Source organism: Myotis nattereri, assembly GCF_964212035.1.
Source record: "Myotis nattereri genome assembly, chromosome: 4".
NCBI lineage: Eukaryota > Metazoa > Chordata > Mammalia > Chiroptera > Vespertilionidae > Myotis > Myotis nattereri.
Genome location: NC_138079.1, coordinates 533514 through 673855, shown reverse-complemented (window position 1 = coordinate 673855; position 140342 = coordinate 533514). Strand labels below are relative to the sequence as shown.

General features: G+C 56.6%; 3 protein-coding genes across 3 annotated transcripts; 2 read left to right on the top strand and 1 right to left on the bottom strand.

Moving 5' to 3' along the window:
• Window positions 1-52255: 52255 nt before the first annotated feature.
• Window positions 52256-96055, top strand: MAP3K1 (mitogen-activated protein kinase kinase kinase 1; the record flags this gene model as incomplete). Its single annotated transcript, XM_081090550.1, has 20 exons — window positions 52256-52593; window positions 69829-69979; window positions 71212-71409; window positions 71630-71824; window positions 72543-72659; window positions 73004-73152; window positions 75093-75214; window positions 75686-75767; window positions 75852-76032; window positions 78328-78600; window positions 81165-81286; window positions 82322-82413; window positions 82660-82849; window positions 83352-84621; window positions 84928-85080; window positions 85683-85845; window positions 90025-90156; window positions 91251-91393; window positions 92076-92207; window positions 93556-96055. 20 exons carry the CDS (start codon window positions 52256-52258, stop codon window positions 93703-93705), a joined length of 4353 nt encoding a protein of 1450 aa, XP_080946676.1. The 3' UTR covers window positions 93706-96055.
• Window positions 96056-97880: 1825 nt separating this feature from the next.
• On the top strand, window positions 97881-108440 carry SETD9 (SET domain containing 9). The gene is made up of 6 exons (XM_081090551.1): window positions 97881-98110; window positions 99387-99730; window positions 101638-101761; window positions 101965-102080; window positions 102417-102522; window positions 104182-108440. The coding sequence occupies exons 1-6, from the start codon at window positions 98013-98015 to the stop codon at window positions 104267-104269; spliced, it is 876 nt and encodes a 291-aa protein (XP_080946677.1). The 5' UTR covers window positions 97881-98012; the 3' UTR covers window positions 104270-108440.
• A 471-nt stretch (window positions 108441-108911) lies between these two features.
• Window positions 108912-128210, bottom strand: MIER3 (MIER family member 3; the record flags this gene model as incomplete). The annotated part of the gene is made up of 12 exons (XM_081090549.1): window positions 128188-128210; window positions 127363-127387; window positions 124026-124171; window positions 121303-121437; window positions 119727-119847; window positions 118573-118658; window positions 117866-117938; window positions 116963-117114; window positions 114742-114823; window positions 113349-113443; window positions 109453-109723; window positions 108912-109360 (listed from the first exon to the last, which is right to left on the bottom strand). The coding sequence occupies exons 1-12, from the start codon at window positions 128194-128196 to the stop codon at window positions 108912-108914; spliced, it is 1644 nt and encodes a 547-aa protein (XP_080946675.1). The 5' UTR covers window positions 128197-128210.
• Between the last annotated feature and the right edge of the window lie 12132 nt (window positions 128211-140342).

The window sequence follows — 140342 nt, the reverse complement described above, 5'->3', positions numbered from 1 at the left end:
CTGCACAGACTCGTCGAGACGGCAAGGGCTTCGTCCTTTCGACTGTCCGGCGACACCGCGATTATAAATCCACTTCCAGAGTCTGCCTCAGTGACAGACAGCACATTCCCGTGAGGTTCCTCATTCTCTACCCAAAACCCAGCCGACCATGATCAACCCAGAGCTAATCGTCAAAAGGAGTCCCTACTCCCCGGGTTTCATTTAAAAACAACAGCAAACACTCGATTTCTCCGTTTCCTGGGCAGCTTATCCAGAACCCCCCACTCAGAACCCCCCACCCAGAACCCCGCACTCAGAACCCCCCACACAGAACCACCCACCCAGAACCACCCACCCAGAACCACCCACCCAGAACCACCCACTCAGAACCAGGCAATGAGCCGACAGTGGGGCAGGGAGGGGGCTCTGAGCAGACAGACAGACACGCCCGGCTTCCAGGCGAGGGCATCTCTGGGAGTGTCACCCTCACGTGGCCCACAACCCCTTTCTTTCTTCGTTGATCCTCACCTGAGGATGTTTTCCCATCGACTTTCAGAGAGTGGGTGCGGGAGAGACGGAGAGAGAAACATCGATGTCAGAGAGATGTGCCAATGGGTTGCCTCCTGCTCGCGCCCTCAGCCAAGGCTGGGAGGGAGCCTGCAACCAGGGGACGCGCCCTTGACCAGAACCAGCCCAGGATCCTTCACTCCTCAGGCCACACTCTACCCACTGAGCCACACCGGTGAGTGCTTTGCCCCCGTCCTAAGGAGCCTCTTGGCTGAGCCCTGCGTGGGCCGCGATGAGAGGCAGCGGGTCCAGGTGTGGACGCGCCGGCGGAGGTCGGCTCCTCAGAGCGCCACCCAGCCCGCAGCCAGCGCGCTCGCCTTCAGCGCCCACCGTCTCCCCGGCACAGGATGAGGGACCGAGTCCCCGTTCGGGCCCTCGCCCTCGTGGTTTGTGCTTTGCCTGGGGGCAGACCGGGCTCCACAGGAGACAGAGGAACATACACATTCCCGAGCTCTGGCCGTCGCTTTGAAAGAATCGGAGAAGGGCCTGGGCGCGGCCGGGAGCCCGGAGGCGATCCGGACACCCCTTTGTCCAAAGAGAAGCGGGAGAGCCAGCCCTCTGCGTTAAAGGCAGAGCGAGCGCGTGTCTGGAAGGCGAGGCCTCGGCTCACCCTGGGCGCCTTTAAAAGGCCGAACACGTATTTGCTCAGAAGAGAAGGCGACCAGGGAGGTTTACGGCGCTTCGTCCCCTGAAACGCAGTGTTGGGGGGCGGGGGGAGCAGGAGCCACAAACCTGAGCCAGGAGAAGTGAGCTTGCAGTGCAGAGGCCAGGTCAGACGCGCCACACACGTGTGTTCTTACACCCCACGTGTGTGTGTTCTTACACGCCACGTGTGTGTTCTTACACGCCACGTGTGTGTTCTTACACGCCACGCACGTGTGTTCTTACACGCCACGCACGTGTGTTCTTACACGCCACGCACGTGTGTTCTTCCATGCAGCCGTGTCATTGCTTACAGCTCCCTCGTCTCTTTAAATGGTCCCAGCACAGTGTGGCGGCAGAGAATGGTTCAATGGCCCCTCAGTGTCCTGGGTTCATGGCCCGGTGGGGGCGCCCTTCCCCGTCCTTCCTGTGGCCACCTGCCTGCAGAACCGGCTCCCCTTCCAGGAGGTTCCGAGACCGTCTGTAGCCAGGATCCTGAGCTAGAACTTCCTGAGCTGCCAAGGTGTGATCTGGGCGGGGAGAGGGCCACGCCCGCCCGTTGGCCTCAGGGGGAGCACTGACAGCAAAGGCCAGGAGCCAAAGGCTCCGAAGGAGAACCAATCCGCACGCATCCACTTGCTGCCACTCCTTAGAGGCAGACAGGCTGGCTCGGATCAGAGGGGCACCAAGATAACCCCCAAGTCTCTCTCCCACGAGCCAGGAAAGCAATGCGGTCCTGAGAAAAGCACTTGGGCCCGAGTTGGTGTGGCTCAGCAGATAGAGCGTCGGCCTGCAGACTGAAGGTCCTGGGTTCGATTCTGGTCAAGGGCACAGGCCCAGGTTGCGGGCTCCATCCCCAGTGTGGGGTGTGCAGGAGGCAGCTGATCCATGACACTCTCTCATCACGGATGTTTCTCTCTCCCTCTCCCTCTCCCTCTCTCTTCCTCTCTGAAATCAATAAAAATATATTTTAAAAAAAGAAAGAAAGGACAAGCTCAAATGTAGGATTTTTCCCACAATCTTCCTGCCTCCATTTTTCACCTTCCTCTGTGCTATGCCCTGCCTCCTCCTCATGCATTGTCCGGGAGCCCACGCCTGGTGTCCAGGAGCCCACGCCGGGTGTCCGGGGAGCCCACGCCGGGTGTCCGGGGAGCCCACGCCGGGTGTCCGGGGAGCCCACGCCGGGTGTCCACGGAGCCCGCGCCGGGTGTCCACGGAGCCCGCGCCGGGTGTCCACGGAGCCCATGCCGGGTGTCCCCGGAGCCCACGCCGGGTGTCCGGGAGCCCACGCCGGGTGTCCGGGAGCCCACGCCGGGTGTCCGGGGAGCCCACGCCGGGTGTCCGGGGAGCCCAGCCCTGTGGGGCTGCAGTCTGTTCCGTCCCTGATGGGAGCCGGCGATGCTGAGGGAGGAGGTCGAGCTCTCGGTCTGCACGTCCTCCTCACTGACGGAGACCCAGGCGCAGCGAGGGCGGGGGAGTGGGCGCTGCCATCCCCCAGGCCCCTCCTCCCTTACTAGACTATTCCCGTGCCCCCTCCTGGGCTCCCAGAACCTGGGGACCACGTGCCTCAGGGTAACATAGAGGCCCGCAGACTCCCCGTCCTCTGCACGGCCACCCCCCATGCAGCTCTGCCCATCCTGCCTCCCCCACCCCCTCCTGCTCACTCCTGGGACCTTCCTCAGGAGAGCCCCCCTGTCCCCCACCACCACTCCACCCCCAGCTGGACTAGAGCTCCCCTGCTCGCTGCTGGACGGAACCCCCACTTCCCGGGAACCCTCCACTTCCCTGGGAGCCAGCCCGTGCAGCGTCAGCAGCTCATCGCCAGGCTGCCCATGCTGCTGCTTGTGTCTAGAAGGTTCTATCACCTTCTGCCCACTGGCCATCGAGTTGAAGGTGCCTCTGCAGAACCCCCACCAGTGCTCTCAGCTTCTACCCAGGACGACCCTCAAAGCACGAGGAATGTGCGTCAGGCCCCGTGTCCCCACTTCCCACACCGCCTCTCCGTCCCCCCATCGGGAGCTGCGGTCCGAGGGCGCTGGTCGTCCCGTAGCACCCCGAGTGTGTCTCCATTCCCAAAGCCCGGGCTCAGGCGTGAGCCCCACCCGCCTCCCTCGTTGTGGATCCCACGAACCTGCATAGCCCAGCCTGAGCGGCTCCTTCACCCCGGGGAGCCTCCTGCCAGAGCCCCCGGAGCTTCCGGCCAGTCACACCGCCTCCGGGTCCTTGTCGCCAACCAGCGATCCTGCCAAGTCCCACCTCGCCCGCCCCCGACGTAACGGTGACTGACCCCTCAACAAGCCAAGGGCAGGCGCCGGGGCCTCTCGGATCCGTGACCCCTCGTCCAGCGTGGGGTGGCCACCTGCCCGCCCACAGGATGGCCTGTATGTGTGACACCAGTGAGCCCGGCGGGCACTGAGTCTCTGTGCCAGGCTCCGGCCGACCAATGACATGCATTTCCTCACATCGTCCCAGCCCATCCCCGAGGAGCGCCCAGTGAGGCCGCTGAGCTCACAGGGACCCACAGCTCAGCAGGACGGAGGGTGGGTTAGAAACCAGGCAGCACGGTCTCAGAACGGCATCACAGCAGGCAGCCCACGTGCCTCTGTGCGACCGGAGCCTCCTCCTCAGCCTCCCAGCACCGGGCTGGCCTGCGTTTGAGGAGAACGAGCCCTCACGGCCACCGGGGAGGCCGAGGGTGGGAGCAGCAGACGGGGTCTCCGGTGCCCCCCCCCACCCCCAGGGCTCAGGGCTCTGCTCACACGCTGCTCACACTCGCACAGCCTCTCTCGCCTCCCCCCGGCTCCAGTGACCTGCGCGTGGGCCGAGGACAGGCATGGGCTCGCGAAGCTTCGTAGGCACGGCCGTCTCCTACACGGACCGTGCAGCCGGCTCCTCTCCTCCGCCAACGGTCTGGCCGTGTGACGTCAGGGCTGCCAATCGCGGGAAATCCCACGCACGCGTTCCCGCAGCTCCAGCAGCGCCTACGGCCGGTGTTCAGGAGGCGGATGGCTTGTCTCACAGCCACACCGGGAAGCGAGCGCCTGGCCGTGGCCGGGTTGGTGCCACGGAAAGGAGAGCTCTTTTTTTTTCTTTTCTTTTTTTTAAATATATTTTTATTGATCTCAGAGCGGAAGGAAGAGGGAGAGGGAGAGGGAGAGAGAGAGAGAAACATCAGTGATGAGAGAGAATCACGGATCGGCTGCCTCCTGCACGCCCCACACTGGGATCAAGCCTGCAACCCGGGCCTGTGCCCTGACCGTGCCCTCCTGGTTCATAGGTTCAATCACTGAGCCACACTGGCCGGGGCAAAAGCAGAACTGAGCCTGGAGGCCTCTGGTGGCTCTGGCCGGCCTGGCTGGCAGGTGGAGTCCCCGAGCCCCTGTGTGATGGAGAGAGCTCTGTGCACCCGGCCTTTCGCCCACTGGGGCAGCTCGGGACGGCCGCCTGCCAGCACCCCGGCGAGGGCTCCGGGCGAGGCCTCCCCACGGAAGGTCGGCTGCTGGAGCCGGTCCCGCCTCGCTGGCTCCGCGGCCACCAGGCAGCTGGCCGCTCGGGGTGTGGCTCCCAGAAGGTTTGGAAACAGCTTGATGTGGCGACAGGATGGAGACGGGGATTCTTGTGGCCTCGGGGGCAGGGCGGGCTCCCAGCACAGCCCTGGGGCTTGGCAGGGCCCGGGGGCGTCGTGCCAAGACCTTTCCCCTTGACTTTCCACAGGGACCTGGGAACCCACGTCAGAGCGAGCGCACGTGAGTCAGCGGCCCGCAGCGAGGGCAGCACTGCAGTCCGGGCCCCCCGTCCACTCCCTTTTCTTCTCCTCCGGCTCCAACGCCCCCTCACCTGTCAGATCCAGTCCCTCCCACCGAGACGCGTCCACGAAGTCTCCCGCGAGCACGCACCCAGGACGAGCCCTCCCGTGGGCAAGGCGGCTGCCGCGGGTGGCCTCCTGGGGTCTGCAATGGGGTTCGCTCTTTGCAGCCGCGTCACCGCTTCTAATGCAGCTACGGAGCCACCGGGAGCGCCGAAGGGCGTGGGGGCCGCTGGACAGGCCACTGTGAGGCTCGCAGGTCCAGCTGCAATCACGACGGCTCCCCCGACGGCACCCCCACCGCGGGGCCGGGGCACGGGCTGCGGAGTCCGCCTGCCGAACCGAGTCACCCACCTAGACGCCCTCGCCCACCACAGGGACGCCCCGCGTGGCTTCTGAGTTTGGGGGAGGGAGGAGAGGAGGGGAGGGGCTGGCGAGGCCCAGAGGCCTGTGTCCGGACGGCACGGGCTCGGCCAGGCGTGGTGACCACGATCTGCACCTGCCCTGTCCTCGGGCCCTGGGCTCTAGGACAGGTGCTCGTCACGCGGACCCTCCCCGGCCACACGGGCTGCGTCCCCCACCCGTTCGCAGCGGAATCTCTCGCTGTCCTCGGCACCCTCGGGCCTCTCCCGCCAGAGGCTTCATTGGTCCTGCTGAGACGGGAGCTGCCACCCCCTCCCTGGGCCCTGCAGCAGCTGAGGTCCAGGCCCCTCACGGTGCCCCTCACGATGCCCACCACGGTGCCCGCCACACTTCTCTGCACTTTCAACCATCTCTGCTCAGCTGGGAGTTAGTTGAGGCAGCTGCTTCTATCGGGGCTGAAATTCTGGAAATGTGAGTGTCCCAGCTCGGGCGCCGTTTGAGGCCATTGCCACACAGCAGCACTGGGTGCCCAGGGGGAGCTGAGCAGGGAGCAGCGAGCAGGATGTGTCAGTAACTCTTAGGGCTTTTTTTATATATATATAATTTTATTGATTTCAGAGAGGAAGGGAGAGGGAGAGAGAGAGACATCAGTGATGAGAGAGAATCATGGATGGGCTGCCCCTGCACGCCCCACACTGGGGATGGAGCCCACACCCCGGGCACGTACCCTGACCAGGAATCAAACCCTGACCTCCTGGGTTATAGGTCGATGCTCAACCACTGAGCGTCGGGCTGTTGGGACTGGTTTCCTTGCAACTACAAGAACTGAGTGGACAGAAACTCCGCTCGGATGAGGTCAGGAAGCAGAAGGGAATGTGCTGGGCAGGGCAGCTGGAAGGCGGGTGGGCGTCAGGCACGGCTGGGTCCAGGCGCACCTGGGTCAGGGGCCTCACTCTCCGGCCTCTGTTCTCCTCTGACTCTTCTCTGTGGCGGCTCCCACTGCGTAACCCACCCGCTCAGCAGCCTCGGGCGACACGGCCTGTCTCCCAGCTCCTCCCCCAAACCTTTCGGGATCGAGTCTGACGTGGCCCAACCTGGCTCCCCCTGCTCCCCCCAGAGCAGGGGGCTGGAGGGCTGGCCTGGGCTGGGACCTGGAGCGGGGGCCTCCCAGGGGCTGAGTGTGGAAGGGGGGCCTCGAAGGAAAATCGAGGTGCTGATCCCAGGAGGAGAATGGACGCTGGGCAGGAAGACAGCACCCGTTCCCGAGAGGCCGCTGCCCTCCGCCCTCCCCGCCCTCCCCGCTGAGAAAGGCGCTGTGGCCCCCGGGGCTCAGGGCAGCGTGGACGCGACCGGCCCTTCCCGGGGTTCTCCGAGGGCCGCCCTGAGGACCTGGGAAGCAGGCGCCCTGGCACGTTTCTATTCGGCTGAGACAGGAGAGAGGAAACGCACGGGTCTGGGCCGTGGGGAGGGAGGCGGTGAGAAGGAGGGGAGGCCAGCGGGGAGGAGGCGGCCTCCCTCGCTGCGGCCTCAGCTGCCGGCTCTGGGAAGAAAGAGGCTTCTCAGCCGCGGGTCAGGCTGGCTCCCGCCCAGGCCCGGACAGGGCCCCATTGAGGGCCCCAGGCCGGGGTGCCCCCGCTCCCCCTGAATGGGCCACTTGTGGAGGAACAAGGCCCGGGAGACGCACTCCTCTCCCCTCCAGCTGCGGCCTCCTGGGGCCTCCGGCCTGCACGTCGCGGGAGACCCACGGGCACTCCGGACCCAGAAAGGGGAGGGGACACCCCCCAGCTCTCTGCACCCCATCGTGTCTCCCCCAGCTCCTGGGGTGACAGTTCTTCACCCCGAAGTCCTGGGTCCCGGCCTTCCTGCGGCTCAGACACCCGCTGGAGAGAGGGCAGGGGACCTATCTCCCTCCCAAACCGGCGGTTTCTGGTTACAGCCCAGCCCACTGACCACTTCCTTCCCCCACAGGGACAGGGCAGGCTGGGAGGTGACGGCTGAACACGCTCCTCGAACCCCAGACTGCAGCTTCCGGTCTTGCGTGCACAGCGGGCGGCCCTCCTCCCGCCCTGCCCCCCGGAGAGGGGCCCGCAGACCGTCCCGCACAGACAGGGGGAGGCGGCTCCCCTCATCCTGCTCCCCAGGACGGAGATGCCTCTGCTGTGGGTCCTTTTCTTTATTTATTGGTTTCAGAGAGGAGGGGAGAGGGAGAGAGAAACACCAGTGATGAGAGGATCATGGATCCGCTGCCTCCTGCACGCCCCCCACGGGGGACCGAGCCCGCAACCCGGGCCTGTGCCCTGACCGGGAATCAAACTCGGACCTGACGCTCTGTCCACTGGGCCACCCCAGCCAGGCCCGCACAGCTCTCTGCCCACCTCCCACCTGCCGGCGGCCTCAGCGAGAGCCAGCAGCCGCGTGTGCTGAGGAGCCCTTACCCCCCAGACTGTTCACCAAGGAGCAGGCGGGAGGAAGCCACAACCCCGAGACCAGACGGGCTCAGCTCGCCCCCGGCCTGAGGCGGTGGCAGGAGGGGCGTCCGGAGCCCAGACGAGGGATGGGGGGCTGGCCGGGAGCTGCCACGTCAGCTGAGGGGGTGGCCCAGCCAGAGCACCCCTGGGGAGCAGCCGGCCCCTCCCCTCCCCTCCCTCCAGGCATCTCCGTGCAGCAAGGCCCCATGAGCGTCCGGGGAGGAGCGGGCGCGATGGCGGGTGGGCCCGGGGGGCCGGCCAGTCGCGGTCCCTGGTTACAGGCTGCCCGGGCCCTGCCCCGGTCCCTCCTGCCTCAGGTCGCCCAGCTCAGGGCTCCGGCAGCACCCACACGCCCGGAGGCCAGACCCACCTGCCCAGCTCCTCGCCACGGCCCCGGGGAGGGCGGCTCCCCTCCCCCACCCGCCCCGTTCCTCCCTCCGTCGGCCTCCCTCCCCCGCTGACCACTTCCTCCCACGCGGGACACCACCCTGCTTCCGTCCTCCCCACGGGTCAGCAGGAACTCGGGCCGGAGCGGGACCCACCGTCTCGCTGCAGAGCTGGAGGGCCGGCCCCGGCTCAGCCGTGTCAGGGGCCCCTGGGACCTTCATCCGGCATCGCTCCCACAACCGCATGGCCGCTCCCAGCAGGAGGGCTCCTCGGCCTCCACGGGACCCCCGTCCTCCGGGACCCCCCCTCGTCCTCACAGACCCCCCCGTCCTCCGGGACCCCCCCTCGTCCTCACAGACCCCCCCGTCATCCGGGACCCCCCCTCGTCCTCACAGACCCCCGCCCCGTCCTCCGGGACCCCCCCTCGTCCTCACAGACCCCCCCGTCCTCCGGGACCCCCCCTCGTCCTCACAGACCCCCCCCCCCGTCCTCCGGGACGCCCCCTCGTCCTCACAGACCCCCCCGTCCTCCGGGACCTGCCCCCGTCCTCAGGGGTGGGTGTCCTCTTCTCCCTCTGCTGACCGCACCCCCAAGCCCCAAACTCCCTTAGCCTCATCTGTGTCTAAACCTTCAGGCAGTTAATGCAATCGTTTCTAAAAATCAAACTGGCAACATTTTTAAATTTTTACTTTTCAACTACAGTTGAACTCAGTTTTGTTCTGTATCGGTTCCAGGTGCACAGCAGAGAGGTTCTGCCTTCATAACCGCAGTGCCCCCCCATTGCCAGCGCCCCGGCACCGCAGGTGTCACGATACGGAGGCGTGTGCACTGGGGGTGGGGGGGCCTCAGCCCGACCTGCGCCCTCGCAGTCCGGGACCCCTCGGGGGTGTCCACCTCCTGGCAGTCAGCCATCCCCGCGGGGTCCTTAGCGCTGCCCCGGAGGCAGGAGAGGCTCCCGCCACCCCACAGCCACTGTGCCGCCAGCCTGAGCCCGGCTTCTGGCTGAGCACCAGGGGCAGCTCCTGCCTTGAGCGTCTGCCCCTGGTGGTCAGTGTGCGTCATAGCAACCGGTGGTTCTGCGTTGGGTCGATTTGCATATTAGGGTTTTATTATACAGGACGGCGGACTCCACCCCCTCCGCTGCACTTTCCCGCCCGGACTGGGCTGTCCCTGCCCATCTGCACTCCTCGCCACTCCCCCTTCCACTCGCCCCCCACCACCACCCTGCCCAGCCCCCACCCGTCTGCTCTGTAGCCGAGAGCCTATCTCTGTTCCGTCTGTTCACCCATTTAAACTGGCAAATGTTTAGAATAAGGTTTTCTCAGAACCAAAGCCCGAATCTGGGCGCGGAAATGGGGCGAGCCGGGAGGCCCCACAGCCCCTCTCATCCGCGTCTCATGTCCACTCACCACGGGCCTTTCACCGACTCTGATGCTGGGACGTCACTTGGGGTGTCTGTCTCCTGCCCACTCCATTGCTTGCCGCCCGCCTTGTTTCTGGACCCCAAGTTAGTCCCTCCGACCCCCAGGCCTGGCCCTGCCGGAGGCTCATCTATGAAATGTGCCCCCTGAGGCTTTTCCAAACTGAAAGGTAAGTCCGCCCCCCCTGCCCCCCCCCCGGCCCGTCGCTCCCCAAGACTCTGCCTCGAACCCCTGCCGAGCGGGGGGCTGATTCTTCTGGCCACCCCCCACCCCCACGGGGCCCTGTGCCTGGACCTGGTAGATGAGCTAGAAACACCTACTGCACACGGATCCAGCACAGACGTGTGAGGCCCAGGCCAGCGTGTGGACCGCGGCCTGTCCCCGACACACAGGCACTGGGTCCGCCCTGCACCTGCAGGCCCGCTGCTGGGGTTTGCCTGGTGGGCCCGCCCCTCTGAGCAATCTGGAGCCAATGGGCCCCCTCACCCCTGCGGGGAGGCGCCCAGAGAGCTGATGGGCCCCCTCACCCCTGCGGGGACAGTCCGGCCAGAGGACATCTCGGGTGATGCCTGGGTGCACGCCGCCTCCCGGAACAGCCGGGAGAACCCGTCGGACCTGCCCGGCTGCCTCCCAGGCCCCTGTGGAGTCAGTTCTCTGTCCGTCTGCCTGGTTTCCCCTGAAAAGTCCCTTCTGGCTTCTCTGTGACCTCAGCTCCCAGCCACCTCCCCCAGGAGACCACACCCCCCACTTTCGCCCCGTGGGTGCCATAACAGATCCAATCAGAAGTCACACACTCGGAACAGCCGGCGGGCACTCAGCCCCGGTACTTCTCCTCCCGGCATTCCCTGGCAGGAAGGAGGTCAAGCTGACCTTGAGGAAGAACAGGCCTGTTGGGCCCGTTGCCATGGCAACGCCGCCCTCTCTCCCCAGGCACCTGCCGTGGGGTGCGCACCTGCCAGCTGGTCGGAGCGCGGCCCAGTTCCCGTCACTGGGCTCGTCTCACCAACAAAGGTGCCCCCGTGCCAGTTGGCTCCGTGCGGTGGATACCTGCCCGCGGCGCCCTGGCCCGGACGGGCTCACAAAGGCGGCCAACAGCTGGCAGGCGGGCCCGCCAGGCATTGTCACCGGCCGCACCAGACAAAGGCTCCTCTGTGCGCATCCCGCCCTCCCGGGGGCATTCTGAGCTCAGGTCCTTCCTGGGGGGGCGGGGAGGGCACAGCTGAAGGTTTGCTCCCCCAGCCCCCTGCCCGCACCCCAACTCCGTGCAGGTGGGAGAGTGGCCGCAAGACCCCAGCCAGTGGGTGCAGCCGCCAGGGCTCCCCTCCTCCCTCCCCGGCTCAGGGCGCCCCCCTGGCTCAGGGCCCCCTGGCCGCGCACCAAGGCCTCCGAGGGCTTCCTGTCACATGAGGCAAGTGTAGTTTCGCACCCTCCGGGCAGAGCTCTGTCGAAACTCCCCAGTCTCACATGGCTCGGGGCCCAGGCGGCCGCCTCCCGGGGCCTGCCTCCCGGGAGCAGAGTCAGCAGACCGGCCCCCCTCCAGCCGCGGCCGCCGGCCCAGGGCCACCCCTGCTCCTCAGCCTCCGGTCCTCATCGGAGCTGCCACATCCTTTCGACTCCGCTTAACGAACCACAACATGTATCCTCTGCACCGGCTCCTGGAGGCTGCGAGCCGGGAGCCTGGGACCGGGCAGAGAGCATCTGGGTCTAAAACTGAGTGGACACGCGCAGCAACGCGGGTGAACACGCGCAGCAACGCGGGTGAACACGCGCAGCAACGCGGGTGAACACGCGCAGCAACGCGGGTGAACACGCGCAGCAACGCGGGTTAACACGCGCAGCAACACGGGTGAACACACACAGCAACACGGGTGAACACACAGCAACACGGGTGAACACGCGCAGCCACACGGGTGAACACGCGCAGCCACACGGGTGACTCTCCCGAGTGTTGTTCATGTGAAGGACGCTCACACCAAGTCCCAGAACAGGCAGAACTCATCCAGAGCCAAATGGAAACGTTGGGAAGTGGCCGCCTGGGGTGGGGGCAGCAGGGGTCGCGCAGGCGGCGTGAGGGACTCGGTGGAACGCGGTCAGGCTCTGTGTCCGGGCAGGGGTGTGGGTCCCGCAGGTCGGAAGCCCTGGTCACCGCACACAGGATGCTGCTCCCGCGATGGACGGACAGAGGGACAGCGAGAGGCACAGAGCAACCACAGCAAGTGTGCGCTGCGGATCCAAGGGGCCTGTGGGCGCTCACCGCGGACACTTCCCCACATGTTTGAAATATTGGGGGGAAACGCACGGTAATGAATTATCAAATATCCGCCCTCCCTCTCTCTTTCTTGCCACGTGACCCTTTTCCCCCTGAACCACGGCCGGTGGAAACGGGAAGGCTCGCTGATCTGAGCAGACGAGTCGTGGGCTCTGCGGTGGCTGATTCCCCCATCGCCACGTGGCCTTTGCCCCCGGAACCCACCCTCTGCCCCACTGTCCTCCCCGCGAGGATCAGAAACAGGTTTCCGGGGGGCTGGCCCCGCCCGCGTGGGGGCCTCTCTCCACCCCCCCACCCCCACTCCTGGGTCCTCGCCCGCCAGCGTCCATCCTCCGCAGCCCACGGCAGCACATTCCTACGAAGGCGGTTTTAGAACGGCTCTGGCAGCGTGTCCGCTACGACGACAAGCACAGCTTTTACCCCATCACAGAGAAATGCCATCCATGTGTCCCTGAAATATCGGCTTTTGTGGCCACTTCCCTTTAAAACTCCGCAAACACATCCTTCTTTGTTCCTCCCCAGCCGATTTCTTCTCTCCGCAAACCCTCAGTCCAGACACACACAGAACAGCCTATGTTACTGGGGTCTGGCCGGAACCAGCTCACTTCTTTTGGGGGAAAATTAAAGGAAAGAAGCAATTACCCAGAAGGCCGAGTGAATCTATTCCCCAGGGGCAGAGGTCACGCTTGTCTATTTTTCTCATTGGCGAGCTCATCAAATCGCACAGAAACACACGCATGGACTGGGCCCCAGCTCGGTCGGAGGACGGGAGTCATCCACGGAGTTAGGTCAGTTTCTTCACCCGAACCAGCGTGTAACCTAACCCAGGAAAGGAGAGAAACACACGTGTGTGGCCTCGGTGAGCGTCTCCCCTGCACCAAAGGTCGCTGGTTCGATTCCCGGTCGGGGCACAGGCCCGGGTTGCAGGCTGGATCCCCAGTGTGGGGCGTGCAGGAGGCGGCTGGTCAATGTTTCTCTCTCCCGCTCCCTTTCTCGCTGTCTAAAATCAATAAAATCATTAAAAGATAATTTTAAAAAACAAACTTAAGCTTGTGCAAAGTCAAACCATAACATGTCCCAGGCGCGTGCGCCATGCCTGTGCCGTCCAATGGGAGTGAGAAAAACTGGGCTGTGAATCGTTTCACGTTGGACAAAACTCAGGTGTGAGCCCCTAATGGACCAGCCAGGACACTGTGCTTCCATCCCAATCCTCCCCCTCAAGGAAAGTGTCTGCCTGGGAGTTGGTACACAGGATTGCAGGCTGGATTAGCATCTTCTAAGAGCCCTGCCTCCCGGCCCCAGCACTCGCTCACACACGCTCACACACTCACACTCTGACACACACTCACACTCACACACACACACACTCACACTCACACACACACACACTCACACACACTCACACTCACACACACACACTCACACACACACTCACACACTCACACACACACTCACACTCACTCACACTCACACTCTGACACACACTCACACACACTCACACACACACTCACACACACACACTCACACATACACACACACAAACACGTTAAAAATTGACCTTCAGTCCTGGCCGGTTTGGCTCAGTGGATAGAATGTGGGCTTGTGGACTGAAGGGTCCTGGGTTCGACTCCTGTCAGGGGCACGTACCTCCGTTGCAGGCTTGATCCCAACCCCAGCCCTGGTCGGGCACATGGGAGAGGTAACCACTCGATGTGTCTCTCCCTCCCCCTTCCGCTCTCTCTGGAAATCAGTGGAAAACACCCCCTGGTGAGGACTCACAACAAAACTGACCTTCAGCCCCTTCGTGGGGCTTTTCCAGGAAACCTCAGACGGCGCCAAGAGGAGCGCCTTCTCTTCCCTCCGCAGCAGCGAGGTGCGGGCGCAGGCGGGACAGGCACTCGAGGGGTCCAGCTGCCCCCCCAGCGGCACTCACTTGTGGGGTGCGGGGGGAGGGGGGGGAAACCAGCCAGGAGCCTGGGAGGGAGCAGTGCAGCGCAGTGGGAATCACCGCAGTTTGCGGCGTGAACTGGGCAGCACGGACTGCGGTTAAGGGCGGGTGTCAGCGTGGTTTTGTCCCAGTTCCTAGTGGACCATTTCCTGTCCGCAGGCCACGTCTCCGCTCCACGCTCTGCCTCGGGCACCGTTAGGTCGCCCCCCTCCTCCCCCCGACAAAACCGGGACCTACACCTGCAAACCAGTGACATCGCCTCGCGTTGTGTGTGGCCACAGCCCCCAAGAAACCAAAAGAGAAAACAAAATTCAGCAACAAACCAACGAACAAAAAGTCTTCGTGTCCCTAGAGGAAGCGGGGGAAACCCCAGGCACCATGGAAGCCGGAACGTGAGGCCTGGGAATAGCCTCTTCACTCCACAGAACAAGGGCCGCTCGGAGAGCCGCCATCCAGGCGGAGCTCGCCTCTGCGAGTCTGCGAGTCTGCGTCCGGCCACGTGGTCCCACCTGCAGGTGGGGGGGAGTAAACCGTATACACACCGTCTCCACCTCCTCACGTCGTGGGTGAGGAAACTGCGGCTCAGAGAAAGCAGCTGAGGACTCTCAGGTCGTACAGTTACGTAGTCGGACGAGATCCCAGGTGTGTGTGCGGCGCCAGCCCAGCCAGGTTCGGTGAGCCTGAGGGGGGCGGGGGGGAGGGGGGTGAAGGATGAGAAAAGACGACAAGAGAAGGAATCCGGGGCTGGGTGGGACGCTGTCCTCGCTGATGGAGAGACAGCGACAGTGACACAGCCTGCAAGCCGCGTCTTTATTTCATAGCCGATCCCACGCGGCAAAGCGAGGGCGGGTCAAGATGTTTACAACGTTCTCGTGGTTTCGAATCCACTCAATCACATGCACCTGATCCAGCTTTGTTTACTTGCTGCCCCTCCGCAGCCCACATCACTCAGCCACGTGGCCCACAGGTTCCGACCATCAGGTCAGGCTCACAGCCAGAGCCTTTGGCTGTAGTGCTGGGACCTGCACGTGGCTTTGCCAGGAGAGGACCGTGCCCTCCCATCAGTCCCAGGCTTGAACCTGCCCAAACGCGGTAGCCGCCCTCCACATGTGTGCGCTTCTGGGAGACCCTGGTCCCTTCCCCCCCGACCCCACACCCGTCAGCCTTCAGCCTCCATTCTGCGTGCGGGGCAATGCGGCTTCCACCTGCTCCTGTTTGAATCACATCAGTCAGGTGTAAAGACCCACGTCCTTCCAGCCAGGTGAGCGCGCCCTGGAGGGATTCAGCAGCCACCAGGTCAGCCGGCCGTGCAGACGTGCTGGGCAGCATGCAGGCGACGGTCAACCTCCGTCTGTTTTCTAAACCCCCCAAGTCGGCCTGCCTCCGGGAGCTCGGCCGGGAGCCTTCAGCATGTCCCAGGTTGTGTTCTCTCTGCGGGCGGCGAGAGGCCTCTATTCAGGGTCCGCGTGGCTCTAAACAGGCTAAATGTTAGTTAACAGGAAGCTGCATGTGCCGGTGTGTCCTGTAGAGACCACTTCCCGGTTAATGTTCTAGAGCAGCGGTTCTCAACCTGTGGGTCGCAACCCCTTTGGGGGTCGAACGACCCTTTCACAGGGGTCGCCTAAGACCATCGGAAAACACATCAATAATTACAGATTGTTTTTGTGATTAATCACGATGCTTTAATTATGTTCAATTTGTAACAATGAAATTGGGGGTCACCACCACATGAGGAGCTGTATTAAAGGGCCGCGGCATCAGGAAGGCTGAGAACGGCCGCTCTAGAGTTTTTGTTCCATTCCCTTAACAGCTTGGCAAACAGCTCAGTCTGTGCCTGGAACTTCCTAGGTGGCGGCGACACAGCAGGGCGAAAAGTTCCTGCCCTCCTGGATGAGAGAGAGAGAGAGAGAGAGAGAGAGAGAGAGAGAGAGAGACAGCATGTTCCATGTTGAAATGTGCCGTGGAGAGAAAAAAACAGGGAAAGCAAGACGGTGCCAGGCTGGAGCGGCAGGGAGGTGCCGCGTGCGTCGTGGGTGTGTGACATGCCCTGCAGGTGAACACGGATGAAGAAGAGAAAGCGAGCTCTGTGCGAGTGAGGAAGCGCCTGCACAGGAGCCAGTGCAAAGGCCTGAAGCCGGAGGGCGTATTCTTGGCACCCGAGCAGGCCGGTGCGTGGAGCAGGGAGCCGGGGACAGTGGGGCAGGCAGCCCAGGATACTGGAGCCGGGAGCCGGGGACAGTGGGGCAGGCAGCCCGGGATACTGGAGCCGGGAGCCGGGGACAGTGGGGCAGGGAGCCGGGGACAGTGGGGCGGGGAGCCCAGGATACTGGAGCCGGGAGCCGGGGACAGTGGGGCAGGGAGCCGGGGACAGTGGGGCAGGGAGCCGGGGACAGTGGGGCAGGGAGCCAGGGACAGTGGGGCAGGGAGCCGGGGACAGTGGGGCGGGGAGCCGGGGACAGTGGGGCGGGGAGCCCGGGACAGTGGGGCAGGGAGCCGGGGACAGCAGAAGCAGGCGATGTCCAAAAGGGGTGAGGCCACCTGTTCGGGGCATGGGAGGGGCTGGACCTGTGCCCAGGTGCGAGGCAAAGGCACTGGAGGGTGCGGACAGAGGGCTGGCCTGTCCAATGTCCATTTAGGAGACTCCGTGGCCTGTGTGTTGACAACTGCAGCCTATTATCGACTTCACAACAGCCCAGGCGCACGAGGCGGTCGCTGGTGCCAGGACGGTGTTGGCAGAGCTGGTCAGATTCTTGCAGGGAGAACCCACACAACTTCTCGGCAAGTGGGCTGTGGGGTCTGAGCAACCAGAACAGATCCAATGGCTCCAGGCTCTCCACCTGAGGAGCCCGGGGGTCCTGGCCCATTGCTGGAAGGCGGGAAACTATGGGGGGAGCAGTCTGGGGTCTCAGGGGAGAGGTTATGAGTGGAGTTCAGCCTGACCTGCTGGGCTGGAGATGCCTAATGTGTTTCCAGTTATGGACGTGCTATCAGAGGTGTCTCCACGTGCCGGGAGCCGGTCCACGCTTGCTGTTTCAAGGGACCTGGCATATATGGCATACTGTTCTTAATAAGTTTGCTCACCTTCTTGGCACTATGTGTTTTAACCAAGGTCACCTCTCTGAGAAAGGTTGTTTCCCCAGGTAGGGATTTTCCCCTGAAGTTAGGGAGGGAATAAAACCCCTTAACTAAGTGCCAGGCGGGTAATTAATCACTTTAACTATGAACAATCATGCTTAAGCTACATAATCTTTACTCCCTGGAATGGAGATGAGAAATACCCTAACCTTTGGAATAGAGATTGATAGGATTGTAATCGACTGGTATAAATACAGATGTAACAAGACAACAGCTCTACAGAACCTAGACAGAACCTAGACACAGAACCTACACAGAACCTAGAGACAGAAGAACTTCGCTGTAGAGAACATGGCAAAAGATCCTGGACAGAAACTGGCCACAGAACCTAGAGACAGCACCTGGCAACAGAACCTGGAGACAGAACCTAGCCAGAACCTGGCTGAAGAACCTGGCTGCAGAATCTGGTGACCAAACCTGGCTGGGGAACCTGGCTGGAGAACCTAGCAAGAGAACATGGACACAAAACCTGGCTGGAGATCCTGAACAGAACTTGGCTGGAGAGAGAACCTGGTTAGGCTGCTGATCAACTGAACGCTGTCTCCGTGTCATTCCTTCTTCGCCGACTCCGTCCACACCTTTGGGAACCCCTAGACCTGCTGGGGTTGGACCCCAGCATCCACGACGCCCTGGAGTGTGGCTACCGTCCAGAGCAGGGCTCAGCCTGTGGATCAGATGGTGGTGGTGTTAGCGTGTGGACAGTACCGAAGCCGTGAGATGAAAGGAGGTCACCTGGTGAGGGCAGGTAGAAGACAAGAAGGGCCTGAGACACCTCTGTGCTCAGAGGTCCACAGGACGAGGAGCGACCAGTGAGGATGGTGGACAAAGGTCAGACACATGTTCCCAGGTCAAGTGAGTGACCAGCTGGTGGTGGGTGTGAGCAGAGTAACAGGAAAAGCAAACAATAGCTGCCTGCGCCTCCTGCTCTCCTAGCTCCAGCCTCCTGATGGTGATGGTGATGATGATGGTGATGGTGGTGATGGTGGTGATGATGATGCTGGTGGTGATGATGATGATGGTAATGGTGATGATGGTGGTGATGGTGATGGTGGTGATGGTGGTGATGGTGATGATGGTGGTGATGATGGTGAGAGTGATGATGATGATACTGGTGGGGATGATGATGATGGTAATGGTGATGATGGTGGTGATGGTGATGGTGATGGTGATGATGGTGGTGATAGTGATGATGGTGATGGTGGTGGTGGTGATGGTGGTGATAGTGATGATGATGCTGGTGGTGATGATGATGATGGTAATGGTGATGATGGTGGTGATGGTGATGATGATGGTGGTGATGGTGATGCTGGTGGTGATGATGGTGAGAGTGATGATGATGCTGGTGGTGATGATGATGATGGTAATGGTGATGATGGTGGTGATGGTGATGATGATGGTGGTGATGGTGATGCTGGTGGTGATGATGGTGAGAGTGATGATGATGATGCTGGTGGTGATGATGGTGATGGTGGTGGTGATGGTGATGATGATAATGGTGATGTGATAATGATGGTGATGGTGATAATGGTGATGATGGTGATGGTGATGGTGATGGTGATGGTGATGGTGATGGTGATAGTGATGGTGATGACGATGGTGATGGCAATGATGGTGATGGTGATAATAGTGGTGATGATGATGATGGTGATGATGGTGGTGATGGTGATGGTGATGATGGTGGTGATGGTGGTGATAATGGTGATGATGATGGTGATGGTGATAATGGTGATGATGGTGATGGTGATGATGACAATGATGGTGATGACGATGGTGATGGCAATGATGGTGATGGTGATGGTGATAATAGTGATGATGATGATGATGGTGATAATGATGATGATGATGGTGATGATGGTGGTGATGGTGATGATGATAATAATGGCGAGAATGGTGCTCACCAGGAGCTACCCCTGTGGACCATCCGTCGGGTCCCGAGGGCTGTGCCTGGGCAGGTCTCATGCCAGCTCTGCCGGTTGGGGGGGGGGTCCCTGGAGCATCACGCTAAGGAGGAAGCTGGGCAGCCTCTCGGGTGCAGGAAGACTGAGCTGTGGTTCTGCTATGGACACAGAATAAGGACTCGGCATCAATTTGCCAAGCGCTTGAGATCCCTGCAACAGGACTGAGACATCCTCCAGGGGCTCATAGCACCGCTGGGCGGGGGGGTTACCCCATTTACAACCGCAGACTCTGCACTCAGGGACTTCACTGCCCTCCCTGAGGGGCTCGGGGTGGGGGGTGGCAAAGAGAGACAGGCCAGGGCCCCTGCCCCACGCTGCGGTCTCTCCATCCCCCCGGACAGTGCACCGAATTTCAGATCCTGCTGCACTCTCCTGACTGAAGCCTATGGTGTAGGAAGCATAGAATCAGAAGCATAACTTCACAGGTAATCGTCCCTTTTGGCTAAGAATTAAAAAATAAATGGTGCAGCTGGACTCATGAACTGATATTTGCAAACTTACATAGAAGAGAAGAGGGAACAAAACACGAGACAGGAGCCATCCAAGTGTCTCAAATGCACGTTTCTCCAGCCGAGGGCGGTGAGATGACACCGTCAGAGCCACCACCAAACACAGGACTCCGATTTGTCTCCACCGTTCCCATGGCAACCTAGTACTACTCCCTGCCAAAGAGTAACTCCGTGGGCACCAAGAATTCTCAGCCTCTCTGGTAGCACCAAGCCCTTCCCACAGGCATTTGTAGGAACATTTGCAGAAGATTTATTTCCCTTTGATTCAAGTAATTCCACATTCCCCAGAATATCTGGACGGGGCACGGCCAGCTGCCGAGGGGCCTGCGTCTCCGGTCCCGGCGCCCATGAATGGCTCATTGTTAGCAGCAAACCCGCCGCAGAGAACGGAGGAGCCAGAGGAGGAGCCACGTCCGGCCTGAGCCTGGTCTGCACGCGGAGCCGTGGCCGTCGCGGCCGCACCCCGGGCTGCGGGCAGTCCGCGGGCCGCGCCTCTGGGCTCGGGCTCCCCGGATGCTGCCAGGCCACCACAGAGATCAACTCACTTCAAACCAAGTCCTTCCCGGGGCCACACGGGGGCCAGAGCGGGCCCCAGGCACGGGGTCAGCGCCAGCTGTATGCAGGACACACTGGACCTCAGGGGAGAGTCCCAGGTCGCCTTCACGCGCGACGGGGGGCTGGGGCGACTGGCCCAGAGCCCAGGAGACGTGTGGCCCTGGGCTCCCGGTCGGGGCGCGGGGGGCGCATCTGGGTCTGGCCCTGCTACTCGTCGGTGTCTGTCCCGTCTTCCCCGTCCCAGAGGCTGGGCCTCCGGAAGGCTGGCGGCCCACGTCAACGCCCGCTGAAATCCAAGAAGAAACCCCATCATTTCACACGTGGGGCCCAGCAGCCTGCCCTCCCTTCACCTGCAGAGGGAACCGCTGCCGACGTGGGCTTCCTGCATTCACATTTGTTTATTATTTCAGGGCGTCTGGGGGACCCCAAAATGAGCGCTCGAGGAGTGTAGCCACACACCCGTGGTTCAGAACATGGCCGTTTTCCAGAAGCTAGACCTTCCGCCTGGCCGGTGTGGCTCAGTGGACAGAGCGTCGGCCTGCGGGCCAAGGGCCCCGGGTTCAGTTCCGGTCAAGGGCACGCAGCTCGGCTGTAGGCTTCTCCCCGGCCCGGGCCCTGGCTGGGTCCTGCAGGAGGCGACAGTCAGTGCGTTTCTGTCTCCCCTTCTCCCTACCACTCTCCCTCAATATCGATGGAAAAACATCCTCGGGGAGGATTTTCTTAAAAGTTACACCTTCTGGCCTCTTATTATCCTTATTTGTGTTTTTCTTCTTAACAATCAAAGAAAGACCACATTCCAAGATAAAGTTCTCACGCCAGCTCTCCGAAACCCACGAAACGTGTCCGAGAAGAGCGATGAGGTGACCCAGAGGCGACAGACTTCGCCGTGGTGCTAACTCATCGCCTGTGGCACCACAGCCCCATCCGCTCAGGCACAGAGGGCGCTGCCCCACCAGCCACCTGCCAGGCGTGACTCTCCCTCTGCCCCCCTTGCCCCCCCCGCCCACCCCTGACCCCTCTGCCCCCCTCTGCCCCCTCTGCCCCCTCTGCCCCCCTCTGCCCCCTCTGCCCACTCACACTCCACAAGGAAAGGTGAAAGGCCACCCTGGGCCATGTCTCCAGGGGCCGTTAATGCCTCAGACACCGATGAAGGGCTGTTGTCCGGTGGTCACTTTCCCCTTGACCTTTATGGTCACAGGAAGGTTTCTGTCTGATCCCACACTCGGCATCTCGTTACTGCAGGGAGCCTCCCCCGCTCCGGCGGCTGCCAGCGTGATGAAGTCCTGGCAATGGCTGTAAAAACATGGGGTCGCAGCCTTTCCACACGCACACACACGCACACGCACACGCACACGCACGCACACGCCCCCGCGCTGACGGACGTGGCTGTGGTGGGAAAGCGCAGACCTTTCCCTCCCCGGCGCCCAGTGCGCCCTGCATGGCACTTCTCAGAGCGGCTGGTGCTGCAGGAATTCAAACACTGCCCGCAGCCCGGGGAGGGAGGGAGCGGCTCCGGGGAGGGGGGGAGCGGCTCCGCGTTCACCGGCCCCCCGAGCCCCAGCCGCGAGGCTCAGCAGCAGCCCGTCCTGGTCCCGACGGCTCTTCGGCTCTTCGTGATGCGTGGTCCCCGCCCGCCCGCCCGCCCGCCCGCCCGGCCTGGGGCTGGGAGCCCCGCACAGCACGGAGCCCTCCTCACCCTACACCGCCTCCCAGGCCGCAGGACCCTGTCCCCGTCCCTCCTTCCCCACCTGCCACTCCTGCTCTGGGCTCCCACGGCTCGATGCTTCCACCAGGCCCCACAGCGCTGTCCGCTCCGAGGAAACCCACCCAAAAAGTGACTCTCGTCCCCGTCTCACCTGCTCGAGCATCAACTGGGCGAACTCCCTTTTCAAACCTCACGGACTCCCCGCTGCCTGTGTGTGTGTGTGTGCGCGCAGGGATGGGCAGCCTCGCCAGGCACCTGTGGGCACGATGGCTGCGCACCAGTCCCTGGTGGCAGTGTGTCCCCGATGAAGAGGTTCCGGCCCGGCCGGGTGGCTCAGTGGTTGAGCATCGACCTATGAACCAGGAGGTCAGGGTTCGATTCCCGGTCAGGGCACAGGCGTGCAGGAGGCAGCCGGTCCACGGTTCTCTCTCGTCATTGCTGTTTCCATCTCTCTCTCCCTCTCCCTTCCTCTCTGAAACCAACAAAAAGGTCTTTAAAACAGAAAATAAAAGCGGTTCCGGTGGATGCTGTCACTGTTGTGTGTTATGAATTTGGAGAATGCACGTATTTCCGTGTAAGAACTGGAAAATTGCTTTTTTTCTTTGCATTTCTCCAAGCGCGTTAATGTTTTTCAAAGAGCAAGGCAACCGTGTGTGTGATTACTGTGCTAAAGGCCTTCACAGTGTTAACTATCCCTGCATCGCAGGTATAACCTCCCCCCTCTTTCCTCCCCACAGGCGCACGTGACCTCAGAGTATAAGTTAGCGCTGAGAATAAGAAAGCCACGTCAACAATCCCCCTGAAGAGAGATTGCTAGCGTTTCCTTAGCGCGTGGACAGCGATGGTATTTGGCCGTAAGACCTATGCTCAGTGCTCTGGTCATTGTTGGAGAACCAGAGGCCGGGTGCACAAATTCGTGCACGGGGTGGAGCCTCTCTGGGTGGCCGGCGGGGATCGGGCTGAAACCCGCAGTCCAACGCCGCCTGCAGCTCCTACCTGCCGCTCCCGCTCATCCTGGCCCCCCTGCGCCTGCCGCGGGCTCGCACCCAGTCAGTCCCCATCTGGAGAGGCTCGCGCTGCAGCAGCACTTGCCAGCCATGAGCCCTGCGTCTGGCGCCCTCCCAAGGGGAGCGGCCTGCGGGATCGGGCCGAAACCGGATCTCTGACATCCCCCAAGGGGTCCCGGCTTGCGAGAGGGCGCAGGCCAGGCTGAGGGACCCCACTGGTGCACAATTGGGCCAGGGAGGGACCGTGGAAGGGCTCCAGGGCGTGTCCGGCCCATCTCGCTCAGTCCCGAGATGGGCCGGACCCCAGGAGCAAGCTAACCTATCGGTCAGAGCATCTGCCCCCTGGTGGTCAGTGCACATCATAGTGAGCAGTTGAGCAGCCTTAGCATATCATTAGCATATTATGCTTTGATTGGTTGTTCGGTTGTTCTGCCGTTCGGTCTATTTGCATATTAGACTTTTATCAGATAGGATGCTATTTGTTTGTTGGGGTAAGTACGTGTAACAGAGTTTACCATCTGAACTCATGTTAAGTGGACAGCTCAGGATTAAGTATATTCACGTTGTTGTGCAATCAATTTCCAGAACCCTCTCATCTTGCAAAACTGAAACTCTGTCCCCATTAGCCGACTCCCACCCCCTCCCCCGGCCTTGGCTCCGCCATGCTGCGCTGTGTTTCTGTGACCGGCTACTTTAACGCTTCGTATCTGTGCGGTCGCACGGTGTTTGTCCTTCTGCGACGGCTTCGTTCCTCAGCACCATGTCCTCCAGGCCCCGCCCGTGATAGCTGCCTCAGAAGTCCCCTCCCTTCGAGGCTGAATAAAACCCCGTGTGTGTATCTGCCACTCACTCACCTGTCGATGGGCATTGGGTTGCTCCCACCTCTTGGCTACTGTGAATGGTGCTGCTCTGAACACGTGTGGATCAGCAAACTGCTTTCAATCAAAATTAATCGATGACATTCTGTCCTGTTCCCCCAACTCACAGCCTTACGCTCCTGTTCTCAGAAGCTAACCTCAGCGCCCGGCTGCTGTGGCTCCGTGGTTGAACATTGACCCATGAACCAGGAGGTCAGGGTTCGATTCCCGGTCAGGACACGTGCCCGGGTTGTGGGCTCGATCCCCAGTGGGGGGCGTGCAGGAGGCGGCCGGTCCATGATTCTCTCATCGTTGATGCTTCTCTCTCATCGATGTTTCTCCCTTCCTCTCACGCAGGACGAGCTGGGCGGCGTCCAGTGCACGTGGGGGAGCCGCGATGGAGGCAGTCGCCGGGAGGAAGGCGCCCCCGGGGGCTGGCCATGCGGGACTCCCCGTGGGCTGGTGGCCATGTTCCCGGGGAGATGACCAAGGCGCAGTGACTGTGCGTGTGAGTCTGGGATCAGAGTCGCGGCCCCAACACCTACCAGCCGCGTGACCTTGAGAAGCCGCCTGACCTCGCTGGCCCTCGGCTGCCGCCTCGAAAGCAGGACGGTGATGCTAACAGCTCGTCCGTCCTGCAGTCCCCGTGAGGGACGAGGGAAGGGACCGTGTGGAGAACGAGCCTGGGGCCCCCTCCACCGAGTCGGCCTTCGCTCCGGGTCACGCCCCCCCTCCCCCCCCTCACACGCGGGGCTTCGGGACCCACCTCCTTCTTTCCTAGTGTTTGCTGCCCCGGCCAGTGCCCCCCTCCCCTGGCACGTCGGGCTCTCTGGCATTTCCCCGAGTCGCCCGTCTCCCTCCCATCCCCCCTTTCATTCCCGCCCTGGACCGGGCCCAGAGTCCCCAGAGTCCAAGGAAGGCTTTCTTCCTTGCCCCCCCCCCCCGCCCCCGCTCCCCCTCCCCCCGTCCACCCCACCAGCCAGGTCCTCCCAGCGCCCACGCCAACCCGTCCATAAAGCCTTCATTCAGGCTCCTCGTGCACACGCCCACGCTAACACCGCCCACCCTCCCTGGACAGTCCCACCAGCTTCTCCTCAGCACCCACGCCCGTGCGCTCCCATCACCGTCCTCACACAGGGCCTTTGTGCCCCCTCGCCGGGGGGGGGGGGGAGGGGGGGTTGGGGGGGCTCCAGACCACGTCGGGAGCATCTCCTAAACGTGTTTGTCTGGCTTCCCTCCTGCGACTGCGCCAACACCAGCACCCCCCACCCCACCCCACCCCACTGTGAAGCCGACGCCCCCAGATTAAACACACTAATGTCCCCCCAGCACAGACCCCAGACCTGTCCTCTTCAGGCCGAAGCTTGAACCTTTTATTGATTTACTTAATATGTTTTTATTGATTTCACAGAGGAAGGGAGAGGGAGAGAGAAACATCAGGGATGAGAAGGAATCATGGATGGGCGGCCTCCTGCACGCCCCCCACTGGGGATGGAGCCCGCAACCGGTCCCGGGCCCTGACCGGGAATCGAACCCACAACCCCTTGGTGCATGTGAGAACGCTATCACCACTGGGCAACACTGTCCAGGGCCTGAACCGTCTACGTAAAATGGTTAAGATGTAAATTCTATGTTGTGTGTGTTTTATGCCATAATTTAAATGTTTTCATTTTACAAAGCAGCATTGGCCTGTCATGTCCCCGCCTCTACCATGGCAGCCCGGCACGCCCTGGTCTGCAAACCTTTCCTTTGGCCGAAAGAATGAGCTCCTGGCGTGCCGGGACCTCGCGCTTGTGCTGTGGGCCAACCGGGCGGGCGTGGGTGCCCTGTGTTTGCCCCCGGGATACGAAGTAGACGGAGCCAGGGCCCATCTGCCCGCTTCAAAGGAAGACAGTCATTCGTCTTCCTACCTTGTTTCTTTTGGTTTTTTTTAGAAAACATGTTTTTAATATTTTTCTTCTCTTTGTATTTATAACATCCTCCACTTCCACAATCACAGATTTTTTCCCCCAAAATGCCACAAACTGTTACAAATGAAAGCTGCTGATCAATGATACAAGAGAATTGGTGATTTATATAAATCCACTTATATGCTAACCTGTTTCCAAAAACCTCTTCTTTCTCTTTTTCAGCCAGGCTGTTTAAAAAACGCTGTCACGAATGCGCACCGCCTGCTCGTCTGTCCGGTGGAAAGGGGAGTTTTAGGAACAGACCACGTAGATCACGAGGCGCCGCCCAGGGCCGGCCGCGCTGTTTTCTTTCTTCTTAAACACAGACCTGGAAGGGCCCGTCAAACCCGGGTCCCGGCCCAGCTGCTCACGTTTAAACCTGTTGTCCCTACGTCGGCGGTTCTCAACCTGGGGGTCGCGACCCCTTTGGGGGTCGAACGACCGTTTCACCAGGGTCGCCTAAGACCATCGGGAAACACATCTATAATTACATACTGTTTTGTGATTCATCACTATGCTTTCATTATGTTCAATTTGTAACAATGAAAATACATCCTGCCTATCAGACATTTACATGACGATTCGTAACAGTAGCAACATGACAGTGATGAAGTAGCCACGAGAATAATGTTATGGTTGGGGGTCCCCACAACAGGAGGAGCTGCATTAGAGGGTCGGGCGTTAGGAAGGTTGGGAACCGCTGCTCTACATCGTCTGCTCGGCCGCCCTGCACCCGGCCTTCGCTCAGAGCAGAGTTTGGGGGAAACGCTCACTAGAGACACAGCTATTTTTGATCGTTTTTTTCACCTTTGTTTCAAGTCAGTTCGGTCTCCGATGTCCTGGTACGTGTTCCGTTTCAGCTCCTTCATTCTTGCGAACTTGTTCATGGAAGTTTGACTTATCTTCAGGGTAATGTCGCTCTAAGAATTGGAATCGTTCTTCCACGAACACAGGTACACGTTGGGGGCGTGCCAAGGAGCGGCCTGCAAGTCCGATTGCGTGGCTCGCATGTCCTGTTCCCAGGAGCCGGCCGGCCGGCGGACACGCACGCTGTGCGAGGGCGTTTGATTTCTCTCGCGATGACAACGCAGCGGACGTCGGCTCCGTCTTTACGATCGGCGTCGTTTCTCTTGTTCTGCACCCCCCGCCCCCGCCCCAAACTGGAACATCAGAATAACTGAACTGGTGCCGTTTTTCAAATTCCTGACATGAGAGCACAACTGTAACCGTTCCCAGAAGGTGATTTTAATGGAATTTTAACGGGCTTTGGGGACGCCGGGGGCTTGGTGCTGACGGCTGGTGACGAGGGATGGGGGAGGACCCGTGAGCGTCAGCAGAGCATCGAGAAGGGCCTCCTCGGCGAGACCACGCTTGGCTAACATTTTTGGTTAAATCCACTTTGTATTCGTGTTCACATTCTATCACGAACAACACGTTTGGAGGTGTTATTTTTAGATGTTTTTTACTTTAAAACGTTCCCTTCAGGGTGTGGCAGTGCTGACACCGAAACCCACGCAAAACCCTCTTCCTGTTCCGCTCAGCGTGGGAGCCGCGGGGACGGGGCGGGCAGATAAGGCTCAGGCCCTGGCAGGCCCGGCTCCGAGGACGGAAAGGGGGCTCCCTCGGTGGAGGCCGTACACAGCTCTTTGCCCAAAAAAGGCAAGAGAATTCCGAAGCCAGTGTTGGCCAACCTCAATCCAGTTTGCTACATTTCGTGTCTCCTCAGTCCTCAGGGCAGCGGATTTGAAACATTATTGGGTGGAAGGTTCTGAAACTCAAGTTCCCTTTACTGTTGGCCAAGCCCAGCAGCCTGGTTCCTCCCGGGGCCGGGGAGGGTCACGCTGATGAAATCGTGTCTGTGATTTCCCCATCACGCAAGCTCCCCAGAGGAGGAGGGATTTTTTAAAATAATAATCTACACTAATGAAAGAGAAAAATGGTAATTGGCGTACGGCGCTACCGTTTTCATTGGCTAATCAGGGCTATATGCAAATTAACTGCCAACTAAGATTGGCAGTTAACTGCCAACAAGATGGCGGCTAATTTGCATATGTAGGCACAATGCAGGGAGGCGAAAGGGAAAGCAGGAAGAAGCCCCCTGCCACTGACAGTGATCTGAAACCCAGGGGGGAGCTAAGAGCTGGGGGGCAGGGCAAAGGCAGCCCTGGGGCCGCCTTTGCCCTGCCCCCCAGCCATGATCGGAGAATCAGGCGCCTTTGCCGCCCTGGCCAGTGATAGCAGGAAGTAGGGGTGGAGCCAGCGATGGGAGCTGGGCACGGTCGAAGCTGGCAGTCCCAGGAGCTAGGGGTCCCTTGCCTGGGCCTAAAGCGGAGCCCACGATCGCGGGGCCGCTGCAGCTGCGGATCCCCGCTGCCCGGGCCGGACGCCCAGGCCAGAGGCGTTAGGCCTAGGCAGGGGCGGAGCCTGCAACCGCAGGGAGCTGGGGGGGCGGAGCTGGGGATTGGGGGGATATGATGGTCCCCTTGCCCAGGCCTGAAGCCTGGGTCAGAGGCATCAGGCTTGGGCGGTGGGTGGAGCAAGCGATCAGAGGGAGATGGGGGTCCCCTGCCCAGGCATGATCCCTGGGCCAGAGGCCTCAGGCCTGGGCAGGGGCCAGAGCCAGTGATCAGGGGGAGATGGGGGTCCCCTGTCCAAGCCTGACACCTCTGGCGGAGGCGTCAGGCCTGGGCAAGGGGCCGATCAGGCGATCGGAGGGTGATGGGGGTCAACGCCTGAGGGCTCCCAGTATGTGAGAGGGGGCAGGCTGGGCTGAGGGACACTCACCCACACACACACCCAGTGCACGAATTTCGTGCACCGGGCCCCTAGTAATAATAATAATAATAATAAGGATGGGTCTGAAATACAACTGAAAGGTGTGTCCATTCGCCGTGTTGCTCTCCAGCAGCCAAGGTCAAGCTCAAGGTCAAGGTGTTCCCAGCCTGTGGTCCGAGTCCCACCTTTCTTTTTGGGCGACTCCTGTGTGGTTGGTTGGCTGGTCTTGTCTTTATTCTGAGTGCGTTGCTGCTTTGAAGGAAACGCAGCACGGAAGGAGGACGAGATGCTGAGGGTTATTGTTGCTGTAACCCGTCATTCCCCAAGCGCCCGCTGAGAGCCAGCGCCGTTGTCCTGCCGTTTCCGAGGGAAACGAGCCCAGAGCAGCTCACCTGGGCGTCTGGCTCGGCCTCGCCCATGAAGACACAGTCTGGCTGCTGGCCAGGCTGCAGCCCCCAGAGAAAGAGAGAGAGAGAGAGAGAGAGAGAGAGAGAGAGAGAGAGAGAGAGAGAGAGGCCATGCTCAAGATGGAAGCCACAAGCTTTCATACCCCAGTCTGGAAGGTGAGGCCCATCACCTGGCAGCACCTTCCCAGTCGCAGCGCCCGGCACGCTGCCGCGGGTTCTGTGAAGGTTGAACCCCAGGACATGGGATCGCTGGGGGCCATCCTGGAGGCTGGCAACCAGCACCACCTGCCAACGTGGACCCCGAATTCCTATCTCACACCCACGGCTGAGGCCTCACCCCACAGGAAACGTTTCCTGATCAGTGAGCGGAGGGTTAGCTTTCCGTTACTGTGCCCCACTGCTCTCGCCCAGCCACCCGTGACAGCAGCCCGGCCTGGGCGGCTCAGTGGTGAGCGACGACCAATTAACCAGGTCACGGTTTGATTCCTGGTCAGGGCACAGGCCCGGGTTGCAGGCTCAATCCCCAGTGGGAGGCGTGCAGGAGGCAGCTGATTGATGTTTCTCATGAAGGAGGAAGAGGAGAGGGAGGAGGAGGAGGAAGAGGAGGAGGAGGGGGAGGGGGATGAGGAGGAGGAGGATGAGGAGGAGGAGGAGGAGGAGGAGGGGGAGGAGGAGGAGGAGGGTTGTGAGGAGGAGGAGGAGGAGAGGATGGAGGAGGAGGATGAGGAGGAGGAGAGGATGGAGGAGGAGGAGGGGGAGGGGGATGAGGAGGAGGAGGATGAGGAGGAGGGGGAGGAGGAGGAGGGGGAGGAGGAGGAGGAGGGTTGTGAGGAGGAGGAGGGGGAGGAGGAGGAGAGGGAGGAGGGTTGTGAGGAGGAGGAGGAGGAGGAGGAGGATGATGAGGAGGAGGGTTGTGAGGAGGCAGGCCGGGAGGCCGCGGCTGCAGCTCCGCCGTCTGCAGGGCTGAGCTGCTCCCTGGTCTGTCCTCACGGGGCCTCCGAGGCCTGGGACTCAGGGCCGCTCCGGCCTCGCACCCGCTCCCGGCAGCCGGCGGCCGGAGGGACCAGGGCCGGCGTGTCCTCCTCGCGTTCAGGAACCTCCTGGGAACCACGGGGCTCTCCCAGGGCAGGAGCAGAGCCGGCGGCCACACCTGTCGGGAGGCCAACCTTCAGCTGAGCGGGTGCCGCCAGGAAAGCAGGCCCCTTAGTGAGGGAGCGGCCAGCTGGTCTGGAGGATGCGGGTCTGCCACAGCTCTGTCTGTGTGGGTGTGTGTCTGTGTGTGTGTCTGTGTGTCTGTGTGTGTCTGTCTGTGTGTGTGTGTATGTGTGTGTGTCTGTGTGTGTGTCTGTGTGTCTGTGTGTGTGTGTGTCTGTGTGTGTGTCTGTGTGTGTGTCTATCTGTCTGTGTGTCTGTGTGTGTGTCTCTGTGTGTGTATGTGTGTGTCTGTCTGTGTCTGTGTGTGTGTATGTGTGTGTCTGTCTGTGTCTGTGTGTGTGTCTGTGTGTGTGTCTGTCTGTCTGTCTGCCTGCCTCTCTCTATCTCTGTCTCTCGCCCTCCCTCTCGCTCACCCCTCCCCTCCTTCCCGCTAACATGCGTGGGGGTGCGGTTTGCCCTTCTCTGCGCCACTGGAACGCCCTGCGTGACTCAGGCCCGGCCACGGCCACGCAGCCGCCTCCCCAACCCCCGCGGGCTCCCCTGGTTGCAGGCCTCCCGCCGCAGCCGCCCTGGGGAGACAAGCCTCCTTTATGGCGCTCGGGGCGGCCCGTGTGGGAGGCAGTTCCCCAGCAGGTTTCGGGTTTGCAGTCGGCCTTTGTCGTCAGGAGAAAAGGGAGACAGTAACCTTTGCCGGGGGAGGCAGCCCTCCCAGGGGCGGCCTGGGAGCCGGTCGCGTTACCTGGGCTCGCGCTGCGGCGGGCTCTGTGCCAAAGTGGGTCCGGGGGGGCTCTGTGCCAAGGTGGGGGGGCTCTGTGCCAAGGTGGGTGGGGGGGCGGCTCTGTGCCAAGGTGGGTCCAGGGGGGGTTCTGTGCCAAAGTGGGTGGGGGGGGGCTCTGTGCCAAGGTGGGTGGGGGGGGCGGCTCTGTGCCAAGGTGGGGGGGCTCTGTGCCAAGGTGGGGGGGGCTCTGTGCCAAGGTGGGGGGGGCTCTGTGCCAAGGTGGGGGGGGGCTCTGTGCCAAGGTGGGTGGGGGGGGCGGCTCTGTGCCAAGGTGGGGGGGCTCTGTGCCAAGGTGGGGGGGCTCTGTGCCAAGGTGGGGGGGCGGCTCTGTGCCAAGGTGGGTCCAGGGGGGGTTCTGTGCCAAAGTGGGTGGGGGGGGGCTCTGTGCCAAGGTGGGGGGGGGGGGCGGCTCTGTGCCAAGGTGGGGGGGGCTCTGTGCCAAGGTGGGGGGGGCTCTGTGCCAAGGTGGGGGGGGCTCTGTGCCAAGGTGGGGGGGCTCTGTGCCAAGGTGGGGGGGCGGCTCTGTGCCAAGGTGGGTCCAGGGGGGGTTCTGTGCCAAAGTGGGTGGGGGGGGCTCTGTGCCAAGGTGGGGGGGGCTCTGTGCCAAGGTGGGGGGGGCTCTGTGCCAAGGTGGGGGGGGCTCTGTGCCAAGGTGGGGGGGGGCTCTGTGCCAAGGTGGGTGGGGGGGGCGGCTCTGTGCCAAGGTGGGGGGGGCTCTGTGCCAAGGTGGGGGGGGCTCTGTGCCAAGGTGGGTCCAGGGTGGGGGGGCGCCCAGGCTTCTCCTCGCGGAGGCCGGCACTTCCATGTGGGGCTGACTTCCTTCCGCACTACCTGCGTTCAACAACCCTGTGGGGGGTGGGGGGGGCGTAGTGGGTGGGTGGGGGGTGGGGGGTGGGGGTGGGGGTGGGTGGGGGGTGGGGGTGGGTGGGGGGTGGGGGGGGGGGCAGCAGGAAGCCAGGCATCTGGGGCAGAGAGGCGTCCTGGGCTGAGTTAGCTGCCGGGCACCCACCTCCCGCAGGTCTCCCCTGAGCCCCTGGGCGCGGGTGGGACCCGGGGCAGGTGTCCCTCGGGCGGGGCGCCTGGACCAGCCCCGAGGCCTGGCCAGACCACCGGCTCCCGGACGAGGACGCAGCTGTTGAGTCAGGGACAGGGTTCAGCTCCGCGCCTCCTGGGAACTTGGTTTATGAAACACCCGCCTGGCGCCGCGTCCCATCGCACAGACGCGGCCACAGCCACGGCCGGCGGAGAATCGGCCCTCGGCGGCTCCTGCCAGGGGACCCCCACCCGGCTGCTCACCACTGCACCCGCTTCCGGGGGGCGGGCGGGACGGGGAGGATGGGCGTGGGGAAAGCAGGCTCTACTGAGCGCCAGCTGTATGCGCTGCAGACCCCGCTCCAGGGCCCAGCAGGCCGGGCGCCTGCTCCGTGGGGCTCGGTCCCGCCCGCGGTCCGCACGCTCCGCCCGGGCGCTGTGGGCGCAGGTCAGGACTCGGGGCCCGGGTGACCCCAGGCCTCCGTCCCAGCGGGAGGTCCCGGGCCACGCGGGCGCTAGCGGGACGCTGTCCGGCTCGGGGCGCCGTGGCCCAGGTGGGGGGCGGGGACCCACACCCCTGCAAGGGCAGACCCAGCGCACCCGCGGGGAAGAGCTCAGAGGAACCGGGAGTTCGGGGCCCTGAGTCCCAGGTCCCGGCCAGAACCGAGTCCCCGGAGCCGCGGCCCCCCGGGCGCCCCAGGCCTGCACCCCGAGTGCGCAGCGGGTCGGGCGGTGTCCGCTCCGTCCGGGGTTTCGCGCGGACGGAAGCGTGTGCTTCGAGGCCACCCCGCAGCCTGGAAGCCTGGCGCTTGGCCTGCAAATCACCTTTAAAAAGCTTTCAGGACCCATGTTTACAAGTCAAACGATTTCCCTCCTTAAAATGGAGATCCAGCTTTTTAAAGAAATCAGGGGCGCGGGCCACCCGGGGCCTGTCTTCCTGACGCGGAAGGAGAGGCACAGCCGGGTGAGTTTCCAGCCCCCCAACCCCCGCAGCCCCCGCCCCGCCCCGCGCCCCCCCACCCAGTCCCCGCCCACCCACAGACCCACCCACCCAGTCTCACCCACCCACAGTCCCCGCCCACCCAGTCCCCGCCCACCCACAGTCCCCGCCCACCCAGTCACCGCCCACCCACAGACCCACCCACCCAGTCTCACCCACCCACAGTCCCTGCCCACCCACAGTCCCTGCCCACTCACAGCTCCCACCCAGTCCCCGCCCACCTAGTCCCCACCCCATCATAGCCCCGCCCACCCACAGTCGCCGCCCACCCACAGACCCACCCACCCAGTCTCACCCACCCACAGTCCCCACCCACCTAGTCCCCCCCCACCCACAGTCTCACCCACCCACAGTCCCCGCCCATCTGTAGTTCCGGCCCAAAAGATTTGTTCCTTCCACGCCGAGAACCCAGAATCTATAAGAGATTATTTTCAATAAATTAATTCCCACAAACGTGGCCCTGGCCAGTCCGCTCAGTGGTTAGAACGTCGGCCTTCACACCAAAGGGTCCTGGGTTCGACTCCCGGTCCAGGGCCCATACCTGGGTTGTGGTTTCTTCCCTGGCTCCGCTCGGGCGCATTTGGGAGGCAACCAATTGCTGTCTCTCCCCCCGCCCCCTAAAAATCAATGGGGAAAATATTACCAGGTGAAGATTAACAACAACAACAATTATTTCACCAAAGGACCCACAGCCCCTCATCAGCTGCTTTGTAAACCCTGGTTTTTTTAATCTGGTCCCCGTCCTCCGAACCCAAGCTCCAGGCGTCCAGGCTTTGCTGGGGCAGAACCGGAGCTCTGGGCCCAGCCAGTTATCAGCGGCGCTGGTCACCTCCATTAGCCATGCCGCTCTGTTCCGATTGCAAAGCACCTTCTCACCTGCGGGAGCTGCACGCCTGGGGCCGGGAGCCGCACGCCTGCGGCCGGGAGCCGCACGCCTGAGGCCGGGAGCCGCACGCCTGGGACCGGGAGCTGCACGCCTGGGGCCGGGAGCCGCACGCCTGGGCCGGGAGCCGCACGCCTGGGACCGGGAGCCGCACGCCTGGGACCGGGAGCCGCACGCCTGGGGCCGGGAGCCGCACGCCTGGGCCGGGAGCCGCACGCCTGGGGCCGGGAGCCGCACGCCTGGGACCGGCAGCCGCACGCCTGGGGCCGGGAGCCGCACGCCTGGGGCTGGGAGCCGCACGCCTGGGGCCGGGAGCCGCACGCCTGGGGCTGGGAGCCGCACGCCTGGGACCGGGAGCCGCACGCCTGGGGCCGGGAGCCGCACGCCTGGGACCGGCAGCCGCACGCCTGGGGCCGGGAGCCGCACGCCTGGGGCCGGGAGCCGCACGCCTGGGGCTGGGAGCCGCACGCCTGGGGCTGGGAGCTGCACGCCTGGGGCCGGGAGCCGCACGCCTGGGACCGGCAGCCGCACGCCTGGGGCCGGGAGCCGCACGCCTGGGGCTGGGAGCTGCACGGCTCTGAATGCCGTCCGTCCTCCTGTCCGAGAGCCGCCGACGCGGAAAGACAACCTCGGCTGTGACCATCCGTCCCGAGGCACCCGCCCTCGGCGACCCCCGCCGCCCGCATTGCCTGTCACCCGTCACCCGCAACCAGCGTCCCGTGCCCGCCTCCATGCCTGTGATGCCCTCTCTCCCTGGGCTCTGTCCTTCTGCCCAACACAAGCAGCGGCTGTGGGCGCGGAGCAGACGGGTGGGTGGCCTGCTGCTCTCCCTGCTGCCGGCAGCACCGGGGTGAACGTCCCGTCTCCGTCACTGGCTCAGGGAGGGACAGCAGCCGGACCCCAGCCGGCCTCCGCGGGTCCTGGCGCCCACGGGTGCACTGGGAGAACCAGGAGGCCCACCCAGCGCCGCCCGAAACCACTCAGGACGGCGGCGAGCGGGGGCCCGAATGGCGGCCGAGCAGCTGCACACCCGGCGACCCCGAAACAAACCCGCTCCCCAGGCAACCGAGGGGGGTCTGCCAGGAGCAGGTGCTGGCTCCTGGACCTCAGCACCCGCCTCCGGGAGGAAAGGGACCCCGGGGGGATGGGGGGGCCGATGGCAGGAGCCGCCGGCTTGGGGGCCGGGCTGCCTGCTCCGGACCCGGTTCCCACCCCTGCGCTTGGACGGTTCGGGGCCTCTGAGCAGCAGTCCCCCCTCGGCGGTGGGTTTCCATGGCAGGGCTAGAGCCTGTCAATCAAAGGCTACGACGGGCGGATAGACAAGGTGTAAGTGCATGTGGCCGCAAAAAAACAAAAGCTTCCATTTTCCTAGAAACGGAGGTTTATTGCGATGGAGACGTGCTGATTACAAAGGGCTGAAATAAACGAGTCATCGTTAACATAGAATAACAGGACATTTTAACAAAAATTATTATTTTTCTTGAACATGAATAACTGCACAAATTAATGAGTAACACAAAGAAACCTATTTTTCTTGTTCTCCAAAAGTGAGACATTTCCTGTTGCCACACCAAACAAGTCAGTCCGGGACTAATGACGTGGCCACCGGCTGCCAGAACATTCGCTGCTGGTATTAGTGGAGGGAAATGGTGCGCCTGCGCGTAAGGCGCTAGGGAAACGAATGCAACACGACGACAGTCATCAGTCACTAGCAAAAGTTGTAGTTCGTTATTAATAATTATGCATAACAGGATATTGTAAGAAGTAAGTTACGGAATTTTTGTTAAAACATTTCTTACATCCCATCATGTTGGCTGGGCCACAGAAATATCCGTTGTGGCCGCGAGTTTGACATGCCAGGGTTAAAGTGCATTCACTGTTTCTTTTCTCCTCTAAAGCAAATCTATGAAAATAAATTTAAAACTGCCCATTGTAGAATATACAGAAAAATCGAAGAGAATTAAAAGCACACCTAAGCCTGCCACCTGCATGATCACGGTTCATCTTTCTTTTTTTTTTCTTTTTTTTAAATATACTTTACTGATTTCCTACAGAGAGGAAGGGAGAGAGATAGAGAGTTAGAAACATCGATGAGAGAGAAACATCGATCAGCTGCCTCCTGCACATCTCCTACTGGGGATGTGCCCGCAACCCAGGTACATGCCCCTGACCGGAATCGAACCTGGGACCCTTCAGTCCGCAAGCCGACGCTCTATCCACTGAGCCAAACCGGTTTCGGCCACGGCTCATCTTTCTTTTTATTAATTTCAAGTCTTTTCCTTTTTCTCTGGATTTGTGCCCAAATAGCTCTGTGCTCTGCTTTTCCTCACTCGCTGTGAGGCCGTTAAAACGCCCTGTGAAGCCGCATTTTTAAAGCCTCCGTCATCGCGGTCCTTTGTGGGCTCCCAGGTCAGCACGTGACGGTCTCCCTCTTGATGGGCGCGGCTCCGTCTGTATCTGCACTCGCTTCAGGGCGTCTCTGGCGTTTCCGGGTCAGACGCTCAGCGCGGCCGTTACCGTGAGAACACCGGGCCGGAGAAGGTCGGGAAGAGGTGCCGAGGGGGCAAACCCACAGCCAGAGAGCCTTCCCCTCCGGGAAGAGGGGCCGGTCCCCCGGGAGTTCGCCATCCCGCAGGCTGGCCTCCTGCGCGGACCTGTGACGGCGCCACGCCCTCGGCGACTGGCCATTCACCCACAAACACACACGCACACATGCATACACATACACACATGCATATGCATGCGCATACACATGCATACACATACACACATGCATATGCATGTGTGCACACATGCATGCGCACACGTGCACACCCCATTTCCGGGGACAGGAACGTCCTCACACAGATTTAAGCTCCTGATTCGTGTCACATGCAGAGCGTGGACGGGGCTCTTTCCCCCATGAGCGGCGTCGACTTGAGCGAGGCCGTGGGCGGAGCGTGGCGTTTCCCCTTTTCCCCATTTCGTCCCAATAGGCGCCCTGTGCACGCTGCCCACTCGGCGTTTACTGAGCCCTGACGATCCCTCTGAGCCAGGAGTGTCTGTGGCCAGAGCCACCCTCCTGGCCTGGGCGGCGTGTCTCGCTCGCTCGCTGTCCCGGGCACAGCCTGGTGTTGATGGCCGCGGCGGGAGCTGCTGCGGAGGCGGTGCCCGGTCCACGTCCCAGCCCCGCGTGCAGCCTCCCCACATGGAGGGGGCGCCCCCGGAGCGCGGCTGAGCACAGGGTGGGCCTGAGCCCGGGGCTCCCCGTGCTGCTGTGGCGAAGGCCCTTCCGGGTCCGCCTAATGTTTCCATGTGACAGGGAACGGTTACAGGGACGACGCCACCACCCACGTGGTTTCTCCGCCCCCCCGGCAGGCCCTCAGTGCCCGAGAATGCCGCTCTGACACCGGGTGCCGTGGCCAGGCCTGTGCAGAGGAGGAGACGGAGGCTGGGAAGGAGGAAGGTCAGGTCCCCATTCACCCGGCCGGTCCCCGTGAGGAGTCGCTTCTATAAGACAGCAGCTCCTCCCAGCGCGCGCGCGCACACACACACACACACACACACACACACCCGGCGCTTCCCGGGCCTCCCCTGTCCCCGGGGGATTTCCACGCCCCTCGTTCCGACCTGTCACCTTGTCACCGGCCTGGTGTCTGACCACATACGGTCTCTGGCGGGTGCCTGGACTCGCCGCAGCGGAGCTGAGATGCCTGGAGGCGGGATTCTGGGGGTGTCCACGCACACAAGCTGCCCACCACCAGCAAGAGTCCACCTCGGTGCCTCGGTCCCACTCGGATGTGGGTGGAGCCCATCCCTGGCACCAGCCGTCCCGTCTGGACCCCCAGAGCGGCCACCGCCTCCAGCCCCACGCGGCCTGTACGGCCTGTGCACCGGCTCATAACCCCCCTCCCCGGGCCTGTGACGTCCACGCCCGTCAGCAAGGCCCGGGTCTGCAGTCCGCTCCCCCGAGAGAAGCGCAGAGTGCGGTCGGGGAGACACCAGGACCAGCACCCTCCACCTCCCCACGAGCCAGGCCCGAGGCCCAACAAGCAGGTGTGGCCACAGGAGCCGTGGGCGCCCTCGGCCCAGGGACCGCACTGAGCTGCTCTCGGCGGACACTCATCCCAGGAATGACCAGAAGCCGTGGACACTGCGGTGCGAGGTCGGGAGGCCCAGGGGACGCTTTGTAACAGGACCTCCTGAGGGCGGAGGCCTGTCCCCGTGCCGGCAGCCGGACCGCAGACCGCAGACCGCAGACACGCAGACACGCAGACACGCACAGCCATGGACACACAGCCGAGGGGGACTGAGATGCGTGTGTCTGACGCTCCCCAGCCCTCAGGGCACTGCCCCCCCCCCCCGGGTCACTGGTGGAAACACCACCCTTGGCCTCACAGGGACCTGCCTAACCGAGTCTGAACCCCACCTCCCGGCACCTCTCCTTCGCCCCGACTTCTCCAGGCCATTCCCGCTCCCGCTCCCGCCCCGCGGAGGGAGGGGCAGCTCCGTCCAGTGCGGGAGGGAGGAGGCCACAGGCCCAGGGGCTGAGCCCGCTGACCTGGTTCGTCTCCTGGCCCCTCGGGCAGCTGAGGCCCAGCCCGGCTCCTCCAGCCCCGGGCCCTCCCCAGCGCAGAGCCGTCAGCGAGGCCACAGGAATGCCAGCCCCTCCCCCCGCGCTGTTTGCCCAGTTGTCGGCTCCGTTTATAAATCGTCCGTTTATAGAAAGGCAGCACCTGCCGGGCGCCTCCCCGGCATGTCCAGCGGCTGAGAGAGGCCACAGGCACCTCCGCTCCTCACCCTCCGCAGCCCCGCGGCCAGGCCTGTGCACGGGACCCCAGGGGGCAGGGCCGCGGGAGCAGCTGGTCCACCGTGAGAAGGTGGCACTTGGCTCCGGTGAGCGAGCCTGACCCGGACACGTTTCCCACGACCCCGGAGCGTCAGCCGGCGGAATGCTCCGGAGGGAGGTGGAGGCAGGCCTGTGAGCTCCCTGTTCTCAGCCGTGCATGGCTGCAGCTCAGTGCACACCGCCCCTTAGCAGGTGGCGCTGCCCCAAACCACTGCCTACGACGCGGGGAACGTATGGCAAGGCCGTCCTGGCGGGAACCGCGCTGGCCGAGTCCTGTTTGCAAAGCACCTGGAATTAACGTCCCACCCTCCCCACACCCCTACCCTCCCCCACCCTAATGCTTCTGTCCATTTGCTTCTTCGCAAAACAAAATAAAGTCCACGGCACACGCAGAACACGAGGGGCAGCCACGCGGCGTGGCTCACGGTGTCCGAGCGGAGGCTGTGGGGACAGCGTGGACGGTAACCCCGGGGCTGGGGCAGCCCCTCGAGGCTTTGCCAGTTCTCACCGTCCCCCTCCCAAACCTAAGCCTTCGCCCTTTTATAGCCACAGGAGGGACCCGGCTTGAGGCCAAGTGGAGGGCGGCTGGGCTGACGGGGGGGGGGGGGGGGGGGGGGGCGGGGATGCGGGGGGGACTCCGCACTCAGCCCCACAGGCACCTGTGTCACACCAGCACGGCCATGGGTGAGCCTGAGAGGGGGCGAAGGATGAGAAAAGACGACAAGAGAATGAAGCTGGGGCTCGATGGGACGCTGTCCTCACTGATGGAGACACAGCGACAGCGCCACGGCCCGCAAGCCGCGTCTTTATTTCATAGCCGATCCCACGAGGCAAAGCGAGGGCGGGTTGAGATGTTTACAACGTTCCCTCGGGTTTCGAATCCACTCAGTCACATGCACCTGATCCAGCTTTGTTTACTTGCTGCCCCTCCGCAGCCCACATCACTCAGCCACGGGGGCCACAGGTTCCGACCATCAGGTCAAGCTCACAGCCAGAGCCTTTGGCTGTAGTGGTGCTGGGACCTGCACGTGGCTTTGCCACGAGAGGATCGTGCCCTCTCATCAGTCCCAGGCTTGGACCTGTCCAAATGCGGTAGCCGCTCCCCAAAGGCACCCCCATATCCTTATGGGACTTGAGCGCTTAAGATTCCTTTTTTTTAATGTTAAGCTGACCGGGCTGGGTGGGTCAGTGGTTGAGCATCAACCTATGAACCAGGAGGTCACGGTTCGATTCCCGGTCAGGGCACAGGCCCGGGTTGTGGGCTTGATCCCTAGTGTGGGGCGTGCAGGAGGCAGCTGATCAATTATTCTCTCTCATCATGGATGTTTCCCTCTCCCTCTTCCTTCCTCTCTGAGATCAATAAAAAAATGTTTTAAAATAAATGAAATAAAAATGCTGAGCTGCCTGGGCACACAGACACCCCTGCCAGGTGCTGCTGTTCATGAAGGCCGGCACAGGTGGGCAGCTGGGGGCGGGGAGGGGGGCAGGACGGACCGGGCGGCTGGGGGGCGGGGAGGGGGGGGCAGGACGGACCGGGCGGCTGGGGGGCGGGGAGGGGAGGCAGGACGGACCGGGCAGCTGAGGAAGTGGATGGGGCAGCTGTGGCACGCAGCACCAAGGCCGCTCCCTGCGTGTGCCGCCCACGCCAGGGTCCCGTCCACGCCGGGTCCCAGCACTCGGACCGGGGCCCCCGGGAGGAGCAGAGATCGCGCTGGTCTGAGACCCACAGGCGTCCGTTCTTCCCTCCCAGATGGACTTGTGTGTGGCCCGTGACTGCTGCTCCGGGCGAGCCCTCCTGGCCTGCGGCCATGCCGTCGCCAACCGGGACTCCACTGGCCACAGGGCCAGGCGGGGCCGTGACGCCCGGCAGGGCCTGCGGGGAAAGGAGCGTGCGGGTTCGGAGACAAACCCCCGGCACCCCCAGCGGCTCCGCCCGTAAGTCCTGGTCCTTCGCATGAACCATCCCTGGGTGGCCGAGGAGGCAGGAGGCCACGGACACAGGGCCTGGCGGCAGGCGGACCCACGGCGGGGGGGGGGGGGCAGGGGGGGCAAAGGGGGTGCTGACCCGAATCCAGTTCTGCTGCTGCACAGAGTGGACGTCTTCGCGCGGGGCAGGCCCGTCATGGGGGCTGAGCTCCGGGGGCGGGCGCGACGCTGGGCAGGTGGCCTGTGCCTTCCTCTCCCGCGGCCTCCACGTTCCCTGGAGGAAGGAGACTCCCTCAGCACAGGGCCCTGCCTGGGCCGGTCTGACCTGCCATCCCCGGCTCTTCTCCTTCCTCCCGGTTCTCCAGGCCATTCCCGCTCCGCCCGCAGCCACCGGGCCTGGAAGGACGGGCCGCAGCCTGGGGTCCCTGCACCCTTTCTGGGGCCTGGGGCCTGGACAGGGCACCTTACAGGTGCAGAGTCTGTCCCACCAGAGCTGCCCCGGGGCACAGGGGCCTCTGGCACAGAGCAGGGGGGAGCCTGGGGGCCCCAGGACAGCTGGAGGAGCCCCCAGGTGCCTGTGGGAGAGCGGGCTGGTGGGCAGGGATGGTAAACAGGGAAGGGAGGGGCGTGGACTTGAGGGGGACAGTGAGCCCTGCCAGGCACCAGCCCCTTGGGAGCACCCAGCCTGGGGAGGCTCCCGCTGGGTGCCCCTGTGCCAGACCAGCCCACGCCCCAATGGGGCTCGGAAACAGGGCGAGAGGCTGAGAGGCCAGGTGGGGCGCATTAGAACAGGCAGCACACAAAACAACAAAACAAAAGTCGGAGTCCTGGCTCCCAGGCCATCCTGCTCTGGATCCTGCAGCTTCGCTGGGCACCACCCAGGCGGGTGAGACAGGCCACCGGGCAGGTGGGTGAGCCCCTGGTACTCACTGATCCGTGTGATGACAATTGCCAGGACCTGCGATCCAGCTCAGCTGGCGTCGGCCACATGCGAGTCCCTCCTGCGTCGTGTTGAGGCCCCGGACGGGTTGGGTGACCATCGGTGCCTCAGTGCCACCGTCTGTGATTCCAGGTAATAATCACGCCTCCTGCATAGGCCGATGCCGAGACAAAACAGGCGATGCGTGTCGAACAGCCGTGTGCATGCCAGTTGGGACCCCCGCCTCCTGCTCAGGACGGGCTTGTCCCGCGAGCAGCCATCTGGGAGTTACGCGGCCGGAGCAGGAAGGAGATGCGAGCATTCCGGCCCCTTCCCTCCCTTTGCACTTCCTGTCTGTGTCTCACTCGGGCCGGTAGGGGAGAGCACGCCCGTGTGTAATGCCGAACGGACAGAGTGTGGACGTGGGGCGTTCACTCTCTTCTCTGGCACCGAAGCTCAGTGCGGGCGGATCCTGAGGGCGCAGCGCCCGGCTCCAGGGGGAAGCGAGTGTGTGACCTACGTGTGCATCGCACACGCATCCCTCAGCTGCCAGGCGGACGCTGAGCGTGTCAGTAACCACCCGCTTTCCACTGGGGTCTGATTCTCGCCCGTCCACGTGGGCGACCGACGCTGTGAACACAGGCCCAGAGCGTGAGCGCCCGAGGTTCAGCCTCCGGCAGGCGGGACTCAGCCCTGCACCCGGGGACGCTGACGGCTGGTCCTGGTGGGATCAGGGTGGTGAGAGATGGAGCCCCGGGCAGAGGCTCCAGGCCGTCCTCCGTGACACCCCAGTCGTCTCTGAGACCCCATGTTGCCCAGGGTGCGGGTCTGGCTAAATAAACCATTCAGGCTCTGGCTGGTTTGGCTCAGTGGATAGAGCGTCGGCCTGCAGACTGAAGGGTCCCAGGTTCGATTCCGGTCAAGGGCACGTCCCGCGGTTGCGGGCTCCCGACCCTCATCAGGGGCATGTGGGAGGCAACCCGTCGATGTGTCTCTCTGTCTCTCCCTCTCCTACTCCCTAAAAATCAATGGAAAAATATCCTCGGTGAGGATAAAAGAATAAAATAAACCCTCAGAACAGAGACATAGAGCATGGTTCTCAGGCAGCAGGAACAGAGAGACAGTGGGTCCCACGCCCCCTGGCTCCTCTGCCCTTCGCCGTGAATCCTCGGGCCGTCAATGTCCCAGACTCCACATCCTGAACCCCAGGCCCGTGGAGAGAAGCACCCTCTGTGGAAAGGCTCCCACGGCTGCCTGACTCACGGGCACCCGGCTCACTGTGTTTTTCAGGGGGTGCGCCCTCGCTCACTGCAGACAACCTCGCTCCTGCTGTGGCCGTGCCTGTCCCTTCCCCAGGCCTCTGGGCGGCGGTTATAAGCCCTCAGACCGCGGCTGTGCATTAAATTCTGTTTATAATAGTTAACAGGCAGCACCTGGTTATGGGGAATTCTGTGCCGGAGACAAGGGGGGCGTTTCTTCTGGGGGAGCGGGTGGCCGCTGGGCTCCGCCCATCGCCCTCCGTCTCCTCGCCGTCCAGTCGGGGCTGAGGCAGCCCTGGTGCTGCTGCCGAACCAAAGCACCGAGGGCCGGGCTGTCGTCAGGTCTGTGGGGCCGGACAGGGCAACAGGAAGCAGCAAACCACAGGAGTAGCCGTGGCTGAGGAAGGGCGGAGGCCGAAGGAGACACGCCCAGGGCCCATGGGGTTACACATCCCACTTATATACAAATGGATACATCGTATCCACAGGGGTTACACCTCCCACTTATATACAAATGGATACATCGTATCCACGGGGTTACACATCCCACTTATATACAAATGGATACATCGTATCCACAGGGGTTACACCTCCCACTTTCACATGACACAGGGCACCTCCTGGTTCCCCGAATCTGCAGCAGCCGTGAAGCTCTGGGGGTCCCACACCCCGAATCTGCAGCAGCCATGGAGCTCTGGGGGTCCCACACCCCGAATCTGCAGCAGCTGTGGAGCTCTGGGGGTCCCCCACCCCGAATCTGCAGCAGCCGTGGAGCTCTGGGGGTCCCACACCCCGAATCTGCAGCAGCCGTGGAGCTCTCGGGGTGGGTCCCCCATGGCTCCCCAGGGGATGTGGCTGCAGGTAACTTGTTCTGGTGGCCCTTTAAGTGCTTTTTTACGTTTTAGAATTTTTTAAACTAGAACCATTGCTGCCCAGACTAAACTGCTGCCATGACTGCAGTGGATACATACGCTAATGGGGAGTCTACCTGGATTCCTGAGATCCCCCATAATGCTCTCCTCCAGCTCTGTGGTCGCTCCCCACCTTCCCAAAGCTGTGACTAGCAGAATGGGCAGTGATCTTGAATTTTAAAGTAGCATGATCCAGTCCTTTACTATGGAAAGAACATAGGGAAAATCTAAATGGGCTCTATCCTCACTGCCCAGAGAGCACCGTTTATGTTAAAAAGAAACTGTCCCGTAGTCAGTGGTTAGAAGGCTCCACTGAACAGCTTTCAACTGGACATTAAATAAAACCTAACCCACTGTTCATGATTGTCAGACCAGAAAAAAAGTTGCTTATGTGTTTCCACACCTATAGATACATCGTATCCATGGGGGTTACATGTCCCACTTATATACAAATAGATACATCGTATCCATGGGGTTACACGTCCCACTTACACATGACACGGGGCACCTCCTGGTTCCCCGATTCCGGGTCCCCTTTGCTCCGTCATCTGTGAAACTGACCACATCTCTTCTGTTGTATTGTGTCTCCTCCAGGAGATGCTAATGATTACAACACACATACGACTTTTATGAGTGACTTCTAATGGTTAATAAGAAGATAAGTCATTTGTAAATTAGGATTTCAAAATCCTCACTCTGTTTTTCCAACCAGTTTGGTAACTTCTGAAGCATTGCCTAACCCTTATTCTTCTGTGCGCAGGACGGGGCGACAGTGGGTTACAGTTGTCCGTGTGGAAAGCGATACAGCAGCTACTAAGCATGAGACCAGACCAGCTCAGCCTCGCGGATCAGCCCGCGTTCCCACAGACTCGCAGTCTGCAGAGAGCGGCGAGGGGCCGGCCAGCTGGCCTGCGCTCGCCTGGGACCGATTGCCAGAGACGGGTACCCGTCCATTTGCGTCCGGACGCCTCTGAGGCTGGGCCCTGGGCTTGCCTCCTTCGGCCTCCGTCACAGCAGAAGGTAAGTCAGTAACGAGCGGCAGGCAAATTAAACCCAAGCCCTTCGAGAGGAACCGGCCCCGGCCACAGCGCTGCCGCGGTGCCTCCATCCCCGTCAAGTCTCGATTCTGGAGTGAGACCCGCCGCGGCGGCCGGTCCAGCTGAGACCATCGCGACCGTCGTTCCTGCCCCGTCCCCCCGGGCAGAGCTGAGGGCTGACCGGCCGACGCTTCCTGTGGGCGCCCAGGCGTGAGCTGCCGAGGTGGCGAGAGAACAGCGCCTTCGTCCCCAGTGGAAGCTCCGGATTCATCAGGGAGAAGCACGGACGTTTCCCGTGGCCGATGCTCCGTGAGCAGCTGGGTGGAGACGGACAACTGAGGTGGGAAGAGAGAGTCCAAAGAAGCGTTTCCGGAACCGTCTTCCTGAATGTTGTTGAACCAAACGTCTCAGCACCCTGGGGCCCTCAACGGGGAGCCAACGCCACGGGCCCAGATTCTAGCTGCAAGGGAGGCTGGGCGATCGGTACCTGGTCCTTGTGGCTTAGACAGTGGCAGAGGGTTCTGCGCCTTCGGATGAGCGAGTCCTCAAACCGGTAAGGAAAGGGCCGGATCCCAGGACGGGAAAGGCGGCCGATGTTTCCACGGACGGACGAGCCCGTCTCCCTGACGCCACGGCCACCGTCTCCCCTGCAGGACGCTCTGCTCGGCTGTCAGCGGGCGGGCGGGCGGAGGGCAGAGGCCCGAGAGCCGCTCTCCAGCAGCTCCTTGTGTCCGCGCTGACGTGCTCTTCCTGGGAATCCAAGCCTCGCTCGCTGGCAGAAAGTCCCAACTATTTTTGGAAATTGGAAAAAAATGCAGAGAATCTGGCTCGCTGCGGGTCGTGTACAGTAACGTTATTTTTATGTATCTGGGACAGGGCACGGCCGTGTTCGTTTCTGACTGGCTTTCTGGGGACACGAGGGGGGTGGCTAAGAGGCAGCAGCAGGAGAGGCGCTGGCAGCTGCAATCCCTCTCGTTGGGCCTGGGCCATGCCTCCCCCTCCCCCCCCTCGTGCCCCCCGCAGGAGCCCTCCCCCCAAGTGGGTACCTGAGGGTCCCTCCTGCCCACCTGCCTCCCTGGTCTCGCGCCCTCGTTCCAGCCGGCCGGCGTCCCCCCAGGCCCGGCAGCGGGAGCAGGCGCAGCGCCTGAGCTGTCCGCCTGTCACTCCATCGCGGCGGGTGCTGAGCGGGTTCCTCGCGTCTGCGTCTGCGTCTCTTTGTCTGGGAAGCAAACCCCGGCATGAGCACCCCTCACGGAGGAACTCGCCGCAGTCAGACCCCGAGGGAAGGGCTCTGAGAAGCGGGGCCTGGGAAACTGTGTTTCTCTGAAGTTGTCTGTGGTCAGAGCGGGAAGGCGGGCCGGTGGGCTCGGGGCGCGGACTGGCCGATGCCAGGAGGTGTCGTTGGCTTTTTAACCGGCCGAGCGCTCCGTGTGACTCCCGGCGGCGGGCGGGGTGCGGCGGGAACGTGTGTGGTCGCAGCCTGAAGTGCGAAGGCTGCTGACGCTGTATTTACAGTTACAGGTTGGCGATCTGTCATGCACTGTGTTGTTTTAAAAAGGAAACACGCCTGTTTTAACAGGTAGGAAACACTGTGGAGGTGAAAGCGGAAGTTGCCACCCTCGCCAGGCCCACGGCGGGCAGGACGCCGGCCTCGCAGCCCTGGGATGCGGCAGGACAGCAACCGGCCCCGGGGCCTCTGCCCGTCAGACTTTCACAAAACTCCGCCGGGAAATAGGTGCGAAACGCCCCCCGTCCAGGCTCCTTCCTGGGAAAAGGGCGACAGGGAGGCCGGGAGGGGAAGCGACTGCCGTGTCCTCGGAAAATGACCGCGGGCTTTTCCAAACGCCCGCCCTGCGCGGCACCGAGGAGGCCCGTTGGCTGCGGAACACAAGGGGAGGTGTCGTCGTCTCCCGTGAAGAAAAGACGTCGCAAGGGCTGTTTGTCCAGATGTCGGAGCGGGTGCCCTGGGAGCGCGGAGCTGCGCGGCCGAGGCTGCCGGGCGGGCGCCATGTCTCACCGTCACCCGTCGGCCTGGGGTCCTGGCTTAGCCCCTCCGAGGCGGACGGAAGTGTGGCGCCAACACCAGCATCCAAAGCAAAAGTCGAAATAAAACTGACAGTTCCTCACATAAAATCGAAACCAAGAAGGGCCCTCACCGATTCCGCTCGGGGGGATAGGGCGTCGGTGCTCGGACCAAAGGGCCCGGCTTGGGTTCGGTCAAGGGCATGTACCTGGGTCACAGGCTCCATCCCCGGCCCCAGGTTGGGGTGTGTGTGAAGGCCACCCCCCTCCCCCCCATGTGTCTCTCTCACATCGAAGTTTCTCTCTGTCCCCCCTCCCTTCCACTCTCTAAAAACCAGTGGGGATTCACAGCCCAAAATCAGTCAGGGGTCGGAGGCCTTCGTGTGTCAGCGGCTCCGCTGCCGGCAGACAGGGAGCCCGCAGAGCGTGTCCTTGGGGATGTTAGAGACTCACCTCAAGTCTTCAGATGTAAAGCTTTTATTACAGTAAAACTCTTCAAAATAATAAAAGTTTTGTAAAGCTATCACTGGGAGTGATTTGCATATTTAGGAGGACTGAGTCTTAAATGCATAATTTCAACTCCGTGTGTGGTTAACTGACCTGTGATAACTTATTTTCAATGTGGAGGTGAGCTGATGTTTGCAGGGCACGTCCTAAGTGCTATGCACTTAATGTAATTTCAGCTTTATTTTGCTGCCAGTCTCCGCCCTAGCTGAGTTCCCCTAGAACAGCAGTTCTCAACCTGTGGGTCGCGACCCCTTTGGCGGTCGAACAACCCTTTCACAGGGGTCGCCTAAGACCATCCTGCATGTCAGATATTTACATGACGATTCATAGCAGTAGCAACATGACAGTTGTGAAGTAGCCACGAAAATAATTCTATGGTTGGGTCACAACATAAGGAACTGTATTTAAAGGGCCAGAAGGTTGAGAACCGCTGCCCTAGAAGCAGGCCTTGTGGAGGATTCCCGCGTGGAGTGGACGTGGGGGGTGAAGGAGATGCCGGCAGAGAAGGAGGGAGGGAGGCAGGGAGGACAGCTGACAGGGGTGCATTTCCGAGCTGGCCACCAATGTGGGGACCTGGGGTTAATCCCGCGGGGAAATCTAGAAACCACCATAGAACGCACTCCTGAGTCATCCACCCCACGGGTGAGCAGCTGGTACGTAGCTCAGTGTGTAACAAACTGCTCAGCGAGCTGCCAATGCCAGGGGTGTAAACACTGCCACTGCAGTGGGTCCTAAAGGAGAGAACCCAGCAAGGTCGCAATTCACAGACAGTCACTGACTGTGGCAGAGAACCTGGGGAAAATGTATGCAGTTTCTAATATTTTTTTGCCAAAAATGATAGTCATGACTAAGCTACAAAAGTCAAACAGAAAACGAATATCTCATCAGACATCAAAACCCAGCACCCAACACGCTCATTCACAGAACTGGAAGCCTCAGCGTGAGCAGGAAGGCAAGCGGGATCTTCCTGTTGGACGCATCAGATGTTCATGAGTCGCAGTTCTACTTTAAAATATAAAATCCCACCCAGTTCAGCTGTTTTTCATTATTTACTGTGAAATTTAGTTTCTGGTTTTAAGTCCATGCAAATGCATGCAGAATGTCCAGGTGGCTGGTTAATGAAAGGGAAGCACGTATATTTACATGGACAAGGGCAGGGCGAAGGTAGGTCCAGCACGGCCAGGGGTGAACCTGAGGAGGGCGGTGAAGGATTAAAGAAGATGGACGAGAGAATACGGTTGGGGCCAGGTGGACCGCTGTGCCTGGATGAGGGAACAGTGACCTCGCCTGTAAGCCTGAGCTTTATTTTATAGTCAGACCACACGAAGCAAAACAAGGGCAAGATGTTTACAATGTTCTTGTGAGCTTCAAATCTGCTTCTTTTCCTGTTGTTGCCATTCTCTGGACTCTATCAAGCTTTGTTTAGGCAGCACGTGCTGCAGCCCCTGCAGCCCACATCCCTCAGCTACCGAGGACTGCAGGGTCCGACTATAAGGTCAAGCTTACAACGACAGCCTTTGGCTATAATTGTGCTGGGAGGGCTTTGCCCTCCAAGCTGGGACTTGTACGTGGCTTTGCCACAAGTCAGTCCGAGGCCTGATCCTGTCCAAACGCTGTAGCCGCTCCCCACAGGTTTATACTTGTTCCTATGGAAAATCTAGAAGAATTAGTAAGTAATAACACAAGAATAAACCCTGTTTTGTGTACTCCCCACTGTAAACCTACTTTTGCCCCACCCTGTATATCTTAAATATTTTAATTTAAAATATAAATAACAAGGTTTTGTTTTGTGGTTTGGGGATTTTCACCCCGTGTAGGCCTGGAGTGCCTTGGTCTTTTGCATGTGGGTTCACTAGAGTCCCATATCTCTTTCTCACAAATATCATTGTCTATAATTTCCACATCTCGTTTCTTTTTTTAAAATATATTTTTATTGATTTCCGAGAGGAAGGGAGAGGGAGAGATGGAAGCATCCATCATGAGAATCATGGATCGGCTGCCTCCTGCACGCCCCACACTGGGGATCGAGCCCACAACCCCGGCCTGTGCCCTGACCGGGAATCGAACTGTGACCTCCTGGTTCAATCACTGAGCCACTCTGGCTAGCCACATCTAGTTTCTTTAAAGCAAAGTGAAAAGGTTCTTGCAAAGGAAGTCCTTGTAGACTTAAACGCATTTTTCTCAGTCTTTGACAGTCATCATTCCCACAACTAATTCGACAGACTTTCTCCGAGTCTCCTGACCATTCGTCTTTGAAAACACGTAGCTTAGTTTCCATTGGAACACCTTTCTTTTTGCACTCACACACTGATCTTTTAATAATTCAATAGAATTTAATTAAATTCCCTTAGGACAGTATAATAGGTGTAGCCAGCTTGGGGGTGAGTAGCTCACCTGGGGGGAGGACAGGTGAGCAGGTGCCATGGGCGTGGGCGCTCGGCACGGGCACCCTGTCCCGGGACTGGCGGGTGTTACTGATGAGGCAGCTCAGCAGAAACGGGTTAAGGAACTTTCTACTATCATGTCACCATAGTGTCCTTGTTGGGGACCCATTGTCCCACAGGTGATGAGATTTTCTGACTTTGAACATCTGGAAACACCTGGGAAATTCGGTGAAAAGCACACGGAGGAGCCAAGTTCCAGCCCCACCTTCCCTGGCGTGTTCCAGGACATTCCTCTCCAGCCTGAGAGTAAGGTGACAGCTTACCCTTTGTTTACCCACCACCCCAATCTCACAGAGGCGTGAACACACACACACACACACCCCGATGGATCTGAAACGTCATTTCGCTCGATGAATACCCACTAATACGACTATTTCTAGAAGGGAATGTTTCACCTACTTAACTCCGAAAGGATGGAAAACAACAAACAACATCCTCAGAGGAGAAGCAAACGCCTTGCATGCGCTTAGTAGGTGCTTTCTGCCAGTGCCGGTGAGATCTGCCCACGGCCACGTCGGGGACATCTGTGCGCCAGGAGGAGAGGCAGCAACAGGACGCGGGCCCTCCGTGAGCTGTGTGGGCACCTGGGCGACCTGGGTTCCCAGAAGCGCTAGGGGGGGAGTGACCTGGGAAAGGTGGGGCCAAGGCCACTGAGGTCACAGCACCTGACACCATAGCAGCGGCTGTCAGAGAGGATGGGAGTGCGGAGCTCGGGGAGCCCTCTGCGCACAAGCAGCCTGGAGAGACCTGTCTCCTTGATGTCCTCAAAGAAACCAAGGGCCCCGGCTGGTGTGGCTCAGTGGGTAGAGCGTCAGCCTGCAGACTGAAGGTCCCAGGTTCGATTCTGGTCAAGGGCACATGCCGGGGTTGTGGGCTGGGTCCCGTCAGGGGTGTGCAGGAGGCAGCCGATCCATGGTTCTCTGCTATCACTGATGTTTCTCTCTCTTTTCTCTCCCTTCCTCCCTGAAATCAATAAAAATCTGTTTTAAAAGAAGAAATGGGTGCACGCGGCTGGACACATGCCGTTGGGAAGGGACACGGAGCAGGAGCCACAGCTCGCGGCGCTGAGGGGGGTGTGGGAGCAGCCCGAGCTGAATCCCCCCAGGGGGACCCCCCACTGCAGAGGAAGACCACCACCCATCGAGCGTGTCCTTTACTTTTCTCTCTTACATTTTTTCCCAGTGTCTCTCTAGATGCATAAGGACAACCCAAATATTTGCATAAAAGATTACGGAGAAAATGACTCAAAGCCCCAGAAACCGGGCAGAAGACCAGCGCCCAGCCAGGTCCAGGCGGAGCTGCGGCCCGAGGTCAGGGCACCCGGCCAGCGGGCGCTGTGGCAGCGGAACCCCGTCCCTGGGGCCAGTTTTCATCGCGACGGACACGGGAGGAGGAAGGGCCCGTGGTTTTGCGGGAACCCCTTCCGCGGCTGCTCCCCGATCGATCGGGCCCCGGAGAGGCGGGGCGGGGCGCCCAGTCCTCTGGGTCGCAGGTGCCTGCGCGCCGGGAGGTTCTGGGGTTTAAACTGGAGGGGAGGACGGTTTCCCCGTCGGGCCTCGGCGGGCGTGGCCGCGGGCAGGACTGCCCTTTGGTTGGGGGGACACACGTGCCACGGTGGACAGCGCGTCACTGCAGCCGCACGAGGACCCGAGGCCGTAACGGGCGCCCCTAGACTTTCGGGACGTGCCCCGCGGGGTGTGACTGCCTCCCGTGCCCGCAGGCAGATGTGGGGGAGACTCAGACACGAGGCCGCGATGACCGCTGGGCGGTGAGAACCCCGGGGCCCGCCCCCTCGGAGACATTCACGCCCGAGGAGGACCCGTGGCCCATCCCCCGCCGACAAGTCCGGGCGGCGCTGCGGGCGGTTCGGCCTCCGGCTCAGGGGACCCGCCCCCGCCGTCTCGGGGCTTCGCGGGATCCGGGCGCGGGCCCCGGTGGGTGGGGTGGCGGGAGGTGTCCCGTCGCCGACGCGGCGCTGGGGGGACTGGAAACAGGAACGCGGCGCAGCGGCTCCCCGCGCCCCGAGAAGGCGGAAAACCGCGAACCCGTAAAGGTGCGCTCCCTCCGCCCGGCGCCCTCCCGCCCGGTCCCTCCCCCGCGGCTGGCGGGGCGCAGGGACGGGGCGGGGGGTGGGGGGCGGGGGGAGACCTGGCCGAGGGCGCCCCTCCCGCCTCGTCCCTCCCCCGACGCCGCGGCGCACCGGGCAGGTGTCTCCCGCGGGCGCGGGTCGGGTCCCGGACTCGGGGCTGCGGCTGGGCACGCAGGTCCCGGACCGGGAAGTGTATCTGCCGCTTCGGGCGGGCGGACTCGGGCTCCAAACACCAGCGCGCAGGTCCGAGGTCGGCGGGACGTCGGGGGGCCCGTCCGGGGGGCGGGGAGGGGGTTGGTCCGCGCGGGTCCCCGACGCCCAGGCGGGCGGCCGAGGTGAACACGCCGCCGGCGGCCCCCGCGCGCACCGCACACCGGGTCCGAGCGCAGTCCCGTCGCGGGGCGTCCCCTCCACCTGCGCGCTCCCCCCGCCCCCCGCCCTCGGGGTCCCCGGTCCCGGGTCCTTGTCCCCCGCGCCCCGCGCACGGGCGTCTCCTCTACCTCCGGCCGGTCCCCGAACCCCGCTGTCCCCGAACCCCCCCCCACACACACACCCCCGGCCCTGTCCCGCCCCCGCGCGCGGCGTCCGCCCACCTGCGACCTGTTCCGGCCCCGGAGCCCCGCCCCCCGGAGCCCCGCCCCGCGCGCCTGCGTCCGGCCCGGCCGCGCTCCCCCCGCGGCTGCGCAGAAGGCCCGGCCCCGCCGCCCCGGCCCCGCCCCCGCCCCGCCCTCCGCCTGGCGGACGCGGCCGCGACAGAAAATGGCGGCGGCGGCGGGGACTCGCGCGTCGTCGTCGGGACTGGCGGGCGCGGAGGCGGGCGGGGGGTCCCTGCAGGCGGGCGGGGCGCGGGGCGCGGACTGGCGGCGGCGGCAGCTGCGCAAGGTGCGGAGCGTGGAGCTGGACCCGCCGCCGGCCCCGCCCCGGTCCCCGTCCCCGGCGCCCGAGCCCGCGGGCGGCAGCGCTGCGCAGCCCGTGCCCGAGCCGCCGCCCCCCGGAGCCGCCAGCCGCGCCGGCGCCCACGCCCCGGAGCCCGGGGACCGCGGAGACGCGAGCGCCGCAGAGACCGAGCCCGCGGAGCCGCCGCCTGCAGCCGCCGGGTGAGCCGCGGGCGGGACGGGGCGCGGGGCGGGGACGGGGCGCGGGGCTGCGCGCCCTCCGGGTCCGGATCCGTGATTGTTCGCGGCCGAGTGACAGGCGTGCGCGGGGGGCCCCGGGGACCCCCTCCCCCCGGCGGTGTCCCGGGGGCGCAGGGGCAGCGGGAGGCCCGCGACCGGGACCGGCCCGCCCGAGGCGGACACGGGCCCGGCCTCGGAGGCGCCTGTCACGGCCGCGGGACCGGCCCTGGTTCCGGACGCGGCTGCACCACGAGGACCGCGGCGACTTGGTCGGCCGTTGGCGCGGGGGCGCGTGTGTCCGCTTCTCCGGGTCCCGGCCTCACGGGGCGGCTGCGGGGAGCTCGCACCCGCGTCTGGCCGGGCGCGTTCCGGCACCTGCACACCTTCCCGTGCCAGGACGTTCCTTCCCAGGGGCAGGGTCGTCGTGCCCCGGGTCCGAGCGGCGCGTGCCCCGGGGTCCGTGCGTTTGGAGCCGCTGGGAGCGCCTCCGTGGCGGCCGCCCCGCCCGAGCCGCGCTGACCTTTACCGGAGTCCGAGGCTGCCCGGGGCCAGCTGGGCTTCGGTTCATCTGCCAAGTGATCTGGCTCTTTTTTTTTAAACTTGATTATGGGAAACCTCCGTGTTTTACTTGGAGGCTGTCCGCGAGCGCGCGCGCGCACCCCAACCCCAACCCCAAAACATGGTCAGCGGACCGCGCTCCGAGGCCGGCACCGGCCGAGCTTCCTGTCCGCGCCGGACCGGCCTCTCGGGGACGTGCCCCGCGCTCCCGGTCCGTGCGGATGGGGCGGACGTGGCGAGAGTGGTTCTTTGAAAGCAACCAGCTACCGACAAGCTCCGGAAGAAAACGCGAACCCCCGAACCTGGTCCTTGTAGCGGCTCTGGGGGGGCCGCTGTTCGCGGGTGCAGCCGGCACCCGCCCGTGCGGGCATCGGTGGAAGGAGCTGCGGGAGCCGAGCCGCCGCCGCCGTGAAGTTCGCGTTGATAACCGGCCCTTCCCTCGGGTGGACGGTGCTTGTCACCGCAGAGTCCTGAGCTGATGGCTTATCAGCAAGTCATCTCTTAAGAATGAGCCTCACTCGCGGAATGCTCGCCCCGAATGTCACCCCTGGAGATTTTATTTGTGGTAAAAGGTTTATTCTCCAGCCTTTGGAATACAGCGGCTTCCCCCCCACACCCCACTTCCTTGTCAAGAGGGTTAAAATTCATTTGAATCTGTTGGTATAAACACTTTCATTGTGAGCTGCTCGGTGAAGTCTCATTTGAACTCTGCATTTTAATTTTCTGACAATAGTTACATTCATACCCAGGAGGGAACTCCATCGGCCGTTTTCATGTTGCCGTAGTGGTTCGGTCCGGGACCTTCTGTCTGCAGAGCGTTCCAGGACATTCTAGTCCAGAATTTCCCTCCGTGTTTAGCCTTTGGATGTAGACATTGAACGTGTAGAAAATGCTTTTGTGAAATGTGAATTGCATAAATGATACTCGTATTAAACATAGAAGGTTCCGGTCTGCCCCTGGTCCTGGGGTCGCAGCTGGAGTCAGTGGAGGCTTTGTGCCTGTAAGTGGCGCCCAAGGGTTTGGAATTTTTCCTTATTTTACAGAATTAGGGGCTTTTTTCTTCCAATGTACTGTCTTTGAAGAAAAATTACAGTGTTACTCTCCAGTGAGCAGGCCATTGTGAGTTTGGTGGATATAATTACTCCATCCTATTTTTGTAACAAAAAAGCCTGGCTATCAGTTTGCTGGCCCCAGGAACGGAGGAGGTGTCTGCGCTTGTAAATGTTGGTTTTTGTTTAAAACTGAAGCTGTTCCGTAGGCTGCTTTATACCTCATGGCACTCAGCTTTCACTTCCTGTTAGTCGCTGGGAGCCTAAAAATACAATGTAGTGATTTAAAAAAAAACTTTCCTTTTTACTAAAGGAGGCATAGAAACATTGTTACCTAGAATAAAACATTTTAACTTAAGTTGGTGACCTTATAAGGTCATCGAAGTAGTTCCATAAGTGAGCCTGCCTCGAATGTGTGTGTTTTGTAGCTCTGCGTGGTCGCCGAGTGGGCTCTGTTTCGAACCAGGTAGGGAATTAATGCATTCTTCAGAGATTAACCTTATTAACTATGACTCTGAAAGAGAAATGTGAGAGCCGGCGCTGGTGCCAGCTCTTGTTTTCCTTTCCTATCTGATGCTGGCGAGGGGACTGGTCCGCCGGCATTCCTCCCTGCGCGATCTCCACTCCCCAGGCACAGGCAGGAAGCAGTCCCCGGCTCCCGGCTCCCCGAGCAGAGGGTGCACGTCCCAGACACCGTCCGACCTGTGACCTGTGGCAGGAAGGTTGCCACATAGGGAAGGAGGCGTGGCCGTCGCCTCCAGCCGGGCTGGGCCAGCTGCAGCTTGCCTGGCGTCTGAGCGGCCTGCTGGCCCAGCGGCCAGGAGAAATGACGGGGTGGCCAGGCAGTTCCTGGGACGGGTCCCCGAGGGGAAAACGGCACTCAGTGCTCCGAGTGAGAAAGGACAGGGCAGCCGATGCGTTTTGCCGCCCGCGTGCCGGGTGAGAGGCCGATGCGTTTTGCCGCCCGCGTGCCGGGTGAGAGGCCGATGTGTTTTGCCGCCCCCGTGCCAGGTGAGAGGCGTTCGGCCGCGGTGGCGTGGGAAAGTGACCGTCGGTCACGGAGCCCTGGAGCCGCGGCCGCCTCTCACCTGCGACGTTTCACGGGTGTCAGCCTGACAGGTCTGCCCTGGGCTCGGCGTTGTCCGCAGTCCTGGCCGCCTCACACCGAAGCCAAAGTTCGACAGCGCTGAGCAGGGGGCGGGGGAGGGTTGATGGGAGGGACTGGGCCAGGGATGAGCCCACGCTGTCTCAGAAAGCCTTGAAGGACGGACGTTTTCAACGGGAGGGAGATGGTCAGGACCCGGCTGAGAGCCAGCGGCCCCTTCCAGGGGCGAGAAGAGGGCGTCGCCGTGGCCGGAGCGCGCTGAGCGAGCAGTGGGGTGTGCAGTGCCTTTTCCGGGGTCACCTTCCCTGTGGGTCATCACCGCTGCGTCCTGGTTCCGTGGTTGAGGCGGGAACTCGCGCGCGATGCTGAAGCCATCACACAGCCCCCGAGCTGGGCTCAGTCCTGACGGCGCGGGCCCCTCTCCCCGGCTCTGTGCTGCCTCCGTTTCTCTTTCAAACCAACAACCAGACTCACAGGCCTCGGGCGGACGTTGTCCGGTCACAGCTGGCAGGTTTCTCTGCGGGACCAGCGCCAGCCCCGTTCCCGCCCGTCGCCCGGCCGCGCCGCAGTGCAGCCAGCCTCGCTGCCTCCTGGCGCCGGGAGAGCGGAGTGGGTGGAGCGCCTGGTGGGCGTCTCGCTCCTGCTGATTCATGTTACGGGAGACGTTGACGTCCCTCGCGGAGAGAACGCTCCCTGGGCTGCCTGCCCCTGGGTCGGCTTCAGACCCGTTCACCAAGCGTTGGGTCCGTTTGGGTCCGTCTGCGTGAGGAGGAAAAGGCATCCCCATGGACCCGTCCGGTTGGTAGATCACTGGATGAACACGTTACATACAACCCCACGTCCAGTGCGGTGACACAGGGGACCCCCAGATCAGACACCTGTGCTCGGACTCAGCGCACGGCCCACACTGTGCCCCTCTGACTTGTGGGGAGGCGGGGCCCCCCAGGTTAGTGGTGGGGGGGCAGCGTTCCTCTCTGCCTCTGGTCTCCTTGTTCCTGGGACGGATGCGGGTCAGGGCTGCGTTTCCACTGGATGGAAGACACAGTCTCGGTACCAGGTTATTTCCCACCACTTCTGCCTCTGCTCTTAACCCCACGGGAAGCTCACGGAAGAGAGTACCAATGGGGGTGGGGGGCGAGAAGCTCAGCGCCTGCCGTCGCCGGTTCTCAATCTGTCTTTCTTAGGAGAAACCAGCTCTGCTGGTTGAGAAGACCAGGAAACGTAAAGTGAGACAGCGGGGCCCAGCTCCGCTGCTCCTGGCCGGCTCTCGGGGCTCCGGCTGCTGGGAGGGGAGGACCCTGAGAACCAGCCGCGCTGGCGGTTTCGTAGGTTGAAATGTGGGGTCAGGAGCGGTGGGGGCTCGAGGCCCAGCGAGCGCCTTTTCCTGAAAGGACTGCCACCTGGGAATTCCTCCTGGACCCCAGGCCTCCGGAGGCTGGAGGCGGCCCCGCCCTGGCACGGCGCCCGGTGGGGGTGAGCGAGGGGGAGGCGCTGGCGGTGGCGGAGGCTTCACTCCTGCCCACAGACGTGGTCCTCGAACTGCTACACCACTGAGCCCCCTGCCGGCGGGTCCATCGGCTCTGGCGTCCTCCCTGTCCTCACTGACCCCCGGCTGGAGTCTGGCCCCGGGAGCAGTACCAGGTGCCGTGGGTTAGGATGGACTTGTTTTCTCCAGGTGCCGTGTTAAAACCGGTGGGTCCGAAGGCGGCAGTAGCCACTGGTGTGGTCCGTGTCTGCTCCGGCGCCGGGCAGGCCTGTTTCCCAGGAGGCTGGGCGCTCGCTGGGTGTGAGCACCTGCCGTCTGACGAGTAGGAGGCAGTGACAGCGACTGGTTTTATGAAGGGAAAGTCGCCAGCTCAGCACCTGAGTGCAGCTGGAGCCGTGCTAGAGGGTCAGGTGCTGGGAACGGAGGCTCTGCCGTCGGAAAGTGCCTGGCGTTCGGGCTGAAGGTGGGCCCTCCCGGGTGTGAACCTGACCGTCCTGCCTCGTGCCCGTCGTCCCCTTGGACGATACGTGAGCAGATGGGGTCCCAGGCTTGTCGGCTCCTCTGCCCCCGCCAGTCTCGGCGATGCCTTTGGCCCGTGATTGGCACGGCCCTCGTGGAGGCTTTGGGCCTCGCGGGTGTGTGGTCTGCGACCTGCTCGCTGCCCTTCCAGTCTGCTCTCCATGTTTGTAGCCAAAGTGATCATTTACAATAAACCTGGTTATCGTAATTTTCCTCTGGGGAAAGGAGCTCATTTTAAAAAATTAGTAAATGGGATAATTTAACTTAAAAACCTCCCAGTGTTTCCATTTGGGAAAGCCCAGAGAACCTGATGAGCCTGGGGAGTCCCCGAGGCCTAGGCCCTGCTCCGACCACACGCGCCCCGGCTCCCACAGGATGGGTCTCTTTCAGGGCCTCGGACAGCAGCACCGCCTGCCCCTGGGCCTTTGCACGCCCACGCCCACTGCCGGGAACACTCCCCGGTCCACTCTCATTGTTCCATCTTGGCTCACTGGTGTGACTTTACAGGCTGTCTCACGCCCTTCCCAGACACAGACCCGAGGGGCAGCGCCCGTGGTGGGTGGGACCCAGCGTCTGACAGGAGCCCTGGCACCCAGCAGCACTCAGCAGATACCTGTTGGCTCAGTGGACGAGGTGCTGGCAGCCTGGCACGTGCACATGGTGGGCCATCTGTCCTTCCCCTTCCGTCCGCACAGCGGGGCCCAGCTGAGGTCCCGGTAAAGCCTAGCAGTCGGCGCTCCCAGGTTCCTGCGGGTGGACGCCCGGGAGGGCCTGGCTGTTAGACACGCTGGTGCCTCCCGCCCTCGGTGCCTCCCGCCCTCGGTGCCTCCCGCCCTCGGTGCCTCCCATGAGGGCGGACGGGCCGGGCCGGGCGTGGAGGGAGCAGTGCGCTGCAGGGTCACCTGCAGGGCGGAGAGGACTGCTCAGCGTGTAATTCTGCACTCCCACAGGAGCTGAGCGTGTGTGCGTGCGTGCGTATGTGTGTGCATGTGTGTGTGTCCGTGTGTGCGCGCACGCGTGTGTATGTGTCCGTGTGTCCATACACACGTATAGGCACCAGGTGTTAGCGTTAGTGTGACGATTCCTTCCGTCAAGTCCTCAGAACGTCGTGTAAACTTCAGACCACATTTCGGATCTTGTCCTAATCGCTGTACTTCACCCCAAATGTGTTAATTTGTTACTGACAGCCTTTCCACTTGGGACAAGTAGAAGTTCGCACTGGCATTAACGCAAGGATTTTCGCTTGGCTGGAGTGGCTCAGGGGTTGAGTGTTGACCTATGAACCAGGAGGTCAGGGTTCAGTTCCTGATTAGGGCACCTGCCCAGACTGTGGGCTCGATCCCCAGCGGGGGCGTGCAGGAGGCAGCCGATCCATGATTCTCTCTCATCATGGATGCTCCTCTCTCTCCCTTCCTCTCTGAAATCAGTAAAAATGTATTTTTTTTTTAAAGCAAGGATTTGCTGGGCAAGCGCTGCATGAGGTTCCAGGAGCCTAGAGGAGCTGAGAGCCCAGGTGCTGGTAACTGAGCCCGCAGCCCTTACCAAGCTCAGCGCCGGGAGGGAGAGCCCTGGCCGCCAGAGGCTGTAACCAGACCCGGCTTTGAAGTTCTCTGATTTACACTTGGACCTGGGCTCCCGGCGCGGCTCAGCCTCGCGGACACCTCCTTCGGGGAGTGTTCTTGCAGCCTTGCGTGCAGTGCCCTGAGAGGCAGCAGCCGTGAGAAGGGCTGGCCGTGGGCGAGGCCCTGAGAGCCAGGAGAGAGGACGTGCTCCCTGCAGACGGGGGCCACCTGGCGTCGGCCCGGAGTTCACACACCTGCACAGCCTCAGGGCTGTGCGTGGACACAGCGCAGCACTGCCGGCCCTGCCTCTTGGGCAGCCGGGTCCTTGTTGGTAAAATGAGTGAGGCCCCTTCCAGGCTTGTCCCGTTCCTCCCGTCGGGGAGCTGAGCGGGGAGGCCGGCAGCACCTGGTGCTGAGAGAGCGTTTTACTCCTTGAGGAGCAAACGCCTGGCTGACCTGGGGGAGCGGCTCCTGCGGCCTCGGGGACACGAGGGGCGCGTTCCCTCAGGGTCCCCACCGTGGGGCGCTGCTCGTGAGGAACGCCTGTGGCTGTGGACTGGGACCGTGTGTGGCTGTGTCTGTTGGCCGTGTTGTGCTCGGCAGCTTCTTTGGAGACGTAGTAATTGGTCACCGGGAGTATACTGGCGCCTCCTGGTGAGACTGGGCGGCAGGAGTGTCTTCGCGCTCTGAAGACGTGTTTTGAGACACACGTTTCACTTTCCTCTCCTTCAGAGTGATTGGTGCGTCTGTTACTTACTGCCTGGATCTCTGTCACATTCCTAAACTCTCCTGAATTCTCCCCGGGCAATAAGTCAGATGACTCATTGAACCTTGGGTTTTTGAAGACGTGCTAGATTACTGTAGACGCTAATGTACCTGGGAAAGCGTGAGCGTTCTCATCTCAGTTTACTTTGAATTTTGAGAATGTGTTTCAGTTGCTCTGGGTCAGCGCACCCCCGTGCCGTTACACAGTCCTTCTGTGTGGGATTCAGAATTCATAGGATAAAACATCTTCATAAAATGATTGCTCAATCCCAAAAGCAACAGAAGTTATTTTTAAATGTGTGTCTTCGTCACCCACCAGGAAGGATTACACGGTGCAGCCTGCTGGAGCTGCTTGCTTCTCAGCAGTCTGGGTGGTGGTTTGGATGACGGGCGTGGGGCTGTCTTTTTCATGGCTGCGTAGTATTCCACCGTGTGGACAGCTCGTGAACCGGTTTCCTGGTTTTAGACATTTATGTCGTGTGTTCTCGGTGGTTACGCTTGGCTTCAGGGACCACCATTGCGTGTGGATTTGTGCGTTTAGTTCTGTAAAATGTTCAGCAGTGGAATTGCCGAGTCAAAGGACATGCGTCCAAGACGCGGTCACATGGCCGTGGCCCTGAGCAGCGCCGGCCGGTCCCGTTTGCTCTGGCGTGAGAGCCGGCGTGCGCGGGCGGCCCAGCCCCTGGCGGCGAGGGCGGGCTTCGTCCTGTGTTTCCCACGTTCGGGCACCACTGCTCAGCGCGTCCTGACGACTCCCGCTGCCTCTCTCCGGCAGAGAGCGGTGTCGCTTCCCGTGCCGGTCTGTGAGCGCCTGTGCGAGAAACTTCGCTCTGCCTTCCTGCGGCTGCTTCTCTCCATGTGGTGTTGTGGGTGGGGTTTCAGGGATGGTGGTCATCTGTCGTTTCTTCTGTGTTCGGTCTCAGGGCCCCGCCTCTTAGAGAGTGAGGGGCAGAGACCTGCTGGCCGCCCTCGGTCCCCCTCGCCCCATCACTCCCCAGCTCACCTTTTCCTCCAAGAGCTTCGGTGGGTTCCTCTCTCTGGAACACGCGTGGGCCCCCTGTGATGCTGCGGTGAGCCTGACGCAGGCGCCTGAGCGGGTGGGTCTCCTGCTCTTGGTGCTGACATTTCAGAGCTGCGGCCTCAGGGCAGTGCTTGGTGCCAAGCAGAGTGTGGCTGCCCTGCTGGCCTGGCCGCCTCGGCCTTGCACCCCGGGCCCCAGGGCACTCCGAGAGGGACTGGATCCCCCAGGGGGCCTGTGAAGGTAGCAGGCAGGGGTCCGTGATGCCGGGCACAGGCCGGCCCGCTGGGACAGGACGGGCGGAGGCAGCGTTTCCTGGGAGGGAAGCTGGGCCTGCCAGGCCCTGAGGAATGCGGAGAGGTCAGCAGGTGGAAGGGGCTGCGGTTTCGTGGCCTCGGGGTGGGGGCGTGGTGAGGGCTGCCTGGAGGAGGGAACCTGGAGGAGGCCCGTGGGGTCGTCCCCTCGGTGGAGCGCAGGGGGCAGGCGGCCCAGACCCTCCTGGGTCGGCTCCTGGCTCAGGTCAGCGAACACAGCGCTTCCTGCGGCCTCGGAGCTCGGTGCTCCCTGGCCAGCCCCCAGGTGTCCCCTGAGGACAGAAGAAGCCTTTGTCGCCTGTCAGGTAACCACAGGGCACTCGGAAGTGGGTCAGGAGGCCCGGAGAAGGGCTGCCTCGGCTGGTGTGGGCGGCCAGGGCGTGGGGCTGGGCCAGGCCTGTCGCCCCAGCAGCCTGGGAACCGCAGGGCAGCCCCTCGGCCCAGCCTGGCCCTGCGCTGGCTCAGCTGCTGGGCTGGTCGCCTTGGAGCGGCACAGGCACGGGCACGGGCACGGGCGTGGGCGTGGTTCGGAGCCGCCCCGGCGTCAGCCCGCCAGCCCTTCCCCCTCGGCCCAGGGCGGCCCCGCCCCTGCGCCTCCACTTTCCCCTCTGGGAATGGGAGAGTGGGGTGAGTAGGTGAGGGGAGGAGGCGCTCAGTAAACAAACGCTGGTGACCTCACAGGTGAGGGGGGAGCGAGGCCCGCGAAGGCAGTGGCACCGGCTGTGCCGCCCTGAGAGCCGCAGGTCGGCTCTCCTGACGTCTGGGCTCCCTTCACGCTCTAGCAACTTCCCAATTTAATTTGAAACATTTCTTACGGCTAAATTTATTTGAATTATTGAAACAATTCATTTTTTGAACTTACAAACTCATGGAATTTTAAACCTGGGTACCAACGATAAAGAAAACCATGGAAAGCAGCGAAGGCTCAGGAAAGAGAGAAGTCATATTTGTTAACTGACAGCAAGTGACCAGGAAATCGTTCTTAAAAACCCTCTGCTGGGGGAGCAGCTCTTTGCGAAGTGGAGATGCATCAGGGCAGAGCCGTCAGCGTGTGTGCTCAGCAGCAGACGTGGAGGCACTTCTGAGAACAGTTTACATCTAATTTTGGTAACTTTACAATTAAAAACTCTCTTTTTCCCTCAACTTCAGTGTGAGGAAGGGGCCTTTCCGGGGATCACCTCTGGGCAGAGCAGTGCCCTGGCTTTTCCTGTTGTGTACAAAGCCCTTTCACACGTACAGTGTGTAGACGCGTGTACACGTGTGTACTTTGTTGTTCATCGTTACAGCATGTATGTGCATGTGCACATGAGACACAGTTTTAGTGACACTGGGTTACGTAGTTTCCGCATCGTGACGCCTCAGATTTCATTGTGTTTGGGGTTCTTGTCACATCGTCTGGACAGAGGCAAGTTCTGGGAAGTGTGAATTGCACAATCAGTCTTTTTCTTTTTACTCTTAAGAACTTGGGGCTCAACTTCTAGAAACTTGTGGCTTTCAAACAGACCTGGAGCAGGACCGTTCACTGTTTCAGTCACGGGGTTGCACCAGCCGGAAGCACATTTGCACAGAACTGAGCCCTCGCGGTTCTGCGCCCTCCGGACGGACGCTGCCAGCTTTCTCGCTTGCTGGGGTCCAACCCCAGCAGGTCCAGGGGTCCCCAAAGGTGTAGACGGAGTCGGCGAAGAAGGAATGACACGGAGGCAGCGTTCAGTTGATCAGCAGCCCAGCCAGGATCTCCAGCCAAGTTCTGGTCAGGATCTCCAGCCAGGTTCTATAGCCATGTTCCCTCACTAGGTTCTCCAGCCAGGTTCTAGTCAGGTTCTCTTGCCATGTTCTATCCAGGTTCTGTAGCCAGGTTCTCCAGGTTCTCCAGCCAGGTTCTGTAGCCATGTTCCCTCGCTAGGTTCTCCAGCCAGGTTCTGTCCAGGTTCTCCAGCCAGGTTCAGTCACCAGGTTCTAGTCAGGATCTCTTGCCATGTTCTATCCAGGTTCTGTAGCCAGGTTCTGTCTCTAGGTTCTTCAGCCAGGTTCTCTCGCTAGGTTCTGTCTCTAGGTTCTGTGGCCAGTTTCTGTCCAGGATCTTTTGCCATGTTCTCTCCAGCGAAGTTCTTCTGTCTCTAGGTTCTGTGTAGGTTCTGTGTCCTGTTGTCTTGTTACATCTGTATTTATACCAGTTGATTCCAATCCTATCAATCTCTATTCCAAAGGTTAGGGCGTTTCTTATCTCCATTCCAGGGAGTAAAGATTATGTAGCTTAAGTATGATTGTTCATAATTAAAGTGATTAATTACCCGCCTGGCACTTAGTTAAGGGGTTTTATTCCCTCCCTAACTTCAGGGGAAAATCCCTACCTGGGGAAACAACCTTTCTCAGAGAGGTGACCTTGGTTAAAACACATAGTGCCAAGAAGGTGAGCAAACATATTAAGAACAGTATGCCATATATGCCAGGTCCCTTGAAACAGCAAGGATGGACCGGCTCCCGGCACTCGCTGAGCACGCAGCGCCCAGCCGGCACCACTGGGGTCCCGGTTCCTGATGGTGACGGAGGCCTGCCCCTCCTGCTGCCCCCACCCACGTCCTTCCTCGCCCTGATTACGGGATGGGTCACGCAGACCAGGGAGCAGACGCTGCTGCTCATGAGCCAGACGCGGCTGATAAGGAACAGAGCAAAGTCCTCTGAGCCTTGGTGGCGGGCCTGTGCTGCCAGCCCGAGCGACCTGACAGCTGGCTGCCAATTGCGTCACCTGTAAACGAGGCAGTGAGCCTGTCCTCTGCACACACACCGAGTGATCGTGATCGGCGGTTTCCCCGAGCGGACAGTGGGCGTTCCCTCCGCTGCCGGAGGCCTGCTGGGCGAGTTAAATGGAGCGGAGACAGGAGAGCAGGGCCGGCCTGGTGGGGGCGGGTCCAGGTGGCAGCTCACGGCAAAGAGAAAGGCTTGTGCTCAGCAACTTCCTGCCTTCTCTCCTCCCTCCCACTTCCGGGCCGAGCTCTGGCGGGAGGATATAGCCACCAGTGTCGGAAGTCAGCTTCTCTCTAGTGAGCGGCTTGCTACATAGACGTGCTCGGGATCCGCGTGTAACGTGCTTGCTTCTTGCTGAGGGCCCCTCCCGATGCCCGTGTCACAGGTTTTAATTACTGAAAACACATTAGATTAATTACTAACGTCTGAGGAGAGCGTGTGGCTGTCCGTACACTGAGGAAGTGGCCTGGCTTTTCTGTTTGTTTCTTACCCAGCGCATGTGCACACACTTGAGCTGGGTACACAGGACTCTGGAGGGCGAGGTTCCTGTCATGCTGCGCACCCCCCCCCCCCCCCCAGTGCTGCTCAGGCCTTTCTTAGAGACAAACCTCACGGCAGATCACGTCCTGGGCATCGACAGGGCTTGCATACGTGATCAAATCCGCTTTTCACGTTGGGTTCCTAGCCCTCACTTTGATCTCCAGGCTCATGTCCTTCCTCATGTTGTTACCTTGGCCCACAGGGTGTCGTTTCCTGTGGATGTGGACCCGTGAGCCGCGCTTTCTATTAGCTGAAGCCAGAGCGTTTCTAACTGTGCCGGCGGCCAGGCCTGTGCCGAGCCCCCCTCCACCAGCAGCCTCGTGCCAGGAGCAGCAGTGACAGCAGTGACCAAGCCGGGGCACGCGTTCCACGGCTCCCCGAGCCCGCTGCCCGTGCACGCGTTACACGGCTTCCCGAGCCCGCTGCCCATGCACGCGTTCCATGGCTCCCCGAGCCCGCTGCCCGTGCACGCGTTACACGGCTCCCCGAGCCCGCTGCCCGTGCACGCGTTACACGGCTCCCCGAGCCCGCTGCCTGTGCACGCGTTACACGGCTCCCCGAGCCCGCTGCCCGTGCACGCGTTACGGAGATGTTAGTCTAAGGCCGACACTCAGTACAGAGATATGCCTGTGCCTGTCAGTCATCTGTTGTTTGCTCTTCCCCATAACACAAGCAGCACATGCCCACCCACCAGTGTGTTCTCAGGCATCCTCCCTGGGGACTAGAGGAGCCTGGTAGCTCTGAGAGAACACACAGGCCCCCCACCCACCCACGGTCCTCCCGGCCTGCGTCCCCCCAAACCCGCAGGCCCTCCACCCACCCACGGTCCTCCCGGCCTGCGTCCCCCCAAACCCGCAGGCCCTCCACCCACCCACGGTCCTCCCGACCTGCGTCCCCCCAAACCCGCAGGCCCTCCACCCACCCACGGTCCTCCCGGCCTGCGTCCCCCCAAACCCGCAGCCCCCCACCCGGGCCTCTGGTAGACAACGGAGATGACCTTTGTGTTGATGACCTCTCTCGAGGTCACCCGGGAAAAATGACACCCGCTCCGGGCCAGGAAGCACCCTTCCCTCCACGGTCCCTGACGTTCCCGTGTGGTCTGCACTTACGTTAGTGCCGTGTCTGCTGTCCCGTTGGCCGCACACAGCGTGTGCTGCCCGTGGACGCGTGCCTGTGGGCTGGCGTGGCCGCTGACAGGCTGTGGTGCCTGTGCCGGCAGCCGGGCCCCAGAGGCCGGCCCCTGGTTTCAGGGAAACTTGCAGGAACCCGAGGGTGAGTGCTGGGCTGTGCCCAGAGCGTGTGGGCGAGAGGGCGGCCCCGCGGTCCCTGCGCCCGGGTGATGGAGCAGCAACGACAGGAGGCAGGAGAGTGAGCGAGAGGTCAGACCCCACCCTCACAGCCAGGAGCGGCTCCGCTCAGGTCCTGGAACTGATTGATTGAATCTTACCGGCGGGCAGTGTGTGAGGCGATCCCTGGGGGGACGACGTTCCTCAGCTCCGTGTTTACGCCTGTGACGCCAGCTCCGGCTGAAGGCCCCTGATGCTGGGGCTGAGGATGAATGAGCAGATGCAGGTCCTGTGGGCACTTGAGTTCCTTGATCCGTAGGCCCAGGTTCCTCTCGTCAACCCTGACTCCTACCTCTGAGGGTGCGGGGTTTCCCGGGAGAGAGCAAGGAAGCACTGGGGAGCCCGAGATGCCAGGACAGGTGGCCCTGGAGGGCGGGGGGGGGAGGGGGGACCTTGTCCCAGGAGAAGATGCTCAGCACCGGGTCCCGGGGCAGGAACGGCAGGCGGCAGGCGGTCTCCACGCGGCGGGTGTGTGGGTGCCGGTGTTGGAGCCCGGTGCTCCCTTAAGGGGTGACAGGTGCACCTTGAGAGGCCAGAGCAGGGCGGGGGGGACACAGGGAGCCAAGGCTTGGTGCAGCAAGAAGTCTCGGGCTGGTTGGGTTGGGTTTGTTTTGAGGCAGGAAGATGGCAGAAGCCCGAGGCTGGAAGGTGGGGAGGGAGGGTTCCTGTGAAGTAGCAGCGGCTCCTGAAACCCTGACTCGAGGGGCTGGCCGGGGTGCCTGGGAGCAGCCTGTGATGGCGTCTCCATGGTTACTAAATGCTCCATAGCAGTCTTCTCTGAGTTCATCATTGCAGCTGATGCGGTAACAAAACATTCATTCATTCAACAAATTGAGGAAGCGTTGGCCGCGTGCCAGGCCCCGGTCCCAGCGATGACAGAGGGACTCCCGCTCGCGTGGGGACCGCGTGGTGACCGAAGCGTGCGCTGCCGTGCTCAGGGCCCTGCCGGCGGCCCTGCCCGCGGCCCACGCGCTCAGGGGTGGCTCTCTGTCCAGCCCCTGCCTTCTCCCCTCTCCCCCATCGTCCTGCAGAAACGCTGTCCTGATCCGTTCTAACCGGTCAGCGTGGGCCGCCTGCTCCGGTCGGACTTGTGCTGGAGGCACGGGTGGCGGCCCCTGGGCGGCTGCTCCTGGGCCCTTCGTGGTGAGAGGGCCTGTGTGAGGACAGCGGTGGCGGCCCTGCTCCCTCGTGTCCTGTGGGTGCCTGGCGTCGCGCAGCCGCGGTGCGTCCGTGGCCGGCAGCGGAGGGGACGCTGACGGGCAGTGGGCATTGGTCTCGTCGCCTCGGGAGCGGTGACGGCCTCGCCTGTGGGACGGTCGCCATCTCGGGTCTGAGCAGCGAATGGTGGGAAAGCTGCTGCCAACGTGGGCCCCTCAGCAAAGTGTGTGACGAGCAGGGCCCGGGACGGGCAGCGCTGGTCCCGGCCGCCGGCCTCGTGTTCCTGGGTCCCGCGGACTTGACCCTGAGCTGCCCTCTGCCCTCAGCACCAGCTGCTGCTCTGCTCCCCCAGCCGGGCGGAGCCGGCATTCGGGCAGGTGCCTACTCTTCATGCTTCTGCTGTGGTTTCCGTGCACCTGCCAGCTGCACCCCCGACGGGCGAGGCCGGTCCAAGGAGCCTGGACGTGGGTGCCAGCCCCTCCTGCCCAGACACCCCCACCCCCTGGACGTGGGTCCCAGCCCCTCCCGTTCTCCCCGTCACAGCTGCCCCTCCCCCGTCACCTTGCTCCCAGCCGGGTGTAGTCTGGTTCTGCGGGCCCCTCTCAGGCACAGACTCACTGGGAGTTTCTGGGCCCCTTTCCCATTGGCCGCAGGACAGTCGCAGCTTCTCTCTGCAGTTTGCCGAGAACTGTGGTGGGTACTGAGTTACCAGGGCCTCCGGAAGCTCATCTAATGTCTTCCAGATCTTTCTGGCTTGGAGCCTCCTCCCAGCCCATGTGTGAGTGCAGACGGGCCAGGGCTGTCAGAGTGAGGACAGGAAATGGGAGTTGGGGGGGGGGGGGCATCCCCTCACTGAGCCTCCCTCTCCCGGCTCTGCTCTGTGAGGGCAGGGACAGGAGTCAGGGCCCATGGCTGCCCTCGGGGACCGCCCAGCCAGGTGTGGGCACTGGAGGCCTTTCTAACGGGTGCCCCTGCCCGTGGGGTGGGGACGACACCCAGACTGTGTGAGAGGGGCGGCACCCGAGGGGGCTGGAGGTGGCGTCTGCGACAGCTGCTCCGTGGGGTGACCCTGAGCCTGAGGGCACGTGGGACCAGGGTCTCGGGGGGCAGGCGGGTTTCCTTCCTCACGTCCTATCCCGTTAGAGCCTCACACGAGGGTATGTTTGTGTTGGTTTTGGAGAGAAACAGAGAGAAGCAGCGATTGGTTGCCTTTCGCACACGCCCTGACCGGGGACCCGCAGCCTGGCTGTGTGCCCTGATTGGGACTCGAACCCACAACCTGTTGGTGCCCGGGTGGCGTCCGCTCACTGAGCACCGGCCACATTCGTTTGTGGTCAGCTTTGTTTCCATTTCCAACCCAGCGTCGGCCGAGGGACCAGGGCTTGAGTCAGAAGACTCCCTGCACAGCAGTGAACGGCCGTCGTGTTTGGAAGCGGAAGCCACACGATGTGCTTTGTGTGTGAAGCAGTCACTTGCCCACTTCCCCCAAAGTCTATGCTTTTATAACTGAACTCGTTAAAGCAGGACCTGGGGGTGATGGGCACATGCCAGGCTGGGTCCTAAGTCAGAACCATCCGGTTTAAAATGCATCGGTCAGTGCTGGTCCTCAGGCGTGGCTCTCGGCTCGGGAAGGAATGGGCACAGCTGTGAACACCTGGGCCCCCAGGGGCGAGGGCGTTGGGGGCGGCAGGAGGCGGCGCAGTCTCAGATGGGCGCCCACGTGCGCTGCCTTCCCTTCCATCCTCGGGGGAAGGGCGCCACCTAGCGAGGGAAGGTTGCTGGACGCGGTTCACCTTGAGTTCTTGCTTCCGGGCGTGCGCTGCAGTGGATGCCACACGTGCCAGGGCAGTCCGCTCCCCCCTGAGCCCTCCCAGGGGTCAGCCAGGCGGCAGGTGTCTCAGGGGGAGCTTGTGTCTCCAAACCAGCTGTGCCGACAGCATCGGAGCAGCGTGAGCCGGCACCTTGCCAGCCGTGAGCACGGTGGGGCCGGCCGCGCTCTGCTGAAGGGCGATCGGAAGCCGCTGCCTCGGTGGTCTGGCCCGGCCCAGTGACTCCGCCTTTTGTGAACTTCCTGTTGTTGTGTCTGCAGGGATTGCAGAGCGCCTTTACTGTGCGCTAATTCAGAAATAGGAAAGTCTTCCGAACGTTCTTCCTGTTTTCTTTGGAATTCTTTGTACGTCCCAGAGGGACGGAAACTGTGGGCTCAACGGCTGCGTGTTGTCACGTGTGCTGAGTACACCTGGGCCCGGCCTTGTTCCCAGGACTCGGTGCTTAGAAGTGACAGCCGCCACTCTGACTCAAGCCCACCAGCTTCGGTCCAGGTCCCGCCACCCCCAGCTGTGTCCCTGCCAGGGCTCCCGGGCCCCAGGCCCCAGCAGTGCCACCTGGGGGGCTGCTGGGAGGGAGAAGTGTGTGCCCCCCATGCCATCCCCCGATCCCTTAGGACACGTCCGTGTCTCTCCCGCCACTGGCTGTGGACCAACAGTGCTCCCAAGCTCGGGACGAACCATCTAAGAAATACATCGAAGTTAGAGGGAACCGTAGGGTTCTGCTTGATCATTTCCGAGTTTCCCTGGGTGAGTGCTGGCGAGCAGGACGGGTTGGGGCCGTGGTCAGCAAACTGCGGCTCGCAAGCCACATGCGGCTCTTTGGCCCCTTGAGTGTGGCTCTTCCTAAGCCTTAGGAGTACCCTAATTAAGTTAATAACAATGTACCTACCTATAGAGTTTAAGTTAAAAAACTTGGCTCTCAAAAGAAATGTCAATCCTTGTACTGCTGATATTTGGCTCTGTTGACTAATGAGTTTGCCGACCACTGGTGGGGGCCTTCCTGTTTAGAGGCGTGAAGCCGTGCTCCCCGGCAGCCCTAGCACCGGCGCCTGTAAACTCTGCAGCGAGCAGGACGCAGGCCACAGTGATGCTCACACGCCCTCTGAAGTGCCCGGGTGCAGCCGTGACCTTTCTAGTTACGTGTCCATGGAAAGTATAAACTCTTGTTTTACTTGTTCTCACAAATGATTTCTCACCTGTCACCCTCTGCCCGCCCCCTACAGGCCGGAGATGGAGAGCAAGGACACGCTGCGGGGGCTGCACAGGATGGAGGACCGGCCGGAGGAGCGCGTGATCCGCGAGAGGCTGAAGGCCACCTGCATGCCCGCCTGGCGGCACGAGTGGCTGGAGCGCCGGAGCCGCCGGGGCCCGGTGGTGAGTGGGGCCGCAGGGCGGGAGGAGGGCGTCGGCTGGGAGCTGGTGGGACTTCAGTCCAGGTGCACAGGCGGTTTGCTTGCTCTTGTAGCTGCTGACCCTGCTCACTGAGCCCCGGACACGGGCTGGGGGGTGGGAGCCAGGAGTGGGAGGGAGCCTGCGGGCCGGAATGCTTGGGCAGCACTGCCCCCTACTGCCAGCACCCGAAAGCCTTAGCATCCCGCTGGTCTTAGAACTTTAAAAGGAAAAGCAGTCTTTCCAGTTTTCTTCTGATGCTTTATCTCTGAGGTAGGATCCAAGGATCTTAATTCCAGGAATCTTTCAGGAAATCAGAAAACATGAAGTAGACTCGGGTTTGAGATCAATTCAAAGGATGCCCAGGTGGGGGCAGCAGCCAGAGCCCAGGTTAGGAGGGGCCGTGATTTTCCCTGTAAAGTCCAGGCGGCCTCAGAGGCGTGGCGGGTCGGCCCCAGCCACCCAGCGGAGCAGCCGTGGTCTTTCTGCAGGTGGAGGGGGCGCCTTCGTTTGTAGAAAGCACATCTGTGAGGCGCAGGGAAGCCGCGCAGCAGGAGGGGCAGGCCTGCCTCAGACCCGGGACGTGCTGCCCCCGCCTCACGGAGGGCCAGGCCCCAGGCCCCGTGCTCATCACAGTGTACGCTCCTTCTTTACGAACAGATGCCATTGGAGATGCGTGTGTGCACACGTGTGCGTGTGTGTGTGTGTGTGTCTTGGGCAGGGAATTGGCTAGAATCATAAAAGTTACCGAGCAAACCGTTCATTTGGTATTGGAAACCCCTCAGCCACAGCCCTGCCCAGTGATTAACTAGCCCTGGATTCACCCCATGTGCCTGTTTAACTTTAAACATGAATAAAAGTAAGAATTTCATTCCTCGGTCACACTGGCCGCATTGCAGATGCTCGATGGCCAGTGGTCGGCGGAAACGGAGCCGGGCTGCCCGGCTGAGCTGGGATTGGCCTGAGGCCTCAGGGCTGGGTCTGAAAGCCCAGGTTTAGGAACGGCAGGTTTGGTAAACTGCATCCCCTTCGGAAACGATAGACATTTCCCCAGCGTCTGTGGGGGAGACAGCTTGCCTTCGTGGTTGAAGTCCTGCTAAGTGACAGCGGATGAGCTGCCGTTCGTGTGTGCCGTGAGCCTCATGGGTTCATGGTCTGTGACCTTCAGGTTTGCTTCCTGTGTTTCTAAGTCATCGGAACACTGGCATTTCCTTCAGGTGGTAAAGCCAATCCCTATTAAAGGAGACGGGTCTGAAATGAACAACGTGGCAGCTGAGTCGCAAGGAGAGGCCCAGGCGAGCGTGTGCCCGGCTCCCAAAGGCCGCCGCAGCCCGTCCCCCGGCGGCTCTACGGCCGGGCGCCCGGTGAAGGCCGAGTCTCCCGGAGTGAGGAGGAAGCGCGCGTCCCCGGTGCCGGTAAGTTCATGTTTAGCAAACATGTTGTTTCTGGGACCCTCAGACGCGTGTGTAACTGACCGCCCGCCCGGGAGAGGGTGGGCTCAGGTGCGTCGGACACGCGTTCGGTCCCGTGATGCCAGACATGCAGTGCCCCGTGGCAGCTGGCAGGACTTGGGGGTGTTCTTTCTTTGGAGAAGTGAGCCATTGTCCTAATACACGCGATGCTGTGCCGTCTCAGAGCGGGAGAACCACGCCTCCGCGCAGAGCCCCGTCCCCCGACGGCTTCTCGCCGTACAGCCCCGAGGAGACCAGCCGCCGGGTGAACAAGGTGATGCGGGCCCGGCTCTACCTGCTGCAGCAGATCGGCCCCAACTCCTTCCTGATCGGAGGCGACAGCCCAGACAACAAGTACCGCGTGTTCATCGGGCCGCAGGTTGGTCCACGTGTCTCTATTCCAACCGCCACCCGCTCAGGTTATGCACTACAGCTTTCTGAAATTCAGTAAACTAACGCGTGAGTTTAAAATATATTTTGGGCTAATAAACAATTTTTGTTGTTTTTTTATCCTCACCCGAGGATATTTTTCCCATCGATTTTAGAGAGAGTGGGAAGTCAGGGAGAGAAACAGTGATTAGAGAGAGACATCATTGGTTGCCTCCTGCACATGCCATGACCCGGGCTGAGGATCAAACCTGCAATTCATATGCATAACCATGGACACAGACAATGGTGGGGGGGAGGGAGGCAGGCTGAAAGGGGTCAAAGGGATTAAAAAAAGGACATATGTAATATTTTCAACAATAAAGAATTATTTTTTTTAAAAAACTGCAGCCCAAGTACGTGCCCTTGACTGGGAATCAAACCCAAGACTCTGGTGGCGGGCCAGTGCTCTAACCACTGAACACACCAGCTAAGGCCGGCTAATACCTATTTTTAATGTATTTATGAAGATTTTACTCTTGACTTAGTATACTTTAGACTACAAATTTGTTCTATTTAATAAATTTACCAAAAATCAGAGATTAATTTGTGGAGATAGCTGTAGACTTCCTTGCCTGTCAATTAATAGAAACTTGAGTACAATAGACTTGGAGGTACTTTTTAAGAAGCGCTCGCTGAGCCTTCTAGAGCACATCCCCGTGTCCCCGCAGAACTGCAGCTGTGGGCGTGGTGCGTTCTGCATCCACCTGCTGTTCGTCATGCTCCGCGTGTTTCAGCTGGAACCTTCCGACCCGATGCTGTGGAGGAAAACTTTAAAGAATTTTGAGGTAATTTTAAATAAATGCTTTAGCGTCAACTTGTCAACAAATTTTTATGATATATTTCTAAAAATTTTCTATGAGCTCTCAATTTAAGCTGTCATTTAGTAGGTTCCAGGCTATAAGTAGTTCTCTTATAATCCATTGATGAATTAGTCTTCTAGTCCGAAAACCAGTAAACGCTGCGGCTGTAGTACACTGTCCGTGGGAAGGTGTGTGTGTGTTCTTCATTCTGAAGCTCTTGGGTGTCTTCATGAAAAACTTTGAAACAAAACACAAATAATTCAACCTCTAGGACTGTTCCTGTGTATATTATGGCACAAATGTCATTGTTACTCTCTCTTCAATGATAGGTTGAGAGTTTGTTCCAGAAATATCACAGCAGGCGTAGCTCGAGGATCAAAGCTCCCTCTCGTAGCACCATCCAGAAGTTTGTGTCCCGCATGTCCAGCTCCCACACGCTGTCCTCGCCGAGCGCGGCCACAGCCAGTGCGGAGAGCAGGTGGGTACTGGTCAGGCACTGAAATGCTCCGTCCACTGGGCAAGGACATTTACACCAGCGAGGCCCATGCTTCTCTTCTTTAAGAAGAAAGTTTTAATCTGAGAAATGCACAGACCGGCAGAGATGGCTGTGTCTCATGATATTAAAATTGGGAACAGCTTAAACGCCCAGCGAGAAAGGTTAAAGCACACTCATGTTCCGAATTGTTTGTGCAGCCATTGAAGTTATACTTTTGAAGAATATTGATCAGCATGAAACAGAGTCCAGGTCCTAATACCATAGGCACGAACCCCATTTTTAAATGTAAAAGGCAGTGAAGGTGCGTAACTGTCGGAATGAGTGAAAGCTGTACCGGGTACTAACAGGTGCTGTTCTTGCAGGGACTTTACATGTTAAACACTTGGGGCTTGGGGGGCGGTGAGCCTCGCCCATACTGCTCAGCTCTGCCCTTGTAGCTGAAGGAGCCACAGAGGGTCTGTGAGTGCACAGAGGTGACTCTGTTCCAATAACACTTAATTGACAACCTGGCCACAGGCTAATACTAGTCCCTGCCCTCTGCTCAGATGATTTCAGAAGCCACTCAGCACATCATGAGGGTCCTGAGAGCCCTCTCGCCGGCTGCACCGCCCGCGGGTCATGGGGGCCACCCTCTCCCAGCCGTGTCTTTCGGGACCAGGGCATGTCATAGCCTAATCCATCGTATCTGTCAGACTATTCGCCCCAAAGGACAAATGGCATCATGAATTCAATATGCACTTGGTACTTCTCTCATGGTTATTGGTTTTATTGCCTTTTTATCTTCTTTGCCCATTTTACTAGTGAGTTATTAGTATTTTTCTTACTGATTTTTAAAGCACTTTGTATATTAGGAATATCCATATGTGTATACAATATAATTCAAGTATACGCAATAAAGTGGCAATTTTGCCACAAATGGTACCATCCTGTACGAGTTTGAGTTCTATCATGCTGCTTTCTTTTCTTTTATCTTTACTGTTGAAAGTATCACAGATGTTCCCCCTTCGCTTCCCCCATTGACCCCTCCCCAGGCCCTCACTGCTCTGCTGTCGGTCCACGGCTGGGCATCTCTGCATCTAGTCCTTTGGTCGATCTCTCTCTCCCCGACCCCTTCCTCTGAGATTCCGCAGTCTTCCATGCTTCCATGTCTCGATCTATTTTGTTCATCAGTTATTTTGCTCATTCGATTCTACATATGAGTGAGATCCTGTGATACTTGTCTTCCTCTGACTATTTCACTCAGAAATCTGCTTTCACCCCCATATGGTCTACGCGGGCATCTTCCTGGTTACTGTTTGTGGGCCCTGGTCCTTTGTAAAGGCGTCATGGTGCCTGGTGGTGGCCGTGCCGCTCTCCTCCCGTCAGCGTGTCTGGGGACCTGCCTTTCTTACCCTCCTGCTGTTCATGCGGTTGGCTCTTCCCGTCGTGCTGAACAGCGCTGCCGTGGACATGCCCAGGGCGTGCGTAGTCTCTGTTCCTTCACACCATGTTCCTGGAAGCCCACGTGAAGGTGTGTGCCTTAGAGATGTGTTCTGGCAGCCATGGGCCGTTCACACACCCAGCAGAGGTGCGAAGTGCCTTCACTCTGGGGTGCGGACTGCTGAGCCCTCGCAGCCTTGAGGTGGGGCGTGCGCGTGTGCGCGCAGAGTCACAGCAGTTTGTTTATTCAGAAGATGCCGGGCAGAATGTCGGGTTACTTACCTCTGAAGTCGTGGTTCCTACGTCGTGTCCTTAGCCAGGAAAGGCCTGCAGAGGCGCACGGTGTGAGTCTGAAGGAGGATGGAGTGACGGGAGAAAACCGTAGCCAGGGGCTCGCACACGGGTGCGGCCAAGCGGGATTCCCCGGTCGCACTCTGAGGCCACGTGCCCGTGGCGCTGGCTCCGCCCCTCGCCCGGCTGACGCTGCCCTCTCGCCCCTGCAGCCTCAAGGACGAGGAGGAGCAGCTGTGCCCCATCTGCCTGCTGGGCATGCTGGACGAGGAGAGCCTGACCGTGTGCGAGGACGGCTGCCGCAACAAGCTGCACCACCACTGCATGTCCATCTGTAGGTGGCGCCACCGCCCGCCCTCCGCGACCTGCACACGGTCTGCCCTCCCCTCCGCTGACTTGTTAGGGCCCCTGACAAGTGTGCATGGCTTGGAGGTTCGGTCCGTCATGAGCTGAGCTGTGGTAGTGAAGAGATGGAGTCCCGCGGGAGGGCCGGACGGACGGAGTGCGGAGAGGAAGCGCAACTAGGATCTGGAAGGCGCACACGCGGCGGCGGGGGGGGGGGGGGGGGGGTCGCAGATCACAGACCAACCTCAGAGCGAGGGGGGGAGGATGGGCCAGGGCCCTGAGTGGCAGGCGGTTTGAAACACAGTAGCAGAGCCGTGCGATCGCTGATGACGTGGCACTTCCTCTGCTTTGCTGCTTTCGGGTCAGTGCTGCGTCCGAGGTTCCCTCTGTCTGACCCAGTACTGGCCACTGCACAATCACGACGCATAATGACGAATAAAGCGGTTTATCCTCTTCCCAGGGGCAGAGGAATGTCGAAGGAACAGAGAGCCTCTGATCTGTCCCCTCTGCAGGTCCAAGTGGCGGTCCCACGATTTCTACAGGTGAGTACGGGGAACGGCTGCAGGGTCCCCGCTTGTTAGTGCATCTGTCAGTTATCGTCAGCACGTTGTTGCTTTTTCACTTAGTCACGAGCTGTCAAGCCCCGCGGATTCCCCGTCCTCCCTGCGGACGGCCCCGCAGCCCCCGGCACAGCCTCCGCTGGTGGGACCGCAGCACAGGGCCCAGGAAAGCAGCTCCAGCCTCACGCACTACGGGGCTCAGCACATCCCTGCTGCCTACAGAGACCTGGCTGAGCCCTGGATCCAGGTGAGCCCGGCGTGTCTCCCGGGTGTTGACAGTAAGGACGGGCTTGCTCTCTGCCTGGAGACATTGGCCCCTTTGGCGATGGGGCTGTGCCGCTTCATGGAGCGTCCGCGTCAGCGTCTCCTGCAACTCCTGTCTGAGCAGAGACAGACGGTTATCCAGGCTCCAGGCCTCAGGGCCCTCCTGCCCGTGTCCAGTCCATCCCGCTGGGTTCGTCATAGTTCTCACCTGTTGCCATTGAAACTCGGCTCCCCCTCCCTGTGCCGCCCGCCCGCTTAGCAGGTGCTTCGCTGCCGAGTGTGTGAGAGCCGGCCGGCGGCGTGTCTCCTCTTGGCCATTTCTGGAGGAAGGGTTTCCTTCCGCCACCTTCTCTGCCGACAGGCTTTTTGTCCTCGGTCCGTTGGAATTTCAGTTGCTTGTTTAGTCCGTTAGTTTTAAATAGAATTCAAAGCCGACAGTGTCTCCAGGAGACAGAGGAGTGGAATATTTTTGATAATCTGTTAAGTTCTGTTTCCTGCCTTACATTTGTAGACAGGCACAGTAACTCATCACGCTTGTACACCAGTAGGACTTCTTCCCTTTTTCACTGCATATCCTGCAGCTTTTGAATTCTCTGTTCTCAGCAACCTATTATGAATCTAGTAACACCTGCAAACTTAGCAAGTGTATCTTACTTCTTTTGCCTGGTTCACTCGTGGCGTTTGCACAGGCCCTCGCCTGCCCCTTTCCGAGGCCCCAGGAGAGCGCTGGCGTCGACAGGAGATATTGGCGATTCCGGGCGTGGTCGGTCGGTTTGGGGGAAGCTCTAGGTTGGACGAGGCTGCATGTTCCCAGTTTCTGAGGAAGAAGATCCCGGGGGACAGAAGTAGGGCTTAGCCAGACGCTAACATGCGGGCGCAGAATCGGTCCCTATTTCTTGTTGATTCGTTTGCTTTTGTCACTTTGTTAAACACACAGGTAAATACATCATTTGTTTTCCCCAGAACTGTCTCTTCATCTCTGATATTTAGAAATCTTCCATGTAAGTTATCGTAGGTGTTAAGTTTACTTGTAGCTGATTGGCCCGTCATCTCGAGACCCAGTCCCCTTCCTGCCGGGTTCTCGGTGGCTTCACAGGTGGTGACACGCACCTTCACGCAGACGCCGCATCACCCTCGCTGGTTTGAACACGAATTTTCCTTTCGTCTTGGATTTTCACTCCTTAGTTACAGTCCCGCCTGTTCTGTCTAGTTTATCTAACTCTTGTACAAGACGAATTCAAGTAAAAGCCTTGGACTCACCACAGTCACCCGTGGGACCAGGCCCCTCCCACCCACCCTGGGGCCTTTCTTGAGGCGGCTTTTCTTGATCTTGCTTGTTTTTCTCCATAAACTCCCATGACGCAAACACGGAGCTGGGTCTTCCCTGCCGTGTTGCTGTTAAGCAGAGGAGCACAGAAATAAGTGTGACACGCGTGTGCCCATCCACTCACTGGGGTCACGCCTGAGTTCACCTCAGCTAATAATTACAGTTGAACCTGAGGCTAAAATTCCTTCTTACGACTTTTTAATTGATTTCAGAGAGAGAGAGAGAGAGAGAGAGAGAGAGAGACATCAATCAATTGTCTCCTGCGTGAGCCTTTTGGAGCAAAGGGCGATGCTCTGATTAGCTGAGCCGCCCGGCAGGGTCCTCCTTACGGTTTTTAAGTGGCTGGACGTACTCGAAAGTGTGTGGTGCGGTGAAGGTTTAAGAAATACCCAGTCTCCCGGCTGGCGTGGCTCAGTGGTTGAATGTCAGCCCATGAACCGGGAGGCCAGGGTTCAATTCCCGGTCAGGGCACGTGCCCAGGTTGCAGGCTCGATCCCCCGTGTGGGACATGCAGGAGGCAGCCAATCCATGATTCTCTGTCATCATTGATGTTTCTATCTCTCCCTCTCCCTTCTTCTATGAAATCAATAAAGAGATTTTTTAAAGAAAAGAAATGCCCAATTTATCAATTAAAAATAACAGCTAAAAAATTACAGTGGCGTGGCTCAGTGGTTGAGTATGGAACTATGAACCAGGAGGTCAGGGTTCGATTTCCGGTCAGGGCACAAGCCCGGGTTGTGGGCTTGATCCCCAGAAGGGATGTGCAGGAGGCAGCCGATCCATGATTCTCTCTCATCAGTGATGTTTCTAACCCTCTCTCCCTTCCTCTCTCTGAAGTTTAAAACACACGTACGCAGACACACGTGCCTGGGAGAAAGGCCAGTTTTCCTTGGGGGTGAGAGGAGACTCGGCCGCTCCTTTCTCCCACTGAGGGGCTGTGTTTGGTTGCAGGTGTTCGGGACGGAGCTCGTTGGCTGCTTGTTTTCTAGAAACTGGAACGTCCGCGAGATGGCTCTGCGGCGACTCTCCCACGACGTCAGCGGGGCGCTGCTGCTGGCCCACGGGGAGAGCACCGGGCACTCGGGGGGCGGGGGCCGGAGCAGCCCGGGGGCCGGGGCCAGCAGCGCACCCTCCCCGCCCGCGGGCGACGTGGTGGGGGCCTGCTGCAGCGTGCTGTCCATGGTCTGCGCTGACCCTGTCTACAAAGTGTACGTTGCCGCTTTAGTAAGTAGCTTCCCTCCCTAACCATGTCGTGGGCGGGTGGCTAGTGTTCGGTTGTGTCTAGCAGCGTTTTTAAGACCCAGGAACACATCACCTCATGTAACTCGGGAAAATCCACATTTTGTTTTCATTCCGTAATCCCGGGAAGTTGCCATTTTCCGTTTCACCCTCATCGGGTTCCCCTGTTTAACCGGGTGGGGCTTCCGCGCAGACTGCTCACTCCCCTCCAGAGCGGCCTGCCTCGCTGCCCACGTCTCTGCATTTTCCTTACTTCCCACGACCCAGCTCACAGGCGGTGTGGGGTGCTAGCAGAGCGACCGGTGACGGGTGAATGCGTCTGCGTAGCCACTGGGGGACGGACTTAGTGAGCGAGCACTGTGGACTCAGGCGTGTTCTCACAGACGAGGTCCCGTGACCTAACCACAGCCGCGTTGTTTTCCTGGCTCACGCGTGGGAAGTTGTCTCCGTGCGTGGATGACGTGCGAGGCTGCGTGGATCTGTGGAGGCTGGTCTGACCTTCCCCTTCTGAGTGGAGTGGAGAGCAGGTTGGGCGCAGGTTCTCGGCCTCTGCACTATGGAGCCACGCAGCTCTTCGTGGGAGGCAGGGCTGTCCTGGGCGGTAGGATGCTCAGCCGCACCCCTGGCCTCCACCCATGGTCCTGGGAGCACCCTCTCCTCCCGTTCGGGTCTGCTGAAGTCCCAAGGTCACGATGCCCCCAGTGCAGAACTTGCGGTAGAAGAAGTCCTACCCGGTTTGGTTTGAAAACTCATTATTTTTCCTGCTCCCACTTGCAGTCTCTTCCTGACCCTCCTAAACCGCTGTGCCTAAGGGAGCAGTTCTCAACCTGTGGGTCACGACCCCTTTGGGGGTCAACTGACCCTTTCACAGGGGTCGCTTAAGACCATCGGGAAACACATCTATAATTACATATTGTTTTTGTGATTAATCACTATGCTTTCATGATGTTCAATTTGTAACAATGACATTGGGGGTCACCACAACAGGAGGAACTGTATTAAAGGGTTGCGGCGTTAGGAAGGTTGAGAACCGCTGGCCTAAAGCATCTTCTGGTTGAGTGGTGCCCGCAGGTTCTGAACCTGCATTTGGGCCAGAATTGAGTGACCTCATGCGTTAGTGTCCACCTAGGACACTTGAATGAGCAGCTCGTACTGGGCTGGCCTGGGCAGTCTGGACGGTGGTCCAGGTGGTAGAGACGGCAGCTCCCGTCCTGGGGCTGCCACCTGCTGGTGTGTGACTGCAGGGCTCCCAGACCAGCTTCCCGGCTGTGAGTGATGTCACCGCTCGGATTGGGAGTAGAAGCCCCTCACCGTGGTGCGGAGCACAGCATAGGAGCGCTGAGCGCAGATGAGCCCCTGCTGGGCCTGGAAGCATCACTTGGCTGTCCCGGCTCCGAGAGGGTCAGGAATCTGTTGCCTTGGCAGCATGTCCTGACGTGTGTCCGTGGCAGGTGGACGGGGCTGTGAAAAGTTCCCTTGACACCGAGGGACACAGTCACAGGAGGCTGGCTGGGTCTGCAGGGACACGCCGGGAGCTCCGGTGCTGTAGCCGTCGGGAGTCTGTGCGATCACGGGAGGAACATCACTTCCCAGTGGATCTCCCAGGCGTTTCTCGTGGCTCTGGACGCGTAGAGTACAGACCCAGCTTCTGACCTCTTCCCACTGTTTCCAGCACGAACCTGCAGGCACACCTGACCCCTTAGTCCACACTGCTGGCTGGCTCTTCTCGGGCAGGTGTGTCCCGAGTGGCTGTGCGCTGTGGGCGTGCAGGGCCGCGGACTGTGCCCTGTGCTGATCCTGTAGAGCAGTGGTTCTCAGCCTTGGCTGCACATGAGAATCACCTGGGGATCTTTTTTAAATCCTGATTTCTGGGCCTCATCCTCCGGAAATTCTGGTTTCTTTGTTATGGGGTGAGGCCACAACATTAGTCACAAAGAAACAGAATCTCCGGAGGATGAGGCCCAGAAATCAGGATTTTAAAAAGATTCCCAGGTGCTTCTCATGTGCAGCCAAGGTGGAGAAGCACTGCTCTAGGGGGTCATGTGTCTGCTCAGTGAGCAAGGGGACTCCTGGCCGGGAACCTTCCGCCTCCCCCCTCGCACAGGTAACATCGTGCCACTTCCCTCTGTAGCTGGGACTGTCTCCTCCGATGTGACACTCCCCCACGACACCACAGGCGTGAGCAGCCCTGAGCGGGCCACGTGGCCGACAGCGTCACAGCGCACGCCTGTGCCTGCCCCAGCGTCCTGAGCCGCCGGCAGCTGTGGCCGGTTCCTCCCGCTTTGGCTGCGGGAGCTCCATCAGGGCAGCTCCTATCCTTTTTTTTTTTTAATCTTTTTTTGACTTCACTTTGAAACAAATCAGACTTTAAAAAGATGCAGAAATAGCTCAGAGTTCCTTCCGAGCCCTCCATTGACCTTCCAGTCATTATTTGTGTGGTTGTCGTCTGTTCCTTCACCGCTGGTTGTGCTTCTCACGTGGCCTCAGAGGAGCCGGTGTCGCTGATGTTTCTTAAACGTAGTGGCACTGACCCTCCGTTCCGCCCTCAGAAAACCCTGCGGGCCATGCTCGTGTACACGCCCTGCCACAGCCTGGCCGAGCGGATCAAGCTGCAGAGGCTCCTGCGGCCGGTCGTGGACACCATCCTGGTCAAGTGCGCAGACGCCAACAGGTGAGGCCGCCGATGGGCCAGGCTCGCCCGGGAGGGTCGGATGCATGTGACTCGGTGAGGCTGTGGGGTCCCCTGTAGAGAGATCCCCGTCTGAAGTCCCGCTGATAAGGGCGCCAGCTGTGTACATACCACAGGTGTGACCGCATCTGAGGGCAGATCCACAGCACAGGGGCCAGTGAAATCACTGCACCTGCTTCGCCTCGTTTTCCGGACCCCACAAAGCCCCTTCTGTGTCATGAACTTTCACTCTAATTGTGTCGAACGACCCCACCCCCAGTCCCGTCTATCCCTGCATTATCCTGGAACATCGACAGGGGACGAGAACAGCCCTAACGGGGCAGAGACCCACGAGGAGGGAGGCGGGGACAGCCCAGGTGAGCGGGGTGGTGCTGGGGAGACCTCGCTGAGCAGCACGGCCAGGGAGCAGGTGTTGCGCGGCCCGTCTCCTTGTCCCCCATCCATAGGGGTCTCAGAACCAGGTGCTGGCTCCGCCCTTCCACCCGCCGCCCTGCTCGCAGCTGCTGCTCACGGCCAGACGGTACGTGTGCAAGGTGTTCTCGTCGCTCAGCGAGAACACACGTCTGAGAGCCGGCAGCGAGCAGCAGCTTGTCAAGCGCATAGGAGACCATGTCGTCAGCAGTGGGACAGGCGTTTTTCTGAGACTCGTGGCTTCTGTGGCATGTGTGCTGCTGCCCGCTCTCTGCCTTCTCACAGTCCGGTGCCTGCCTGGCCACTTGAATGAACCTCATAAGAAACTGGGAGGAGCTTTAGTTTTGTTTTAACAAGACGTGAGCGTGAGAACACGCCCTTCACCGTATCTGCTGGCTGCTCCGGCGGCTCCGCGGTCAGCCCGGCAGGTCCTGGGCGTGACACGGAGTGGGGTGAACGGCGTGCGTGCGTGTGTGACGTACGGTGACGGGAACGCAGGCTCTGAGGTGGAGGGCACGGTCCTGGGAGCCTCCCTTCTCCCGAGGCCTGGCCCTCCTGCTCGCTCCGCGGGTCTCACCCAAGCCCGTCTGCCGCCTGTCGTTGCAGCCGCACCAGCCAGCTGTCCGTGTCCACGCTGCTGGAGCTGTGCAGAGGCCAGGCCGGGGAGCTGGCGGTCGGCAGAGAAATACTGACAGCCGGTAATGACTTCACTTCAGCTCCGGGCCGGCGCGGTCCTCCGCGCGCTCGCCTCCCCTGTGGGCAGTCGCGGGGTTTCCGAGTGGTGGTGGAGCTGGACCCCATCAGCTCCCGTTAGAAACAGGACCCGAATCCAAGAGAGGAGTTCTTAAACGAACACAGCCCGGGGCACCTGTGCCGTTCGGTCGCGTTTGTCTTCTGTTTTACTGTCCCTGTTCCAGTCACTCACTCTCCCCTCCCCGCGGCAGGATCCATTGGTGTTGGTGGTGTGGATTACGTCCTCAGTTGTATTCTTGGGAACCAGATGGAGCCGAACAACTGGCAGGAGCTGCTGGGCCGTCTCTGCCTGGTGGACCGGCTGCTGCTGGAGTTCCCCGCCGAGTTCTACCCGCACACCGTCGGCACCGAGGCGGCCCCTGCCGAGCCTGTGGACGTCAGGTAGTCTCTCCCGGGTGCTGTCCTGTGCCCCCCACCGCCCACACCCGCCCCAAGGACACGGTCTAGATTCACGGGACCCAGAAATCAGAGGAACATGTAGGTTACTAATGTTTGACTAACAACAACCAACGTCCAGGCGAGTGATTGAAAAAGTCTAGGCCTTGCCCTAGCCGGCTTGGCTCAGTGGATAGAGCATCAGCCTGCGGACTGAAGGGTCCCAGGTTCGATTCCGGCCCAGGGCACATGCCTGGGTTGCGGGCTCGTTCCCCAGTAGTGGGTGTGCAGGAGGCAGCCAATCAATGATTCTCTCTCATCATTGATGTTTCTATCTCTCTCTCCTTCTCCCTTCCTCTCTGAAATCAATAAAGAAATATATATTTAAAAAAAAAAAAAAGTCTAGGCCTTGAGGATCTTTTTGGAACGCACACGCACAGTTGTTCCCATCTCTTCGTGTGCGTGTGTTCTGCAGTGATTAACTGTGGCTGAGACGTGTTCTCTGCAGGTATAAGAAGCTGCTGTCCCTGCTCGCCTTCGCCCTGCAGTCCATCGACCACGCCCACGCGGTGGTCGGGAAGCTCGCGCGCAGGGTCTACCTGAGTTCCGCGAGGATGGTCACCGCCGTGCCCCCCGTGTTCGTGAAGCTGTTAGAGATGCTGAGTGCCTCCAGCTCCACCCACTTCGCCCGGATGCGCCGCCGCCTGATGGCGATCGCGGAGGAGGTGGACATCGCCGAGGCCGTCCAGCTGGGCCTCGAGGATGCCTGGGACGGCCGGCGTGATAGCTTCCTGCAGGCGCCGGCCCCTGAGAGCCACCCAGAGGCCCCAGGGAACAGCCCCCTGCAGGGCCCAGACCGTGCGGAGAAAACTGGAAGAGGACTGCGCCCTGCGAGGCTGAGCGCCAGCTCGGAGGACGTCTCTGGTCGGCCGGCCAGCACTGCCCTGGGGCCTCCTCCTCCAGCAACGACGGAGCAGCCAAAGCCAGCGGTGCAAGCCAAGGGCAGGCCCCTCAGCCAGTGTCTGAGCTCCTCTCCCCTGTCCCCTCACTCCCAACCAGTGCTCCCGCTCTCGTCCACCCCGGCTTCGTCGGCCCAGACCGCACCAGCGGGCCCCGGGGACGCCTCCAAGCACAGACCTCAGGGATTCGTTCCCTACAACATACCCTCGGCGTCGCCTCCGCCGCAGCGCAAGTTTTCCCTGCAGTTCCAGAGAAACTCTTCCGAAGACAGAGACTCGGGCAAGCTCTCGCCCATCTTCACGCAGGCCCGGCCCCTGCCCGGCGGTAGTATACACAGGCCCAAGCCCTCTCGGCCCTCCCCCGGCAGCCCCGGGAGGCAGGCCGACGCCGCGACAGGCAGCATGACCCTGGACCTGCGCGGGGCCTCCGAGGGCGGCGACAGCTTCGGCGGCGGCGGCAGCGCCGTGATCCCCAGTGAGGAGACGGTGTTCACCCCCGTGGAGGACAAGAGCCGGCTGGACGCCAGCACCGAGCTCAGCTCCAGCATCGAGGACCTGCTCGAGGCGTCCCTGCCCTCCGCTGACACCACGGTGACGTTCAAGTCAGAAGTGGCCGTCCTCTCTCCTGAGAAGGACGAGCACGACGACACCTACCAAGACGACGTGAGTCACAATCAGAAGTGCAAGGAGAAGATGGAGGCCGAGGAGGAGGAGGCCCTGGCGATCGCCATGGCGATGTCCGCCTCTCAGGACGCCCTCCCCGTGGTGCCTCAGCTGCAGGTGGAGAACGGAGAGGACGTCATCATCATCCAGCAGGACGTAAGTGCGCTCCTGGGGGGCCGGGCGCGTCCTCCGACCATGTGAGGTTAACCCGGTTCAGGCGCGAGTTCGTCGCTAGAAGCGGGTCTTTCCTGTAGAATTAGTGTTTGTGTCGCTGTTGGAACAGGTAAGTCCTGCCTGTTTCAGAGGCGTTTCTGGTGGATACTGTCCATGGCGCCCAGCACTGTCCATTCAGGAGCAGTTCAGAGGGGGCTCGGGAAGCCAGAGCGAACAGGAGTAGTGTTTGCCAGGCTCACGGCACAGCTTCCTCTTAACAGTAAAGAGCTGCTTTCCTTTGCTGCACAGACGCCCGAGACCCTCCCAGGACACACCAAAGCGAAGCTGCCGTACCGGGAGGACGCGGACTGGCTGAAGGGCCAGCAGATCGGCCTCGGGGCCTTCTCCTCCTGCTACCAGGCTCAGGACGTGGGGACCGGGACCTTAATGGCTGTGAAGCAGGTGAGCAGCTAGTGAGGGTGGACATGATGAAGGCTGTCACGACAGAGCATGAGCGAAGAAGAATCGTGTGTCCTGTGTGCATGTGCTTAGTTCTCTGTAAGTTTTCAGAGACCTGAAGGTCAGAGTAGACATTGGCACAGCCCCGTGAGCTCTGTTACTGCTGGAGCAGGATTGTGGGAGACGCAGTCCAGGGCCTCTGCCGGCCGGGCTGCTGCTGTGCCTGTCACACCCAGAGCAGCTTCCTCCTCCCCCACGAGGCCAGGGTGCAGGCCGTCCTGGCTTCCGGGGTTCACTTTCTGTAGTGAGCATGCTGATCGAGATGAGAAAATCATAAAGCTTCCATCTTAAAATCATTGGGCTTTTCTCACTTTCACTCTGTCTTTAGACAGTTTGAGAAAATGGGTTATATTCCTTTTTTGGGGTCACTTTCCTTATATTTCATTGTTTCTAAAGTTAGGTTCTTACTTTAAAGAGTTTTTTGTAAAGTATCTGCACTGCACCCAGGAGCATAAATGCCATTTGCTATTAACATAGAAGCTAATGTGCATCTGTCCACTGAGATCAGATGGTTAGTGAGAACTGTGAACGTGTTACTGCCACAGGTGACGTATGTCAGAAACACATCGTCGGAGCAGGAGGAAGTCGTGGAGGCGCTGAGAGAGGAGATCAGGATGATGAGTCACCTGAACCACCCGAACATCATCAGGATGCTGGGAGCCACCTGCGAGAAGAGCAATTACAACCTCTTCATCGAGTGGATGGCAGGTGTGTTCATGGTCTAAATCACGAACATCGTACACGGATTTAACTTTCTGCTTGATATTTAGGAAAAACGTTTTAACAAACACTTATTTTTATTAAATAGTTTGCACAAATCACCTCTAATGTAGTATGACAGGCTGTAAATACTTGTGTTGTCTTTCACTTAAATAAAACATTCATTACCCCTACCTTTTAAACTTTTTCAGTGTTTCTTTTAAAATGATTGTGTACACTGTTTTATAGGAATAATTTTTGAAACCTGGTAGATACAGGATCCATATTTTCCCAGGTAGCCTTCATTAATTGGACAGGTTTAAGAGATGATTTAAAATGACAGTACGAAACTAAAATTGATAAACGTGTAACTTGAAAACTTTATTATAGGTAAACTAGAACCGAAGCACAAAGGTGAGCCTTGTCATCTACTGCAGCAAGTGAAGACTCGGTTTTTTTTGGTTTTTTAAAATATATTTTTATTGATTTGAGAGAGGGAGAGAGAGATAGAAACATCAATGATGAGAGCGAACCACTGATCAGCTGCTTCCTGCACGCCCCTTACTGCAACCCGGGCATGTGCCCTTGACTGGAATCAAACCCAGGACCCTTCAGTCCACAGGCTGATGCTCTATCCACTGAGCCAAACCAGCTAGGGATGAAGACCGTTTTTCCTGTATTATGCAGTATACACAGTAAAACAGACTTAGGATGGAATAACTAGATAAGTGCTTGGTTTAACTTCTTAGACCTTTTGTGTTTGGAAAGTATATATCTATTTACAAATCAGCTCTTCTTTTTAATTGAAGTACACTTGACATACAGTATATATACAGGTGTACAGCATAGTGATTCGGCATTTATATACGTTTCAGTGTGATTACCACACTAAGTTTAGTAACCATCTGTCACCATACAAAATTAAGATATTGACGATTGTTCCTATCCTATACACTACATCCCTGTGACTTATAAATTTTATAACTAAGTTTATACCTCTTATTTCCCTTCACCTTTTCTAAGCATCCTCCCACCGCCCTCTTCTCTGACAACCATCAGCTTATTCGGTCTGTGAGTCTATTTCTGTTTTGTTGGCTCATTTACTTTGTTCTTTAGATTCCACACGTAAGTGAAATCAGATGGTGTTTGTCTTTCTCCGACGCATTTCATTTAGCATAATACTCTAGGTGCAGCCGTGTTGTCACAAATGGCAAAACTTCATTTTTTATGACTAGTATTTCATTATCGGTCTATACATTATCTTTAGCCACTCGTCTATCGTTGGACACCTAGGTGGCTTCCATATCTTAGGTATTGTTAATAGTGCTACAGTGAACATAGGGGTACACATATCTTTTCAAATTAGTACTTTCTTCTTCAGATAAAAGAAGAATTGCTGGACCATATGTAATTTTATTTATTCATTTATTTATTTTTGAGGAAACTACACTTTTCCACAGTGGCTGCAGCAGTCTGCATTCCCACCAGCAGTGCACAGGGCTGCCTTTTCTCACATCCTCACCAGCACTTACTGTTTGCTGTCTTCTTGGTAACCATTCTGACAGGTGTATCTCACTGTGGTTTTGATTTTCATTTCCCTGATGATTAGTGATTGTTGGGCATCTTGTCTTATGTCTGTTCACCATCTGTATGTCCTCTTTGAAGAAATGTCTATTCAAGTCCTCGGCCCATGTTTTAATAGGATTGTTTGGTTTTCTTTTTATTTGTTGTTTAGTTTTTGGTGTTGAGTTATATAAGTTCTTTATGTATTTTGGATCTTAACCCTTTGTGAATATCTTCTCCCATTCAGTGGGTCGCCTTTTCATTTTGTTGGTTTCCTTTACTGTGGAAAAACTTTTTGATGTAGTCCCATTTTGCTTTTTTTTTTTTTCTTTTGTTGCCCTTTCCTGAGGGAAACATCCAAAAAAATATTGCTAAGGCTGATGTCAAAGAGTTTATGCCTATGTTTTCTTCCAGAAGTTTTATGGTTTCAGGTCTTACATTTCGATCTTTAAGCCGTTTTGAGTTTATGTATTTGTTTGTATATGGCCGAGGAAAGTGGTCCAGTTTCCCTAACACCATTCATTGAAGGGACTGCTTTTTTCCCTATTGTATATTCCTGCCTCCTTTGTCATAGATTAATTGACCATGTAAGTGTGGGTTAATTTCTGATCTTCCTAGTTTGTTCCATTGATATATATATTAGTTTTTATGCCAATAACATACTATTTTGATTATTTTGTCTCATGATACTGTTATTTCCTCTTTGATTATTTAGTAGCATGTTGTTTAGTCTCCGCATGTATGTGTTTTTCCCAGTTTTCTTCCTGTAGTTGATTTCTAGTTTCATACTGCTATGGTTGGAGAGGATGCTTGATATGATTCCAATCTTCTCAATGTATTCAGACTTCTTTTGTGGCCTAATATCTGGTCTGTCCTGTGCACTTGAAAAGAAGGCATATTCTGCTGCTTTTGGGTGAAATGCTTTTAAAATATCAATTAAGCCCTGACTGGTTTGGCTCAGTGGATAGAGCGTCAGCCTGTGGACTGAAGGGTCCCAGGTTCGATTCCAGTCAAGGGCATGTACCTGGGTTGCAGGCACATCCCCAGTGTGGGATGTGCAGGAGGCAGCTAATCGATGTTTCTCTCTCATCGATGTTTCTAGCTCTCTATCCCTCTCCTTTCCTCTCTGTAAAAAATCAATAAAATATATATTTAAAAATACATATATATATATATATATATCAATTAAGTCCATGAAGTCTAATGTATCATGTAAGGCCACTGTTTCCTGTTGATTTCCTATCAGGATGATCTGTCCATTGATGAGTGTTAGGTAGACTAGCTGCACTTCCCAGTCTTATAAGAGTGGTCTTATGTAGAAGATGTTTTGTGGGGCCCAGTGTCATCATCTTCCTTGGTCATGGGTCAGGTGCTTCAGGCTGTTCCCCGTGTGGGTTGAGTGCACCCTCCTGTGTAGTTGGGCCGTGAGTGCTGTGGGCAGGCCAGTGGGTGAGGTCTACCCTCAGGCTGACTGGTTCTGTTCCCCATAATGTGAGGGAGAACCCATCCTCCTGGTGCAGTTCCCTCGTGGCAGAGATCTGGGTGTGGGTCCTGATCAGACCACAGCTCTGCCCCTACCACTTGTTTCACTGTGTCTTCTTTATATCCTTGGGTGTAGGAATCCTACTCAGCGAGTCCTCAGGTCATTCTCGGCCCTGGTTGCTCTGTAGGTCGGTGTAGTTCCAGGGTGCTCAGGGGAGTAGGGGAGGCCAGGATCTGCGCCTTGATCTCCGCCTCTGCACGTCAGTTCTTCAGTATAGTCTCTGATGCTGGTTGTAGTTGGGTTGATTGTTATATTCAGGTTGATGATTATAAATACTTTGAAATGTGGCTTGCCCCAGATCAGAGCTAATAAACAGTAGGATATCAAGCCCCACTCTGGGTCTTCTGCTTCGTACTGTTCTCTTTCCCTTCTGCCAAATAACATGTTAGCACTGTTTACTCAGGTCATTAAGAAAGACATTTTGGCCCTAGCTAGTTTGGCTCAGTGGATAGAGCGTTGGCCTGTGGACTGAAGGGTCCTGGGTTTGAGTCCGGTCAAGGGCACATGCCCAGGTTGCAGGCTCAATCCCCAGTAGGGGGCATGTAGGAGGCAGCCAGTCAATGATTCTCTCATCATTGATGTTTCTATCTCTCTCTCCCTCTCCCTTCCTCTCTGAAATCAATAAAAACATATTTTTTTAAAATAGACATTTTGTATATCTTGGTCAAAAAGACAGAGAAGTGAATTGTACATTTCAGAAATAGTTTCACCCAAAAGTGTTAACTTTGAAAGCTTTCTGAGGCAGAGTGAAACCACTTTTATTCCTGCGTATTCTCTACATTCAATGGTGTTTTTTTTCTAAATAATAATAAGACAACGGAAAAAAAAGAAAGCTTTCTGAAATCTTGACCTTTCAGAAAACTAGTTCATGAGGGTTCCATGAAAATGCCTAATAGGTTCTGAGATTAGTGACATGCCTGAGTTTTTAAACCAGTTGTACTTCCTGATGCAGAACAGAAATGAGCATTTCAGAAGGAACATGAGGTCATAAAGTGCAACCTTACGTGACCAAAAGGTAACCAATCATTTTAATTCTGCCTTAAGTTTACAATAATTATTACCGGTTTATGTCTGTCTTGTAGGGGGATCTGTGGCTCATTTGCTCAGTAAATATGGAGCCTTCAAGGAATCAGTGGTCATTAACTACACTGAGCAGTTACTCCGTGGCCTCTCCTATCTCCATGAAAACCAGATCATCCACAGAGATGTCAAAGGTAGGGATTCTTTCATTGTTATTCACTAGCAATAAGTAGAAAACAACTGTAATTTTAAAACTTGGACCTTTGTTGATAGTTTCTAACGTGAAATCAACTAGAGGATTGTTTCTCCTGAGTCACTCAAATCACCAGACCTGAAGGAATCTTCAGGGTCACGTGACCAGACTTCCTCAGAGAGGCTGTGACTTTTCTGGAGCCACTGATGGGAAACCACGGACAGTCAGCTCTCCAGTCCCTCTTGATCTTAGAATGTACTGCCTCCCCAAAAGTTCCTGTTCCCAGTTTTATTTAGAATAATGGCAATATTATAAACTTTCAAGAAAAATCCTTTCCAATCTTTTGCAGTTTAACAGCAGCTTTGATTTTGACATAATGTATTTAAGTAGTTTAATAATATTAATTTTTATTAAAGCTGTAATTATGAAACTACAGTAGTTTAAATTGGTCCAGGTCAGTATGTTTCAACAAAATGTTGTCTGAAAATGTAAATGATGCTAAAATTTGAACTTTGAGGAAAGATTTTTGTTGAGAGTCATTCTTTTTTTTCTTTCTTCCTTTTTTTTTTAATCCTCACCAGAGGATATTTTTCCATTGATTTTAGAGAAAATGGAAGGGAAAGGGAAAGACAGAGAGAAATGTCAATGTGAGAGAGACACATTGATTGGTTGCCTCCTGCACGTGCCCCGACCAGGGCCTGGGCTGGGGAGGAACCTGCAACCGAGGTCCATGTCCTTGACCGGAATCGAACCCAGGACCCTTTGGTCCGCAGGCCGACACTCTACCCACTGAGCAACACCAGCCAGGGCCGGGAACCATTCTATTGAAGGTTCAGCACTTGCCTCGTTTCGCTGAACCTCTGCCTGTCCCCTTGTGCCTGATGCCTCGTCAGCCGTCTCGCTGAGGCTGAGGTGGTGCTTGTTTCACCCTGCGGAGACCTGTGTGTCTTCGGCAGGAACGAGTGAGCCGAGAGGGGGCGTGACCGAGCCTCTGCCATGTGGTCTCCCTCGTCTGTGTCCTGGGTCCCTGGTATTTCAGTGTGTCGTCTGCCCTTTGTGTTTAACACACACGCTCACTTGCCGTTTCCTCGACAGGTGCTAACCTCCTCATCGACAGCACAGGTCAGAGACTGCGAATCGCAGACTTCGGAGCGGCAGCCAGGCTGGCTTCAAAGGGAACTGGCGCAGGAGAGTTTCAGGGACAGTTGCTGGGGACAATCGCATTTATGGCGCCTGAGGTGAGAAGCAGCTTCGTGTGTGGCAGGAGAAAATATACCAAATTAGTTTGCAGTGTTATCCAATCTGTGCGTACCTGTTAGAAGCCCATGACCCTAAGCATGAGGCTTTAATGATATCCTTAATTTCACACCCTTAATCCCTGCCTTTCCATTTTTGTCTTAACAAAATTTTAAAAGATAGGTTTTAATAGAGTTGCTTAAAGGCTATTTCTAATGAAGTCTTGTTGGGTAATTCATAGCAGTTGTTTTGTAGTAAACAAAGTATACCTGTCAGAGACGTTTTACGGTGTTCGCTCTGCTGCAGAGGGAGGTGAGCACAGAGGCATGTCCTCCCGCAGAGAAGGAGGGTGAGCAGGAGCTGCTGTTGCTGCTCTGAACTTGGACTACTTCGTGGTCAGGCTCCTGGCGCTCCACAGTGATTCTCGCTGCCCTCTTGCCCCATAGCTTACTAAGTGCACTGGGCAGCGCTGAAATTCTGTGATTTCTTGTGAGTCTTCTGAATCTCACAATTCTCCAAAATATTGTTGTGTCCCATAGATTAATAAGCTCTTTCATGAAATAAATGAGACATCAGCTCATCTGCAGAGTTGCTGTTTGTACCTTGTTTTGCTCTGAAGTAAAAAGCTAGATTCCATAACTGCAGGGTGGCTTCCTGTTTTAAGTAAAACTCGCTTTCTTTTAGGTCCTCCGAGGGCAGCAGTACGGGAGGAGCTGTGACGTGTGGAGTGTCGGCTGTGCCATCATAGAGATGGCCTGTGCCAAGCCGCCCTGGAATGCAGAGAAACACTCCAATCACCTCGCTTTGATATTTAAGGTGATTATGAGATAAAAACGCTTTCCTTCTGCTAAAATCGGCAGCCAGCAGATATGCATGGGTTCTCCTGAACTGTCAGTCTGGCATGAAGGCACACCGTTCCTGAAATCACTGTTTGCACACCTGCAGAGCCGCCCGTGGCAGGTCAGGGCTGGCGCATGGACAGCCAGGCCTCACTCCTCCAGGCAGTGGCGTTCTGTGACGTTATTGCAGACAATGAATTAGCAAACACTGAACCATTGCTCCCGACTGGAATAAGCACATAGATATCCCTGTCAGACTTTCAAATTTAAAAACTTGAAGCTCTTCACGTACTGTATACAACCCACACGTTTTCTAGATTCCAGCTTACTATTTTCTACATTTTAAAAACACACCTTTGCCCTGGCCGGGCAGCTCAGCTGTCCCAATCCTCCAAGGTTCAATCCCTAATCGGCACAAAAAGCAACCATGAATGCATCGATAAGTGGAACAACAAACTGATGTTCCTTTCTCTCTTCCCCTCCTCCCGTTCCTCTCTCTCTAAAATCAATTTTAAAAATTAAAAAGTCCGTTTCCAAATCCTGTCTGTTCTACCTTTCTGACAACTCAAGTCCATTCTGTTCTTTTCCACCAGAGATCAGTGCAGTGGTTCAGATTGTTAGCTTTGAGTCAGCCACATGCTGGTAAAAGATTGGGCTTGGGAGTCGCACAGGCCTATTCCAGCCCTGCTCCATCCTGTGGTAGCCACTGACCAGGAAATTCCTTTTTCTTTCTCCCGTTTTGTTGTGGTTGTTTGTTTATAAGGTGGGTGTGATACAGCACCTACTTCACAGGACTGTGATGAGGACACGTAGAATGAACCCTCGGCCTGAGTAAAGCGCCCAGCACACACACTGACACTCACACACACTCCACTCCTGTGCGTGGCCTCTGCCTGTCATCCTGTGCCTCCTGTCTTCCTCGGCCGCCTGACTGGCAGGGCTGAGTCTGTCTTGCTCTCAGTGCGGGAACAGTAGACACTGTGCAGGGAGCCGCGGAGACAGTGTCTAGGAGAGCGAGTTCATCAAGTGAGCACTTCTCCTCTGATCATTTGGATGCACTTGGCCTGCATTTGAGACGGTAAGGGACGGAGCAGATCCACCTGACAGGATGCAGTTGATCAAGTGCTAATGCCCTAAAGTTTGAAGGATTCTTAGCAAGATCCTTCCGTCCAATGGCGAGTTTCTGCCTCACACCGTTAGCAGAGTGTCCCCCGGTTTGCCCCTCCGTGTGGAGGGCGCCCGTGCAGAGGCCACGAGCTCCACGCCCGGCACGTCCGGGTCAGGAGTCCCGCATGGGACGCTTCAGCCTGGTGTTTCTCCCACAGATTGCGAGTGCGACGACCGCCCCATCGATCCCGTCACACTTGTCTCCCGGGTTACGCGACGTGGCTCTTCGCTGCTTAGAACTTCAACCTCAGGACAGACCTCCATCCAGGGAGCTGCTGAAGCACCCGGTCTTCCGCACCACGTGGTAGCCAGCTGTGCAGACAGATGCACATGGACGGATGCTCAGTCAGAGAAACACGTCAGTGGGAACCACGGTGATAATCCGCTGGCCTTCCTGCCACTGAACAGCTATGAACAAGCCCATGGGGAGCCCTTACCTAAGTATGTGATTGACAAATCATGTCTGTACCTAAGCTGAGTCTGCAGAGCCCACACCTGTGCCGAACTGCAAATGGTGCCTTTCAGGGACTGGCCCTCGGCAACAAGACAGCAAGGAGTTTGCATGACTAAGTAACAGAAGCATAGTTTTATGATTATTTCTCTCGGAGCACTTTTTCAGCAATATTAGCAGCTGAGGGGCTCAGGATCTGTTTTACTGTCTCAACTACTCTTCCATTTCGTATCGCAATCACAAGCAGGGGTCTGCTTTCATGCAGTTTTTTGTCACTGGCAATATAAATCAGTATCTGCCTCTTTTTAGGTCAGACTATGCTATAAGTAGCAGTAAAGAAATATATTTTTTAAAGTTGATAACTTCTTTATGACCCACAGTTGACCTTTATTTTTTAAAAGCCTGGGCAATTGTGGCTCATTGTGCATTTTACTGTTGGCCCGTTCATTTCGTTTTTGGAAATTATGGTTCTATGTTTTCATTTCACCTTCATTTTTTTGTTTAATATTCAGGGAAAGGTGATCTTTTCGATCCAGAAAAAAAAAAAAATAGAACTAAGCGTGAACTGGTTTGTTGGATGTCTTGCTGTGGCAGGAGTTTTTTAACACAGACTTTTGTTTGTTTTTTTAAAATTGGGTTTTACTACTACCTTCATCAAGTCCATCACTGCTCTTCTGGTGCAGGTTAAACGTGAATTCAGAGAAAAGCAACTGTTCTCTGTGAGGCCACACAGCCAAGACCAAGGTCACCGTGGAATCTGAGTTTCTGTAATTGGTTTCATTTGTAGGAAGCTTCACCAGTGTGAAATCGCCACTGCTGGTGAGCAAGGAGCTGCTGTTTTCCTTCTCTTCACAGGCGGCCCTGGTGGAGAAGGAAAGGAAAATTACCTTCATTCCTCAACCACCAATGAGTAATAGTGTTTTTAAACTAGACGTTTGCTTTGAACTTGGAAAATGTCCTCATAGAAAAGTGAATTGAATTTCAATTACAAACTAATTCACTGGATCCTGCACAATTATCTAATGGTTTTCGTCTCAGTTGAATTCGGATCCTGAAGGAAAATGGCAGCTCTTTATCCTTTTTTGTGTGAGTCTCTAAATCAAGTTCTGATTAAGTTTTAACTCTTCAGAAGCCAGCTGAATCATGGCAGGGTGAACTAGAATTGGTTATTCTCAAAGACTCAGGATAAACTAAATAAGCTACACAGATTACATTTTAAATGTACATCACAAATTGGAAGTCACAAATAACTTACCAGGTTAAGTTTACAGGGATATATTGCATATAATTTTTAAAAGGCAGTTTTTAAAAATGTGAATGTGTTTCTTAGTGAAATTATACATTCCTTTGTTTTGGAAGATTGGCAATATTTGAAGAGTTAAAAATAGTACCGAAATGTGAAGTTTGGTAGCTCTAAATGTGTTGTACTTGACTTTCTTTTTTATTTCCTCTGTGTTGACTACTTGGCATTTTCGCAGTCTAATGAGATTGTCTCGAGTCCCACGTGCAGGCTTTAAAGGATGCACTCTTGCCATTTTATTACTGGAAGATCACTGGTCAGACAAACCCGGTCTGACAGCAGCGTGAACTGTGTACATGAGGAACCCAGCGCATCAGTATTACTCTGCAGATCACCATGCCCGCCGGAGCGCCAGCTCAGACAGCGCAGCATGTCGAAGCCCATTGTTTGAGTGTGTGTGCAGGTCCCTCAGCTTGCTGGTAATTGTGGTGTTTTGTTTCGTTTTTGTTTTCAATGCAAATGTGATGTAATATTCTTATTTTCTTTGGATCAAAGCTGGACTGAAAATTGTATTGTGTAATTATTTTTGTTCTTAATGTTATTTGGTACTCAAGTTGTAAATAACGTCTACTGCTGTTTATTCCAGTTTCTACTACCTCAGGTGTCCTATAGATTTTTCTTCTACCAAAGTTCACTTTCACATGAAATTATATTTGCTGTGTGACTATGATTCCTAAGACTTCCAGGGCTTAAGGGCTAACTTCTATTAGCACCTTACTGTGTAAAGCAAATGTTACAAAAAAAATCTCTGGGTTAAGAAAATCTGGCTTAAAATGTATCCTTTGTTATTTTAAATATATCCAGATATTTTAATTAAAATTTTTACCCCATTGAACCAATTTTATAGTATTTGTACCTATTTTGGTGTTTTGTCTTTATAGTAAATAAAAGTTTTTGGACAAAGGTGGTTACTTTTACTGACTTTGAAATAATTTCATACTTGCACTCCTCTCCCAGAGGCCTGGCTTGGGTTTTGCCGGCCGCCCAGTTGCGTCCTTGGGGGCGAGGGACAAACCATCACGTGCTGCCCTCGGGTGTCCCGATCCTGGGTCTCATGCCGCCCAGAGCTATGCCTGAGCTCTCCCTGACCACGACGTTACGCACGTCCACATAAATATCCCAGCTCCAGGCACCGCGGGTCAAATTCAGTCAGTTCTAGTCACATCTCTCTTTTGATACACTATGGTATTTTTTTTAATTTTTTAATATGGCAGTTCTTAAAAGCATGACATCCGCCCTCCTTGCTCCGCTTGTTGGGAGAACGAAGGTTCCCTCGCCGCCGTCAGGCACAGCCACGACCCCACCTGCCCGAAGCAGAGGCGATGTCCTTCCTGCCGCGGGTCCAGTCTCGGGGCACATCTGGTGGTGGCTGCAGGTTCTACTCTGTCCTTCGTGGCTCTGCTCCGCAGGGGCCTCTCCCACGAATCAGAATCAGAATCAGAATCAGAATCAGAATCAGAAACGCGCGGGAAGAGGCATCACTGAGGAGCTGCGCGCACCAGCCCGCCGCGTTTCTAGGTTAGGTTTGTGTAGAAAGGGCACGTGGTCGCCATTCTAGGAAAACGCTAACTGCAGGCTGCACAGAACCGCACAATGCCGGGTCTCACGGCCGCACGGCAATGCCGGTGAGTGCGGCAAGCCCGCTGCGGAGCAAACACAGGCTGCCGTCGGGAACGGTGACCCACGAACAGGAGCGCCGCCCCCATGTCAGGGCCGTTCTGCGGGCTGCCTCACTTCACGTCTGCACGGCGGGAGGGGCCGAGGGGCCTGGCGGCCAGAGCTCAGGCAGAACCTGGGTTGGATCTGGCTCTGCCACTTGCCAGCCGGTCACCAACCCGTGACTTCGGGAGCCTCCCTTCTGCGCCTGGAAGAGGAAAGGGACGGTGCTGGGAGGCAGAACTGACGCCGAGGCCGGTGCCAGGCGCCCTGGGGCGCAGAACCCGCTTGTACGGTGAACGGGCGCCCAGCCGGGGCAGGCTCCGCCCGTGGGGCCAGTGTCCTCGGCAGGTGTTCGTGCCCGCTGGTGTCTAAGGGGCCGCGGGGCCATGGCATGAAGCGGGGAAGCCGTGTCCACAGCCTCCAAACTTCCAAAAGCAGCTGGAAATCCAGGTGTTATGTGCCGTTTCCTGCCGTCTACGCGCCGGAAAGGGGCTTACGACCTGCAGCGCGACATCACCTCGTGCGCTGGATGCGGCCGCTGACCGGGGTCCAGGCTCCGGCGACAACAAGGAGAGACCGGGAGGGGCGCGCGGCGTCGGAGCCCGGCCCGGAACCCGCTTCTCCGCGAGCAACGAGAGGCGGCCCCGGAGAACGGCCTCTGCGGGCTTCCTGTCCACGCGCCGCCGCGACGGGCTCATCGCGGAGGCCGGGCTGCCGCGCCAGGGCCCAGGCCTGCGGGGGTGGGGGCGCCGGGAGGGGCGTGAGCGCGGCAGAGCCCGGGGCCCGAGGCCTTCCTCCCGCGCCGAGGCCCCGTTCGGCGTGTTTCCGAGACGGCGTTTTCCCTTCGGGCCGCGGCTCGACGCGCCTCTGCACCCGGGGCGGGTGGGGCGGAGGCGGAGGCGGCGCGGAAACGCTCCCTGAAGAGCCTCCTCCCCGCGCGGACCGAAGGCCGACCGGCCGACACCCGCGCTTCCAGCTCAGAGTGAGACCAGCCGCTTCCGGTCGGGATGGCGGCGGCGGGGACGGCCCCTCCCACCCCCGCGTCAACGTGACCACCAGCCGGAGCCCGACCCTCCAGAGCCAACCGGGCCGAGGCCCGGAGCCCGGGGCGCGCCGGCCTGGCCCAGCGCCGAGCCGAGGGCGGGACTCGCGCCGCCGCTCCGCCCCCGCCGGGCGCGCCAGGATCCGGGCGCCGCGGGGCCGCCATGCCGGGCCGCCTGCTGCGGGGCCTGCGGGGCTGGTGGCGCCGCTACAGGTACCGCTTCGTCCCTTGGGTCGCGCTGAACATCAGTCACAACCCCAGGTGAGGACGGGGGCTCGCGGGGCGGGGACCCCTTCAGCCGGGAGGCGCCCTGAGGCCCGCGGGCCCGCGGTGGGCGGAGCCTAAAGCAGCAGAGCTTCCGGGGGCCGCAGGCCTTGGTGGGTGGAGCCTGAGGTGGGCGGAGCTGCTGGGAGGAGGCGCTTCCGGCTGCCGGTGGGTCTGAGGCCGCAGGCTCGTGTGGGCGGGGCCCGAGGTGGGCGGGGCTACGGCTGAGAACGCCGGAGTCGGTGGGCTGGGGGCTGCTCGGGGGCGTGCGACTTCAGGTGGGCGTGGCCTGGGGCCTATTTCCCGTCGTGCCCCGCGCTGCCAGGTCGGCCGGTAGGGGTCGCCCGCGGGCGGCGCGGACTGGGTTGCCGGCTCCGGGGAAAATACTGAACTTTTGAGGAGGGAGACGCCTGCAGCGCGAGGAGCTGGAGCCCCTCGGAAAGGCAAGCCGAGGTGTTGCGGTGAAAGCACCTCCGCCCGCGGTGCGGGGAACGGCCCGGAGTGGCGGGTGCCTAGAAAGGAGCCGGAAAACCCTAAAACGCGGAGTGTGGGTGCCAACACGGGTCAGCGGGGCGACGCCTCACGGAGCGGCGAGCGCGCGGGGAAGAGCCCTCAGGGCGCCCACGGCAGCGATGAGTGACCCGTTCCCGGCTGAGCGTCACCTCCCTTCGCGGACAGGAAAGCGCCGCGTCCTCGGGGGGCGCCCTCCCGGGGGAGCGATAGCGCGTAGGACGCCACTGAACGTGGTGCCGGGAGCCACGCCCCGGGGAACCGTCACGTGAGGATGCTCCGTGGCCTCACGTGACGGCTGTGCGTGCTGCCCCCTCCTCCGGGCGCCTCCGTCCCTAAGGCCGCCCCCCGGTTCCCTGGCCGGGACGCGTGTGGGGCCCAGCGGCGCTGGCGCGGAAGGGCCTTGGGCGGCCGGTCGTCCGCACTGGGTCGGGCCGCTGGGAGCTGGGCGGCGCCACCCCGTCGCTGTAGGGCAGCGGTTCTCAACCTTCCCAACGCCGCGACCCTTTAACACAGTTCCCCGTGTTGTGGGGGCCCCCAACCATAAATTTTATTTTCGTGGCTACTTCGTCACTAATGTTGCTGCTGTTGGGAATCGTCATGTAAATATCTGATCTGCGGGATGTATTTTCATTGTTACAATGAACATAATGAAAGCATCGTGATGAATCACAAAAACAGTATGTAATCATAGATGTGTTTTCCGATGGCCTTAGGCGACCCCTGGGAAAGGGTCGGGCGGCCAACGCCTCTCCCGTTGCAGGACCCTGCGCTACGTCCCCGCGGAGCTTGAGGACAAGGTGGTCCCGGACGCCGAGGTCCTGGGGACGCTGCTCGCCGTCTTCCGGGCGCTGTTCGCCAACGCCCTCCCCCGGCAGCGGGACGTCCTGGCGGCGCTCCCGGAACCCGTTCGGTCCAAGTACCAAGACCTGCTGTCGGCTCAGCCTCCGGGGGCGCCCGCGCGCGGCTTCGCACCCCAAGACGTCCTGTACCGGACCCTGGGCTTCAGCGTGGCCCGCGCGGCCAGCTCGCTGGCGGCCGCCGGGAGGGGCGTCTTCGTGGCGGCGGGACGGGCCCCGCGGGGCGCCGTGGTCGGCATGTACCCGGGTAACGCACCGCGGGCGGCCGGGCGGTCTCCCGCTGACGAACACGCTCGGAGCCAGAGCCAGCCCGTCACCCTGACCCTGGGCATGAGCATCGGAGACTCGATTGCCTCCGATTTTTAAGGCCGAGTTCGGAAATGAGCCGCTTGCTCATGGCCTTGGGCTAGAAAGTGCCCGCGCGCCGGTTGGGATGCGCGCACTCTCTCTTTTAAGGACACGTTTCTACTCAGTGTTTAAATTTAGGAGAATGGGGTGCGGCCTGCTTTGATCAGACATTACCTAGAAAGCACTAGAGAATAAGTCAGTTTGGTGCAGATAAATGTAAAACGGGGGTTGAAACATAAAAGGCAGAACTTAAACTCTTCAATCACCGAATAGCCCCGCCTGGTGTGGCTCAGTGGACAGAGCGCCCCTCTGCGGACTGAAGGGTCCCAGGCTCCATTCTGTCAGGGCGCAGGCCTGGGCTGTGGGCTCGATCCCCGTAGGGGGCGTGCAGGAGGCAGCTGATCAGTGATTCTCTCTCATCATTGATGTTTCTCTCTCTCCCTCTCTGAAATCAATAAAAATATATTAAAAATAAATAAATATATCACTGAATATGCCACTTCTACACTGGAAAGTAAGCAGCTTCGTTGCAGGAGATGGTGAACTAGTTCAGCGGACGCCGACGGGTGGTCCTGAGGTCTGGCAGGTTGGCGACCGCTGAACTAGGATGCTGAGATGTGTCATGTGATCAGCTGGTGTAGGGTTTGGCAAAATGGAAAATACATGTGGATGCATAAGTCAGACCCACGTTTCCAAAAAGTCCTTTGGCCATTTTCTAATTGCCACCCCTAAGCAAGCGAGGCTCACTGTCTTTCACACGATGAACTGTAAAGACAACGGAACAAGCCAGCGACAAATCAATGCTGAGACACGTGCAGTGGATCTACACGCCGGAACCAAGCGGCGCCAGCCTGTGTCCTTCCTTCGCCAGTGAAAGGAGGGACAGCCAGAAGGCCAGGCCCATCTGTTCCCGTGTACGGCTACATTATTGTCATTGACAAGACACATTTCTTAGAAGAGGCTTTGATATGTGTCTAATCACACTTCACTAAAACGAACAAAAACCACAAAGCAGCACGGCCAGGGGTTGAGCCTCGACCTATGAACCAGGGGGTCTCCGTTCAATTTCCCGTCAGGGCACAGGCCCAGGTTGCGGGCTCCATCCCCAGAAGGGGGCGTGCAGGAGGCAGCCAATCAATGATTCTCATCATTGATGTTTCTCTCTCTCCTTCTCCCTTCCTCTCTGACATCAATAATATATACATACTGAAAATACACACACACAGAAAGCAGCCCTGGCTGGGTAGCTCATAGGGTTAGGGTTAGGGTTTTAGGGTTAGGGTTAGGGTTAGGGTTTTAGGATTAGGGTTAGGGTTAGGGTTTTAGGGTTAGGGTTTTAGGGTTAGGGTTTTAGGGTTAGGGTTTTAGAGTTAGGGTTAGGGTTTTAGGGTTAGGGTTAGGGTTAGGGTTGCAGGTGTGATCCCCTATCAGGGCACATACAACAATCAGCCAACGAATGCATAAATGAGTGGACCAGCATATCGAGGTCTCTCAAATGAATCAAAACAAAAACCCCGTGATTGTACAACGGAGTCTGAAATGTGTTCACATTTTTGTTAGCCAAGGCACATTTCCAGCTGCGCGGACATGTTGGTTCTGTGCTCTGTCTGCTTTTGGGCCCCATTCAAATGGTGAGATTGCCAGAGAATGTGATGGTCTAACTTGGAGGTAAAATATTGGAGAAAAGTGTGAGAAATTAAAACAAGTTCTTACATGTTATGTATATGTTCCAGAGACAGGTGCTTACCATGGTGTTAGTGGGTTTTACATGTTGCTGCAATATCCCTTTGTCTTGTTGCATGACAGGTACAGTATATCAGAAAGATGAGCCAATCTTTTTCCAGTCTATTGGGAATCCATTTATTTTTAGATGCTTGGATGGCGTGCTCATTGATGGAAATGACAAGGGAATATCGAAAGTCGTGTACAGGTAAGTCGGTGCCTGTGTGTAAACTTCATTAGAGGAGACGAAACCACACAGCAATGACTGTGACCAGTAGCCTTGGTTGCCCTGTTGACTAAAGTGGTTGTGTAAGAGAAATTGCACTTTCTCGGTTGTAGGGTTAATTTTGTATTTTTGAATTTTAAGATTCAGAAGAACAACCTCTTGGCTAATGCTCTCGCCTGTTTCAGATCTTGCAATGGAAGGGACCGACTTGGCCCTTTAAGAATGAGTGATAGCACTTGGCTAACATCGGAAATTCAGAACCCTCTGGCGGTAGGCCAGTATGTCAACAACTGCTCCAGTGGTAAGTGGGCACCCGGGGTGAGAGAGACCGAGTAAACACACACAGGCATCCCAAAAATGTAGAGACACTGACAGCTGATTTCTATGACATTTTGAAAATGAAATGCATTTTAATAAACTCTGCCCTTATAATTATTCAAAGTGCATATGCATTTTGGGGGGACACTTTATATATATGTTTTTTACATAGAAAGCCTAGCAGTGCCTAGAACATAATAGGGATTATTAATTTGAGCATGTTCTCATAATTTAGAAACTCATACAAGTGTCATAATTCAGTACTGCTTTCCATGGCTAGTGAAACGGCTGTGTCTAAAAATTACATGCCTGCTCCCAGACAGACCAGCGAACGTCTGCTATCAGGAGTTTGACGTGCCCGCGGGGTTCCCTTTGGAACTGAAGCAGTACCTTCCCAACACCACCTACAGCTGTGCCCAGCACAGGTGAGCCCCCGCTTGTCCCGAGCTGTGGAAAATAACTTACATTTTTACATTCTTCGCACCTTGATGTGTTAATGTAAACTTACTTGAAAATAAAAATTCTCCATGAGCTTATTTGCTCATCCTTCTTCTTATTGCCCACTTTTATTCTAGATAGTACTTTACAAGTATCAACCTTAAAGTTTTTTTCAAGTGATTCTGTTGTTTTTTCCAGCTACAAAGAACGTTTTTACTCTAGTCATTTTAAGGGTTGCGTCTCCACCTGACATGAGAGGACCTAGCCGAAGGGGCCAAATTACACGTGATTTCTTTTGCTCTTTCCACTATTAGATTTGGAAACCTGATCGTGAAAAAAAGAGTAGGCCAACTATATTTAAATTAAAAAATAAAAGTTTAAAAATAGTGAAAAAAGGGAAATACTCAGAAAATAACATTTGTATTACAGTATAGCAATTTTCTGCCCAGTAAGTCTACTAGAATACTCAAGTAACAGTTTCTAATAAATGATTCTGTGGAGGTATCAACAATGCTGTAGGAAATGTAATCTTTGTATCATTTCACTGAGTTGCCATTTGTTAGCAAACTTAATTTTGTGTGGGTCCTAGTGTCCTTTTGAAATGAATGGTATTTAAAACTGAAGACTGTTCCCCGTACTTAAAACTTGGTAACTTTTCTCCGTGTGTGTTGGGTATTTAGGTTTTCTTTAACATCCTCTGGGGCATAAGCGTTACTACCCAACCAGTACAGGAAACGCTACATGAGTAGGAACATTGAAGATTACACCTCTTGCCCTGGCCGGTGTGCTCAGTGGTTAGAGAGTCGGCCGCACATGGGACAGTCGGTCTCGGGTTCGAATCCCCATGAAGGGCACATACTGGGCTGCAGGTTCGATCCTCAGACCAATAGGGTATGTGCAGGAAGCAACTAGTCGATGTGTCTCTCTCACATCAATGTTTCTCTCCCTCCCTCCCTCCCTCTCTCTCTAAAAAAAAAAAAAAAAAATCAATGGAAAAGGTATCCTCAGGTGAGGATTAACAAAACAAAAAAAGATGACATGTCTTGTTGTGTCCATAAAAAGTATTTGTTAATCCAATTAATTTCAATTAATGTTTCTAGCTTTGCAGAATACAAACATACAAATTTTAAAATGCTAAACTTATAATGAATATCACTTTTAAACGCTTTTTTTGTGATACCAGTTTTGAGGACCTGAGCATCAGTGTTCAGAAGTAGTCAGTTGTATAAACTTATTGATCTGTCCTAGCTGGTGTGGCTCAGTGAATAGAACATCAGCCTGCGGTCTGAAGGGTTCCGGGTTCGATTCCAGTCACGGGCACATGCCCAAGTTGGGGCTCGATCCCCAGTAGGCAGGAGGCAGCCGCTCAATGATTCTCTCTCATCATTGATGTTTCTCTCTCTCTCCCCTCTCTCCCTTCTTCTCTGAAATCAATAAAAATATATTTTAAAAAAGAATATTTAAAAATAAACTCATTGACCTGTGGTCTTTTTAAATGACATATAGTCTACTTTTAAACACCTCCGTCAGGGACAGCTATTGCCTCATGGAGATCAAGTGCATCAACTAAGAAGGTAGGAAGGGTGTGAGCCCGTACGGTTAAAGGGCCCGCGCTGTCAGCACTGATGGGCGCTTCTCGCTTTCAGGCCGCTGCGCTGTGTCGTCCTCGTCGCTCTCAGGGACATCGGACGAGGAGAAGAGCTTTTCTCAAACTACTACACGATTGTCAGCTGACTGAATAAGGATCGGATTTTCTATTCAATTAATGTTAATATTTTGGTTAATCACTTCTGAATTCCAGAGTGGGAATTTATTTCTATTTTGTTTCAATTCCATGATAAAAATTATTTGCTCAATTTCAAATTTGCAGTGCTATTCCAATTTTCATTTTCACCTAAATTCAGTAATTAAAACCTACTGCCTGAATTTATAATTTCAATTTTTCTTTTAATATATCGTGTCCATATACGTGTGGTTATAAAATTTTAGCCAAGTTATCAGCAATTATTTTACTGTTGCTGTATATGAACTTCTGAAAAATGTTTTTACAGAATAAACTAAAGCCGAACATCTTTTGTTGCCATGAGTTAACTGGTGTGTGTGTAAAGATCGTGTTAGCTAAGGGAGAAAGGGCGGGGATCATACCATTGTCTCTGTTTGCACATTTACACAGAGATTAAAACAGCATGAGCCTGTTTGGCATGTGGGCATGAACTCTCCACGTGGCGTCCTCCACGCGTGTGAATGCCGAGTGCGCCTAATGAAGAGCCCGTGCCCGTGCGTGCATCAGGGCCAGAGGCCTGGGAGAGGTCAGAGCAGCCCCAGGCTCAGAGCCTGCCACTGATGGCCATTGTGGCCCAAAGAGAGGAGGCCTGCAAGTCACCAGATGATTCTGCTCCTGCCCGAGGCCTGAAACACTAGGCAGCTCTCACTTCACGGGCACTTGGCTGCCTTCAGATGCCGCCCAGGGGGCAGTGTCCCGAGCCCTGCACAGCGACGCTGGTGTCTGCGGGTGAAGGAATGTGGTTTTAGACAAGTAACCAGAGCTGGGGAGTCAGGGTTTCGTTTCCATTTTCCCTCTCCTGTCCTTACACAGAATCCGGACATCGTGTGCCCTCGGATCAGAGAGACTAAGGGAGCCACAGAGAAAGCTCTGGTCAGAGCAAGGGACATGGGGGACGCCTGGGAAAGATAAAGGCTTAGGGAAGTAGTTCTAGAGTCGACTGAATGTGACTATTATGAAGAAAACTACCATAAATATGTCAAATAATGTGACCAAATTTCAGGTCTCATGTCTTCTTAGAAGCCACTTAGACCAGCGTTTGAAACATTAAGATGTTCATTAAATATTTCCTGAATTAAATTTAAAGCATAATCCTCACTTTGGGATGGCTAATTTTATCATAAATGAAAATTATTATAGAGAATTTACAGAAAACTTACCTCGCCTACCAAATACCTTATTTACTCCGTCTAAAACCAATTTAATAGTGTGTCATAGCTTAAGACTCATTATATAGAACCTACTTGTGGCAAATATTCACACAAGCCAAGAAAGAAAAAAAAAGATTTCCAGATGTTTATTTCTGGAACTGTACAGGTATTAAAGTACAACAAATACAAAATAATGCTCAAAAAAATCAGTGTTTATGTACAAATATTAAAATCAATGCAACAATAGCAACTTCCTCTTGAATATCTGTTACTAAGACTTGTTCTGATTGTCACTAATTCATTTCACTCACAGGGTACTTAGCTCAAACTGGAACCATTGGATCACTGGTTTTCTAAGAGGAATTTTAATATCTACCATATTTAATAAAACTAATAGCTTCCTCCTTTTAGTGAAAAATTAAGAACTTTTTAAAAAACATAGTAATGTCAATATTCTTATAAATTATTTCAATCTCCATTTGTAGACAATGTGCTTTGAAACTGGGCAAACAATCTCCTTGGTGGTCAGGTTCTTCCATTAGTTTACATTCAGAGTTGCAAGAGTCACTGGAGACTTTGGTTAAATTCAATAGTTAAAATCACTCTGCTCTGGGAGAGCCGACGTCCAAACACTCAGGACCCTCAATCGTACAAATTACTAGGAAACCATTGCACAATGCTTTGACCTAATTGTACACACTTTAGTATCGTGTAAAATTACTCTACATCCTTCAAGTAAATTCAGCAGCTGACCGAGGAGCAGGCGCTGAGCAGCGCAAGCTCAGCTGCCGGGAAGTATTGCTCGAGTCGCAGCACCATCGCACCCACCACTGTCCCCAAGTCTCCGCAGAAAAGACGCATCGGCCACACTGCAACGGCTCACCATGGGTTTTTGGTTTGTTCATATGAAAATAACAGCGAAGGAAAAAACAAAAAGAACTCATCACCGTTTGTCACAGAATTGTGCTTAGCACTTGATAATAAAGGCATCGCTGTCTCTTCATCTGACTGCAAATCCGTTATCTTCATGCTCTCAAACGCAATTCTTCTGATAAACAGTAACAAATTCTGTGTTAAGATGCCTCAATGGAGAGGGGGAAACAGTCAATCCAGCTTTTAAAAGAAAATTCAATAAATAGCTATTTTACATGGACAAAGTGGTATAGTTTATGTATGTCACATCAAGCATGCACAAAAATGGTATTATACATGGCAGACGCAGTCAAAAAATACGGAATCAGATCTAAAAAGATAGGAAGAATTTACACATATATACAAAAATCTTGCAGATTATTGCCTCATTTTAATAAGGAATTAAAAGTAAACATGGCCAGCCTGCCAGCACTCTCTAAGAGGCTGAGCCAGCTTGGCATTTAAACATCTATGAAACTAGCTGGAGTTTATGTTTCTCTCATATCATTTTCTGAATTTTGGTCAAAAATCTTTATTCAGATAACTAATGTGTCCATTCCACTTGCTGATCATCAAAACCTGCGATAAGAAACACCGTTTCCATCTGATCGAGCCCCAGCAATGCAGGGCTACACTGACTAGACCGTGGCGCCGGCCAGGGGCGTGCTCTCATAGCGTGGCTGGTGTTAGCGCGGGACCATCTCTGTAAATTACGTCACACCGACCAGCCACTGTAAACCTGGGGAAAACTAAAGTCGTAACAATGGAAGGTTATAGCCAGTATCTTACTAAATCATAGAAGTTGTACTGATTCTTAACAAAAGAATTAAGGTCCAAAGCTTAGCACACCACCACAGCAGTCAACACTGACAGCGCAGGTAACGCTGACAGCAGCTACGGGCAGCAGGCAGCCCAGGCTGCCCTAGCTGCTGTGGGCACACAGGAATGCTAAGCTTCAGATCTATAAATTAGAGACTGATTTTAAGTTATTAACTTACCTACTTTTGTCCACTGTGCTAAACTAAAGTTTATGGTCAACGTGCTATACTGTGTAAACACTTCAAAGCAATCTTCATTAAAATGCTGCAAAGAAAACAAGACTACGCTTCATCCAAACCCAGGATGTCATTGCAGTTCACAGTCTGTGTAATAAATACCCTCCCTGCCCACACGGCTAAGGTCGCTACCATCTACCTACACGCCAGCACCACCTCGAGGTGACGTGGGCTCACACGGCCGGCAATGCGGCCACACGTTTCAGCCGCCTGCAAAGCAAGACACTCGCAGAAACAGAAGATTCTAAAAGCGGTGCAAATAGAAAAGTAAGTCTGTGTCTTAACTGAAATATAAAAGCAAAGCTCAGTCCATCCTAACACTGTATTGCATGTTGTGAGTTCCCCTTATCACTTCGATGCAGGTCAATGGAGCACAACGGCCAAGGTTTATGACAACAGCTTCTCGCTCACATGATGTCTGCGATGGAAGTAAAACTGAGCCGAGCGCGTCCGAGCGCCTAAACCTGTTTATAACTGAAAGTGGTCAATACCGTCTAGTTCAGGTCGTAACTCACATTTTTCTTGTCACCTGTTCAAATTAAACAAAACATGTAAGTCTACGTGAAGGTTCTCCTGCCGCATATGGAACCCCGACGTCCCTCCGCGGCATTCACGCTGAACTGCAGTGCTGCCAGCGGTCCCACAATGTAAACAGGAGCCTGCCCGCCAGGCCACTGCCCGGGACAGACTCCGCCATCGGTGGCCTGTGTGGCTTTTCCAGTCACAACCTTGACCAGGATGGACAAGCCCATCTGGACACACATCTTCACACGCCCGATCTGCAGCAATCAATGAAGTTCATCAATCTCCCGACAGTAAAACAAGCCATTCTGCGGAAGGTGCCCTGGCCGAGAATCCAGAAACATCCGAGCGTCTGCGCTCTGCGCCCCGCCCCTCGCCAGCTCCCAGAGGTGGACGTGCTGTTTGTAAACGGAAGTGCTCTAGCTGAATAACATGAGAAGTTTCCATTTTAAAAAACCCTTGCATGTCTGTGCAGTTTTAAGAAACCTACCCCTGCTTTTGCTTAATTAAGAAAACCAAAAAATGCTACATTTAGCAGGGATCAGGGTCGGCACCTGTAAACACTTATTCCACTGCATCCGTTACGGCAAAAGGAACTTAAACGAGAAGCCACTCCATTCGGTCCTGAACATGTGCTGGTTTTGAGCTGGTGGCCTGTCTACAGGTTTTAAACGTGGGAGCGTAAGAGACTGGAAAGGAGGGGAGTGGAGAGGTCTGGGAGGTGAGGGAGAGAGCAGAGCTTAAAGCTGCACTGGAGTCCAATCTTCGTTCCCAGCTCTGCTGCTCATGGTTTTCCACATTTATGGATTGAGAAATGAAAATACTCTTGATAAATCAAGATAGAGTTCTGTACATGCTGACATCACTGACGTCATAGTGAAAACGTTCAAGCTTCCAGGGAAAGACTAAGCCAGCCCAACGTGTCCTCGCGCTCCCTGGCTGCAGGCCGCCGGTCACTCGGAGTGGAGGGCGGCCTGCTGGTGCAGGGCGTGGGCACTGATGAAGCCATTGGCCTCGCTGGTAGACAGGCTGCCGAAGTCAGCCACGGACACGGCCATTTTGGCACTGGCGATGTGATGTGTGTGGCTTTCAAAGTCCACACTCAGGTTATTCACAGAAACCTCACTCATGAAGGGCTCAGGAACAGCAAGGCCCATTTTCAATCTCTTTGCTGGCCTTTCGGACTCCTCACTGCACAGGGTCATGGGGTTCAGCTCCGAGGGGTAAAACCCAGTCTCAAACAGGTTAAAGCAGTCGCTCTCCCCGTTGCTGGGCAGGGCGAGCAGCTCCTCCGTCACCACAGGCACGGGAGTCACTGGGCCGCGGGGCATGCTGCCCAGGGGAGGAAAGCCCTCCTCCACGCAGCTCACAGCCCCGGGGGTCGCTGCACTGCCGGTCAAGGCTGGAAAGGAAGGAAAGGAGAGGGTTCAGTGCTGGTCCGATGCCTGGAGGAGAGGACTCCAGGCCAGAGCTCAGCAGCAGGGGCCGCTTTACCTGTCAGGTCCCCTGCGGTGAGGGAGTTGAGGATGCTCAGCTGCGGGTCGGGCACGGGGTCGGGGCGGGCGGCGGCAGAGCCGGGAGAACTGACCGCCCCCCCCAGGGCCTCTGTCTCGTCCACCAGGCGGTCCATGTAGTCGGTCACGCCGGGGTGGTGGTTGTAGCGCTTCTTCCCGAACCGTGTCTGCTGCGCGAAGCAGTCGTAGCGCTCAGACTTCTTCCACACATAGTAGAACGCCACGCACTCCGCCACCGTTCTCGTCTTCACCTGCCAGAGTCGGATTTTTAGAAACAGACCCGATACTCTTTTCTTTATTACCTCTTCTTCCACACCACCAGTGACTTCATCCACGGGACACTTTCCATCCTCCCAATGATGAAATCCTGAAAACGTGATTACTGAAATGGCTTTACATGTACACTACTTAGTAACGAGGCCACCTTCAAAAGCCCAAGGTTTGTTTTTTATTTAAACCAAACTGTCCTAGTTTATAATACATGTGCATCCACCAGCCACCTGCCCTCAATGGAGCCTGCACACACCGGCCCGTGGCTTCTCTGCGCTGCCCTCGCTGACTCTGGCTGCAGCAGGTCCCTGACCCGAGGGCCGGCCACGAATGGGCGTTGGGCGAAGCCATGATTCCTGATGTCACACGCAGGCCCCTTTTCGGGAAAGGACTGCAGCCTCCTCATACCATCAAAGGCTCCATGATCCTCAGGAGATTTGGGATCCCCTTGGAGATGGGACCAGCACCTACTGCATCTGGAATTTAGGGGATTTTCTGTCTAAAAGTGGGGCTCCCTCCGCACGCGTCTGGCTCTTGGCTCCCCATCAGAACAGGCGCCTATGTTCAGTGCAGGGAGGAGCTCAGACACGCAGACACAATGCCACTGCTGACCTGGTGCCCAAGAACAAAGTGTCAGTAACTTGATCCCGATTAGTGAGCATGATATGGTTTAAGATGATAATATAGGGACAAGCTTTTTAAACCAAAGATAAAGTATACCTTTCAATAAAAATCACTAAAGTCTTGCCCTAACCGGTTTGGCTCAGTGGACAGAGCATCGGCCTGTGGACTCAAGGGTCTCAGGTTCGATTCCGGTCAAGGGCACGTACCTTGGTTGCGGGCACATCCCCAGTGGGGAGTGTGCAGGTGGCAGCTGATCGATGTTTCTCTCTCATCAATATTTCTGACTCTCTATCCCTCTCCCTTCCTCTCTGTGAAAAATCAATAAAATGTTTTAAAAAAAAAAAAATCACTAAAGTCTTTGTAGAAAATACAGACTCCTCACCCTAGTTGTTTTGGCTCAGTGGATAGAGCGTCGGCCTGAGGACTGAAGGGTCCCGGGTTCGATTCCGGTCAAGGGCACATGCCCAGGTTGCAGGCTCAATCCCCAGTAGGGGGCGTGCAGGAGGCGGCCGATCAATGATTCTCTCTCATTATTGATGTTTCTCTCTCTCCTCCCTTCCTCTGATATCAATAAAAATATATTTTAAAAAAAGAATGGGCTAGAGACCAGACCAGCCCCCACAGATGTGCAGGTGAACAGCAGTACGCGACAGGTCCTCAGGGAGAGGGAGTGAACACAAGGCCCGCTGCCTGCCATCAGCATGGCCATAACTCACACACACCACATGCTGGCCAAGATGTGGCCAGGGCAACACGCATCCCTTGCTGGTGGGCATGCACAACGCTGCAGCCACTGGGAAGACAGTTTCTTGCAAAACCAAACATCCTTTTGGCCATATGATCAGTCATCACACCCATTGCTGAACCCAAACCAGCGAAGGAGGTGAGTGCTCCTGTCCACAGGAGAGCCTCCTGTCCACAGCTGTCACAGGCCTTTACTCGTCATCGTCAAAGCCTAGAAGTGACCACGATGGCTCTAACCAGTGACAGGGTCAACAAGCTGGTTCATCCACAGATGGAGTAAAAAGAAATATGACAAGAGAAATGTACTGCTCGGCCGGTGTGGCTCAGTGGTTGAGCACTGGCCTATGAATCAAGAGGTTTGATTCCCAGTCGGGGCACATGCCTGGGTTGTGGGCTGGATCCCTAGTGTGGGTCGTGCAGGAGGCAGCCAATCAATGATTCTCTCTCATCACTGATGTTTCTATCTCTCCCTCACCCTTCCTCTCTGAAATCAATACAAATATATTCTTTTAAAAAAAGAAATGATCTCTCACATCATGAAGAGACATGGAGGAACCTTGAACACTTGTTGCTAAGTCAAACACGTCAGTCTGAAAAGACTGCATTGCATGGCATCTGATTCCAGCTCCACGACCTTCTGGAAAAGGAAAACGGTCGAAGAGCAGAGGTGAGTGGTTTCAGGGGTTAGTGGGGAGGGATGGCAGGCAGAGCACGGAGGGTGTTAGGGCAGCAGAACTGCTCTGTGTGACACGACAGCGGTGGATACACACGACACATCCGTCCAAACCCACAGAATGAATGTCCAGCACGGAGCCCCCCCGTGCACTAGGGGCTTCAATGAGTAACAATGTATCAACACTGCCCGGGCCAGTCTGGCTCAGTGGACAGAGCGTCGGCCTGCGGACCAGAGTCCCGGGTTTGATCCTGGTCAAGGGCATGGACCCCCCCGGCCCAGGCTCTGACCAGGGCCCGTGCAGGAGGCAACCAATCGATGTGTTTCTCTCACATCCATGTTTCTCTCTGTCTTTCCCTCTCTCCCTAAAATCAATGGAAAAATATCCTCAAACAAAAAAACTTTAAAAAGATCCTGACCTACCTATCTAAATACTTCAGAACCCTATGTTCCTTTAGGGCGACGATAATAAACAAAGCAAACCCTGGTGAGACTACACTACCCCACACCATCGGAAGACACTCACTCTCTCACACACGCACTTTGGGAGAAAACACTGTTCACCACCCAAAGCCCATCGTTTACAGCGGGTTCACTCCTGGTGCCGGACAAAGGCATGACGACTCGGTCCACCATCGCAGAGTCACGCAGAGCAGCTTCCTGCCCCAGCATCCTCTGTGCTCGACGTCATCCCTCCTCCTCACTAACCCCGGAACCACTAACAATCTGCCTCTGTCCACAGAGCTGCCCTTCCCAGAACCAGACAGTCGTTGAAAGCGCCGTCTGCAGCCTTTCCAGACTGAATCCTTTGACTTAGGAATATAATTTAAGGAGCCTCAGTGAGTTTTTGTAGCTAGAGAGCTGATCTCTCTTTGGAACTGGGTAATATTCCTTCTATGAATGCACCACAGGTGACCCATTCACCTCCAAGGACATCTGAATTGCTTCCTCGTTTTGGCAATTATGAATAAAGCCGCTATAAGCAGTCGTGTAAAAGCTTTTGTGTGGACGTAAGTTTTCAGCTGCTCTAGGTAAATACCAGTGAGTACAGCTGGCGGTCGTATGACAACTGCGTCAGTTTTGTGAGAAATCGCCAAGCCGCCTTCCAAGGTGGCGGCGCCCTGTGCGTCCGCACCGCAGGCAGTGAGCTCCTGCTGCCCCACCTGCTGCGGGCACGGGGCGTCGTCAGGGTTTTCGTTGCTTTTAGAACCAGTTCCTTCAGCACCTGCACTTCCTGCTAAAGAGAAACGTTTCGGAGGCCACGAACCTCTAAACAGTTTAGAAATAAATGAAAGTCAAGAAAATGGTGGACGAGTAAGACTTCCTGAAACTTCAGTAAACCCACTTGAGTGGAGGACGCCGACTCGCGCCAAGAGGACGCAGGTGGCCGGTCGGTCAGCCACCCTGGGAGCAGGCTGCAGCTGGGAGCAAAGCCCACGCTAAGAGCAGGACTGGAAACGTGAGCAGGGACGCGTGAGCAGGCCACGCCAGTTTCCACCCAGGTGACAGCTGCTCACAACCATCACAGGGACCAACCACCACTCTGCATTCATGTGCCAACTCACCTTGTTCTTCTGTATAAGATAAAAGTCTTTTCCAAAGAGCATGAGTGCATGTTCAAAGCTCCGGCATTCTTCTTCTGTCCACGCAGTCATTCCCTCTAAGGAAATTTTAAAATAAAATTCATTAGACTCAAAACACTTTCATATGAATCACTGACTTTCAGTATGTTTTCCATATAAAAGGCCATACACACTCTCTCTCTCTCTCTCTCTCTCTCTCACACACACACACACACACACACACAGGTTCTATATGTCTGAGATTTCAGTTAGGATTACAATAAGTATGCATACCACAGATCTTATCAGAAGTCTAGAATACCAAAATATAAACACTGATTATTTTTTCTGCATGGTGGGATAAGAATTGAATGTTTTTCTATAATTTATGCTAATGGTCTGATTTTTTAAAACAATGAACATATACTTTCTTTAATTAGAAAAAATGTTTTACTTTGGGGGGGGGGGGGCCTTATTTTGGTCTTACATCAAAACCCTAAGTTCTTTAGACCATAGACTCAAGACACATTTATTTAAAGTCTGTGTTCAGAGCTATCCTCTGGAAATGAGGAGCAGTCCGTGCTCTCAATCAAAAGGCTGAACCCGGCAGCTCCCTGGCGGACAGCCACACTGCGAGCTCCGTCTCCTGGACACTCGCGGCTGGACACTCCGTGTCACCGTGACCCAGGGACCAGGCCCCAACGCCATGCGCAGTCCACAGGGCCGGGGAGTAATACTTGGAACGAAGGAGGAAACTTAATGTTTTTCAAAGCAGCAGCTTCTACAAGGAAACATCTCAATACTGTCTGACCTACAAGTTTCAATGCACTGTTTCCAGCTGTGGTATTGCTCCAGCCATTTCTATAATATCAGTAAGTACTAACTCACCTACTTAGTGAAAGCTATGGGGCCTGCAACCTATCCACGTCATGACAAAAACACTGAAATCAAAATTATGCATTTTTTTAAAAAAATTTTGTTTAATATGTTTTATTGATTTTTTTTACAGAGAGGAAGGGAGAGGGATAGAGAGTTAGAAACATCGATGAGAGAAACATCGATCAGCTGCCTCCTGCACACTCCCTACTGGGGATGTGCTCGCAGCCAAGGTACATGCCCTTGACCGGAATCGAACCTGGGACCCTTCAGTCCACAGGCCGATGCTCTATCCACTGAGCCAAACCGGTCAGGGCAAAATTATGCATTTTGATTAAGCAAAGCAAAACCTAAGCATTGTGAAATGTCATGATGGGGACTAATCTGTAATCTCTGTTAAGTCTAAGAACAGAGGCCAGAGAAAGGAAACATTATCTGCTACGAAGGCCAGCGGAGACCGTGAGGAGCTGTGCATGTTCCGACCCAGAGGCCGCCTGCTCCCTGGTCGCAGTGCTCTCACCCTGAGATGCCTTTCCGCTGCGGCAATACCTATCGACCGCCTCCTTGATGTTATGGTCACACTTGAGCAGCTCATATAATGCCTGGAAAAAGGGAAACAAGTCAATAGAACAACAGAAAACTCATACTTAGCAGCATCAAGAACAAGCAACAAGCAGCCAAAACCCCGGTGCATTTCCAGGTCCTGGCCAACACTGGCTGAGGCGCTCTCGCTTCAGGACGCGGGGGTGGGGGGGGTTTGCTCAGCCTGCAGCCTGACGGCCGTGTCCCGGGAGGCCCTTGCTCACTCTCGCACCACAGCACAGAAGCATCTACCAGTATCGTTCTTGACCTTTTCTTCACTGCCTGGCCTTCTGAACTGGGGAATCCGCTCTCCTATATTACTTCTTCTAGTTGGGAAATGAGAACTCTACTCCCTGCCTTTGAGTGCTTAATAAGAGAGAGCAGCAGCAGGCTGAGACTACAAGTGCGGGCATGTCAACAAATGGGTTTACAATGGTCTCAGTCATTTCCATCCACCATGAAGTGTCACTTTTTAACACGTTAAGTGCCCCGTCAGTCACTTTCAAAACAGGCTGGGTGCTTAACGTGCTAAAATTATAATTTCTGCCTATTAAATCTGTTGGACATTATGAATACAATAAATAGAAGCAGACAGGAATCAATTACAAGTTAAATAATACTCCACCCTCCCAAGTAAGTTTCAAGAAAGGCAAGGATATATCAATAGGTTAATAATCAATGCATTATCACTCTCAACAGTGGCTAAAAAAGCATATGATAAATTAGTGCCCATTTCTAATTTTAAAAAAGAACAAAAACTACACCAGCTATCAGGAGGTCACCACCTCACTATCAGGAAGACAGCTGGGTCGGACCAGGCTGGTCGTACTCCGAGTGTGAAGTCTAAGGGCAGGGCTGGAAGCCTCTGGCCCGGGACCTTGGGAGGCCCGAGAACCCAGTGGGTCAGGCCCTGCCAAGGCGTGAGGGGCGAGTTAATTCAACGTCTGATCGTTAATAATTCTGTGTGGCCCCGAATGATGTCATAAATCTCCAAAGGCCCTTGGCCGAAAGCAGGTTCCCCACCCCTGCCTCAGGTGCATGGCCTCCCAGAAAAGCAGGGCTCACGTCACCATCACTAAGGCCCGAGAGCTACGGCAACGCAGTTAAGAAAGAACAGCGCCAGAGGCACGACACTGGTGAGAAAGGAGACACGTGCGATGCAGTAATAGCGCCGAGATTAGAAAACCCAAGAGAAACACCTGGGAATCATCACGTTAGTTTCAACAGCTTAAGAAAAAATTTAAAAGTAATTGACATTCCTCTATACAGACAACGTATAATTATAAATATAACAGAGATCCCATTTGTAATAGCATTGAGTACATACATACTTTAAAAAGTATTAAGTTAATCAGATGCACGTCATATTCAAATAAACAAAAACACCTGAGTGATAAAAAAGTCCAAGTAAATGGAGAGTCACAGATCATATTCTTGAAGTGTAAGGGCTAATGTGTTAAAGGCACTAATTCTTCCAAAATTAATTTGTAGTTTTAATGGAATATTAGCACAAAAACCCAATGGGAGTTCCTTTGACAGCTGATAAAACTACTCTGAAGTTCAGTCACTGTGACTTCTCTGTTACTTGAGAACAAGCCTAAGTCCCCCCACCCCTGGGTGCCCATTAATCAGGATCCCGTGGGCCGGTGGGTAAAGGTGCATGAGGGCAAAATGATATCAGGGGTAAAACAAGAGTTTTCAAAGGGTCCTTAATGGGCAATACTCCCACCCACCCCACACAACCAGGAGAGTGAAGTTCAAGAATAAACTAAAAGTCCCATAATGTCTAAGTGATATCACAGCCTCAGGGTGGAACAGTCCTCAGGAGTGAGGTGTTAAAGAGCTCTCAATGGCAAGCAAGACTAAGATTAGGTGATTAAAGGATATAAAATCGCACCTAAAGCAAGACAGGTACGCCATGTACAGAAAAAAGACCAAAAAGAAATGAATACAGAGTGAGCATCACTAGGTCTGAGATCTTCTTTTTTAACCAGTATATTCCCAGTTTTTTAAAAAACCTATCAGAGAGAGAGATATCCAAAATAAATAAATAAAAATAAAATAGAGGGATGTCCAGGTGACAGGTGAGAAATACTTGCTTAAATGAAGCCAATCGAGAAGATGCTGGCTGCTGCTTCCACAGAAGCTGAGGTGCCCACCTGTTCGTTGTCCCTGGTGAGTGCTCCAGCCGAAACCCTGTCCCCCATTTTCTCGTTTCCAGTTCTGAACGCGGCCTCGACCAGGTACTCCTTCACTCTGCTCTCCGCGACCACCCCGGGACGCCAGAGGAGCTGGTCTCCATCCTCAGACGCTGAGAAAGGAACTCATTAGCCCAGGGGACAGGGCGCACACGAGCCCGGTGGACAGGGCTTCCTCCCTCCGTGCCTGCCCCGGGACAGGGTCACAACAGGCCCACCAGCAGCCGACTCGCTGCCATGCTGAGCCCTCATCACAGGGCTGAGGGCCGTGTTCACGTCGCTAAGGCCCAGCGCTCCAGCGGCTCAAGGAGGCCGTTGGGTTCATGCCCTCCCTGCGTGCCGGCTGAGGCCACCCCCACGTGTGCATCTACGGGCGACAGTGCGCGCACAGCACGGCGCCAAGGAGTGTGGCATGTGGCGGTGGGGGAGGCTGGGGCACTGAAGTCGACCTGCGTGCCTGCCTCCCAGGACATCTGCCCAGCACCCCGCAGGCAGGTTAGGGGAGGGTGGCCAGAACTGCCTCCCTCTCCTTGGGGGCAACCTGACCCGGAGGAGGAAGAGCTCAGGAAGCGTGTGCCGTGTGGTTCTGCTGTAACAGCTCCACAGGACGAAGCAACTCGCCGGGAGAAAGGTCAGTCACGTGGCCAAGCCTGCCTGGTGTCCAAGTCACAAGTAGTATTTGCCAGCAGCAGCCCCCGCCCAGGCCCTCGCTAATTCTGATGCAGTATTCCTCTGCCAGCCCAGTGTCCCCGGTTCAAGTCCATCTGTGTATGACCAACACTGGTTTATAATCAGACACTGAAATAAGCACATGCAGGGGTAACTTGGCCTACCAAACACTATAAAAATCAAAAGCCTCCTTACCTTGCTCATCATCATCATACTCTCCAAGATAAGGGGGGATCTCAGCCTGATATTGTAAACCGATCATTATTTCCTACAGGAAAATTCAGAAGTAAAAACAACATATTATAAAAATAAATATTAGAAAAATTTTCCAACTCATTACTTGGTTACTGCAGGTCAAAAATCTTCATCATGTAATAACAAAACTAAAAAAATTTTTTTGAGGGAGAGGCAGAGGAAGAGAGAAACATGGATATGAGAGGGCAACATCGATTGGTTGCCAACTGCACACACCCACACTGAGGACTGAACCAGCAACCTGGGATGTGCCCTGACCAGGAACCGAACCCTCAACCTTTTGATGTATAGGACGACGCTCAGCCAACTGAATCACACTGGCCAGGGCCAACATTTCTTAAATTATTTTAAAAATGTTTTAAGCCCTGGCCGGTTTCGCTCAGTGGATAGAGCGTCGGCCTGCAGACTGAAGGGTCCTGGTTTTCATTCCGGTCAAGGGCACATGCCTGGGTTGTGGGCTCGATCCCCAGTAGGGGGTTTGCAGGAGCCAGCCAATCAATGATTCTCTCTCATCACTGATGTTTCTATCTTTATCTCTCCCTTCCTCTCTGAAATCAATAAAAAATATATATTTTTAAAAATGTTTTAAAGTGCTACTTTAATACTTTGGTCCAAATAGCCCACTAAGTTATGGTAACTCAATTTACCTTCCTCAAATCTTCAGGTGAGTTACCACTGTCTGTTTCAACATCTTCAATCTCTGATTCTTTATCTCCGTCACAAGTAGTATTTGCTGAGAAGAAGAAAATTAAATTTTCAAAAAAGGTTTTTATTGGCTATTTCTGTAGCATTTGGAAGAGGGCCTGGCACATGGAATTTACTGAAATTTGCTGAATAACTGAGATCAGCAAGACTATCCTAACCCTTTGAGCTTCTCCTGTTTCTGACACTTCAGAGCAGGCCCTGCAGCGGCTGCCGCAGGGACAGTGCCCTCGTGCGTCATGTGTCCAGTCACTCGCCTGGGGAGGCACAAGGCCGACCATGCGGCCACCAGAATAGCCGGAGCCCCCGGGAGCTGCACCCTCGGCCGTCAGGGAGGTCTGTGCACAGTGCGCACCTGTATCCCAGCTTGTCAACTGAACGGCTCGCCCACAGAGCACTTGGGAAATAAGCAAGCTGCCCGTAAGAAATTACTCCTGTTCAAAGACCGTCTAAATATGACTGATAAATATTAAGGGATAACACAAGAAATGAAAGGAAAGAAAAGGAGCAAATAAATCACTAAAAATAAAAAACGCTAGCCCGGCCGGTGTAGCTCAGTGGCTGAGCATCGACCTATGAACCAGGGGGTCACGGTTGATTCCCAGTCAGGGCACAACTGGGGGATGTGCGGGAGGTGGCTGACGAATGATTCTCTCTCTCTCCCTCCCCCCCTTCCTCTCTGAAATCAATTAAAATATATATTTTTAATTGCTTTTTGAGCAACTGATAGTTTTCAAAACCAGGGGAGTAAGGGCTATTTTATTTTTTATTTAAATTTTTTATTGTTGACAGAGAGTAAGGGCTTTTTAACTGAAGTCCTATAAAAGTTCATGGTTGAACTAGGATTATCATAGCAATAGATGAATCTTGGGAAAGAAAGCAGCCTTGCAAAACTAGGCAAATGTTTTGATTTTTTAAATAAAATATTAGTTGACCTCTATCCCAATAAAAAAAGGTTATATTCTTATTCAGATTATAATAGCATTTTATGTCAATTAAGTAAAAAACTTAGAATATTTTGACAAACTACTGAAGGCAGTAAAATGCACTCCAGCTAGAGCAGAGTCCCGCTCCGGTCAGCAGGGACTGGGTTTCTTACAGCGCAAAGGCCGCGGGAAGAAGTCGGAAGCCTCGTGGGAAGTCACAGACGGCGTCAGGTCGTCTGCGGAAGACTGCGTCTCCTCGTCGTCACCTGACAACAGGTCTTTTGCTATTTCCTCCTGTAAGAACAGGAATGCAGTGCTGGAGTCAGAGATAATCCCATCTCCCAATTTTTAAAAATGTCTTTTTATAACGTTATTCATAAACATTATTGTGGTATTATGATACAATTAAGAACGAGTTGAAGCTCCCTTAGTTTTGAGAATTTGAAATTCTGTAATTTATGTCATGTAAATATTTAATAACATTTAAGACTTAGGCCTAATTAATAACTATACATTTACAACAATTTGCCTTACCTGAAGCTGCAGACTAGTTTTTAGTCACTTTAAGACAAAAATAATCTCACTTCTAAGTGGTTAACTATTAAAATCACTTTCTGCGAAAATAAATAAATAGCAGTCTGCCCTCAGTATCTGAGGGTTTCGCATCCATAAGTCTACCCACTGCAGATCAAAAACATTTGCGAATAAAAAATAAAAATAAAATTGGGGAAAAATGTCCCGGGTTGCACACGCGCACTGCCTGCAAGGCTGTCAGTATTGAACATGCACAGACTTTTTTGCGTCATTTTCCCCCAAACGAGCCAGCACAACTCTGTGCAGTTTCCAGTGTTGGGTCTGACAAGTGCTCTGGAGACGGCTGCAGAGCCTGGGGTGATGGAGATGCATCCCACACAAGGGATGTGAGCACCCTGGGTATTTCTCTTCGTGGGGGCAAGCTCCAACCCCCCACCCGCCCCAACAGATACTGAGGGGTGACTTCAAAACAAAGCCGAAAGCCTCCTCAGCCCCCTCCCAGCAGCCTGGAGCAGCCCACGTCCGCTCTGACGAGTGACACGAGGTGGAGAGCAGCAGGCATGTGGTCACTTGGGCTGTGACAGCAGACACTCCGGGGGGGCTGAGGGACGCTGGTCCCTAAGGTCTGTGGTGCATGAATATCACATGTGACTGGAAAGGGGGAACGTAACTCACAGGAAGAGGTTCCAAGATGTGGATTCCTCTCCCTGCCTGAGCTCGGAAAGGCGAGGGACGCTTCCCAGGGATCTGTTAGCAGAGACAGGGCTGTGTGAATCCTCCTCGGCGGACAGGCCTCCCGACCAGCCTGCAGAGCGTCCCCGAGCCTCGGCCGCTCGGCCGCTGTCCCTCGCAGAGCCCAGCAGGCAGAACTTCGCGCCCACCCTCCCGCCTGCGCCGCTTGGTCTGAAGGCTTCTGGGGCTTTACTGATCAAGGCATTCAAGTGGTCGGAGGGTCCACAGGGGTTAGGACAGAATCTAAGTTCAGGCACAATATGTCGACAGGAAAGATGGGAAACATGGACGAACACTGAAACATGCAGTCTTGTGAAGCCACTACTTGTAAAGTAGCGCGATCACGGCCAAACTACTTACACCCGTCACCAGAGGGAAGAGAGCAGTGGGCGACAAGTTCCCACTTCAGAATGGGGGGCTCCGCTGCGTTAAGGCCATGAGTCGTGGCAATGGGCCTGGAGTGCCTCCGGGGGATGCACTTACCTTGTCCAGTGTCATGTCTGGCAGCTCGTCGGCAAGTTCGCTTGGGGAGCTGTGGGCACTGGGCTCCGCCGCCGCGGGCAGCACGGGCTCGTAGCCGTAGAAGGCCAGCAGGTCTTCCAGGGGCATGCTTCCTTCCTGGGCGGGCGGGGGGGCAAAGGGAACTCAGGGCAGGCCCCGGGCACCGGCCCCCCAGGTCCAGAAAGCCCACCACCGGGAGCATCGAGGCACAGCCCAGCCGAGTTTTCCTTTTGTTCCGCTGCCAGAAAGCAGCCTCAGGCGCCAGCGCTATCGTCACATGCGAACAAACACCTAACACTTAGTGTCTCCTTCCCGGTTTCCAGTCCACTTCACTTTTTAAGGAATTCCTCAAGTATCTGCTTTAATGTAGACTTTTTTCTCTAGCTTTCATGCCTGTATGAAGATTTGCCTTCAAAACATTTCCAATCAATCAATCAATCCATCATTTCACGTAACTTTCTGCTTGTTTCCTTGCAACTGCCGGTTCACCACTTGGTTTATTCTGCATGTTAATCACAAGGCCCCCTGAGGGGAAACTTGCTGAACATTCACTAACACCAGCAATCTTTATTATTAATGTTCAAAACACAACGGCCCTTTCGTATCCCTACTATTTACTCGTCTATCTTCTGTACCAACTGTTCTGGTTTATTTTCCTGAACCATCCAGTGACATCTGTATTATCACCACCATCTGACAGATGAGAAACTGAGGCTCTTGGTTCGAATCCCAGGACCCCAGTTCTCCTCCTGGCCATGCCTCACAGTGGCCCCGTCCTGATCCCCCCACTGACCCATCTGAAAGGAGTGTCCATGTGAGTCTAAAGCACAACTTGAATGGTATGGGTCTGCCCAGAAGTGGGGTTTTTCCAATATATATACTGGAAAAACTTTTTGGAGATTTGTGACAATTTTTTAGAAACTTGCAGACATACCTTATAATTTTCTTTTCTCTAACATACTTTGTTCTAAGAACACAGTGTATAACACACACATAATACGGGCTAACTGGCTATTTGTATTACCATTACGGCTTCTGGTCAAGAGGAGGTTATGAGTGCCCTGGCTGGTGTTGCTCAGTGGACAGAGCAGTGGCCTGTGGACTGAAGGGTCCCAGGTTTGATTCCAGTCTAGGGCACGTGCCTGTGTTGAGGGCTCAATCCCGGAGGCAGCCAATCAATGACTCTCATCATTGATGTTTCTATCCCTCTTTCCCTTCCTCTCTGAAATCAGTAAAAATATATCTTTAAAAAAAAGAGTAGGTTATTAGTTAAGTTTTTGGGGAATCAAAAGTTACATTGGATTTTCTACTGTGTGGGGATCAGCGCTACTAACTCCACATTGTTCAAGGGTAATTTAACTACTAAAGTGTATAGGACTACTTATAATTATTCAAATAAATAACTTTAAAACAATCTATTCATGCACTAATCTGTCAAATAAACTGTGGGTACAGGGGATGGAAGACCGACACCCAGGAAGGATGGTATGGGGCAGGGAGACCCCGCACAGGGTAAGGGAAAGGCTGAGCTCCGCCTTGGGACGGGAGTACTGACAGGCAGGCTGTGTCCCAGGGACTCGTGGTGTCACCAGACACTGCCCGAGCAGGGCCTGCACCAAGAGGCGCTGGGGACACAGCAAGGTCTTGCCCTCCTGCCGCTTACAGCCTCAGGGGCACGCTGAAGATGCCAAACAAGAAAAAAGGGTATGGAAACTCAAAAGATTATCCCTGGCCGGGTTGGCTCAGTGGGTAGAGCGTCGGCTTGTGGACCAAAGGGCCCAGGTTCGATCCTCATCAGGGCACGGACCTCGGTTGCAGGCTCCTCGGGCCCTAGCCCTGGTCGGAGGCAACCAATTGATGTGTTTCTCTCACACTGGTATTTCTCTGTCTTCCCTCTCTCTTCCACTCTCCCTAAAACAAACAAAACAAACAAATCATGGAAAAATATCCTCGGGTGAGGATTACAAAAAAATAAAAATAAATTTAAAAACCCTCCAAAGATTGTTATTGTACTTAATAGTATTTCTGAAAGGTTTTGTTATTCTGGGCTGATTGGAAACTTGCAAATTGGGTTAATTTATAGATAAGTATAATCCTACATTTTTTCAAGGTGACTCCTAGGGTTGGCCTCTCTGTAGTCCTGCTATAAATATGTGACTTAAAATCCAGTTCCTTTGAATTTATATTGATTTTGGATCTAAAAAGTTATAAACTACATTTACTCCTGCCAATTTTTTAAAAGACAACTGGGGGGTAGAAAATGAGATATTACTAACTTACATTTTAAAACAGAGCAGAACTTTTTCTCTTTTAATTTTCTTAAGAGTATCCCACAGACCGTCAGTAATCTGAAGGAGAAGACTTCTCCCTGTATCTCCTGCAGGTGAGCGCGAGCTGGCCCTCAGGACCGAGCAGTCTAGCGCATGGAGGCGGGGCTGATTCAAAGCGAGGCCCAGGGCCTCACCTGACACCCACCGCCAGGCGCCTCCTTCACTGGGCTGTGTACACCTGAAAATCAGCTTCGCAGATGTAAAATAATTTTGAAAATTAAATAAAAATGTACTTATTAGGCTATCCTCCAAAATAACGAGAAAATCAGTGACATTCTATAAAAGTTAGATCAAACAGATTGTAAAGTAATTTACAATAGAATTTCCAAGTCTTTGCTGAAAGTTTGCATTAAAATAGTAAGTGCCACCCTTTACCTTCTCTAAGGCTTCAATTTCAGAGCGGAAGGTTTTACCCTCGTCCATCATCTCCTCTTCCTCGAGAGTTCTTTCGTCATCGTAGTCATGGACCAACATCTCAGCCGTGGGGTCAAAATCATGATCCTCAGAAGACAAAGACCCAACTGGAATAAAACAAACACAATCACTTTACAAGTTCACAAGGGTATTTACAAAAGAAATTATGTGTGTTCTTCTGCCAGTTCCTTTTACTGTTTACATGTGGGCTTTATTGAGCGCATTTACTATATACCTTACAGCTTATAAAGCAAGACCATACAGCTCTGAAAAGGTACCTACACCAGCAAAGGAGGCAGGCAGAGTAACTGAACAACTCCCACAGGGGCCCAATCCACGCGAGGAAGACTTATCACAGCAGCAAAGTGGTTTTCAAACGGAGCGGCCCTGAAAAATGTCCTAATGGAAAAGTCAAAGCTGCTCTGAGGTTAGTTTGTCACACTCGTCTAAAGCAATGGGAAAATGTCAGAAGGATTATGAAGGAAAGATTCCACAAGAATCTGTTCTAAACTAAGGCTAAACACTTTGGGAAAAGAGAACATAGCCCTAGCCGATGGTAAGAGCATCAGCCTGCGGACTAGAGAGAATATAAATGTTACCCAAACTCTAAACCGCAAAAAAAGGTGCAAAATACAACAGAAATCTGGCTTTGGAACTCATGCGAGTTACTATGCAACAAGCAGCTGTCCACAATGCCGCCAGCAAGAGCCTATCGGTCACTTTTCATGCCGACAGCGGCATTGAAGCTCCCGGCATTCCCCGGAAGGCATTACACTGACAGGTGCTCTTCTCTGGGTCTAGAACGTTAAGACGTTCTTACGCTCTCTGAGGGGAGCACAGAAAACCACATCTGCAGGCTTTGGGAGGTGTACCCCTGCCAGTGGTTTTGGTCAAGTCATACTTGCTTCTATGACTGTCATGCATTTCAAGGGCCAACACGAAGTGAGCAGATTGCTCTGAAAACCAAGCGGAAAGAAAATAGGATCCATAATCCCAAGAGAATAAAATCAAATGGTGAAAAACGGGATTTTCTCCATTCGCTTTACTCCAGAATCTACTTTGATTAGACCAGTGACTTTCAGAGAAGAGAGGGAAGTACCAGAATCTTGGGGTGAATGGAGGGAGAAGTGGAAAGACACACATTCAACATAAAAAGTTTGATCTCGCCCTAACCGGTTTGGCTCAGTGGATAGAGCGTCCGCCTGCGGACTGAAGGGTCCCAGGTTCGACTCCGGTCGAGGGCATGTGCCTCGGTTGCGGGCACAACCCCAGTAGGGGGTGTGTAGGAGGCAGCTGATCGATGTTTCTCTCATTGATGTTTCTAACTCGCTATCCCTCCCTCTTCCTCTCTGTAAAAATTCAATAATATATATATATTTTTTAAAAAGTTTGATCTCCTTTCAGTCAAGTTATTCAATATTTTAAGATTTCGAACACTTACGGACAGTATGAGGTCATTAATAGAATCCTGAACTAGACCTAAGATTTTTCTCTATGGAAAAAATCACAGACTTAAGTCACTGTTTATGATTCTGAGTTCGGAGAACTGTGATCATTTGCTCCAAAAAACACATAATTTCTATGGGACTTAATTCTCTAGGTTTACATTATGATGTTTCCTTTGTAATGCTGAAAAATATTATCTGCTCATTTTAAAACCCACTAAAGTATACAGGTGAGTTAACTCAATTTTAAAGGAAAAAAAATATTAAATAGCTCAAAAGAAAACATCCATCGTTACAAATGTCCTTTTTTGAGGAATTCCTGGAACCCTGTGGCGCGGTGTCAGGGTGACAGAGGGGGTACCGGTCTAGCTCTCGGAGGGCAGAGCCCTGCCCGCTGTCCCCCACCACCGGCTCGGCTCGCAGCAGCTCCGGGTCAAGTGGAAGGGATTCAACAGCCAGCAGTGAGGGCCTCAGGGTCTGCTCTTGGCTCAGCCCCGGCCTCGGGGCCTGAGGCAGTCATTTAAACTTCTGGGCCTGCGTCCAGTTTTTCATTTGTAAAACACAGGGTTCACTTAAATGACCTCAAGAGTCTCTTCTAGCTCTAAAATTCCCTTTAAAATTGACTAATCGATTGAAAACAGGTTATAAATTTGTTTAAACACCAAAACCGCAGTCTTTTTGCTTTTTATTTAGATTGCAATGTCTTAAAAGCAGACAGTGGAACAAAATGGAAAAATTCCACTATCATCCAGATGTTTGGCAGCATGCACATAAATATTCTTTTCCTGAAATCAGTCCTAACAAAAAAATGTTTGTCTCAAAATTAGAGTAAAGTTTTAAAACCATTTTTAAATGTAAAGACAGAGACGGCTGTTTTTAAAAGAGCCCAAAATGTCCTGTCCTTGGTGCGGACTATTTGCCAATCTCCGATGGTCACTCCCTGAGACCCCCAAAGGGGGCTGGACACCAAGCGACCTGCCAGGAGCCCACCGGTGCTGAGGCCGCAGGGAAGGGGCTGGGGAGCTCGTCCAGGCTCCGCCCGGAGGTGAGCCCAGGGCTGTCCCAAGCGTCCCCGATGTCAAGTCCGGGCTGGACCAGCTCCGCTCGGAGGGAAGCAGGCAGCCAAGAGGGGCTGGGCCGCGGGGAGCCGCGGAAACAAAGCCACCCTCACATTTCAGCCCAGGAGGCCAGGCCCTCACCCGACCCGACCTGTAGCCATGCTGCTCTGCAGACTCTGGGGCCAGGCCTCGCTGGGGTCGCATCGTCTCAGGGCGCCCGAGCCCCAGGAGGCCTAGACGCTGCGCTCCAGGGTCTCAGGGTGTCGCCTCAAAAATGGTCACCACTTTGCTGAGCCAAACTCGGAAAGTCTGCATTCCCTCTGCCTCGGGCAGCTGCATGTGACCCTCAAAACCCGCTTGTAAGGCGATCTGCAGGCATTTCCCAATGATGAAAACCGTAGGAGACAGAATCAGGGGAAGGGGTGTCGCGGTCAATCCATGGCAACTTCTGACAAGTCACCGATGTCTCCCCGACGCCAAACCAACGTCTACACTGAGCATCTAAGCCTGGGAGGACGACTTGAGACGAGCCGTTTCCAGCTGGGGGAGCAGGGGGAGAAGGGGGGACACCCCGGGGAGGTCTGCTCCCAGCTCCGCGCCCGGTCCCCCTGCGACGGGAGCAGCAGGCCCGCGGCTGGGAGACCTCCTCCGGGTCCCGTTCCTCCGGGCCGAGCGCAGCTCACCGACCAAGATGGACACGGACTCCCCCACACTGACAGGAGGCCCCGAGGACAAACTGCGGGGACCCCAGCTGACCCCCCCGCACCCGGGACCCGGGAGGGAGCGGGGACGCACCTGGGCTGGAACTCCCGAAGGAAGCCTGCGGGGAGAAGAGACGAGCGGTGAGCGGGCGCCCGAGGTGCGGGGACACCGGCCCGGGGAGCTCGCCGCGGCCCCTCCCGGCCGCCCGGCCTCCCTCCGGCCCGGGGCTCGGACGCGAGCTCAGGGCGCCCGGCGACTCCCGACCCGCGGCGGTGGGTGCGCCACCGCCATCTCGGGGACCCCGAGCCCCGGCCCTCCGGTCCCAGCCGCGTCCTCCGGCACCTGCGCACCCCGCGCCGGGGCCCCGGTCCGGGCCGAGCGGAGGCCGGGGCGCAGCCGGACCGTCTCCGCCAACAGGAACGGACCCACCCTCGGTCCCGAGCGCGGAGACGCCGGTCCCTCCCGGGGGTCCGGTCCCCCCGGCCTCCCCTCCACCGCCGGCTCCCCGGTCCCGGGGGACGCGCCCCCAGCGCGCAGGGGACAGGCCGCCGAGGGCCGGAGCGAGCGCAGTGTCCACCGACCCCGCACCCGGCGCCCGCCCTGTACTCCCCTCCGCGCCCGCGGCCGGGACCCCGCGGCCCTCCCCCGCTCCCGCCCCGCACTGCCGCAGCCCCCGCCCCGCCCGCAGACGCCCCGAGGCAGCGCCCGGGCTCCGCGTCCACCGCGGCCGCGACTCGGCGCCGTCCCCGCCGGCTCCCCTGCCCGCCGCCTCCGCCCGCCGCCGCGGCCTAGTCCCGCCCGGAGCCCGCGTCCGCCCGCCCCGCCGCCGCCCGGGGACGCGGGGAGGCCCGGACGCCAGGCCGCCGGAGACGCGGGGACACCGGGCCGCGCAGCCGCCTCCCGCCGGGCCCCGCTCACCTCCGCCATGTTGCTGCCTTCAGGGCGACGAGCGGCGCCGAACAGGCCCCGGATGGCGCCCCGGCCTATCGCCGCCCGCGCCCCGCCCGAGGCCCCGCCCCGCCCGCGCCCCGCCCCCGCCTCCCCGCCCGCGCGCCCCGCCCTCCACGCCCCTGGCCCGCGGCCCCGCGCGCCCCCCGCCCGAGGCCCCGCCCCCTCCAGCCCCGCCCTCCACGCCCCAGGCCCCTAAGCCCCGCCCTCCACGCCCCAGGCCCTGAAGCCCCGCCCCCTCCAGGCCCGGCCACGCCCCCTAAGTCCCGCTCCCGGCGCCCAGCCCGCCCCGCCCGCGCCCCCGGCCCGACGGTCCGACGCTGCCCCGCGCCGGCAGCAGTGAGGTTCCTTCCCTACGGAGGCGAGCGGGGCGCGCGGACGCAGGGGCAACGGACAGACCACGGACCCCGCGGGCGGGCGGGCGGGATGGTGCGGGGACCCCGGCACAGAACTCACCCCGCCGCCGGACGGGCGCGGAGGCGGGGGCGGGGCGGCCGGAGGGCAGCGCCTGGACGGCACCGGGACGTCCCCCGGCGGACCTGCCCGGCCGGGCTCACCTCGCGGCGGCCGGGGAGGCAGCCCCGCAGACCGGCTCGGGGGCACCGACAGCCGCGCGCACCTCGAAGGCGACGCTCGGTAAAGTGCGTGCGGGACGGAGCTGGCGCCCTGGGCTGCGGGTCACCACGGCCGGGGACTCGGGGACACAGCCGCACCCCCGCGGGAGGCCCGGACCCCCCCAACCCCCGAAGGCCAACCTTCCTTTAGGCCAAATGGAAGCTGCCGCGGGGAGGCCGGGAGGGGCTGAGCGCGGTGAGCCCGCTCCGCTGTGGCCACGGCCCTTCCTGGCTCCCCTGGGAGCCCTAAGCCTGACGCCTGGCAAGTCCTATCCATTCTGAGCAACTTGGAGCAAAGTGCACAGAAACACCAAGCACCGCCCTGGCCGATGTGGCGCAGTGGGTAGAGCATCGGCCTGCGGACTGAAGGGTCCCGGGTTCGAACCCGGTCAGGGGCACCTGCCCAGGCTGCGGGCTGCATTCCCAGTGGGGGCCGTGCAGGGGGCAGCCCATCAGTGATTCTCTCTCATCACGGGTGTTTCCATCTCTCCCTTTCCCTTCCTCTCTGAAATCAATAAAAATATATATTTTTAAAAATACTAAAAACCCGTTGGCCCCCAGAGGTAAATCCTGCAAGTTCAGCTCAGCATTCCGAATCGCCTTGACACAGACAGGATCCTCTGGAGGCACGAGCCAGAGATGACTGTGTACACAAGAAGCCCAGGTTGTGGGAAGTCGGCTGCAAGGCCCGCGGGCCATGGGGAGAGCAGGGCCGCCCCGCCTACGAAGACTGGACGGTGCGTGTTCCCAGGCCCCAGACCCTCCCCCACCGCCTGCTGAAACCGGATGGGCCGTGCCAGGCGGGGTTCCGCTGTCCGCCCACCGGTTCCGTGATGTCTCCTCGTCCCGCCGTCGGCGCTCATGGTTTTCACCGGGGCGGCCTCCCCTGCCCGCGGGGCTTCGGACGGGGGGAGAGGGTCGCTCTGCACGTCTTGCCAAGGCAGCTCCGAAGGTACTTCTCTGTGGCAATGTTAGGGGGAAATCACTCCAGCCATTGCCAGCATCATGCAGACGGGAAAGTACACTTTCCTGCTGGAGAGAGAGCGCCGGCCTTCCGTCCAGTCCGGTAACCCAGAGCCAGCGGGACCGTGACGCCAGAGCTCGGCACGTGTTGTGACCTGTCCTCAGCGAGGCATGTGCAGTTTTCAAAGTAAAACGTGGCTTGAGCCTTGGAAGCTGTGCCTGAGTGGACAGAGCATCGGCCTTCGGACTAAAGAGTCCCGGGTTCAATTCCAGTCAAGGGCACGTGCCCGGGGGTTTCAGACTAGATCCCTAGTGGGGGGCGTGCAGGAGGCAGCCAGTCAATGATTCTCTCTCATCATTGATGTTTCTATCTCTCTCTCTCCCCCCTCCCTCCCTGAAATCAATAAAAATATTTTTAAAAATAGTAAAAAGAATTAAAAGTGGCTTGAAACTAAGAACTGTGGCGGTGAGCACGCCCTGTGGACAGAGCCACGACACAGGGCCTGGAGCCTGACCACAGGGCCCGGGACCCAGTCCTGGAGGCGCCTCCAACAGCCTGCCTCGGACTTACACTAAGAAAGAAAGTTTCTTCACACCAAAACGGGGCTAATCCCAACTGTCGCCGAAGCCACAGGTTCCAATTTGCCATGTGAGGAATACAGGCTCATCACTCGCAAGAACTTGGTCGAGTGTCTGCAGATCCCCCGTTTGTTAAACTGCAAAGGTTTTGGGTAAGCATTCGTAGTTTTGACGGATTATATTCTTTCCACTGTAGTGCACAGTTAGGGATCTGTGTCCAGGGCGTTAAATGAGGGTTCACAGGAAGATACGTGCAGCCAAATTAACCCCCAGTTTGAGGAAACAGAGCTATTTTTCCACCCTGATGTTACACAACACATTCCTTTTGTGATAGAGTGTGAAGTCTACTGCTCTGCTCTAGCTGGTGTGGCCCAGTGGATAGGGCGTCGGCCTGCGGACTGAAGGGTCCTGGGTTCCATTCCAGTCAAGAGCACATGCCGTGGCTGTGGTCTCAATCCCCAGTGGGGGGCGTGCAGGAGGCAGCCGATCCACGATTCTCATCATTGATGTTTCTGTCTCCCCCTCCCTCTCCCTTCCTCTCTGACATCAATAAAAATATATATTTTAAAAAATAGTCTACTGTTCTACATGCATCTTCCACCCTCCTCATGACAAGGGTTCCAGGAGTTGGTACAGATACAAAACCCCCTTATTCCGGGCAGTTGTAATGAAGAAATTACTTGTACTCTTGGTGTTACCATGCTGTCCCTGCACGGCCAGTGGCATCCTATGGAAAGCAAGTCCTGTGCCGGACACTGGGCACTAAGGGGTCAGCACAGCACAGGCCCTCGTCCCCGGAAGCTCACATGGACCCGAGTGATTTCTCTGTGTGGCAGCTGGAGCAGCAGCTCCGAGAACCAGGAACAGAGGAAACCGTGGGGCCTCGCTCAGGAGACCCTCAGCCTCCTTGAGAAAGAGGCAGGTCCAGGAAAGGACGTGGGATTGGAGGCGTCAGACGACGAATACATACACGAAAGCAAGAAAACGCCAAGAGGGAAAATGAGGGCCAGGGAACGGATTAGGCGGGGAGGCTCACGCCGAGGAAGGTTTCACGCAAGTGGAACAGAGAATGCGAGAGCAAAGACTCAACTTGGCTGAGAGCTTTCGGGAGCCAAAGCAAAAACAATAAAAAACACAATCAGTTGCTTGGTGCTCATGGTCTTTGGGGGGAAATACACACCTTCTTCGGGCGAAGCCAGGCTTTCAGGGCACTTTACCCGGAACGCGTGGCGGGAGCTCCACAGGAGCAGGGACTAGACCAGGGGTGGGCAAACTTTTTGACTCGAGGGCCACAATGGGTTCTTAAACTGGACCGGAGGGCCGGAACAAAAGCATGGATGGAGTGTTTGTGTGAACTAATATACATTCAAAGTAAACATCATTCCATAAAAGGGTACGGTCTTTTTTTTTTTTAGTTTTATTCATTTCAAACGGGCCGGATCCGGCCCGCGGGCCGTAGTTTGCCCACGGCTGGACTAGAGGGACACGTCCTGTCCCAGCAGGAGCCTCCGTGGCCGCCGGAACCCACGGCCCACTGATGCAGGCGGACGGACTGCGGCGATGCAATGCAGATCTGCCGTCTCTGAGAGCCCACAGCCAATGGGAAGTAGCAGACACCACAGTCAGTTCAGTCTGTGGCCATAGGGCAGCACAGGAAGGAGGGGAGGTGGGGCAGCAGCAAACAGGAGGGCGAGGGTAACCCCCCAAAATGGGGGCCACCCACATCTCAGCAGACCGGCGCTCCCTCGTGCCTGTGCCAGCCCAGCGCCCCCAGACATTCTCATTGTCCAGGATTTCCAGCTGGATTTTTATGTGAATTCTCCTGCTTTTTAAAACTTGTCAACTAGTCTGGCTGGTGTGGCTCAGTGGTTGAGCGTCGGCCCAGGGACCAGGAGTTCACCGGTTCAATTCCCACTCATGATCCCCAGTAGGAGGCGTGCAGGAGGCAGCCAGTCTATGATCCTCTCTCATGGATGTTTTCTCTATCCCTCTCCTCTCTAAAAATCTGTAACAAACAATAATAATAAAACTTGCCAACTAACTTAAACATTTTTTTTTAAATACCATGTAGGCCAAATAAGTCCCGTTAAGTAGACCATGCCCACGGTGAGCTTCCACGTGGCTTGGGATAAGAGCGTCAGGCCCACAGTTCAGCTCTCCACCACATCACACCTTTTGCGTTTTCCTAAACCCACCCACTCCTGTGTAAACAGGTATATTTTGTAGGAATGAACAACTGCTCTGAGAAAGGGAATTCATTGTAGTAAACTCTGCCTAAACAAAATGGCTCACAGAAGGGAGAGTATCTGCACGGCACCTGGAACAAGGGTAGGAGCCCTCGCAGAGGTGGGCAGAGTGCACCCCACTCATTACCGAAGGGACCCTGGCCCCCAGGCCGTCTTCCCCGTGAGACGCTGCCTCAGGCCAGCGCGCCATCGCCCGCTCCCTCTTACAATTCAGTGGCCCTACATTTCAGGGATATTCTCAGAAGAGTTTTGAAGAACTGTACCCCTTTCCACAAGTCCAAGCTGGCATCTGAGTTTTTCATTCAAGTAGTTGCAAAGGACATACTTGCTAACATTCTGTCATTTTAAAGGAGTCTTCATACAACGCTTTAAAGGGGATGCAATGGCATCTAAACACCATAGAATCTGCTACACCCATCATTCTTTTAAAAAAATGAACATTTCTTCTTTAACAATAGAAAATTTTATGATTCCCTTTCCTCCTTGAACTCACTTTCCCATCTTCTTTCCCCTGAATGATTCCATCCCAATGAACGGTGCTTCATGGCTTGAAGTCTTTTGTCGACCCCCTACTATCTTGCTCTAAAACAAAAATATCTCACCATCACCGGTTTGGCTCAATGGATAGAGCGTAGGCCCGAGGACGGGAGGGTCCGAGATTCGATTCTGGTCAAGGGCATGTACCTTGGTTGTGGCTTGATCCCTAGTAGGGGGTGTGCAGGAGGCAGCTGATAGATGTTGCTCTCTCATGGATGTTTCTCTCTATCTCTCTCCCTTCCTCTCTTTAAAATCTATAAAATATATTTAAAAAATAATAATAAGTAAACCAAAAATATCTCTATAAATTGACACTCAAAATTAATAGCCTTCCTCTAGATTATCAGTATAATTATTAATTCACAACTGATTAAAACAATATATATGCATTACAAATTTTTATTAAAACGCATTGAACAAAAATAAAAATTGCATTGGAAATCAATCTCTTAATAAGATGAATGGGACCTTAAAAATTAGTTTACGTATCTGTGGATGAATATTACTTACTGCCAGAATGAGCATGAGTTTAGCATCAATTATATCCTTAAGCTTTTGTTTAGAAGTAAGCTCAGAGAAACCATATTCAGACAGTAAGTACCTGGCAAGGGAAGGGTTTTATTACTAAACCGTCACTCAGTTCTGTGAGCTCAGTAACGTATCATGCTGTGATCTTCCGTCAGACATGATTTTTGATGTTCTTACACTGATATTTTGATTGCCTTCAATTTTGCCGAAAGCAAAGAATTAAAAGCTACCTGACTGGCAAAAGATTTATTATCCAGCCCTTACAGTCCTTCATTACAATCCACTTAAGATTTTATGAAAAATACCAAAAAAAGACTTTGCCAAGACTTATACAACTGTTCATTGTACCAGTTATTTTTTCTCTTACAAGTCCCTGTTTACCCCAACACACCCTGAAAAAGGAGGGGAAATGAAAATATTATTAATTTTAATACTTTCTTGCCAATATTGTATTTTTAAGTAAAATTTATTGTGTCACACATTTAAAATATATTTTTGGCCCAGCCGGTGTGGCTAATATGAACAAAGAGGTCACAGTTCAATTCCCGGTCAGGGCACATGCCCGGGTTACGGGTTCGATCCCCAGTATGGGGTGTGCAGGAGGCAGGCGATCAATGATTTTCTCTCATCGTTGATGCTTCTGTCTCTCCTTCCCTTTCCTTCCTCTCTGAAATCAATAGAAGTGTATTTTAAAAAATAAAATATATTTTTGTCAAAATCTTGGAGCTGGCCCTGACCGGTTTGGCTCAGTGGATAGAGCGTCGGCCTGCGGACCAAAGGGTCCCAGGTTCGATTCCGGTCAAAGGCATGTGCCTTGGTTGCAGGCACATCCCCAGTGGGGGGTGTGCAGGAGGCAGCTGATAGATGTTTCTCTCCCATCCATGTTTCTAGCTCTCTATCTCTTTCCCTTCCTCTCTGTAAAAAATCAATAAAATATATTAAAAATATATATATTTTTTTTTTAAAAAAACATATTAGAGTTGTACATTTGTCCCAACGAGCAAAGACTCTTCTTTGTCAAACCTAAGCACCAAGGCAGGCTCACTTCCTTTCAGCAGTGTGACTTCATCTTTCAGTTCTAATAAGCATGTTGGATCTTATTTTGAAGCATATTAAAAGCCATTGACAAGTAAATTACAAACCATGTACTTTAAAGAAGGCAATTGAAGATTAGGATAATTCATTCACTTTATAGTAAGTTATAAAATAAGAGAAATCAATATTTAGCTCCTCATTACTTAGTTTATTATGATTCACTGTGATGTGTAGCAAAAATTGACGTTATTTATATTGCAAGGAATATAAAAGGCACAGTATTCCTTTGGCAAACGTGTCACATGTACTATTGATCACTGGTATTTGCTTTGGAAATAGGAATCAGGAGCAGCCCGGCCGGTGTTTCTCAGGGGCTGTGTCGATCTATGAACCAGGAGGTCACGGTTCCATTCCTGGTCAGAGAACATGCCCGGATTGCAGGCTCAATCCCCTGTAGGGGGCGTGCAGAAGGCAATTAATCCATGTTTCTCTCTCATTGTTGTTTCTCCCTTCCTCTCTCTCTAAAATCAATAAAAAACATATTTTAAAAAGAATTATGAGCCAAAGCCAGTTTGGCTCAGTGGATAGAGCGTTGGCCTGCGGACTGAAAGGTCCCAGGTTCGATTCCGGTCAAGGGCATGTACCTGGGTTGCAGGCACTTCCCCAGTGGGGGATGTGCAGGAGGCAGCTGATCGATGTTTCTCTCTCATCGATGTTTCTAACTCTCTATCCCTCTCCCTTCCTCTCTGTAAAAAATCAATAAAATGTATTTTTTTTAAAAAAGAATTATGAGTTAAAAATAGGAAATAATCCATTGATTTCATTTGTGTTGAAACTTTTCTCATATATGTTTGGTGACAGATAAAGGTAAACACACTCAGCCCAGGAGTTAGCCTTTCATTCTATTTTTAATAGGAAGAGGAAAAACGTAAGAGGGATGCATACGAGGGTTTTAATGGGTGCTTTTACCCAGTGTCGACAGAAATGCGCAGGTCTCGGAAAACATGTCAGCTTCCTCTCCCAGACGCTCCACAGCTGAGCGTGGAGATGGTTGAAAACACCGGCTTAAACTTAAATAGCTGAGTGTTCCCTGCCAGTGATTCACTCTGCTCTCAACAGAGCCCTCCTTCGAGAGCATTATTTGACAATGGTCAGGAGAGAGAAGGAAAGGAAAATCACAAAATGAACACTACTCTCCCTTCACCGCCTACCCCACCGCACACTGTCTCTGAGCTCGGAAAATTCCAGCGAGAACCAAATGCCCCATTTCCTGCACGGAGCAGTGGGGTATGGAGCTGATCACCCCGAAATGGAGAATCGTAAAAGGCCACACGTGTGTCAAACACTCTTTTAACTTAACACCCACCCACATGCATTTATTTCTACATCTCTGTGTAGGGCACAGGCCTTTCCTTTGGGGACTGTACTTCACAGACGTTTTTAAAAAATATATTTTATTGATTTTTTACAGAGAGGAAGGAAGAGGGACAGAGAGCTAGAAACATGGATGAGAGAGAAACATCCATCAGCTGCCTCCTGCACACTCCCCACTGGGGATGCGCCCGCAACCCAGGTACGTGCCCTTGACCGGAATCGAACCCGGGACCCCTCAGTCCGCAGGCCGACGCTCTATCCACTGAGCCACAACGGTCAGGGCCTTCACAGACTTTTTAAAAAAAATCTAACCCAGGTCCATAATGCATTGCCAACAATTTCCAGCTGGGGATCCTTTAAGGCAGAGCGAGAACGTACATCTTGTAGATGTTTGCAGCCTTTCTACCTGTTACGATCGTTCCCGCCCGCATTGACGGACAGAGGGTGTGTTTCTATCAGACTGCCCCAGAGGGTCCCCCTGAACTTGTCCCCACTCCCCACGTTCTCAGTCACTGCGCTGTGGAACCCGACTGCACGGTCCTCCCTCGGGCGCCGGCACAGACGGACCAGCGCGAGGGCGGTTCTCTGCGGCGCTGGTGGCTCGTCCAGGGGGAGAGGGAGGTGCCGGGTCCCGGAGCGCTCGCTGGGGACGCTCACTGCCCTGGGTTCGTCCCCGGGTCACGGAGGACCTGAGGGGCTGCCCCGGGGTCCGCTCGGGGTGTCCTCGCTTCTACCGGTGGATGGTGTGCTGACCCCGCCGGCACCCGCCAGCGCCCAGCGGTCCCCGCCGCCCCCGCCCCACAGGAGCAGCGGGCCGCGCCGGAGACCCTGCGGGTCCGAGACCCTGGTCGGCTCCGTGGAGACGGGACCCAGGCCGAGTGGGTGGGCACAGCTGCTGCCGGCCGCCCCCCCACGAGGCGCCCACGGGCCGGAGGGGAGCCCGCCCAGGCCCCGCCTCGCCGGCCGCCGGACAGCGTCCCTTCCCGCGGTGTCTCCAGCCCGGAGCTCCTCACCCGCCCGGGCTGCCCCCTGCACGTGTGCCGGCCGCGGGCACGCGGACGAGGTGAGCGGAAGGCCTGGGGTGAGCGAGCACCTCCTCGGGGTCAGCCCCGGCCCGCGAGCGCCGCCACGCAAGGCCCTTCCCGGGGGCCCGTCCCGACCGCTCTGCCCCGCAACCTCCGGCTCCAGCTCCGCTCCCCCTCCCGCTCCCGCTCTGCGCATCACAGCGGCCGGCCCGCCTCGCCCGGACCTGCGGGCACCGCCTCGCCTGTCCCGGGAACCCACTTACTTAAAGCGTCGTCCTCGTAGCGGACCTCCCGCTCCACACCTGCGCTGGCCCCGCCCCCGAGCTGGCCCCGCCCCGCCCCTGCGCTGACTGCATATCTGAGTTGGCCCCGCCCCCGAGCTGACTGCGCACCTAAGTAGGCCCCGCCCCTAGATGGCCCCGCCCCCGCCCTGACTGCATATCTGAGTTGGCCCCGCCCCCGAGCTGACTGCGCACCTAAGTAGGCCCCGCCCCTAGATGGCCCCGCCCCCGAGCTGACTGCACAACTAAGTAGGCCCCGCCCCTAGATGGCCCCGCCCCCGAGCTGACTGCACACCTAAGTAGGCCCCGCCCCCGCGCTGACTGCATATCTGAGTTGGCCCCACCCCCGATCTGGCCCCGCCCCCTCCCCTGCGCTGACTGCGCACCTGAGTTGGCCCCGCCCCTGCGCCGGCCCCGCCCTCCACTTGCATCCACTTCTCTGGAGACCAAAGCCCCGCCGTCTGGGGTTCAGCATCTGTCCCCACGGGCACTGGGCACCTGGTGCAGCTTTCCCGGCCGAGGCACCTGGACCTGGACCTGGACCGAGGGAGGACGTGCTGGCGGAGCCGCTTAGAGCGAGGCCAGAGCGGGAACAGAAGCAGCCAGGCCCCGGCCGACCTGGGCTCAGGCCTGGGCTCCTGCTTCTCAGAAATATCTCCTCTCTCTTCTCTTGACATTCAGTGAGCCAATGGTTTTCTGCCCAGGACCAAGCCCCTGTCTTAGAGAATCGGGCAGAGGGTCTGGTTGAGAGGAAGATGGGTCGAGGATCACACCCATGGGTCTGCCCCCCACTCCGAAGGCCTCCTGCCAACTACCCTCATCCTCACGCTCACCTGCCAGTACAGAGCTTCCCCAGCGCGCAAAGGACCTGCTGGCAGGAGAGGAGGGACCAGGGCTGGGGGCCAACTCCGGCTTCAGAGGCGTCTGCGGGCGATGCCCATCATCAGGAACATCCATCAGGTGAGGCTCCGTTTCAGAATATCTGATCTCCATTAGAGAACCCTCCGACCATGGAAACGCCTTCTGCTGAGGCCACAGCAGGGTCACGGACGGCCACCCCCTGCAGAGTCTCCTTCCTGCTGTCCTGAGCCCAAGCATTCAGCGTCAGAACAGCCACTGCCTTGTCACTGGGCAAAGGCCCCGCTGAAAGCCGCAGCCTGCTCTGGGGCTAAGTTCTTCCCAGCACTTCACACCCCAGGAGCTACTGTAAGCGACCTGGGGCTGCTGGAGAGCAGGCCGTCATCGTAAACAAACACAGCGAGGGTGGCGCTCTCCGTGCCCGCTGGACCCCAGGGATGTGCTTTGGTGACTGAGCGGCCGGAAAGGAACCCCGAAGTGGAGGGTGCACCTTTGCGAACAAGCGGACAGCCCAGCCTGCTTGTCACTGTTGTTTTAAAATGATTTATTTATTTGTTTACTTATTAAATATATTTTTATTGATTTCAGAGAGGGAGAGGGAGAGAGAGATAGAAACATCAATGATGAGAGAGAATCATTTACTGGCTGCCTCCTGCACGCCCTACGCTGGGGACCGAGCCCGCAAACCCAGGCCTGTGCCCTTGAGCAGAATAGAACCCAGGACCCTTCAGTCCACAGGCTGATGCTCTATCCACTGAGCCAAACCGGCCAGGGCTATGTACTGTATTCTTTTTTTTTTTAAATATATTTTATTGATTTTTTACAGAGAGGAAGGGAGAGAGATGGAGAGTTAGAAACATCGATGAGAGAGAAACATCGATCAGCTGCCTCCTGCACATCCCCCACTGGGGATATGCCCACAACCCAGGTACATGCCCCTGACCAGAATCGAACCTGGGACCTTTCAGTCCGCAGGCTGTCGCTCCATCCACTGAGCCAAACCGGTTTCAGTCTGTATTCTTAAAAAAAAAAAAAAAAAAAAAAAATCAGCAATGTTGACAATGGGACAGGGTACCCTAGGGCATGCATAAGATTCCACTCACAGGTAAATGTAGACAATTTGTGAATCAATAGGTTAGCGTTCAGGTTAGCAGATTAGTCTTCTAGGAAGTTGATCAACATGAGAAGGCCCCCCACCCACTGAGAGTCTGACCTTTTCACTCTGTGGTTTGGACAGAGTGACCAAGCCCCGGGTTGGCCCAGGGCCTCCTGGCTTTTAACACTGTAAGTCCCACATCCCAGGAGCTGCCTCTCCTCAAGTGAGTACAGGCCGCAGGGTGGCCAGCTCATCAGTTTGCCTGAGACCATCCCATATTTTAAAATTCAAGGTCCCCTGTCCCGGGAGCCCCCCGAGGCCCAGGCAGGCTGCGTTGACTGGTCACCGTCACTGGTCACCAATCACTGGCTCCTCATGGCACTCTCTCTGTGATGCCCTCGGACAAATTCTCTATTTTATTTATTTTTTAAATATATTTTATTGATTTTTTACAGAGAGGAAGAGAGAGGGATAGAGAGTTAGAAACATCGATGAGAGAGAAACATCAATCAGCTGCCTACTGCACACCCCCTACTGGGGATGTGCCCGCAACCAAGGTACATGCCCTTGACCGGAATCGAACCTGGGACCCTTCAGTCTGCCGGCTGATACTCTATCCACTGAGCCAAACCGGTTAGGGCTCTATTTTAATTTTTACTGAAATCTATCATTCCGAGACTCAATGATATCAAAGATTAGGTAGTTTCTACTGAGGGCTCATAAATATTTAAAAATACAGTTTATAGCCACTGTGGAGACGTGCTGAGAAAAGAAAGTCGCCATTTAGGGTTTCTCGGAAATGGGGTGCTCCGGAATGTTCTCTCATCCTTTCATACATGGGCCTGAGCAAGCAAACCACAGGTGTCGATATCCAGCTCCAAACCGTGATCGGAGGGGGTCCGAGGGCCACACCAGAAATGCCATGGGAACTCAGTGGCCCCTGGAGCCTGCAGGAAAGACGCTGGGGTCACCAGTGCTCCCAGGCTAAA

Excerpts from the sequence above, each read along its gene's own strand:
- SETD9 (XM_081090551.1), top strand. The coding sequence starts at position 98,013 with ATGCCGGGCCGCCTGCTGCGGGGCCTGCGGGGCTGGTGGCGCCGCTAC. Across the intron at positions 102,081-102,416 it reads TGTCAACAACTGCTCCAGTG|ACAGACCAGCGAACGTCTGC; the intron begins GTAAGTGGGCAC and ends GCCTGCTCCCAG. Across the intron at positions 102,523-104,181 it reads TACAGCTGTGCCCAGCACAG|GCCGCTGCGCTGTGTCGTCC; the intron begins GTGAGCCCCCGC and ends TCTCGCTTTCAG.